General features: G+C 41.7%; 1 protein-coding gene across 5 annotated transcripts; it reads left to right on the top strand.

Moving 5' to 3' along the window:
* Positions 1-35497: 35497 nt before the first annotated feature.
* On the top strand, positions 35498-100639 carry Cep120 (centrosomal protein 120). 5 transcript variants are annotated; one of them, XM_055622780.1, is made up of 21 exons: positions 35498-35514; positions 35993-36058; positions 40094-40250; positions 42772-42886; positions 45634-45775; positions 49412-49560; positions 52887-53084; positions 55225-55452; positions 56377-56593; positions 57828-58005; positions 60607-60756; positions 61318-61500; positions 65478-65574; positions 65660-65812; positions 68061-68150; positions 69973-70065; positions 71720-71881; positions 76344-76466; positions 81883-81981; positions 94783-94928; positions 99874-100639. In XM_055622780.1, exons 2-21 carry the CDS (start codon positions 36010-36012, stop codon positions 100106-100108), a joined length of 2964 nt encoding a protein of 987 aa, XP_055478755.1. In that variant the 5' UTR covers positions 35498-35514; positions 35993-36009; the 3' UTR covers positions 100109-100639. The 5 variants fall into 5 exon arrangements, with proteins under 5 accessions (XP_055478755.1, XP_055478756.1, XP_055478753.1 ...); XM_055622781.1 differs by lacking the exon at positions 35498-35514 and adding an exon at positions 35661-35820 and having other exon boundaries at positions 56512-56593; XM_055622778.1 differs by lacking the exon at positions 35498-35514 and adding an exon at positions 35661-35820.
* Positions 100640-142423: the final 41784 nt, after the last annotated feature.

Genomic DNA, 142423 nt, shown 5'->3' with positions numbered 1-142423 from the left:
GTGTGTGTGTGTGTGTGTGTGTGTGTGTGTGTGTGTGTGTGTGTGTGTGTGTGTTTTGCTTCTATAGGAGTCTAGCTGGCAATAAAGAATGAGCTGAGAGAAATACCAAAGGTGGGCAGACATCAGTCACTCCCATTGTACCCAAGTCATCAAAGCACAGAGAATATTAAGTATAAACATCTGAGCTTTCATTCAAGGGCCAATATTTTGTCTTTTGAAAATGTATTTTTTTTTTAGGATTTTTTTATTATCATTTATTACAATTTTTTCAATTTGTATTCCAGCTGTGGCCGCCTCCTTCAACTCCTCCCAATCTCACCCTCCCTCCGTCTTCTCCCCCTATGCCCCTCCCCTAGTCCACTGATAGGGGAGGTCCTCCTCCTCTTCTGTTTGACACTAGCCTATCAGGTCTCATCAGGACTGGTTGCATTGTCTTTCTTTGTGGCCTGGCAAAGCTGCACCCCCTTCCCCTAGAGGGAGGTGATCATAGAGCCTGTCACTGAGTTCATGTCAGAGACAGCCCCTGTTCCCCTTACTAGGAAACTTACTTGGAGACTGAGTCTATGGGCTACATCTGAGCTGGGGTTTTAGATCCTCTCCATTCATTGTTGTTGGTTGGGGTATAATTCTCTTCAGTTTTGTTTGTTTGTTTGTTTTTTGTCTCTGTTGGTCTTCTTTTGGAGCTCCTGTACCCTCCAGGTCTATCTCCCCCTTCTTACATAAAATTCCATGCATTCTGCCCAAAGTTTGGCTATGAGTCTCAGCATCTGCTGTGATACCTCAATCAGTAGAGTCTTTCAGAGGCCATCCGTGGTAGGTTCCTGTCCTGTTCCTTGTCTTCTGTTTCCAATATCAATCGCCTTTGTCCTTCTGAATGAGGATTAAGCATCTTCCCTAGGGTCTTCCTTGTTGTTTACCTTCTTTAGGAGTATAGATGTTAGTAGGTTTATCCTATATTATATGTCCAATAACCACTTATGAGTGAGTATATTCCATGTGTGTCTTTCCATTTCTGGGTTACCTCACTCAGGATGATCTTTTCTAGTTCCCACCATTTGCCTTCAAAGTTCATTATTTCCTTGTTGTTAACAGCTGAGTAGTATTCCATTGTGTAAATGCACCACAATTTATGTATCCATTCCTCTGTTTAGGAAGGTCTAGATTGTTGCCAGATTCAGGCTATTACGAATAGAGCTGCTATGAACATGGTTGAGCAAATGTCCTTGCATAGTTAAGCATATTTTGGATATATGCCTAGGAGTGGTATAGCTGGATCTTGAGGTAGCACTCTTCCTAATTGTCTGAGAAAGTGTCAGATTGAATTCCAAAGTGGTTGTACAAGTTTACATTCCCACCAGCAATGGAGGAGGGTTCACCTTTCTCCACATCCTCTCCAGTATGTGTTGTCACTTGAGTTTTTGATCTTAGCCGTTCTGATAAGGTGTAAGGTGAAATCTCAGGGTTGTTTTAATTTGTATCTCCCTGATGACTAAGGACTTTGAATATTTTTTTAAGTGTTTCTCTGTCATTCAGCATTCCTCTATTGAGAATTCTCTTTAACTCTGTACCCCATTGATTACTTGGTTTGTTGGTGTTTAACTTCTTAAGTTCTTTATATATTCTGGATTTTAGACTCCTGTCAGATATAGGTTTGGTGAAGATCCTTTCCCAATCTCTAGGCTGTTGTTTTGTTCTGATGACAGTGTCCTTTGTTTTATAGAAGCTTTTCAGTTTCATGAGGTCCTATTTATTGATTGTTGATCTTAGAGCCTGGAACAGAAGTTGTCTCCTGTGCCAATGAGTTCAAGGCTCTTCCCCACTTTTTTTCCCAACAGGTTTAGTGTGTCTGGTTTTATATTGAAGTTTTTGATCCATTTGTACTTTAGTTTTGTGCAGGGTGATAAATACGGATCTATTTGCATTTTTCTACATGTAGACATTCAGTTAGACCAGCATCATTTGTTGAAAATGCTGTCTTTTTTCCATTGTATGGTTTTGGCTTCTTTATAAAAAATCAAGTATCCGTAGATGTGTGAATTTGTTTCTGGGTCTTCTGTTTGATTCCATTGATCCACCATTCTGTTTCTATGCTAGTACCATGAAGTTTTTATTACTGTTGCTCTATAGTACAGCTTGAGATCAGGCATGGAGATACCTCCAGAAGATCTATTATCATACAAGATTGTTTTAGAAATTCTGGGGTTTTGTTTTGTTTTGTTTTGTTTTGTCTTTCCATACGAAATTGAGAATTGTTCTTTCAAGTTCTATAAAGAATTGTATTGATATTTTGATGGGAATCACATTGAATCTATAAACTGCTTTTGGCAGGATGGCCATTTTCATTATGTTAATCCTATCCATGAGCATGGAAGTACTTTCCATCTTTTGATATCTTCTTCAAATTCTTTCTTCAGAGATTTTCAGGTTTTTTCAGACAGGTCTTTCACTTGCTTGATTAGAGTCACACCAAGGTACTTTGTGTTATTAATGGCTATTGTAAAGGGTGTTGTTTCCCTGATTTCTTTCTCCGCCCTTTTGTCTTTGGTATACAGGAGGGTTACTGATTTTTTTTGAGTTAATTTTGTATCCAACCACTTTGCTGAAGGTGTTCATCAGCTGAAAGAGTTCTCTGGTTGATTTGGGGGGTCATTCATGTATACTATCATATAATCTGTGAATAGTGATACTTTGACTTCTTCCTTTCCAATTTGTATTCCCTTTATCTCCTTTAGTTGTCTTATTGCTCTAACAAGGACTTCAAGTACTATGTTGAAGAGATATGGAGACCACAGAGGAGGAAAATGCAGCCAGTCCTGAGGAGACCTGATTAGCGAGGGTCAGATGGAAGGGAAGAAGGATGTCCCCTATCAGTGGACTTGGAGAAGGACATGGGAGGAGATAAGGGAGGAAGGGTGAAATTGGGAGGAAATGAAGGAGGGGGCTACAGCTGGGATAGAAAGTGAATAAACTGTAATTAATATAAAAAAATAAAAATTTAATTAAAAAAAAGATACGGAGAAAGTGGGCAGCTTTGTCTTGTCCCTGATTTCAGTGGGATTGATTTAAGTTTCTATCCATTTAGTTTGGTGTTGGCTTTAGGCTTGCTGTATGTTGCCTTTACTATGTTTAAGTGCCTTGTATCCCTGATATCTCCAAAACTTTAAACATGAATGGGTGTTGGATTTTGTCAAATGCTTTTTCGGCATCTAAGAAGATGATCATGTATTTTTTTTGTTTGTTTTTTTTCCCTTCTGTTTGTTTATGTGATGGATTACATTGATGGATTTCCATATATTAAACCACCCCTGCATGCCTGGGATAAAGCCTACTTGGTCATGGTGGATGATATTTTTTATGTGTTCTTTGATTCGGTTTGTGAGTATTTTATTAAGTAGTTTTGTATCAATGTTCATAAGAGAGACAGGCCTTTCTTGTTGGGTCTTTTTTTTTTTTTTACCAGATGTTTTTATATCTTCTTTCTTTTTTTTAAAAGCTTTAATTTATTATTTATACAACATTCTGCCTGCACACCAGATCTTACTATGGATGGTTATAAGCCACCATGTGGTTGCTGGGAATTGAACTCAGGACCTCTGGAAGAACAGCGAGTGTTCTTAACCTCTGAGCCATCTCTCCAGCCCTTCTTGTTGGGTCTTTGTGTGGTTTAGGTATCAAGGTTACTGTGGCCTCATAGAATGAATTTGGTAACGTTTCTTCTGTTTCTATTGTGTGGAATAGTTTGAAGAGTATTGGCATCAGCTCTTCTTTGAAGATCTGGTAGAATTCTGTGCTGAAACCATCAGGCCCTGGGCTTTTTTGGGCAGGAGACTGTTGCTGACTGCTTCTATTTCCTCGGGGGATATAGAACTGTTTAATCTATTTTACCTTTTTTTTTTTTTTTATGTCAGGGTCTTGTGAAGTTGAATCTGGCCTTTAACTCATTATGTAACTGAGGCTAGCCTTGAGCTGTGACTCTCTTGCCTCAGGCTCTCAAGTGTTGGGCTCCCAGGAGTGTGGCATGTTAGCCCTCTGTCTGCCCTCTTTTCTCTGTGCTTTAATTCTGTTTACTTCCTCTTTCTTTGCAAATATGCAAAGGGTATATTAGTTTGGGTTGTGTTACTCTAATAAGATATGAAAGGTTAGGTAATTCTAAAAAAGAGAGCACTGGCAAGAGGACTTGGGAGGTAAAGGTGCTTTCCACCAAGCCTGATGTCCTCAGTTTGATCTTTGGGTCCCGAACAGTGGAAGGAAAGAACTGACTCCTACAAGCTGCCTGACATGAGCTCTCTGGTACATGCATACCTTCCAGAAGCCCATGCGTGCACACACACATACCAAACAAACAAACAAAATGTAACTTAATTAATTAATTAACTAATTAATTGGAATGTAAAATAAATAAATAAAATGTATATAGATAGATAGATAGATTGAATGAATGAATGAATGAATGAATGAATGAATGAAATGTAAAAACAAACTAATAGAGGTTTGTGAGGATCTCGGTTTTAGAGGCTGCAAATCTCAACAATAACATTAACTCTGTTGAGGACCTTCCATGGGGGGAACTTGCTGGGGAAGGTGTGGTCATAGGGTGAGAGGCAAGAAGCCCAAGCAAGAGGGAGGTCATCCTTCGAACTTCTCCCAGGTCCCACATACTCTTTAAAGGACCCAGCACCTCCGATATTGTCCCAGTGGGAACCCAACACTTAAATACTTGGGAGAAAAATGTGTCCAAACCACAACTGAGACTTTCTGCTTTCTTCTTCCTTTTAAAATGCACGTATAATATCTACTTTCCTGTTCCATACAGTCTGCTTTTATGTGAACACAAGTGGCCTGGTTTTTAACATGAATTTTTTAAAAACATAAATGCTTATATGACCTGGGATGATTGCAAGCTTACAGTGGCTGTGGCCTTCAGGTATGAACCATAGTCCTCTCTGCCTTTACATGCTCTTTTGGTGTTCGAGGGGCTGTTTCTGTTAGGTGTGGAGACCAACCTTGATGGTGAGGCTTTTTCCCTCTTAAGGTTTCTGTTTAGCCTTTGTTTAAGCAGCCAATTTGTTTTTAATTGTTGTATACCAGGTTGTCCTCTTTTCTAAGGCTTGAGGCTGAGGCTGCTGTCACGTAAATCTAGGGAATTCCTATTTAAATCCTTCTACCCATGTTCCCCGCTCATATTTCCCTGCAGCGAAATGAAGGCATGCATTGTTGAAATGCAAAGATCAAGCATTCCAGAACCCAGTCATTACCAGTGCTTTCAAGTGCTTCCCTTTTCTATTAATGCACACTCAGAGGCAAAACTCATGGTGTACCTAAGTGTTGTCTTAGTTAGGCTTTCTGCTGGCTGTGAAGAGACACCACAACTATGGTAACTCTTATAAAGAGAAATATTTAATTGAGGCTGTTGTTGTATGGTGGGAAGCATGGGTGAGTGCAGGCAGACATGGTGTTGGAGAGGTAGCTGAGAGTTCTGGATCCCCAGGCAGCAGGAAGAGAGTGAGACACTGGACCTGGCTTAGCATCTGAAACCTCAAAGCACACCCCAAATGACTCACTTCCTCCAACAAAGCCATACTTACTCCAACAAGGCCACACGTCCTAATGGCGCCACTCCCTATGGGCCTATAGGGGGCCATATTCATTCAAAGCCCCACAAATGGAATCAGATTATGCTTTAAGATATATTAGCAACTCCAATCACAAATAGTATAAAAAAGATTAGTGAATCTTTTTTGTCAGGGATTCCCAGACACCATCATGAGGTAAATCAATAGGAAATCTAGGGAAAGAGTCTTAGCTGGCCGGCCATCGGATTACCGTGCATAGCCACAAGCAGCTGTACTTCTGATGAGGCCACCATGATGCAGGTAAGGCCAACCTGTGTGTATACTTATCAAGAAGGCCCTGCAGTGAGAGACCAAAAGATTAAAAATCAGTGGCTATTATTTTAAAGTTTAAAGCTCAGGCCTGCACTAAGGCTAGCTGGTGGAGATATGTCCAGCCATAATGCCCTGAGGGAAAGAACTAGCCTCACTGCATTCTTTCCCACCCACTAGAGACACAGTTGCTAGGAAACTGGCCCATCCCCCCCCAGGGAGGGACACCAGATCATTAATGATTTGGGGACCTTCCTATAGCTAATCAATTCAAATTGCAACATCCCTTTTGCATTTCGACCAGTAGATGCTTGCCAGGCAGGCAATATCGCCCCTGCTTTGGGCATGCTGGGAGGGACCAGAATCTTTAAAAACACCCAACTAACCTGAGCACAAGGCTCTCGGCTCTCACTGCTTTGGCGGTGGGAAGTGTCAGCCCAAACTGCAGCTTGTAATAATTTGTAATAAAAAGATCCTCATGTGTTTTGCAACGGACTGGATTCCTGGTGGTGGTCTTTTAGGGTATCTCGATTCGGGCACAACAGCAGAAAATACACTCTGCAAGGCCTCTCACCCCAGTATTTGAAAAGCTCTCCAAATAGCCTCACACGTTTTCATTTCCCTCTCGGCTTGTCATAATTGTGCATCTCAAAGAAAAAGCCTTCTAGGGTAATATTAAATCAGTACATTGCCTGAGCCGGTATAACTTCGAATTAAGCATTCAATTTTTAAAAGTTAGCTTAAAACCTTGTCAGTATTGTGGGAAAATAGGACGGAAGCTGGTTTCAAGGAAGTGTACGCACTTGAGGCTATTTAACAGCACTGTACACACTTCAGGCTTTTCCTGTGCTCACTTCGTGGCATGCCAAAAATATCACAAAAGCATATGGAAGGCTTTACTTTGTTTAGAAAATATATACATGGAAAATAGTACAGGAATGTTCCACAGCACAAAAAGGAACACTACGTAGGCATTCAGTCTCCTCTGCTCAAATGTGGTTCAGGATTTCCTGACACGTTCATTCGTGTAGTCAGGTGGGAGGACCTCAGAGCCTGGGCAATCATAGCCACCCCCGCCCCCACCCCCAGAGAACTTCCATGCAGAATTTTCCTGAGCATATTTATATTTGCAAGGCATTTTCTCATTGAAGAATACGAAGGAGACAGAAAAGACCAGGGAACCTCTGCCTCACACACAACTATTCTGTCAGAGCCCCAACCAAGGGTGGAGCTTCAAGAGGAAGAGGCAGGAGGCACGGAGCTCAAAAGCAAATGTTCTTAAGACATGATACCCAAAAGGATGCTCTGATGCACTGAGACTCCTGGTGATCCAATTTTGGAAGCATCTGGACATCACAGGATCAGCGGGGGGGAGGGGGTGTCAAAAGTGCCCTGAGAGAGCATAGACCCAAAGTTAGAGAATATGAGGGGGGTGGGCGAAGACTTATGAAAACCGTAGTTGGAATCCCAGAAACAAACTGCTGAGATGTTAAATGGAGCTAAAATCCCTGCACTAGCTATCAGGGGAATGAGCCAGTGTTGTCCTGTGAAGATTAGCCCGCATGCAATAATGTCAGACCATAAATTGCAAGCCTGATCATCTTATTGGTCTCTGTCGTCAGCCTCTGAGATGGACACTATCATTTATTTTTTATGAGAAAACCGAGGCAGAGGGGAAGCTGAATGATGATTTGCCTATGTGGAGTAAATAAATGTAGAACCCCAAATCCTTGCCACCCACGGTGCTTTGAGTTCAGACCATACTTCTTACTCTTTTACTGCACGGTCTTGCAGTACAACACCAATAACCTGGCTGAGATGTTCTAGCTGATTTTCGTAACAGCCTGTGTAAATCTCAGTGAAAGCTATAGTACCATACAAGATAGCTAGATATAGTTTGATTCATAAGATACATAACTTTTATGTGGTTTTATATATATACATAAATATACATATATTATATATATTTTATGTGGGTTATATATGTACACACATATATATGTTATATTTTATTTACTTGTTTTGTGGGTGGGTGGGTATGGGTGTGTCTATGTGTACACACCACAGCATGGATGTAGAGACCAGAGGACAGCTTGTAGGAATCAGTTCTTTCCTACTACCATGTGGGACCCAGGTATCAAACTCAGGTCCCCAGGCTTGGCAGCAGTCCCCTTTACTCACTGAGACATCTTGTTAGCTCAGTGAACTGTATCTGTTTACCTCTGTTTGTTCATTCATAGCCATGATTACCTTGTATTCTCAGATCTTATACAAGCTGCAACTGAAGCAATTCTACAGCATACTTCCTAAAGTTCTCTTCTGGCTTTGTTCTCTCTGTTCCTTTGTAACCAAATGACTTTCTGTTTCTACATTGTATTCTTTTCCAAAGTTCGGGTAACTTGACTTACTCAGACTCGAACTAGAGTTCAAGGAATATTAGATTTCTTTTATTTGTTTATTAGCTTACTTATTTAGCCACTGAAGAATGGTCCCAGGACCTCATGACTGCTAGGCAAGCACTCCACCATGGACATATATCACCAATCCTTTTAATTTTTTTATAGTTAATCTGTTACATTGTCCAGACTGGCCTTGATTTCACTCTGCAGGCCAAGCAGGCCTTGAACTTTCCATTCTCCTTCCTCAGCTTCCCTGGTAGTTGGGATTTCAGGCCTTTTGCAGCAGAAATGGTTGGACTAGTCGTTATTCTTAAGTTCCTGCCAGTGGATGAAAGTAAGAGCTACAGAAGAATAAATATACAGCCAGTCTATGACTCAATAATAGTCCTCAAGGCGAGTATATGAAAAAGACAATTTTCAACAAGTGAAAAATGTACATCTTAAATAATTCTTAAATGGAAAACAAACTTGTTCATTTTAAATTACTATATCATACGTTCTCAGTTCTGGTTTAAATTTATTTATTTGTTTGTTCACTTGTGTGTGCATGTGTGTGTTCAAACTTAGGTTGTCAGGCTTGTGCAAGCATCTTCACCCGATGAGTCACCTCATTGGCCACTCAGTCCTATTCAACATGCTTAAAGATACATAAATTTGGGCTACTAGATTCCCTTTTAAGCTAAAATAAAAACTCTTACTAAAGGGTGCCCTAGTGGACCTCTAACCGTTAATAAAAATGGTTTGACATATTCCTGAGGCTAGCTCAATTTTCCAGTGACGTTCCACGCAGAATACAGACATAAATAGAAACAGGGTGTAGGTCATTCCAGGGGACATGAAGCCTCTGCTCAGCCTGCCGGAGGGAAGATGCTTAAGAACGTGGCTTAGTAAAGAGGTGTGCTCGGAATCCTGACTACTAGCACCTAGCTCTGTCGCTTTTGACAACCCAGGCTGAAGCCACCAGTGCCCCTCAACCAGGGCTCACCACAAGCCCAGGTTAGCACATGCAATGGTCTTCTGAACAAATGCTAAGCCATCGTCCTGGGAGGAAGCATAAAACTCAGAGAACATGTGTTGGGGTTTACTGCTATTGCCGCTGTTTTCCTGTCATAGGGAACCCAGGAGCCTGAGGATCAATGCTCCTTAAGAGACTGAAAATCAGTGGAATGGCTAGAGATGTGGCTCAGCTGGCGTCTTAGTTTTTGTTGCTGCGATAGAGTACTATGACAAGGACAATGTATAGTTTAAAAAAAAAAGTTTGTTTGGCTTACAGCTCCAGAGGGAGTGCCCACCACAGCAGATGTGTCGTGGCAGTAGGTGGAGGGAGCAGGAAATGGAGAAGAAGAATCACACTTTGAACTGCAAAAATGAAGCAGAGAAGGAACTGGAAGTAGGGCAAGCGTGTACGCTGTCAAAGCCCACCCTTGTGACGCACTTCCTCCCGCAAAGATCCACCACCTGAAGGTTCTATAAGCTCTACATACAGCACCAATTGGGGACCCAGGGGTTCAAATATGTTCACCTATGGATGATACTGCTCATTCAAACACCACAGTTGGTGAAGTGCTTGCCTAGTGTCCATGAAGTTTTGGGGTTGATTGTCAATAACATATAAAATGGGAGCTGTGAATCACACCTAGAATACCAGCATTCTGGAGGTAGAGGCAGGAGGATCAAGAGTTCAAGGTCATCCTCTGCTATATAGTGAGTTTAATGCCAGCCTGAGTTACAAACCTGGAGAGAGAGAGGGAAAGAGAGAGAGAGAGAGAGAGGTGGAGAGATAGAAAGACAAGAGAGAGAGAGAGAAAGAGACAGAGACAAAGAAAAAGACAGAGACATAGAGATAGAGAGACAGAGAAAGAGAGACAGACAGAAAAAGAGAGACAGACAATAAAAGGAGATGGTCCCTAACACATCTTTCATACTGATGTTGTGGGTCCTCTCTGTCACCAAACATTTATGTGGAAGGAGACAAACCTGTCCATGAGCCAGAATTTGTTCTGGCTTTCAAGCCAAAGCTGACTTCTAAATTAGTGAGCTTCTGAAGAGGCTAAGCAGTTTTTATATCTACAGTGAGTGTTCTGCCTCTAATAAAATGATGGCTGACTCCAAGAAGGGTGCTCTAGTCTCTAGAAATCTAATTTTCACATCAGATGAATCTGCCATAAACAATCACAGTTGCACAAATTATTTTTTTTCCTTAGAGTTTAACTAGATGAGACATGGATTCTTTTCAATATTACTTGATGTGTTTTTAAAAGACAACCACTTTCTTATTCTGTATAAAATGCCAAGTCCTTTAAAAAAATTAAAGACAAATTATCGAGTCTGCATCTCTTTGACAAAGGAGAATAACGCAATATGTTCCACTTAGCATAAACAGACAATGGAAATCCCCTTGTCCCACTGTTGTCTTAGCTCTCACAGGAGACACTGTGTCTGGCACGCATTATCAGGTCAGGATCAAAAGTGATTTGTAGAGCAACATCAATAAAGTTACAGAAAACAGAAGGGACACAGAAACTGGAAGCACTGGAGTGATAAAGAAACAACAGCATTTTACTACTCTCTCACAATGTCCAAGTTTCAACATTGAGTCTTGATTGGTATCCACTGTTGTGTGGAAATAATACCAGAATCTGGATATATCTAACAATCCTGAAGAAGAGAAAAACAGAAAGCAAGTGATTGTTATCAAATTTGGCAATGGAAAAAAAATGGAACTCTAAGGAGGAGCAAGGACATCATTTAAAACATATGTGCATATGTGCGTCCGCACTGTATATGTATGTACCCATTCCTTCTTCATGGGCTAGACAAGAGTCTCGTGTAGGCCAGGCTGGCCTTGAACTCCATGTGTAGCTGAGGGTGTCCTTGAGCCTCTGATCCTCCTGCCTCCAATTTGGGATTACGGGCTTGTACCACTGTAATCTGGTTTTATGTGGCAGGAGGGGTGGAACCTGGGATTTAAGGCTGGGTTGTATAACTCAGTGGCAGAGCTCTTGCCTGGTTCATGCGGTCCTTGGTTCAATCCCTGGAACTGCCAGGAATGAAAACAAAACCCACAACCCCAGAGCTTTCTGCATGCTGTGCAAGATCTGTACCACCTGAGCTTGTTGGTACCAGCTATACCAGCTGTCTTCAGCTATACCAACTAAGGTATACCAACTGAGGTATACCAGCTGTCTCCTATACCAACTGAGCTATACTGTCTTCCGCTCCTAATCCATACGCATATATGTTCTTAGAGCAAATTGGAGTTTACCTTAAAGTACACAGGGCTGGACAACAGGCTTTTAGGTGGCTCTAATGTATATGCATGGGACCATAAAGAAACATGATTTCTAGATGCAAGCTTCTAGTCTACTACTGATTTTATGGCTGAAAACTGTTGCAATATGTGGAACGCTGAGAAACATTTCCTCCTTCATCTTTCACATTTCTACACTTGTTGCAACTTCTCTTTGTTCTGTACCTTTTCAAGGACATTTGTGTGGGAAACAGCTGTGAAAAAATAGATAAAGTGTCCTTCAGGACAAAATACAGCTTGGCTCACTGCCTTCAAAGCTACAGTAGCAGCCTTTGGAGCAATGAGCAGGCATGCACACAGCACAACAAAGACAGAACCATTCTCCAGGACAAAGGGCAGGCATGCTCACTGTCTATTATTTTTAAAAAGAATTCTGGCTTGTTAAGCTCAGCTTCTTTTCTCGTACCAGATCAGCAGCACATTACAGCCATCTTCTAACTGGACTGTGTTGTCCTGAGATAGTGAATGCTGGGAGAGCAAAGGCAGTACTCCATGCTCTGGCTACCACTATTGGTGGCTTCTTCCCTGAGCCCTGAGTATTGCCTTCTCTTCCAGGGTCCATTGACATTGTGAAACGTAGTTTGTAAATTAGCAAAATCTCAGAAGTGCAGAGTTTTTGAGACCCGTGGAAAACAACATGGTCTTTCTGAAGTTCTGGGAGATGCTGGAAAAACTGCATACCTCATCTGGAGAAGACACATGGGTAGTCTGTTGAATTAAGACAAAAACTTTCTGAAGTACTGCTACCTGCAGATCCATGGGAGCTACAGCTTCTGGGTCCTTAGTGTTGACACAGCTCAGGGTTAACCAAACTCATATAAAAATGGTAGAGAGTCCATAATGTTGACTATGTTCATTGGCATTAAAAAAATCAATTTTCAAGTAGATGAGGAAGACAGGTAGGCACCATGTCATGTATACAAAGCCACACAGCCTAAGGGAGAATTGTGTGAGAGTAATTTCATCAAGTCTGATCCTTGCACTATGGTTTGAATGTGAAATGTCCCCCTTGGGCTTCTGTGTTTGGACAACTGGTCCCCAGCTGGTGGCACTGTTTGGGAAAGATGTAAAACTTTTAGGAAGTTGGGCCTCACCAAAGGAAGTGGGTCACTGGGGGCAGGCCTTGAGGTCTATGGTCCGGCCCTATTCCTGCTCACTTGATGCTTTCTGACAGCAGAACCAAGATGTACTGGGTACCTCTCACTCCTGCCGCCACGGTTTCCTCTTGATAGACTGTGTTTCCTCGAACTATACTGTGACCCAGAATAAGATTTTCCTCCTTCAGTTGCTTTTCGTAGTTCATCATGGCCATAAGAAGGGTAAAAAATCCAGGATATGTGACAGACCACTTTGAGTTATATTTCAGGTTTGACTGCTCACATCAGTCATTAAAGAAGTTCTTCTGGACAATGACGAATAACTGCAAATTTCACACTGGAGGTTTTCTTATTCAGAAACTCTATAGACCTACACAGACAGCTTTTATTTTCAGACAGTGTGGCCTTCATCTTGTTAGGTTTTGCCTTTTTTGGTCATGACTGCTTTCTAGTAATTTAATTTTATTCTATACATAATCTGTTTTTAACTTGGATGGAGTTGGCTATTCCCAGGCCTTTCCTGTCACACGTTTAGAGGTAATAAAATGATTAGTTTTGCCAGCTGTGTTTCTGGCTTCAAATGAGTTAAGCGTTATTTTGCCTTGCATGCTAAGTACATGAAATGAACCACAGGCTATGTGATTTTCATAGGTGTATCTCCAGGCCCCATCATTACCATCACTTAGCCATTCCTAAGACTCCAGCTAAGCCTATTAGATCTGAGCTTCAAGGCATGAAATCTAGTAAGTATTTTGACGTGTCCTGAATTCTAAAGACATCACATTAGGTAAATCTCATTAGTCGAATACAGCAAATTTCAAAGGACCATTACATGATTAGAAGGTATCTGACTGGCTTGACTAGGAATAAATCAAGCATCAGCTAATGCCTAAAGCTTGAATACTTTGGTTTATATTTTTAAAAAAATCTATATTGATCGTGGTTGGTAGAGAAGGAATGTACGCGGTCCCTCTGTGTTCTTTTTCTAACTGGTTGTGAAGCTATAAGTATTTTAAAAGAAATGTCTGAAAAACAAAAACAAAAGCTCTCTGGGCATGACAGTGAGCATGGTAGTGTGGGGCAGGGGCATGATGGTTATGATTTTGGGACAGCGTGAGGACACAGTGAATTCCAGGCCGGCCAGGGCTACACAGCAAAGACCCTGTCTCAACACACACACAGGTGCGCACAGACGTGCACACGCACAAATCCTACCTTTTAAAAATAAGGTTTTGGGTTTGTTTGTTTTTTTTTTTTTTAATAATTAAGAATATTAACTTTTGTGTGGAAGTCTAAGATGTTCTCATGGTACTTAAAAGAGAACTCAGAGACGTCTACTGGGCTGTCGGGATCACACTGAGCTGTCTTGAACATGCTTGTTCTTCATGGTGTGAAAAGGGAAACTGAGAACTGTCTCCCTTACAAAGATCCCGTGTATATTTAGGAGCAATAATGACAAGCCACAAACAATTAAGCTATTATTTCCAAAATGAAGACTTACATAGGGTTTGCAATTCATGAATATGAGGGTCCTTTTCACAAAAGCACTGTGTAATTGTCAACTGTTCATTGACACAATCACGCCTCCAGAAGAATTAATGATATAGAAGGTGGGTAGTTTGAGATGAAATTTTCTAATGCATCCCATGGTCAAAATGGACTACAACTCTCATGCATCTAATGAAAATCCGATGTAATTCATGACTCTACCACTCATCTTCTCTATATCGCCAGACCAATAAATAAATAAATAAATAAATAAATAAATAAATAAATAAGAAAAGAAAAAAGAAAGAAACCCCCCCCCCAGGTCTGGCTGTGCATTTTTAACATGTTTTATTAGCACATATTAATTATACATAATAATGTTTCATAACGATAGTTTCATAGTTGCATATAATGCATTTTGATTCCACTCACCGACCCTGGTTACCCTCTCACATCCCCCTGCCACCCCTAGCTAGTCTACGCCTCTTATCAGGTAGCTGGGCTTCCGCTTTGATATCTTTCTATTTTTTAGATGTGGCTCAGTGGTTGTGTTAGGGTTGTTTACAGGGGCACGGGTACCTTTCTGGGGGCTACACCACTGAAGAAAATGCCTCTCCCTTTTCCGTCAGCCTTAACTGTGTATAAATCCTCAGGGAGGTGAGGCCTCATGACCACGGCTCTTTTCTTTGGCAGGACATTGATGGGCCCAATCCTCTGCTGGGCTTGTCCTGTCTAGGAAACCGCAGCTGCTACAAGGTTACGAGCTGTAGATACATTCAGAGCTCTGTTGTGACCTACATGCACACAGAGCAGCTGTCAAGGACTTGTTTGTTTTTAATTGTTAGGCTTGGGACTGGAGAGATGGTTCAAAGGTTGAGGGCACTGACTGTTCTTCCAGAGGACCTGGGCTTGAACCTGAGTGCCCACATGGTGGCTCACAACGGTGACCGCAGTTCCAGAGGGTTTGGCACCTACTCCTTGTATACCAGGAATAACATGTGGTACACAGACATACATCATACATGCAGGCAAAACAAAAACAAAAACAAAAAAAACATACACATGAAATACATTTAAAATAAAAATAAAGTAATTGGTCAGCTCAAAATTACAGGGCAGTTTGGGGGTTTATAGAAAATTTGAGTAAAAATTTAAAAAATCAAATTTTCTTTCACTCCCTTGCTTCTGCTCCTTCCTTTCCCCTCCTGGAGTTTCTCCTATTTTTAACGTCTGGCTTAGCCTCGTGTGTTTAGTGAGTCAGTTCCAATGCATTGTTAGTGAAAAATCAGAGTTTCTGTTCAGAAATAGAATTTGTGTGATACAGTCTGTGGGTTTTGACAACTTCCTAATAACGCATGCAGTCTCAGGTACAATAATTTCATTGCCCTAAACATTCAGTGTGCCAGTGTGCGCTCGTCCTCCTCCCTTACCCACCTGTGTTGGTTCTTTTTCTTGTTGCCATGACAAAATACCCAAGAAAAACAGCTTAGGGAAGAGAGGGCTTATTTTAGCTCAGCTTTACAAGGGATGCTGTTTATCACAACAGGGAAGGCAAGGTGGCAGCCATGGGCAGCAGATGGCCACATTGGGTCCCCAGTCAGGGGAGCTTCCTGTTTTTTTATTGGGTCAGAAGTTTGCAGCCATGAATGGGGCCAGTCACATTCAGAGTAGGCCCTTCTATCATCTCAGTCGACTGCTCTACAAAAGTCCCTATCTGTATCCTCAGAGGTGTAGTTCCACGGTGACTCTAGATCCAGGGAAGCTGACATTGAAGATTAACCGTCATCTCACAGCAAACCCTGGCAGCCATCGACCTTTTTACTGTGTTTTTGCTGTCTCCAGAAAATCATGCAATTGATATCATCCAGCCCGAAGCTTTCTCAAGTGTGCACTGAAGATACAAATTTAAGTGATAAGACTTAAGTTTCCTTCGAGGCTTTTCTAGCTTGCTATGTCATTTCTTGATCTCACTGTATGACTATACCATGGTTGGTTTATGCCTTCACCTGTTGAGGGACGCTCAGTGTCTTCAAATTTTAGTGACTCTGGATAAAGCTGCTCTTGCCTTCACATGGAAGGTTTGGTTTGAATTAAGTTTTCAATACGTGTATTTTAAAACCAAGGGGTATGATAGATTCCAGCATCATGTATTAACTCTATTTAGTTTTGTAAGAAAGTGCCTAAGTACTACAAAAAAAAAAAAAAAGAGTGTCTATATCACACCAATGTCCTTCCTTTCTTCCTTCCTTCCTGTCTTTCTTCCTTCCTTCCTTTCTTTTGAGCTCCTCTAAAGAGCAAAAATATCAGTTTTGGAAAAATCTTACTATCTTAGAGACTCAAATATGATTTTCTCTATGTGCAGAAGAGAATAATAAATCACACTGTGCTGGGCATAGTGGCACCAGCCAATAATCCTAAGGCTCAGGAGGGAGAAGTGGGAACTCAAGATCAGCCTGGTTGTGTTGCAAACAAACAGATAAATGAGGGAGGAGCAAGAGCGGTTTCTTGGGCTCAGGACTTAAAAGAGCCCTAAAACTTTCTTGCACAAGACAAAGCTCTGAAATCAAGGTCAGGATTTCTGAACAGAATTTTTACAGCTGTTTCCACCTCAACCCCAGATACTAATTAACTTCCTTTGCAAAGGGCACTAGACACTTTGAAACTCGTCTGAGTCATAACGTGGAACTCCAACCCTTTATGCACAGTTGTTGGTAGTTTCTAAGGAGTGCACTGAAAATAACAACAGAGGGCGGTGCTAGTTTGTAGGACAGGTATTAATTTTCCTCTCCTGCTTTTCAGTCAACGAGGATAGGATTTTTAAATCCTTTTCCAGTGCCTTAAAAAAAAACACCTCCTGAGAGAGAAACAGATGGCCTGCCCCACCCCACACACCTGTTCAGCTGGTGGCTCTCCAACAACACTTCAAACACAAACACTCACGGGGATTTGCTAAAAATACTTCGTAATTATAATACACATGTTTTCTTTATGCTGTCAAGGAGCTCAGGTATTTCCCAGTTTTAAAAGAGTTCTGTTGTCAGGAAGAAATGGAGATTTCACTTTAAAACTGGAGCTGCTCAACAACCTTTCATCCCTACTGGAAAACATGCTCGTTATCATTCTAAATAAGGAGAAGGAATATTACAAATATTTAAGTACCTTTAAATTTTACCACAACGAACTTTTAAAATAACTTGGTGACATGTTTCCAGGCAGAGGTTCAGAGAATTATAATACTATACACGTTTCAGCATATTTAAGGTGTGTTTTTAAATCTGTGCTATATTCTATGTAACACTTGTATGTCAAATACTAACTTTGAATATAACTTTCAATGGCAGCATATTATTCTACTGCATGTTTGTAGGCCCTGAAATGAGCAACAATTAGATTGTCCGAATTTCTTGGTTTGATGTGCAAAGTCCATCTACCTGTAACATATTCTGGAGAATCTATTCTCCCAAATTGCCCTCCAAAATGCTTGTACTAATTTACTTTTCCTCCAGTGCTACAAAAGAGTTTTGCACTTTATAGGTAAACACACTACATACCAAACATAGTTAGCTGTGTGGGACACGTAAATTGCATGCCTGTAACTCCAGCACGTGGGGGTGGGGGAGGAAAGAGGATCCCTGTCAGGTCAAGGCCAGTCTAAGCCACTTAGTGAGACCCTTCCCTACCCCATCTTGAACAACAACAACAAAAAAATCCATGGGCAAGAAATTGTATGAGTTGTGTCTATATTTCTTTAAGTATTAAACATGTTTCATTTACTATTAAACATTTTCATTAACTCATAAACCATTTTGTCCATCTTTCTATTAGATAATAGTTTTCTTTTCTTTCTCTTTTTGTTTGTTTGGTTTTATTTTAACTTTTTAAGACAGGGTCTCTATGTAGCCCCAGCTGATCTGAAACTCGTTATGTAGACTTTGATTCTCAAATGTGCTGGTAAGTTACTAAAGTTCTGTTAGGAAAAAAGATGCACAATTTCTAGAGCAGAATCACTCAAAATGCTTTGCTTTCTAGTCTCAAAATAAATTTCGGATGATTGGTATAAAATTAATTCATTTAATTCTTTTTATTTTGTTTTCAGACAGGTTCTCACTATGCAGCCCTGGCTGGTCTTGAATTCATTATGTAGACAAGACTGGGCTTGAACTCACAGAAAACCCCCTGCTTCTGTTGCCTGAGTGCTGGGATTAAAGGCGTGTACCACCACACCGGACCCTACTTAGTGTATTGATAGATGGAGTTTTTAACTCTCGGTGAGACCAAGGCCAAAGAAGACAGACCTGAACTGCACGTAGGTCAGGGCCTTTGTGAACTCTCTTCCCCACGTTCTTTCCTGCTCTAAGATGGTAGCATACAGACTGTTGTCTGTTTTCCTTATAGGAAACACTAGAAGCGCCTAGGCAAATCAGCGCAGCTGCACAGGCCTTCCTGGGAATCACGGAGCCACCTGCATCCCCAATTACACGTTAATTAGGTTTCTGCCTGTCAAGCCGGGAGAGCCAGCCTCCCCAAATGAATGCTTTCCCATTGTTTTCCTGCAGAACTCGGTAAGTTCAGACACGGGCTCACCGGGTTTTAGTACATTGGCTGTAAAGTATTTGACAGAGAAGCAGAGCACTCCACCACTGTCTCATAACCTGGAAAACAAGTGCCTGAGAAAGATAAAAGCACAGAAGGTAAAACTGTGACAGATGGAGCTTCATCATATGTATGTACCTACATATATGTATTTATCCATATGTATATGTCAGTTAACTTTTATGGTAATTTATTTCTAATACCTAATTTTTTTTTTAATCTACTGAAGATGAACTAAATAAATGCACGTTTTCCTCAGGCAGGGTTTGGAATATAACCTATGCAATCATTCATAAAGGCAAGTTCCCTGCCATTGAGCTACAGCCTCAGCCATAAATGAAGATTTCTTGTTAATAGACGCAATCACTAGGGTTAGGCTTTGGTTCTGAATCACCACAACCAGATCTGAGGCAGATACTCTCGGCCTCTGTGAACTGTAAAACAGAGGCAGACACCGCAGTGTTTATTCTGGCTCTCCTCTGACTTCCTTTCTGACTTGGTGTGTATGTTGGTGAGACACTCTTGTGCCCCTTTATTTGTTTTGCAGCGCTGAAAACTGAACCCAGGACCCTGCACATGCTGGGCAAGTGCTATCCTGCAGAGCTTCAGTCCCCCTGATTGTCTATTCCTGAAGGGTAACTCAGATCAAGCTATGAGGAATGCATGATGAAAAAGAAAAAAGAAAAAGAAAAAGATGAACTTCTCATTCTTTTAACTCGTACAGAAAGAGTGCGTGGCGTGAAACCTTTGTGTAAGAACAGAATTACAAAGCCATTTTTTTTTTTTTTTTTAGTCTATAAAACCCTGCTCTCCTCCCACATTTACTACTTGTTTGTGAAGATATTTTCTTTCTTAATTATAATCAACTCCTTTGGGGCAGGGCCTTTGGTTGTTTTCCTATATTCTCTCAATGAATTCTCCCAAAGCCTCTCTATTGCAAGGCTTCAGAAAAATGAGCTAACAATGTTTACATGCTTGTGACACATTTTATTAAGAATGATACAGATAGTGTCTTGAAGAGATTTTTATAAACGCTTTTAAATTCCGAAAGCTAAGACTGAATTGAACAAAAAAGGCATGTTTGCTCACTTTCACAGAGCACAGGGAATCTCCAGTCAACAGGGTCCAGTTTATATGTATCAAGTACACATATATACAAGTGTATGGCCCCTGTAGGGCTGAATAGAACTTTTTATCCTAAACCTGGTAAGCCATCAACACTGGAAGCCGTGCATGGGGACACGTGCCTTTAACTCTAGTAACCAGGAGGCTGAGGCAGGAAAATCACAAGCTCGAGGTCAGTTGGGCTACAAAGTTAGAGCCTGCCTCAAAAGTTAAAATAGTTAAAAGTTGTTTTGGTGATGGCTTGATTTCTAGGTGCCCGCGCATTTTCCTTTTTAATTTTTGTTTTTCCTAGGAAAGTAGCGCTTGCCGTTGAAACATGGCTGCTATCACATCTGTGCAGAGCTGAAACTGGTGCCTCAGGTGTCGCCAGTCTTTCTTTTAATCACAACCTTGAACCGTGGTTAAAAGACACTTTTGTTTCTATGCGCTTACACAGACATTTGCTTCCAAGTGACAGGTGACTGAAAAATTTACACCGTGGCGGGCGTAGTGGCCCAAGCCATTAATCCCAGCACATGGGAGGCAGAGGCAGATGGAACACTGTGAGTCTGGGGCCAGCTACATAGTGAGATCCTGTCTAAAACAAGAGCAAAAAAGATTTACAACATAATGCTTTTTAAATATTGTCTTTTTATTATTTCAAGTTGTGAATACGTGCCTGTGAATGAAGGTGCCATGAAGGCCAGGGGTGTTGAATCCTTTAGGACTTGTGAGCCACCTGACTTAAGTGTATGTTTGGTTCCTGTCTAAGTACAGCACAAGCTTTTAGCAACTGAGCCATCTCCTTAGTCCCTCCACATACACTCTTATTCACAAAACCATCTTATCTAGATGCTTAGATGCCAGTCATCATTTGACGTGTTTACAGTAATCTGTATTAATGTCATTATCCTGTTACCTTGAACATTTGTTCAGTGGTGGTATAGACTTTAAAACATTTTTGAATGTTGTCAGTAACTACTTGAGTGATTCCCTGGATCGGCCTTTTGTAATAGAAGTTTGGGTTCCTTTAGAAACTGTTATGTTATGTAAATATGTTCTTGTTTTAATCCCAAGTATGGGATGTGGGCCTGCCTTAGTTTGTCCACAGATGAGAAAAGCTGGAAACTCTGTGTGTGTGTGTGTGTGTGTGTGTGTGTGTGTGTGTGTGTGTGCGTGTGGATGGATGTGTGGATGTGGGTTTATGGGTGTGGTGGGGGTGTCTTTGCCAGCTGTAGAGGTTTAACTCTGAGGTCTATGAGAGGGGATAAATATGAGAACCCAGAGGACGGATTGGAGACAGAGGAGGAAGAAGGCTGCTTGTTCAACTTGCTGCACTTGCCATTTGTGGGACTGCTAGATATCCTGATGACAAAGATTGGTATTTCCCCAAAGGACCTGATGACCCTAAGGCAGCTGGAGCTAAGTCTAAATAGGTCTATGTCCCCTGTCCCTTCTGACCTTTCTCTACTACCTATGGTTGGGGGTAGGGAGATTAGAAGAGAGATAGATGCTTAAGGAACCTAAAGCAGAGTTTAAAAAACAGTGCCTACAGCCTTTTATTTATAATTATGCATAAAACAGTTCCACTGGATTTGAAGATGGAAATTCAAATATTCAAACAAACAAACAAAACAAAAAAAAAACAACATTCATGGGTATTATAGAAATTTTAGTGTACCATCCTAAGTGTTTCCAAATGTGCTCTGATGCTCATATTCTTTCTTAAATGGGAATACAACACAGGGTGGCTCTGTGCCCAGCAGGGATTGGTCCTGGAAACCTGAGGCTGTTGACATTAGACATTAGGTAGGTGACTTTGTTTCTCTCAGCATGTCATAGGGTGTGTGGCACATAGGATCAATTCGTTCCGTTCAGGAACCATGTTGGTTCACCACAGAAGTGTAGGCTGAGCAGCTTAAACAGAAATGTTCTTTCCCGTGATTCTTGGAGCTGGAGAGCATGACAGAGCTGCGAGCTGTAGCAGTGAGCTGCCCCGCTCTCTTCTAAGGCAATTCTTGTTAGTCTGTAGGTCATATTTGTCTTCCTGCACTTCCTGGACTTCCTTCTCTCCATGTGTCTGTAGTCTACTTTCAGAACACTAGTCACTGTGAGTCAGGGCTCACCCTAGCAGGTATACTTCTTCAAAGTTGTTTTTGATAGTTACCATCTCAGCTACTGGAGATTAAGACTTCAGTGTAGCCGGGTCACCGGTGCTGGCACATACCTTTAATCCCAGCACTCGGGAGGCAGAGGCAGGTGAATCTCTGAGTTCGGGGCCAATCTGGTGAACAGAGTGGGTTCCAGGACAGACAGGGCTACACAGAGAAACCCTGTCTCGAAAAACCAAAACACTAAAAACCACAAAAACAAAACAAAAAAGACTTCAGTATAAGTGTTTTGTTTTGGGGTGGTGACTCAGGTTTGAAATCCCAGCACATGTTAAATTGAACTAGAAAGATCAGGAATTCAAGTACATTCTTAGCCACATAAAAAGACAAGGCTAGACCGGCCTTTTATCCCAGCACTCCGGGAGGCAGAGGCAGAGGCAGGCGGATCTGTGGGCTTACCCAGCCAGTCTGGTCTACAAAGGGTGTCTGAAACAGCCAGGATCACACACAGAAACACTGTCTCGAAAAACAAAACAAAACAAAACAAAACAAAAAAAATAAAAAAGAAAGAAAGAAAGAAAGGAAGGAAAAGAGGAAGGACAAGACTGTCTCAACACCCTTTCAACCCTCCTCACAAAGCAAAACAAAGCAGGAACAGTTTTGACCTACACAATCCAGCTCATAACGGGAGAGCTCATGAATGTGGGGCATAAATCCTGACCAGTGTGCCACGCAGTTACTGAGTATAAGGGTGAGGGTAATGCTCTGCTCCCCAGTAGCTTTTAAGGCTGGTTTAGGGCCACACCAGAGGCCACTCTCTTTACCTAGGACGGCTTCTTCTAGCGCAGTATTTGCTGGAGAGGGGTGTGGGCCCCTGGGCAGGACGTTAGGTGATATAAATAACTTTGACTCACATAGTGAGAGTGATTTAACTTCCTTGCAGTTCTGGGGAAGTCCTTGGAAACTGACAGTCTGGGTTTGTTGGTAATGCTTTTAACCCTATTTAATCCCTTCCTACCCAGTCCAGGACAGTTCTTTCTTTCTTTCTTAAACAAACAGAAAGCTGACTTCAGGCTCCGGAGCCTTTGGTAAGCAACAGCATCTAAGCTTCACTAAATTTTTTAAATTTTATTTTTATTATTTTTTACGCATTACTGTTTTGTCTGCATTTATGTCTGTGTACAAGGGCGTGCAGTGCCCACGGAGGCCAGAAGAGGGCGCTGGGTCCATTGGCACTGGAGTTAGAGTGAGCTGTGAGCTGTCGGTGGTTTCTAGGAGTTGAACACTGTACCCTACCCCCTCAGACCCTCCAACACTTCCCCACCTCAGAACCTCTGTGAGAGCAGGGGCCGCTTTTAACCGCTGCATCCCCTAAAGCGTTTTTTCTCTGCGTACTTATTCTCATTGAATTCACAAAGTCCCCTTGCCTTTGTAGCAAGTGATACTGTTTTCCAATTGAAACAGTGTAACAAAGCAGTAACGTTTAAAGATAAAACTGGCAGGAGAACAGGGTAAAATCATGAAAGTGGCCTAGGAGGATTTGAAGTCTTGGAAAGCTGCCCTACTGTGTGGTAGAGACAAGCGAACTCACCTCACCCTCATTAGCTTCTTTATCATCCTTAAAGGGATGATAAATTGTTGTCCCCCCCTTTCAAGATTATGTTCATCACCCAGCCCCAGGGACCAGGGTCTGCCTTTCACAGTGATCTAATTGCTGTCTCCACTGGGGCCATGAGGATCAGAGTGCCTTCCGCTTGAATGCTTCCAAACACTGCCACATGGATTACCTAAACAAGTACTCACTCTGGAGCAGGAGTTCACTGTGTCCCTGTTTCTGATTTCCGTGACAGCCCTCAGGTTGGGAAGGCCCTTGTCTGATAAAGGAGCACTGAACGCAGCTTGATGCAGACCACTACAGACAAGCAACGTTTTCCCCCTTGTATCCAAAATCCCCTCTCTTATTCATAATTCTCTCCCATGCTTACTTGCTTTTGTTTTAAAATTGGCTTCAGCTGGGCAAGGTGCTGCACACCTTTGATCCGAGTACTTAGGAAGGCAGAGGCAAAGGCAGGTAGATCTCTGTGAGTTCCAAGACAGCCTGGTCTACAAAGCGAATCCAGGACAGCCAAGGCTACATAGGAAAAGCCTGCCTCAAAACACTTAAAATGAAAAAGAAAAGAAAAGGCTGTCCCATTGCTTTCTTCGCTGTCTTTCTGATCTGGTGCTGTCTGGAGCCCAGGCAGCCCGCATTAGGACACTGGGATTTGTGTTGGAGAGGTCAGCTTATCCTCAAAATTGCTTAAATGACCTATTTGTGCAATGGGAAAAGTGTTAGTGGGACTCTCAGTGTAAGAAAATCTGCTCATGGTAATATTAAAAAAGAAAACATCATTTCTGGAAAGAGCATTAAACTTCAAAAACATACACAGAGTGATTCATACATGATTTGAAAACTGCTAGATGCATTAAATATTAGCCAACAGTGGTTGTTCAGTGGAAGAATGAGGGGCTTACTTTCACGTTCTTTAAAAAAGAGTTTCTAAGTGGAAAGCAGTATATCACCTTTAGGATATGCTTACATTTTGTTACATATTTAAATGAACATCACAGGTTTAAAGGAAAAAAAAAACCTTTTTTATAGCCATGGATGACCTTGAACTCCCGATCCTCCTGCCTTTCCCATTCAAGTGTGGGGATTACAGATTTGCATCACCACACATAATTTATAGGGTCTGGGGATTGAACCCTCAGCCTCAGTGAGAGGAGGCAAGCACTCTACCAACCAACCATATCCCCAGCAGCAAATGCACAGTACTCCCCAAACGCACGGTGCTACTCAGTCTGTATTCCTGCTTCTCCCTTCCTGGTTATACCCCAATTTCTTCATTCTAAAAGTCTCCATTAAATACAGCATGTGAGGGGTAGGTGGAAAAAAATGAGGTTTTCAGCCATTGGAAAGCACCAAAGACCTTAAAGCTCCATGATTTGTGCTTAGAGTCTGTTTTGCCTATAATGTCCTCGTCACGCACCTTAAAATATCAGCGCCGATAAGAAGTGATTAAAATGCATCTCCTGGTGAATGATTTCTTGCGTTACGTCATCAAATCGAAGAATTACGTTGAAGAGAAATTGCAAGAGCTCTTCCGAGGGGGACGGGAAAACGATCCTTGTGCTTCTGAAGGCAGCTGGACGTTGTATCATTTGTGCTCTTTAACAGACTGAGATAATCAAGCTGACATTAACATTATGAAATACAAGCACAGAAATGGAACTGTGAAAGTAAAGATGACATATCGGGTCACACCGGGCTTCGACTCCCCCTCCCCCCAACAAGGAAGGAAGGAAAAAATAAAAAAGGTGTGACACTATCCCTTTTAAAAGTGAAATGGTTTCCTTATTTCTTTGTGTCTAGAAGATCACTACTGTAAAGTAAAGGGGGGGGGATTATTTTTTTTTTAAAGCTACATCTAAATGGCCTAGGGCCAATTAACTGTAGAACACCTGAGCTACAGTTTGTTAGGAAAGAAAAAAAAAACAAACAAACTTGTAATTTTCATGCACATTTATGTGCCGTTTGTACTTTCTTTCCATGAACAGGTCAGGGTTTATTTTGTACCCTGTAAAGCCTTATTCCCTTACTCCTCCTCCCCAACTTCCAGCATTTGTTTTACTTTGGCCAGGTTTTTCGAGTGTTTTTTTTTTATATTAGAATTGCCCTTGAAAGCAAACAGCATATTCCAGCTGAGTGTGGATCGGCGAGATTTAAATTGATGTCTATTTTGTTGACACAGAAAATGGGAGAAAAGAAATAGCTACATCAAAAGACAAAGCTCTCGAGTCAAGGAAAAATTTCTTCAGTTAACACCGTTCTCACTGTGGAGATTTTCGGGTGGAAGGTAGTATCTATCACATAAGGTCTAAACAAACTGTGTGAGCTGATCTGTGGTTTCCGCCTTCAAAGCTCAAGCCCCTTGAACCAAAAATGTGCATTAAAAAAATTTCAATGAGTGAAACTCTGACCGAAATAAAGAACGTATCTGGGCATTATTATCTTTGAAAATAGCCACGGTTGACTTAAGAGGCGTATGGGAAAGGAACATCTTGCCGAGGGACGTTGCCTTGTTACCAGGTATCAAATTAAACTCTGGCTCAAATGGATTTGAAATTAATGAACGCATGGACTCCTCAGCAGTTCTACCGTTTCACATCGAAATGATAGCATTAGGGGAGCCATACTCCTGAGAAAAGGTTGGACAGGGGGGAGAGCCAATTGATCTGCACAGAAATGCTTCAAGGGAAAGGGCAAGGAGAGAAACCCGGCTGCGTGTGTAAAACGAGTGTCCCCCACGCTCTACTCCCAGAAGTGCCAAGCTATCGGATGAGGTTATTACAGGGTCCACTGAGATGTGTTTGTTAAAGCATTTCATGCTCTTAAGTGAGAGCAGACTTAAATGGTTGAGTCCTGAAAATTCTGTTCGGTTTCCCTAAAACTTAGAAGCTCACTTTAGTTAAAAACAAAAACGACCAGTGAATACCTACTGGAAATAGATATGTGGCAGATTAATTCCATTCCCTTGCGTTGGTGCAGAGGCCGATTTATCAAGATAGACAACTGTGGAGTTCAGTGTTTGAAACTTGAAGAAACTCTTGGGAATGTTGCTGTGCCTGGTGGCTCTATGCAGGTTCAGAAGAAGAAAGCCCTAGAAAACTTCTGCTTTCTAAATTGCAAACATTGAAGTGAAAAAAAAAAAAAGCTAATAAAAAAAAAACCCTACTACTCGCCTGTTAATAAACCCGTATTGTGATCTTCTCTATCTTGAAGCAATGAACAGGCTATGGCGTGGATAATGATTGTGATAACTGTACAATGGAGGATAGCACACAGCTATATCCTGTCAGGTTAGATTAGAGTCCGTTTGTAGCCTCGTATGTGTTCTTTTCATTTCTTAAATAAATATATGAAATGTTTGCTGCCTTCCAGGAACTTTTCTAGGCCTTGGGGATCGAGAGGAAAGCAAGCAAGGTCACCAGATCACAGAACTCATTGCTGTTATGTTTCATGGTCACTTGTGCTAGCCGCAGGAAGACTTGTTAGTTTTCAACAAAGATTTGGAATGCATTTTATGTGAGCAGTGTTGAGATGTCAACAGTAAAATAGCCAAGTCATAAAATATCCCTTTAACTGTAATCTATCGGAGAAACCTCAATCTCGTGTTCATATTTCTTTATCAAGGTAACAGGAGCTGGTTTGTTACTAAGCGCTGTCTGGGTGACAGAGAAATGTCTCACACCCCAGATCTTTCTTCAGAGATACTGTAACAGAAACACTAGATAAGAATACAGAGACTTTAAGAAATGAATTTTTTTGGGGCAGTGGTGGTACACGCCTTTAATCTCAGCACCCAGAGGCAGAGGCAGGTGGATCTCTGTGAGACAGGCTAACCCTGTCTACAGCACAAGTTCCAGGACAGCCAAGGCTATACAAAGAAAACCTGTCTCCAGAGGAAAACAGAACAAAACAAAACAGAACAAACAAAACAAAACAATAAAAAAGAATTTTCAGGTATGATTGCCATTTTGTAGATGTTAGATTATTTTTTTTCCTTTCTGTTTCTTCTAATGCTTTTTTTTTTTTTTAATGCAGTACTTTGGGTAAAATCTAGGGCCTAATATTTTCTAGGCAAATGCTCCACCACTGAGCTATATGTCTACACTCCTTTTTATAGATACAACTTGCAAAATACTTTTAATGTCTGTATTTGTTTTTTGAGAATAGCAAACAATATTTAGGTTCTATTCTTTCCTCTCCCTCAATTTCTCCCTGGTCTATCCCTCTCCCTACCCACCCAATTTTACAGTATTTCTCTTAAAAAAATAAAAATAAAAAGAGGAAAGGAAAGGAAAGGAGACACCCACACAAAACCAAAAACCCTGCACCTGGACATGGGCCTGTCCTGGAGTACAGTTGACACGCCCGGTGTTCCGTCACTGAAACGCTGCTCTGCCCTTTTCCAGTAGGCATCATTTCCAAGGAGCTTCTTGGTTAGGGGGAGGAGCTCATGTCGACTGCCCTGTGTTTGTCTGGTTTGAACCTGTGCAGGTCTTGCGCATGTACAGGTCTCTGCGAGTTATGTCTTTTTTGTCTGGTTTGAACCTGTGCAGGTCTTGCGCATGCACAAGTCTCTGCGAGTTCTTATGTGCATCTGTCTTGTTGTTTTTGGAAGGTGCTGTTTCCTGGAGCCACCCCCACCTCTGGCTCTTCGCCCTCCTTTTCCACACACACCCCTGAGTCCTAAATGGAGGGCTTTGATAAGGTGAGCCCATTTAGGACCAAGTGCACTTACTCTGCTGCCCTGGCCTGGCCTTGAATGTGCTTTGGGGCCCAGACAGTCCTCCAACTCCTGATCCTCCTGCCCCTGCCTCCCAATCGCTAGAATTACAATTGTGCCCCAGCACACAGTTCAGCCCAGGCCGGTTCTAGCTTCTCCGTGAAGTCATCCTCACTGGTGGTCAGGGTCTTGTGACGCTATCCCTGATGATATTAACATAACAGATGTTTAGTAGTATCTCTTCTTCAGCTTTTCCTTTCTCGACGTTCATAAGACAGACACGTAACACTGCCTGTCCTCAGTCTGCCTGCTCTCATTTCTGACATCCCTGAAACATCATCTCTTTACAGTCCGCTCTTGTGGGTTTTTATTTATTGAGATTTCAAACACAAATACAATGTACTTTGGTCATCTTCTCCTAGTTGTCCTTATCCCCTTGCCCTCCTTCCAGAAGGTCGCTGCATGTCTCCTTTCCATGTGTGCTAGCTGCATGAGGGTGGTGGTGGTGTGGGGGGGGTCACTTGAGCAAAGGCAACTGGCTACTAGCTCTATACACCATTCAGACTCCCCTTCTCCCAGCAACTGCTAACCTAATGGAGTACAGTTCCTCAGGGAGCAGTGGCTCCCTCTCTGGGATGTCGTTGGGCCCACTTGTGTGTCTTCTACAGGTAACCCCCACTGCTGTGAGTTCATGGCTGCAGCAGCCATGTCAGGTCCAGAAGACATCACTTCAGAGGCACGCATCCATCCGCTGGCTCTTACATTCTTCCTTCCCCCTCTTCTTGGCTCTCAGAGTCTTGAAGGAGTTGATACACATGTCCCATTTAGATCTGAGCACGCAGTGATTATTTATTCTTAGCATTAGACCATGAGTCTTTCCATTAAGGAGAAGCCTGCTCCATGCAAACAGAAGCCTCGCTGACCAAGGCAATAGCATCCATGAGGTAGTGTGGCTCCATGTCCACGTACCAGAACAGCAGTGCTAGGCTCCCTCCGTGGCCTATGTCCTCCCTAGCAATGGGCTTTTCACCAGGTTTTCAGTGACACAACTTATCTTTTAAGCGTTTTTCTATATGTTTAGAACCGTCCCCACAATTGAAAGGGAGTAACTTCCCTTTGTTGTTTATTTGCCATCTTCATTCTATCACGAAGAAGCAGGGAACAGCGTCATACCTTCCCAGTGTTTTCATATTATCTGCACTAAACAAAACTCCTGTACCAGGAATAGAATAGACGATCCTGTGATACCGTTCCATGGAATGGTGGACACTCCCATCAGCCAAAGCAGTCAGCCCCTGCCTGGAATTCTCTGCCACTCAGTGAGGTAGGCTGGTGTACACCTGCTGTTGCTGTCAGTCTGTCAAAACGAAGCTCTGCAGAGAAAGGCTATCAGCCCATATAAGTTTGATTCGATAGGTGAATCAAAGTCCTGCAGGGTCACAGGGCTAACTTCCAACACCCACTACCAGCTCCACCCTCTGGAGGCCTCTCAGCAATCTGCCTTAGTTGGAGGACTTCCCGAGCTGCAGGACAGCCTGGGCTACACAGTGAGACCCTGTCTTAAAAGTAACAGACAAGTGAACAAATCTGCTGACTCAAGAATGTCATTTTACCAGTGGCATAGTCTCTTAAATAAATAATTGTGCGTGCGTGCGTGCGTGCGTGTGTGTGCATTTGTGCACGCCTGCAGGAGTGCACGGGCATTGTATGTAGGGGCGGGCACGCTAGCTGCAGCGCGCATATGGAGGTCAGAGGACAGCTCCCTGTGTTCATTCTCTGCACCCAGTTTTATATGGGTTCTGGGCACAGAGCTCAGGTCATTAGGCTTGCACAATTGCCTTTATGTGTTGGGACGGCTTAAAGCAGCAGTTCTTAGCCGGAGAGTTGCGATCCCACAGAGGTCACATAATCATATACTTACAGTATGATGCATGACAGAAGCAGAATTATAGTTATGAGGTAGCAACAAAATAATTTTATGTTTGGGGGCCAGCAGAACACGCAGATGTGGATTAAAGGGTTGCAGCCTTAGACAGTTTAAGAGGCACTGTCCTAAAGCAAAACTAAGCCATATTATTCACCTTTTCACTACTTTTTTCTTCCTTCCTTCTCCCCCCCCCCCCCCCCCCCCCCCCCCTTCTCTCTTGAGATAAGAGTTTCATGTATCCCAGGCTGGGTCAAACTCACTTCAGAACCAGGCTGGTCTTAGAACGGCTGATCACCCTGCTTCTACATCCTAAAAGCTTCAATTACAGTTGTAAACCACTGTGCTTGCTTTTCGTTTTCTGTTTTTGTTTGTTTGTTTCAGTGCATTGCTAAGGTTAGAATCCAGAGCTTCCTGCATGGTAAGCAAGCATTCTATCAACTGAGCAGCTTCCCTAACTCCAGAAGCTGCATTTTCTTTCCCTTCTGCCTTCTTCTGCAGGGTAAGAGATCGTCTCTCAGCCTCCACTCCACACCTGCCCTTGAAAGAGCCACTGTGACAAACATGACAGGATTTTTCGGAGCCCGTCCACACCTAGCATAACCCCTAAAGCTGACACCACGAGGACAACATACAAAAATGTTGCTGTTATTTACACCCTTGGTTCAACCCAAGCTCCACTTTATCTGGAAGCTGGTCCCTGTCATCACCAGCTCTCCCCCAACCCTCACCCCAAAGCACCCTGAAACAGAGCGTACTGCTGAATTCTCACCCAGACCAAGTACGGGTTTTGTCTTGCAGGTCACTAATGAGATGTGAAACATCTGAACCTGGGTGGTTTCCGGAAATCTAGTGTGTTTGTTCATTCTGTCTCAAATCAGAGGCTTGAGAGACTGAGGCAAGGAGGCGGGTAAAGTCCTTTTCTGCCCCTGGGGGTTCCATGGGAGTATGATAATCTCTAGCACATTCACTCAGCCCAGTTTCCCCCAATTTCTCCCAATTTTCCCCATTTTTAGGCAATCTTTCCCTGATCACACTTTCCTTTGCCCACTGGAGACAGTAATAAGCACTTGGGCAAATTTGGCCTAGGGGTGACTAGCCCTTGTACAGCACATTTTTTGTTGTTGTTGTTGTTGTTGTTGTTGCTGTTTTACACTGAGACCCATCCCTGGCATTTAAAAATGGAATGGTTTCACAGTAGAATCTGTGATTCCTGATTGTTAACAGAAACTGGAAGATCGCCCGAAACAATTGTGTGCCCCAATCGGCCAGACAAGAGCCACCTCCTGCACAGCTGCTTGGGTCCTGCCACCCCCTGCACAGCTGTGGTGTCCTGCCTTTGCTCGGGCCCTGACTGGTGACCAGTCATTTCCGGCTTTGACCTACGGAGATGTTATGGCTTCATAAAATCCAGAGAGAAAGACTGTGAACAGGACATTCTCTCTAAGAACGTAGGTCTAGGTCAAGGTGAGAGACTATAAAGAATTTGGTTATTTTTTTCAGAAATAGAAAGAGGGATAAATCTGAAGATAACAGTATAACAATGATCTTTGAATACTGGAACAAAGGCCCGATACATCCAGAAATTTTAGTTATGCCTGGCCCCTCCCAGAAGAGATGTCGTTTAATCCTCATAAAATCTAGTGAGGATTAAGGAGATGGCTCTGTGGATAGAAGACTAACTGCAAAAATAGGAGGACTGATGTTCAGATTTCCAGAAAAGCCAGGCAGGGGAGACTAGGCAGAATGGTGAGCTCAGGTTCGACAGGAGACCCAGGCTCAATAAATGAAGTGGCCAGGAACTAAGCAAGATGCCTATTCTTGGAGCCAGTCGTGAGTGCATTTGCACCTGTGCGCATGTGCCCCACACATGTGGATGTGCACACACTGACACACACCACACATTCACACCTGGCCAGTGGTGGCACACGCCTTTAATCCCAGGCAGAGGCTGGCAGCCTGGTCTACAACAGGAGGTCCAGGACAGTCAGGGCTCTACAGCAAAGCACTGTCTCAAAAACAAAACAAGTTAACCTTACTTAACTTGATGGAAGGACTGGGGCTCAAACCAAAATCACTTGGCAGTGTCAGGAGGATAGACAGTCGTGTGACTTGGAGATCAGGTATTCCTGATAGCTGGCTTTCTGATATTGAGGTATACAGTCTCAAATGTGAATTAGTGGTCCTTTCTCAAGGGATTAAGGACACTGGAATTAAAATTGTCTTGTTTAATTATATAGGATCCTGGTTTAAAGGGATATTTGCCTTGGCACTAAATTAAGAGTGTTTTCTCCCCCTTCCCCTCCCTACTCTTCCTCTCCTTTCTTCTTTTTCTCTTACCTGAATACCATTCATTTATTCTTCAACAATTTCATACATATATATGATGTGGTTGATCACAGTCTGAACTCTCTCTCACTACGCCAACACTCTCCTACACATCTGCTTCCCTCCCTCCATGTCCTCTCCTGTCTTCTGTCTGTCTGTCTGTCTTTTTTGTGACCACTGAGTCCAGTTAGCTCTGCCTGCTGGCGTGCTGTCTGGTCTCGTCGCCTTGACCATGTGGAAGACTAGCACACGTAGCTGTATCTGCAGTAAGCTCAATGGCCATGCCACCCCAGCATGTCACCACAATGGCCACCTTTCTCTCCAGCTCTTCTCTCTGTCCTCCCTTCAGCGATAGGCCTTGAGCCTTGGAGAGGCTCTCTTGCTGTTTTCAGAGTCAGGATCTCACTCTGTAGTACATGCTGGCCCAGAATTTACAGGAATCCTTCTGCCTCAGCATCTCCAGGATTGGGATTTAAAAGGTGTATGCCCCACACCCAGCTTATTCCTTCTTCCAGATGGAGGCTGTTTTTCTAAGCACTTTTGAAGGCCAGGTTTTAGTGCTGTATCTTTACAAATAACAGCTATTCAATAAGGTTAGCAATTTTATTAGTCTGAGGAGCTTGTTTTAATTTTATTAAATATACACCTGGGCCTGTTTACATACAGGGGGATAGCCTGAGGAAGGGCTATAGTAATATAATCTACAAACTCTTCTATAATGGGCCACAGAAGTTGTTGAAAAAAAGAAAAAAATACTACGAAGTAGGCTTTATCCAAAATGTGAAATAGATACAGAAGAAAAAGACTTGATATGAACCAAGATGCCCTTTTATTTGCAGAAATTTATAGAAACAGAAAAATTACCTAATATGATTAGCTGGTAGATTGACAAATTAATGAATTCAGTGCCTGTCAGTTTGAATTTGCATACTTACATGCTCCTAGCGCAACGAATCTTCCGTTGTCTAATAGATACTATTTACATAGGTTATAAACATTTTTTTGTGTATTTGGATACAGTAATTGGTACTTCATAAACTTATAATGAAATTTCCTGTCATAAATTTAAACTAACACATGATGCTTTCTGCTAGAGCCGAAGCTGCTGCAATTTAATAGAGTACAAGAAGGAAATTAGATTATGGAATCACGGATTTGGATGATGATGGAATTACAGTCCATTTCTAGATGACAACTTTCATATCATTAAATTTGTACAGTCTTCAACAATGAAGGCACCATGCAAATGATGTTGGTGACTTTTCAGAAACTCCAGTGTGGTGATTTTACAAATGATAATGTTGTTTAGGAAAGAAATCCAGAGGCAGAGAGCTGAAACAGGGGCAGCAACGGCTCAGCTAGTAAAGGCACCTGCTGCCAAGCCTGGTGACCTGAATTTGGTCCCGAGGACTCACAGAAGAGAGAGCTGGCTTCCAGAAGTTGTCCTCTGACTTCCAAATATGCCCCCACAACACGCACATCCATACAATGTCATAAAAGATTTTTTGAAGAAGGCTATATAAGAAGTTTTACTGTAAGAAAAAAGCCGTGTGTGTGTGTGTGTTTCACATGTGTTCAGGTGCCCTCAGATCCCCATAGAACTGGAGTTACAGATAGTTGTGAGTTATCTGCTTGGGTGCTGGGAACTGAACTCAAGTCCTTTGGAAGAGCAGCAAGTACTATTAACTGCTGAGCTATCTCTCTATCCCTCCTCTTACTTCATTTGATTAAATATACAGATTTTTTTTTTTTAAATGATGAGACTATTTTTTGGAATGTAGTGATAATTTAATGTGGGTGTTTAGCCTTGTTGCATCTCCTAAAGGAAAATAAGTATATTTTTTAAATTAAAAAATTATGAAGTCAGTTTTTATAGCTATTACATTATGGGATTATTTATGTAAAAAGATAGCTAGATAGCACTTAACATTACACCCTTGATAGAAAAAAAACTGTTTCTCACATGAGCCGCCTACAGTTCTTCCTACTTTTAATACTCCTTTTGACATCCGCCACAAAAGAATAGCGCCCAGTTGAAGGTCACTTCAGTTTCACAGGAATACCACGTTTCCTAAAAACCGCTCAGGAGCCCTGACGGGTTTTACAGGTAATCCAGTCCAGTCTCCACACCCTTTGCTTGGGGAGGGGGGCTGGCAAAAAAGAGAAAGGCCATAGGGCAGAAGGTGGCAGAGGGGCGCAGAGATTCTGTCCTAATTGTTCTCAAAACGTCTAGGTGTTCAAGCAAGAAAGCAGGAGTCAGCACCTTTAGGTCCACTACTTCATGAGATCTCATTTCAGCCGCTTTTATTTTCCGCCCTATCATCTGTTACTGTGTTTCACTTTTGATTTTCCAAGCGGAATTCTTGCAAATTTTAACGCTAGAAGTGTTCACCAAGGCTCCAACCGATTCACTCTTCTAGGTTTTAAGCTGGAGAACCTTCAAAAATGCGTCTACTCTCTCCTAAAAACGAAGTTTGAAATTGGCAGGGGAAGTGGGAGTTCACGCCATTTCCACGCCTTAACGTTTGGCCTTGATTTTGCTAATTTGTTATGGCTTGGTAGAACCGACCCCTTTAAATATTCTCGCCCACGTGACAGTGTTTTTAAAGAGGTATTTCCAAGGTGCAGCCTGTTCTGGGGGGGATTACGTCAGCGCCAGCAGTTGCAATAGGTTCCGTACTGACGCTACTTGTTTTAATAGGATAAATATTTGAAGGGACAGGAAAGAACAGCTCACACTCAGGTCATTATTTTTCTGTGACTTAATAAATTCGGTTCTGTTGGTGCCAGATGCCTGAGAACTAGCATTAAAAAAAACAAACTACTGTTTTTTCTGTTTTGTTTTGTTTTGTTTTTCCCTCTTCAGAGTAAAGCTGAGCAGGCCACTCTCCCACTCCTCAATGACAGCCGAGCCAGCCCGGGCGGGACCAGGAAGCGTTTAGAGCAGTGGTGCGGCTGCGCGGCCTGGGTGGGGGCGAGCGCGGTCAAACCTGCTGCCTTTCCGCCTGCTACCAGGAGGCGGCGCTGCCGCAGTCGCGGCTCCCTAAGGGCTCTGGGAAAGAGCGTCAAAGGGCGGGAGGTGAAGCGGGCTGATGGGCGTTCTAGCCTCAACCGTCCCGGTCTCTATCGCCCTTTGTCCTCCAGCCTCCCCCGGGCTCTGGGCCCGCGGGCCTGGTTGCTAGGCGGAAGCGGGGCGCGGTGGCGTCCGCTGCGGCTGCCCGGGCGTTTGAAAAGCGGCTCGGCAGGCGGCAAAAGGTGCCGGGGCGGCGGGCTGGTGGGGCGGCCGGGCCGGGCAGCGGAGCGGTGTCCGCCAGCGGGGGAAGGGCTAGGGCCTGGTCTGCGCCCCGGGGAGCGGGCCCGGGCGCTGCGGAGGCCCCGAGGCCTGCGGGAGCCGGCCTGCGAGCCTCACCCCGCCTCTTCCCTGCAGACCCCGCCGCCGCGACCATGGTCCCCAAGTCCGACCAGCTGCTCATCGTCGTGTCCATCCTCGAAGGTGAGCGGCTTCCTTTTATTTATTTATTTATTTTTTCTTTTTTTGCAACTTCTGCTTCCCGAACCTCAGCAGAGTAATGAGTGACCCAGGCTTTGTTAACCTTACGAACCCTGTCATCTCTGCTTTTGCGGTCCCCAAAGACTTGTTCAGTTGCATGGAGCGAGGTCTGTTAGGCAATTGATTTAAACATCTCTCCGGGGAACGTGAGTGCTATTAGGGATAAGTGATATTTAGCGTGACTAGCCGTAGCCCCAGAGAATGTAGGAAAAAACGATTTCCATCAGAAGCAGCCTGTCGATGGCTTTTATATATGAGCTAAAAGTGCCTGCGAAGCACGTTCTGTTCAGCAGTCCCCCGCTAATGCCATTTGTGAGAACTTTGCCATTGACTTGAATACAGGCCTTGTACCATTTCAGATGGGTTGCCGACGAGTCTGTTCCTTTATATGTCTTTGATGGCCTGCCTAGGGGACCGCCGTCGTTAAGGTGTACTAAATGGTCCTTCCATGTTTGTTGAGTGACATTTGCTTATCAGGGACTTACAGAGTGTCAGGCGTTCTGCGCTCAGGGCAGGTGGCTCTACTCTCTTAGTTCTAGACTCTAAGAGAGTAAAGTGGGCTGTATCCAGCTGAGATGACCATCTCTTCTGTGGAATTCTTCTTGAGGAGATGACATTTATGTGGGTCTTTAAAGCTAATTAGGAATGGGCCAGCTGACAAAGGCCAGATGGATGGTCTGGCTTGCAAAGAGCACTTAAGGTGTGGAACAAGGAGGCAATGCTTTCAACAAATATTGCTTTGGTTTTAGTGTAGGTAGGTGATTGAAGCAAAGTGCAGTTGTTCGGTAATTTGGAACAGGTTATCAGTATGAGGCGGGTCCTCTTGAGACTTTAACCACAGGTGTTGGTTGGTTCGACTCCTCTCCCTTCCGGAGAAGCCTGCTGCTGTTTGAGAATGGGGAAGAAAAAACTGTAAAAATCGTTTCTGAGCTTTGGAATAAGAATTTGACCAGAAACTGTTAAATAACAGGGACAATAATAATTGTTCCTTTACTGTTTAAAAACCCAAGATTGAGCAGGGAGCGGTGGCTCACACCTTTAATCCCAGCACTCTTGCGGCTGAGACCAGGCAAATCAAGGCCAACCTGGTATAGTAGCAAGTTGGTGTCACAGCCCCCACCCGTCAACAAACAAATAACAAAAAACCAAATAAACAAAACCCCCCAAGACGGAAATAATATAATTGGTTGATAGGGGCTGTTAAAGTTAGAACTCGGCCCTTTTCTATGGGAAAAAAAAATGTCGTATTTTCTGCCTTCCATGATATAAGGGTCTGTTTAGTTGGGATGGACAAATTAGCCTGCAGGACGCTGTATGTTGGGCTGCCGTGTAATAAAAATGTACAGACCTTAAAGTGCCTCTGTCCTAAGCATTAGACAGACAAGGCTAGAAGAAAGTCATTTCTGGTGACTAGATAAGCCAGGATAATAGGAATGAACATGGCGGGTGGAATGAGGCCTAAAGACGAAGGTGGATATTTAGCAATTTTGTACTTGGTCAGAAAGAACTGGAATGAATCGACGTGGAGAACCTCGAAAGCCAAGGAGTTTAAAGGGTTGATGCCTGTGGTTCTAACTAGAAAAATGACCTTCACTCATGCTTTGTTTAAGGAAAGAGAACTAGGAGTCAGGGACGTTGGTTAGGTCATCACCACAGACATACCTAAAACTGGCATATGGTCCTCTCCCCATCTTGGGAAGTGTTTACATTCAAGCTGGATACCTGGGATTTCACCGCCCTCCATTCCCTTTCCAACCCCATCTTCCAAACCATCGCCAAGCGTTGCTGATTTCATTCTAGGTGCTATGTACTCCTAGACCAGTCTCCACTGCATGCTTCCAGCCTTCACTATCACCTGACCGGCAATAACGATCTCACTCTGTTTTCTTTTCCACAAACAGCTACTGTTCTCAACTACCTGGCAATAATCTTTCTCATCCGCAGATCTTGTCTTAAAATCTTTTGAGTTCTAAGGGATAATGTCTACAGTTTTGAGTAGCAAACATGGCCCTTTGTGGTAAGACTTCTATCCACCCTTTAGATTTCATAGTCCCCAGGACTCTGGTTATATTGAGCTACTTGTAATTTCTTAGCTACATTTCGAGAAATGCCCCTTATTAAAAGGAACTGAAATTGTTTATTGGGCAAAATCATTGTATGCCAGGTTCCAGGATAGAAAGACAAGGCTTCTGTTGTGTGCTTCCTCTCACTGTGATAAAGGCTATGGCCAAAGGCAGCTTAAGGAGCAAAGGGTTTATCTCACTGCACATCTCCCAGTCCCAGTTCATCATTGAAGGAAGTCAGAGCAGGAACTCAAGGCAGGAGCTGAAGCACATTCTATGGGGAAGGATGCTCACTGGTACCCTTCCTGTGGCATCCTCAGCCTGCTTCCCCTTATACTATACAGGACTACCTGCCCAGGGGTGGCACAGCCCGCATCACAGCTCTTGTTAATCAAGAAAATGTCCCACACACTTACCAACAGGCCAATCCAATAGAGGCATTTTCTCAGTTGAGGGAGGGTCCCTCTTCCTGGACTCCAGCTTATCCCCAGTTGGCAAAAACAAATAAACAAAAACACACAAACCTAACCAGCCTAGTGTTTAAAGAAGAGCCTCAAGCTGACATTGTTAAAGGACATTTTCAGATTTATTTACTTTTGTATCGGTGTGAGTGTAGGACATGTGTGCATACTTGTTCATGTCTTTAGAGACCAGAAGCCAGCCATGGGCCATCTCCTCAATCACTCTACCTGTTCTCCATGAAGCTGGGAGCCAGCATGCCCCTGTGATGTTGGTGTCTTGCAGCTGATGTTACGTAGGAGCTATTATTATGTTACAGGGTCCAAGCTTGTAACTGCAAACTCCAGTCCTCATGATTGAGCAGTAAGAATGCTCTTAGTCACCTCTCCAGTCCCTCAGATGACATTCTTAAGCTGGCAATCAGGTCTTTTTTTTTTTTTTTTTTTCTTTTTCATTTTCTGAGTGTTGAAAGTCTCACGATGATCTGGATGCTGTAACAATTGCTGCTCTCAGTTTGGGTGTTTTCATGGAATCCATCTCTGGGCAATCTTTTCGGTACCTCATTGGTGCAGTCCTGCTGGTATTTTGTGTCTTAGCCTGGGCACTCGGGTTTTACTTTCTCCCCCTTGGGTAGCCCATGTTTGCCACAGGCTGCCTTCTGAAGGTGGTAGGCGTTGGTCCACGGCAGTGGCACAGTGTGTGTCTTGCTGCAGTGCTTTCTAAATGGTGCAGTTCCTTTGCAGCTTGCTTCTGCCAAGAGACCCCGGTTTTGGCTTGTTTTGGGGTCTAGTCATCCAGGCTCTTTGTTTCCACTTTGAAAGTGTTGGGGTTATCTGTATATGCCACCATCTCAACAAATCTGCGTCCCCACCCCATTTAATTCCTAATCATATAGCTTATCGGGTGAATAGCAGGGGAGGGAAGCTTTTTATTAATAATGGTTAAAATTCTCCCTATGATCCCCTTACCAGAGTGAAAAACCAAAGTAATTGCCTCAGTGCAAGATCCTTAGGGATTCTTATTTGCTATTCATTTTCTTCCAGTTTTGAAATTTTTCTTTCCACTAGACCCTTGGTTTTCTTTTTAGGGCAAGTGCCCATTTTATTATTTTACCATTTCTTTGTCTCCTTTTTAATGTGCTGATTTGTGATTGAGTGGGTGGGTGCACTCATGCTGCAGGGCCTGATAACCTGTTAGAAATGTAGGTCTTCAAGCCCACCTACACCTACTGAACCTGAGTCTACATTTGAATAGGATCCCCAGCGATTCATGGTCACATTAATGTCGGAGAAGCGATAATTGCTAAATTACAGCTTTCAGCTTACCAAAGTAAGTGCAGATGTGTTTGTGGCATAGTTTCTGCAGTGTGTAAGTCGGCCACCTGCAACATGCATTGATATTTAAAACACGTGCAAAGTGATCCGATTTGATTTCTGTATGTGTACCCTTTCTTCAGGTCGCCATTTCCCCAAACGTCCAAAGCATATGCTTGTGGTAGAAGCAAAGTTTGATGGAGAGCAGCTGGCTACTGATCCTGTCGACCACACGGACCAGCCAGAATTTGCTACTGAGTTAGCCTGGGAGATTGACAGGAAAGTTCTTCATCAGCACAGGTGAGGCTAGTCTTGATTTGTGTTAGCATCTGTGTCCCTTTTTTTTTTTCTTTTATATATAGCTTGTAAACTATGTTTTATAACTCACAGATTGTGGTGATAATCTTACTTGTTGAGTGTTTTTGGGCATGTGTTTGTGTTTTTGCTTTTGGGACAGAGTCTCTTAGTTTCATTTCTTGTTGCTGTGATAAGGCAAGTGAAAGCAAGTGAAGGGAGAGAGGGTTCCAGGTCCCAGATGTCGCTGCAGCGAAGGCGGGGTTGCAGGAACTTGAAGTCACAGCACATCTGCTGTCAAGAGCAGACAGCAGCGCACTGGGGCTTGCATGCCTGTGCTCAGCTCACCCTCTCCACTCACATGCAGTTCACACACCCTGCCTGAGGAATGGCAATGCCCACAGCGGGTGAGTATTCCCACCTCAGAGACTTAAAGTGGACATCTTTTTATTTTTTTTCTTTTGTGAACTTTATGCTAGAAATAGTCAAGAACAACAGTACTTTTATTTAGTAAATGATTTAATGGACACGGTATGGTTTGCCTCTAGTCCTAGTGCTATGGAGGTAGAGAAGTTCAAGGCTAGCCTGAGCTACATAAACTCTGTCTCAGAAAAGCAACAACAATAATAACAAAAATCTGCCACCATCAAAACGCCCACATAAGCAGTTCAGTATAAATCAAATCAAAACAGAAAATTAACAAACTTCAAGAATTCTTACTGCATTTATTGCTGGATTAGAACATAGATTTATTTGAAGGGTTATTAAGTTCTTAATGCATGTTAAAGTTTTGTCTTTTCACTGGCATTCAGAATATTTGCTTAGGCTGAGTTCTGTTATGAGCTGGAATTGTCTTAGCACCAAGTGATACACTACTTTGATCTTTTAGGCTATGAATTCCTAATTTTGTGCTAAGTGGAGTTTATTCCAATAGATAATTGATGCCAATGTCTATTCAGCTCTGAGCTGCGATACGGCTTCCCAGATTCACAAAGAGACCACATGGTAGCAATCCCTGTCATCTTATAGAACATTGCCAAGTGTTGTGTCACTAAATGTTAATAGTCAGATTTTTATGGCATTTAATTCTTAAGTTTACTTTTTTTTTTAGCTACAAAGAAAGCTGTAAATAAATATGTATCTTTTATATGAGATAACACTGTATAAGAAAAACAATTTTTTGTCATTTTAAAACAGGGCCAGCTATATCACAGGTGTGTAGGAAGAATTAACTGAGTTGCTGTACAGATAAGTAGATAAAAATAATAGTTATTTTCAGTTAAAGAATCACTTAGAAAATATAGTCTAGATATAGTTGGCCCAACAAACATGTAATCTGGGTAATAAGTTATTTATTTATTCATTTATTTATATATGAATGCTCTATCAGTATGTACACCTGCATGTCAAAGAGAGCATCAGATCACATTATAGATGTTTGTGAGCTACCATATGGTTGCCGGTAATTGAACTCAGGTCCTTTGGAAGATCAGACAGTGCTTTCTCTCTCTTTTTTTTTTTATTTAAAAAAAATTTTATGTACATTGTTGTTTGACTGCATGTATGTCTATGTGAGGGTGTTGGATCCCCTGGAACAGACGTTACAGACAGTTGTGAACTGACATGTGGATGCTAGTAATTGACCCTGGGTCCTCTGGAAGAGAAGTCAGTGCTCTTAAGCACCGAACCATTTTCCTGCCACCAATAAAGTTTTCACAGTTTATCGACTTTGTATCTCAGCTGTAGCCCCATCACTCATCCCCTCCCAATCTTGTTCCTCCTTCACTCTTCTCCTCCCATCTCCCTTTCCTAGTCCACTGATAGGGGAGGTCATCCTCCCCTTCCCTCTGGTTTTATACTATCAGGACTGGCTGCATTGTCTTCTCTGTGGCCTGGTAAGGCTGCACCGCCCCTCAGGGGGAGGTGATCAAAGAGCTAGCCCCTGTTCCCATTACTAGGGTACCCACTTGGACACTGAGCTGCCATGGGCTGCATCTGTGCAGGGGTTCTAGGTTATCTCCATATATGGTCCTTGCTTGGAGTATCAGTCCCAGAAAAGACCCCTGGGCCCATATTTTTTTGGTTCCATTGCTCTCTTTGTGGAGCTCCTGTCCCCTTCCAGTCTTACTATCTCCCCCTTCTTTCATAAAATTCCCTGCACTTTGCCCAAAGTTTGGCTATGAGTCTCAGCATCTGCTTTAATACCCTGCTGGGCAGAGTCTTTCAGAGGCCCTCTGTGGTGGCTCCTGTCCTGTTGCCCGTTTTCTCCCTCTTCCAATGTCTATCCCTTTCTGAATGAGGATTGATTGCCTTACCCAGGGTCCTCCTCCTTGCTTAGCTTCTTTAGGTGTACAGATTTTAGTATGTTTATCCTATATTATAGGTCTAATATCCACTTATAAGTGAGTATATACCGTGTGAGTCTTTCTGCTTCTGGGATACCTCACTCAGGATGATTCAAGTTTCCTTAAGAGTATGGAAAGCTTAATAAAAGAAAGACTCATTTCTCACGTGCATTATTGTGCAGGTTACAGCGTACTCCTATCAAACTCCAGTGTTTTGCCTTGGATCCTCTATCTTCTGCCAAGGAAACCATAGGCTACATTGTTTTGGACTTAAGAACGGCTCAAGAAACAAAGCAGGTATTGTCCTTTTTGCTTTGTTAATTATAATAGTTAATTAAGTTCCAGATGAGCAGAAAGAACGGAATACTGGCCCAGTTGTAGATCATGGTCTCACGATGATGTGAAGATTCAAATGCTGTAGTTGTTGAGTTGGTTTTGAAAATTCCAACCTCTCACTTGTTCTTGTGAGCTGTCTTTCTCAAAGAAACTTTTGAGTTATACCTGTGTGAAAGTAACTGCCACCTGTGGCGTAAACTGAGCTTTCCTTTTAGAGGCTGTCTCCTCTAGTGCCCTTGGCTCAATGAACACTTGTCAGCCCTTTCTGCTTTTCCAAGTTCTAATCCAGCAGCCTCCTGGACACTTTTCTGCTCCCCCCTTCATAGCCATCCATTGTCCAGTGCAGATGATTTTGTCCGCTGTGATATGTTCTGCATTTTCACAGCTGCTGCCCCAACTTAAGCCGTGGCTATCAACTTCTTACCTTGGCCATCATAACTTCCTACTTGGCCTCCTTGCTTCCTAGGTCTGTATTGCTGTAGCTATATTACTATGTTGTGTCTACTAAATCCTGACTCAGGACCCTGCTTTTCCTAATCTTCCTCATGAAACTTGATACTTTCCTGCACTTTTGAGACTAAGACAGGAGGATTACAAGTTTGAGGTCAGCCTAGAGTACATACTAAGATCATGCCTTTTTTAGAATAGCCCCTATAATTTGGTGCTTAAGAGTTTGTGTCAAGCCAAAATAAATGTTTTTTTCGAGGCAGTTTGAAGTAGCAGCAGCCTGATCCCACTGCTCGGGCTTGTACCTGTGAGAACTGAGATGCCGCATGCCACTGCTGCATGGGGTCACACGCCCCGCTGCAACTTAACTCCTCAAAACAGCAACAGCAGCAGCCTGTTGGTGCTGCGCACCCTTAATCCCAGCTCCAGGAGGCAGAGGCAAGTGGATCTCTGTGAGTTTGACTATCTTTCAGTTGGTGTTGCTGCTGGCTCTGCCCTAGGTCTCAGGGTTGAACCTAGGGTCTCATGCTAGCTATGCAGCCAGCACTGAACTGCAGCCTTACCTCTTACTTTCTGTTTTGAGACGAGTCTCACTAAGTTAACCCCTGCTGGCCTCAAAATTCTGTAGCTTGTAGGCCTCACCTCCCAAGTAGCTGAGATTGCAGGCATGTGCCACCAGGCTGGCCTGAAGGTTTCTTTTTCTGTTGATTGTGTCTCTTTCAGGTTTGTATAAACCTTATATTTCTTATATTATCTTTATAATGATATGGAGCTTTGAAAAAAAGAGCCTAAAGGTATTCATAGTACTTTGCAACAGTAGCTCATTTAAGGACAGCATGTGGGCCAAGGCTGGCCTTGAACTCCTTGCCTTGGTTTCTCAGAGTGCTGCATATATATGCGTGCACCACAGTGTCTGGCTACATTGAAGTTTTTTTTTTTTTTTAACTTTAAAGTTAGTGTCTTTTGAAGCTCCTTTATTGTTTTTGTTTTTTCCCTTTCCATTCTTTATTTTTTAAAATGATTTGTGTGTGTCTGAGTTAGTATGCTTACACAGGAGCACAGGTGTGAAATGGCACCCCTGCTGACTGGTTCCTGCACCTATACTTTGTCCTGTACTTTGCACCTGTACTTTGTCCTGGCTTGAGCCATGTGTTCTGCCTGGTCTGGGCACTGGTATTTCTGAGGATGCTGTCTTGGGTGTGGTTAGGTAGTTTAGCCTACTACATCCTCTGAAAAGGCTTTTGTTGTCAAGTAAAGGCTCATGATGTTTACTTGATTGGGTCTTTTCCTTAACATTTTATGCTGTTTTATTAGTAGTGTCTTAGTCACTGTTCTGTTACTATGAAAAGTCACTGTGACAACTCTTCTAAAGGAAAATTTAATTGGGGGTTTGCTTATAGTTTTCTAGGCTTAGTTTGTTATCGCTGTATTGGGGGCATGGCAGCAGGCATGGCAGGCACCATGCGGAGAAGTAGTTGAGAGCCATACCCTGATCCACTGGCCGAGACGCTTGGTCTGGGGTGGGTGTTTGAAACATCAAAGCTCACCCCCAGTGACACACTTCCTCCAACAAGGCCACACCTACTCCAGTAAGGTCACGCCTCCTAATTGTCTAATCCTTTCAAAAAGTTCCACTCCCTGGTGACTAAGCATTCAAATATATGAGCCTATGGGGTGATTCTTATTCAAATATTACAGGTTGTAACATTTTCATTTTCTTAGTTGATATGAGCAAGACAGAGTAGAAAGAAGAGGTCTAATAGTACTAAGCGAAGGCTGATTAATTAGGCTTTTATTACTGAAGAATGTCATGAACTGGAGACAGAAGGCTAAAGATAGATGTGTATTGTTTTCTCCCCTGTGATATTTACCTGGCAAGATGTTGGATTGGGAACAAAGAAGACAGTCTGAACCCTTTGTATGTTTCTCAGAGTGAAATTTAATTGATGGCTTCCTAATCAAGATTAATTTCTTTTGAAGAAAATGTGGAAAGAAATTTTGTAGTGTCCTGAGATAGGGTCACTATGCAGCCTTCGTGGTCTGGAGTTCATGGTATAGAAAGGTTGACTGAGAACTCAGATTGGCTTGCTTCTGCCTCCTGGGTGCTGGGATTAAAGGTGCTCCACCACGCCCCAGGCTTCTACATTTTCCTAAGAAGTGAAAATTACTAAAAAGGCTGTAGGGAAAAAGTGAAAGCCTCCAAGAACGTTCTGAGTACTTGTCCCTGTAAATTTCATGGTGCTTTGTGTTTTGTTATCTAGGCACCCAAGTGGTACCAGTTGCTGAGTAACAAATACACCAAATTCAAGTCTGAGATACAGATAAGTATCACTTTGGAAACAGATACAAAGGCACAGGTGGATAGTTTTAAAGCAAAAGGAGCCCCACCTCGGGAGGGAAAAGGTTTGTGCATCCTCTTTGTCTATTTCTCTCCCTGTCTGCCTGTCTTTCTGTCTGTCTTTTTCTTTTCTTTTCTTTTCTTTTTTTTTTTTTTTTTTTTTTGAGATAGTGTCTGATGAAGACCAGGCTGGTCTGGACCTCACAATGCAGCTGAGGCTGGCCTTGTACTCCTTATCCTCCTGCTTGTGCTTCTGGACTATTTGGTTTACAGCTGTGCAGTGGCACAGGTAATTTTGTGTATCTTTTCGTAAAGGCTTTCCTGCACAAGTTTCTCTTTATACTCAGTTATGAAGTGTGATTTCTCGAGAGCTGTGTGCAGGAATATAAGCTGTTTTACCCAGTGCTTTGGGCATACACAGTATTGTGAAATGTGTAACATGGGCAACACTGGTTGACAGAGGTTAGTTCTTAAGTCTCAGAACTGGGGAGTGCTCTTGTTTTCCTAACTTGATAGATACCAGAACAAAGAAGTTTGTATTTTAAAAATTGTTACTTAGAAAAAAATTTCTTTCCAGGATTAGTATTGGAAAACCCTCAGATGGTGTGTAGTATGCTTATTATTTGACTATAGTTTAACAAAGTATAAGTACATTTTAAAATTATTTATTTATTTATATAGAATCAGAGTCTCATTGTATAGATAACTTGCTTATATAGATCTGTCTGTGCTAAAATTCACTGAGATCTGCCCGCCTCTGGCACCTGAGGGCTGGGATTAGACACAGACATCAGAACACCTGGCACACTTAGAGCACACTTTCAGCATGACAGCAAAGCTGGAGAGCACAGAATGTTCCCCATACCCCTCTGTATGTATCTCAGAGGCTGCTCATCCACTACAACTCTGCACCGGATGTCGGTGCAATTCATGAAACATCACTGATGCGTTCTCATCACAAGTCCAGTTTTCATTACATTTCAATATATACAACACACACATAAACAAAATGTGTGTGCTTGCATGTATGTCTATGTATTCCATGTGTGCCTGGTGCTGGTTAGAGGGTGTTAGATTCCTGGAACTGGAGTTTCAGACAGTTATAAGCTGCTGTGTGGGTGCTGGGAACCTAACCCTAGTCCTTTGCAAGAGCAGCCAGTGCTCTTAACTGCTGAGCCGTCTCTCCAGGCCCGATTTCACTTTTGGTGTAGTCCCTTGTTTGGATGTTAGTAACTGCATGCTAAGTCGGTGGGTTTTGATTGGGCTGATGCCTTGTACCCATGTAGTTGCATTCAGAAGAAGTTCACTGTTGGGTGTCCCTTGTGCTCTGCCTGTTCAACCATCCCTTCCCACCGGTCCTCATTGTAGTTTAGGTACATCTAGAGAATTCATGTGTTGGAGAGTTAATCTCCAAATCCTCATGGAATTTGGAGTGGGTACCTTTGAGAACTGACTGAGCTGCAGGGCTCTGCCGTTATGGACTAATTCTGTCCAGGGGCTAATGGATTCTTATTTTACCAGGAGACTGGGTTAGTGATCATTAGAGTGGGGCTGTCTTTGAGGTCACATGCCCTAACTCCCTCAGGACCTGAAGAATCCCTGTTAATAAGGATTTTATTTAAAAAAAAAAAAAAAACACTCTTCATGACTTCCTTGTCATGAGAACTGTAAGATTTTTATTTATAACGTATCTAGTCTCAAGTATTGTGATCCAGTAACAGAAGATACACTAAGACGGCTACTGATCTTTCCTGCTATCTGTATGGCTTTGCCTCTCAGGTGTCATCCCATTGGAATCATAGTTTCTGGCACAGGAAGATGCTCTGATTTTGTTTTGTATTGCCTGTGTTTCATCTCTTGGTTCTGCCATTCCTCTAAAAGTCTCCATTTTCTTTTACTAAAAAATTTTTAGAAGTAAAAGCCCAGGTGTTAGATATGCCAACTGATAGTTCCTTATTGCTCTCAGACCCATTTTGTGGACAAAGATATGTAATGTGTATACTGTGTTTACATGCACATACATACATATATTTGAATACATAAATAGTGTGCTGCTGTAACAGAATATGGACTGAGTAACGAATAAAGAACACAAATGTCTTGGAGGCTTGGAAGTCTGAGAAGGCAACAGTATCTGATGTGTGTCTTATGATGTTCTTCATATGACAGTCACAGGCAAGAAACGCACTTCCTCTGTCAAGCCCCTTAGTGAGCACAGCGAGTCCCATTCTTAAGGAGCTGTCTTGACTTCACCTCATAAAGACTGCTGCTTTTTTTTTTTTTTTTTTTTTTTTGAGATTTGTTTATTTTTCTGTGTTTTAGTGTTTGCCTGCATGGTTGTATGTGCAGTGTCCCAGTTTTCAGCATGGGCCATCAGATTCCCCCAGATGTAAAGTTACAGACAGTTGTGATGTGAGTGCTGGGAACTGAACCCAGGTCCTCTACAAGACCAGCCAGTGCTCTTAACCACTGTCCACCTGGAGACTCCAATTTTAATACTGTCATCACAGTCACCATTAAGTTTCAGCTCCTGAATTTTGGAAGAGACGCACATGAACTATACTATATAAGTAGTATAGACAAATATACATAGTTGTCTATATTTATTTGGCCACAAATTCATAGCAATTTTTCTGCCTCAATGTCTGAATGTTGGGGTTATAGCATGATCCACCAGCTAGAGAAACCTAGTATAGACACTTTTTATGTTTTTAATATTATATACTTTGTATTCAAATTGACTCTTTAATTTCTTTCTATGTCACAAGATTTATCTTTATTTTCATACTTAACAGACTGTTTCCTTGGTCTTAAGAAACCTCATGCTTCATGTTTGTTTTTTGTTGTTTTGAGATAGTCTTGCAGTGTACTCACAGTGTAGTCCAGGTTGGCCACAAATTCATAGCAATTCTTCAGCCTCAACATCTGAATTTTGGGATTATAGCATGAGCCACCAGCTGGAGAAACCCATTATAGATAGCATTTTTAACTCTTGAGCTCTTGGCCTTATTTCACAATGGCTGCCTGTGTTAAAGTGCTTAATGTATCCAATACTGTGCTAAGTGCTTTGCTTTCAGAGTTTAATTTTATTTTAAACAAATACAGAAAAGCTTTGTGGAAGGGAAAATGGATACTGAAGAACATAAAGTTCTCTGATATGGTAGTAAATGACCCTGGGGTTAGGATTTAAGCATCTGGCTTACGTGTCTGTTCCTAACTATAGGCTGTTGCCAGCCGGTAATGCTACAGTAAGCCACTGCTTTGGGGTGAGCCCCTGGAGGAAAGGGTTTGCTTGCTGACGGTATGAGTACATGGATTTTCATAAGCCATTAGACAGCCCCAGCTGAGGTTCATGCTAGTTGTAGTGGAGAGCGCCCGCTTTCCTGAATTCCCCCAGCGCTGTTATTTAATTCTAGTTTTGTGTATGTCCTTTTCTTTTTCCATCTTTAATCAGTTTTTAAATGCTTACAATGGGCCAGGCATTGTGACACAGGCCTGTCGTCCCAGCACACAAGACATTGAGATAGGATAATTGTGAATTCAAGGCCAGCTTAGGCTATATAGTAAGTTCCAGGCCAGACTGGGTTACATAGTAAATTCTGGACCATGCTGGGCCATATTAAAAAATTCTATTCAAAAATAATAAAATAAAATAATATATGTGGAATTACAGTCTAATCTAGTTCTGATTGTCTGTACAGTTCCTACTAGCCTGTGTGGAGTTGACCCAAAGGACATTGTTGCAGTATTGAATGAGGAGGGAGGCTATCATCAGATTGGACCAGCAGAGTATTGTACGGACCCTTTTGTTCTGTCAGTGACCATAGCATTTGCCACCCAGTTGGAACAGGTAACACTAATGATTTTTATCAAGAGTTTTGAAATCATGTTTGGCCTCTCTGAACAGTTGTGCTCATATGCACATACCCACACATAGACTCACATCCCTCATACACATTTAAAAAAAAAAAGTATAAAAATCTTTAAAAATGTTTCCATGCTAGTAATCGTTTTTGCTGTAGCTTTCAATATCTTGGCAACAAGAGAATAAACTAATTTCAGGAGTCAGGAGACTGACCATCAGTAAGCAGTGTTTGTACTTGTGTACTGACATGATGACTAGTGAAAGGGACTTCTCCATTTTTGAATAATATACTTGTTGAAGAAATTAACAGTGTCAGGAACATCGGGGTCGAGTTTATATTTTACTCTGTATATGCTTACAAACATTAGCCTGTTGTCATGGGTGCTAGCAGAATATAAAATGTTTGTGTCCGAATCAGAACTTTTTTACACTAGGCACAGTGAACAACATAAAAATCAATATATTTTCTTCAGCTTCTCTTACCCCATTTTTGTTACTTTTTTATTGCTGTGATAACACTGAGCACGGCAGCAGAGACAAACAAAGGGTTTGCTTGCGTTTAACAGTTCAGAGGGATAAGACATCATGACAGGGAGCCATGGCAGCAAACGGCAGGTGTGGTGGTAGGAGCAGATCTGTGACTGTTCCTCATCTGGGGACAGGAAAAAAAGACTCTGCCGCTCCCTGGTTATAGTGTTTCTATTTGGGTAAACTAAGGCACTTAGTGTTTTCTTCTCAGCACTTACTCAGAGACAGGGGAAAACATTTAGCACAACCAGCATTCCTTTGCAGAGGCCAGGCAACCCCTAAGAAGGTCTTGAGAGACCAGAGGGGCAGCTTGTTCATGCCTGGCTAACCTTACTGCCTTTTGAAAGTCTTGAGAGCTTTGAATGAAATCCAGTGCCTGATTTCCAGATGCTAAAGAATTCCTACATGTCTCTGCCTGTAGTAGGAATAACTTGGAAGTTAAATGTACTATAAAACACATAAAAGCCACTGTAATACAGCATTTTTATCATTTTTTCCATCATGAAAGAAAGTAAATAGTTCCCTTAACAAACTTCTGAGGTAATCATTGTTAAGACCAGTGCGTGTTCCTCCAGATACTGTCCCATTCTTTACCATCACCCAGCTCCCCGGCTGGCACTGTCATGCCATGTTACTCTGTCTTCTCAGCATTACTATACAAAAGGAGGCACAGAACAATTAAGTCATTTTCTCACAGGTTCATAGCTGGACTGAGAAGTAGGTATTGGAGTTTGACTCCAGAATTAGTGTTCTTTACAATTACATATCTCAATCCATGTGACTAAAATCCTCTCAAATAAACTTAAATACATTAAATGTAAATTAAAAAAAATCAATACACATTTATTGAATATTAAATGTCCAATGCTGTGCTGTTATAAGTGGTGTGATTATTAGATTTTTATTAAAAGAATGAACTATATTATAACCTGGAAAAATATTTTAGATTTATTTATTTTATACGAATGAGTGTTTTGCATGCATGCATGTCTGTGTACCATTTGTGTGCTTGCTACCCACAAAGGCCAGAAGAGGGCATAAGGTTCCCTTCAATTGGAGTTACAAATAATGGTGAGCCTTCTGTGGGTGTTAGGAATTAAACCTGGGTCTTCTGAAAGGCAATAAGAGCTCTAAACCACTGAGCCATCTCCCCAGAACTACAGTATAACTTTTTTTTTTTAACCTAGCAATACATTTTGCTTAAGTTTCACTTCATGACAGTGTGTCATTATTTGCCACGATCTATGGTACTTGGTTGTATTTAAGCCATGAAATGTTCATAGCTTACTCCTTGGCAGTGTTTTAGTGAACATTCAGAGTCTGTTAGAAAATGTTTTGTATTTTGCCGGTATACTGGCTCATGCCTGTAATTCCAGCATTTGAGAGGTTGAGGCAGAAGGATTCATCTGAGGACAGCTTTGGCTGTAGCAAAGTTAAAAACCAACCTGGGCTGCATGAGAGCCTGACTCAGAAAACTAAAACAAATAAAATACAAAAATATGATATTTTCTATCTTAGAGGCAAAAATGCCATCTTTTTCGTATGTTGCCATGAAGCTAGCAACTGAGAAGCAGCATTCCTGTGTGTTGTGCAGCCACTAATGCTTTAGTCTTACAGCTGTTTTTTGTTTGTTTGCTGTTAATCTATTAAGTGGCATGGTTTAAGACCTGCATTTTAACATTTTCTCATTTATAAACTTAGGATCAGATATGAAGTATATGATAGTAAGAAAAGCTTAATTTAAAATACATGGCTCCTTCCAAAAAGTATTTTCACACATTCATGTTGAATGAAAGGAAAGCCTGAAAACAAAAAAAGTCTTTGGTTTCTTTGGACTTTTCTTTTGTTTAATTAATTAATTGTAGCCCAGGATGGCCTTAAACTCACTTGCAGTTGAGGATATTCTTCTGAACTCTTGATCATCCTGCCTTCACCTCTTTAGTACTAGAATTCCTGGCTTGCATCACAAGTTCTTTGTGCATTTAAAAAAACTAATCAAATTAGCTGGGTGTTTAATCCTAGTCTTAAGGAGGCAGAGGGAAGCAGAAGCAGATCTCTGACTTCAAGGCCAGCCTGGTCTTCATACCAAGTTTCAGACCAGCCAGCACTACATAGTGAGACTCTGCCTGCCCTATCCCCCCAAAATATTGGGGTTGGAGAAATTGGTCAGTTGTTAAGAGCACTTACTTTTCTTGCGTAGGGCCTGAGTTTGGTTTCCAGTACCTGGATGGAGGCTCACAACTGTCTATAATTCCAATCCAGGGAATCCTTTGCAGTTTTCTGGCCTCCATGGGCATTGACTACAAATGGTGCATTTACATACATGCAGAAAAAAACACTCACATACATAAAATTAAAATAAATAAATGATTTTAAAATAATCAGATAAAGAATTTGAGAACAGTTATAGACATAAGCAGTGTGGCACATGCCTAAAACCCACCGCCACCACTCAGAAGGTAGGGTAATTTTGATTTTCACACAAAGTTGCATTACATAATGAGACTGGATCTCACAAAATTAAAAAAACTGGGCGTGTAGCTCAATTGTAAAGCACTTGCTTAGCATTTCTAAGACTTTCAGTTTGGCTCTTAACAGCACCACCAAAAGAAACCACTAACTGAACAGAAAGAAAGAAAGAAGGTAACTTGGAAATGATTTAAAATTTGTGTATGATTAATTTTAAGACGAAATCAATGAACATTCTAGGAAGATTTGTGGAATGTATTGGGCACATGTGGAGTGCCTTGGGTTCTAATACTTTTTTTTCCTTACATGTTTAGTTAATTCCATGCACAATGAAGCTTCCAGAAAGGCAGCCTGAGTTTTTCTTTTACTATTCCTTACTGGGAAATGATGTTACAAATGAGCCTTTCAATGACTTGATGAACCCAAACTTTGAGCCCGAGAGAGCATCTGTTCGCATTCGCAGCAGTGTGGAGGTTCTTCGGGTGTACCTGGCTTTTCATTCTAAACTGCAGGTAAGTGCCTCTGCAACGAGTTTTCTACTGGAGATGTTTTTACACCACTGAGCATGAAGTTGAGGTTAGCCCTAACCTGTGTGTGTTTCTGTAGTAGAGATGGTCTTACCCTTTTAGTTCTTTAGGTAGTAAAGACATGCCATCACTGGAATCACAGTTACTTCAGAATTTTTGAAGTTAACACATTACCACCCAGTTACCAAGCAGAGATCAGTGTCATCTATCAGCGTATGTAGTAAGAGGTAGTGCTGTTGAACTTGTGCCTGCAGGCAGGCTGTCTTTATCATTAGCAGAGGCGGTGGCTTTCAGTACACAGATTGCAGTCTTGATGGCAGAATTTACATTTTTATGAAGTTACAGATGTTTTTTGTAAATGTTTCAGTTGGATTCTGGTTAGCTATAGACTTGGAGACTAGTAGACTAGTAGAAGTGACTGCTATCAGATCAGACGAGTAAGTAGGGTAATGAGATGCAGCCTAGTCGCATAGCCATTTTCAAAGAAATCTCAGTTACTAGACTTTGCATTTAGGACAGCTCATGAGAAGAGGTATTTAGTAGAGGTACTAAATCTTAAAGATAATTAACTCCTTATTTAACCCAATATCTGCTAAACCCAAGGCATTTAGAAAACTAGATACTGTATAAAATGTTAAAATCTGAGAAAAAGCACTTTCAGTTTTATTCTGTATCATACCCGTAGCAAGAGCATTGGCTTACCTGCTTGTAATGCTCAGGACAGTTATGTAGATACTTTGTTGGGTAGCTGGAGAGATGTCCCAGTGGTTACAAGTGTATGCTGTCCTTACAGAGGACAGTAGTTCATTTCTCAGCACTGATGACAGGTTCATGTCTTCTTGTAGGCTTGGGCACCTGCATTCACATGTGTACGTATCCCCCCACAGACACACTCAGGTATACATAATTTAGAATAGAAAAGTAACAGAATAGAAAATAGAATGGAATAGAATAGAAAAGTAAATGAAAATGTCTGTTTCTAGTATATTAAAAATATTATATGTAAGGGCTGGTGAGATTGCTCAGTTGGAAAGGCATTCGTCTCAAGGGCCTCACAACCGCAGTTAAATCCTCCAAGCCCACATAAAGGTGAAAGGAGAGAACCAAACTCCACAGTTGTCCTATGACCTCAGCACTCATCCACACATACACACACCCACACCACACCACACCACACCACAACACACCACAACACAACACATCACACCATAAAATGAAAACTAAAAAAAAAGTTTCACAAAAGGATTTCCACCAGCAGCATTAATACTGAGTTCTGGGTGGTTATGGCCACATACATTTGTAGCACCCGCATCTGGAGACAGAAGCAGGAGGGTCACAGTTGAAGGCCAGCTCTGTATATGTAGTGAGATACTGCCTCAAAAGAGTCCGTCTCTCTTAATTCTGCCGCTGTTAATGTGAAAGGAGCATAATATAGTGATATCCTGTTCTCTTGTGTACAGTCTCCCAAGGCTTGAGTATAGTAAGGAAAAATATTATATGCGTGTGTGGAATCTTTAGGTGGTAATGTTGAGCTTTGGCTTGCTTGCTGGTGAGTAAAGGGGCCTTCTTTCCCAGTGGCTTTCTTTTACCTTTTACTGTTTAACGTTTTGTTTTAGAAACAAAACCTGAAAGCAAGATGAAAAGGGGTACTAAGTGTGTTTGAGTGACTAATACAAAAATTATTTGTGGTTTTAAAATCCTAAGTCTAACTGGCTCACTGAGTTTTTTAAAGAACTATGCTTAATTAATGTGACAAAGAGAAATGCTTGAGGTATTTGCTTTCTATTTAAATTCACACTCATTTTATTACACATTTTGTATATTCAAAGTAGCATTGTAAAATATTAAATTAACAACAGCTCACTGGTGAGAATAAACATGGCCAATAATATCTAAATGTTCCTTGGTGTCTGAAGAAGTGAAAAAGGTAATCCCTGACTGAGCCACGAGTAAAGTGATTTCTCACCAGTGTCACCAGCACGTGAGAAGTCATTTTGCGAAGGTCAGTGAGTTAGCCTGCTTCATACTTTAATTCTGTGAACTATTTTATAACTTTTTAAAGTTTATGATATTTAGGGAAAAGGAGGAAACATAAAGCTCTGTTTTTATTTTTCCTTCATATTAGATCCATCTCTGCTGTGGAGACCAGTCACTGGGCAGCACAGAAATACCTTTAAATGGATTACTGAAGAAGGGCAGTACAGAAATTAACCAGCACCCAGTCACGGTCGAGGGCGCGTTCACCCTTGACCCTCCTAACCGAGCCAAGCAGAAGCTTGCTCCCATTCCTCTGGAGCTGGCCCCGACTGTGGGAGTGTCAGTGGCTCTGCAGAGAGAAGGCGTTGATTGCCAGGCAGGTGGTGACTCTGCTTTAATTTTTAATTCTCCAATGTTGCTCATGATTACCAAAGCTGAACCTTGTAGAATTTCCTGGCACACAAGTATTTACTCTTCTTCATTGGTACCCTGCATCTTCTTTCTGAATAAGCTGTTCAGAAAGCCCAATGACCCCACTTTGCAGTTTGTGATTGTATGCTGAGCCTTGGCCCTTGGGACGGGAAACTGTGTAGTGGAAACCATGTCTTCCTGCTCCCAACTCGCAGCTGTCTACAGTGCTGAAGGCAGCCAGTGGGAGAGGGTGTGTTTGTAGTCTGCAGTACTGCTGTCTTCATCTTGCTGGACATAGCCTCAGCTAAAGCATAATTCACGTGCACTAGTGCTTTGCTCTCCTTGGCCATTTTTTCTCTTTCTTTTCTTTTTTTTTCTCTTTCTTTTCTTTACTTTTTTTTTTCATTTACCTGAATGTACTTTATTGTGTCTATCTGTATAAAAACTTAACTATCTTATTGTTTAAAGGAGTTAAATGTAGGTTAAAAACTAGGAAAATTGGACTGAGAGTGTAAGAGGTGTACACCTGTGAAAAGCGGAGTCTGGGAGAGGTAGTGGAGGACTGTCACACGAGACATCTGTTTGCCGCCATTGCGCTGACTTGGTCCCTGGGGTCACGTGCCAGGCCTCTCTTCTCAGAACACCCCATCTTAGCCAGTAGGGTGCACTTTGGCACTCAGCTCTGGGTATTATATCCTTCCTGTTCATCTTCCTTTTTCTGGTCCTAGATGCTTTAAGGAAATTTGCAAATTATGAAGAAAAATAGACTAGGAATATCCAGACTGAGAAAGGAAGCGTGTACTTTCTAAAAAACAACGCCAAGTTTTTTGCTTAATTATGAAGGAAAGTATTTTGCAAATTATACTTTATTTTTAAAAATTGTTTTTAGTCTTTAATTGAATTAAAGACCCAGAATGGACATGAGCCTGAGCATTCAAAGAAGAGACTTTTAAGCCTTATTGAGGAGAAGGCACTCACTGGACCAAAATCACCAAGTGTGTCCCCTGTCCCATCTCAAAACCAGACACCTCCAACCAAAGATGATGCAACAGAAAGTGAAGTAGAAAGCCTGCAGTATGACAAGGATCCAAAACAAAACGCAAAAGGTGAGATGTTCTCTTCACACATACTGATGGTTTTGAGATCTGTAGTTGTTTAATAAATATCTGAAAACATTAATGGATGGCTTACTGAAAATTGCAGAACTTTATTTGAGAATCAAAAAGGTGTGGGGATGTAAAATTTTCAATTTAATGTCACTTCAACCGAATAAATATTTTAATAAAGGTTGAGAGAAATCTCTATTTTACTCTTTATATTGGAAATAGTTTGTTCAAAGGAAAGAAGGACTATATATCCTTAAGGACTATATATCCTTCAAATAGATTTTTTTTTTTACAGTGAAATTTTAGAAAATAGAGCCATTAACTGCTTCCTACTATCAGTTTTGTAAGAAGAGAATTTCAGAATGTATAGCTAGTTTTTTAAAGTTTATTTTTAATTACATGTAGTTGTATGTGTATACGTGAGTGCAGGTATCCATAGAGCTTAGAGGCATCACATCCCCCTGGACTTAGAGGCACCTGCGAGTGCAGACTGGGAGTTAGAGTTTGGTCTGTGCAAAAGCAGCCTGTGCTCTTACCCATCACCAGCCCTCTACAGCCCCATCTGTGTCTACTTCCACAAAGATGTTCCATGTATTACTCCACAGGAGTAACAGTGGTGTGAGTAGGGGCGAGATGTCTGGAATGTAAGTTTACCTCCATTCCTGAGTAACTGCAGGACTTAGTCACTCATTAAGTAGCTCTGGTCTACATTAGGATTGGACTACATGTTTCTTGTCTTTCTGAGATATAACGTTTGTTGACCTATTTTATATGTGCAAATAACTCTAATTAGTTATAAAATATTAAAACTATATGTATGGTAAATCTTAAGTCTAGCCCTTTAAGTGATCAGCCATACACCAGGACCTCTTAGGATAAAGTTGCTGCCTGACAGGCTTTGGTCAGACATTGTTGCCTCAGTTTGATTTGTTTTGAGTTTTTGCAGAATGTATTGAGAGTAACTTTGCTGCCACTGTGTAACCCAAGTTGACCTTAATCTTGTGATCCTCCTGCCTCAGCCATTAGAGCTGAAATTCCAGAAGTGGCCTATCAAGCCTCACATGAACCCTTTTATTTACACAATTCTAGAATGGAAAGTAGGCAATTTAGAACAAATCACAGTTTAATGTACTCATGGTAGACTCCGTTCATATGTTCATTAAGCAGACCTGTCAGATTCTCTACTTGAAGTTTATGCCATGGCAGCTTTAATTTTCCTTTATTTCTTCATTAGGCATTATTTCCATTCCTGTCTCCCTGGCTCAGCCGGGGGCAGCCTCCAGTGTGTCAGAAGTGGTGACGTCGGGGCAGAAGATTGCTGTGCCAGCAACATCACATCACTTTTGCTTCTCGATAGACTTGCGAAGCATCCATGGCTTGGAAATTAGTTCTCCAGTCAACTGCATATTGAGGTATGGTTTGATTTTGTTCTGGGAAAATTGCTCTCCTGTATAGGGAGGTGCAAAGAAATGTTACCAAAGAAAATGTACCTGTTGTGAAACCAATGGCCTAAAACGCAGTAAAGTATCTTAACGACTAGATTTGAACAGAGTGGCTCTGGGAATGGAGGAGTAACAGGCTTACCTATTCTGGTATAATAGTTATAGGCATTTATAATCATTTATTGATGCTGCCACTTAAGAGGTAATTTTAGTTGCTTGTTTTCTGGAAAGAGAGGAACTACAGGTGAAAATCATGGTTTTGTATCTGATTTCTCTCTAAGACGTATTAACAGTGGACACCGTATTTCTAACATCTACATTTTATAGTTGTGAGTATAAAAACCATGCTTAATGAACTTGACAGGAAATGTACCCCATTCAGTAGACAGAATTGCTGCATATAATCAGTTAAATGGCTTTATACAACATTGCAGACTGAGATGGAAGTTCAAATGTAATCCAGTGCTGTGACTGGAGGCATACCTGAGTTCAGCTGCAGAAATCAAGTTATACTTGATTGTGAGCTTTCACTTGACTCTTCCAAGGTGCTTCTGCATCTCCCATACCTGGGTACGAATCATGTACAACGGAGACCCAGCACAGGGTGTGGCTATGACTCACTGAGTGAAAGTCTTCTGTCTCTGAATGTAGCTTTTCTCAAATGGTTTGTTTCCTCTATTTTAGAAATTGAATTATTACAGGCTTTCTTCTCCTGTTTGTTTTTTTTTTTTTTTTTTTTTTTTTGTTTGTTTGTTTTGTCTTTTTACCCCCTTCATTGCCTTAAGATTTTTGTTGCTGCAGCAGAGTATGGTCTTAAAATACCCAAACAGGATGCTGGCCAGGAACATGGGAATAGCTACAACCTCAGATTAGATGCTATGAGAGGGATCCTTAAAGCAGTCCCATTTAGAGAGCACTAATACTAATTTCTCTGTTTTGCTTCTTGCTAAGTGCCTACACTATACTAATGATGTATCTGGTATTGGGGTACTTAAGAGAAATGAACCAATCAGTTTAGGAGGGTGATAGATTTAGAAATGAGCTGTTACATGAAGGACATTAGCAATTCACTTGGTAAAGAAAGAGGGAATCTTATGGAAGAAGGGGGAGATAGTAAGACCTGGAAGAGACAGGAGCTCCACAAGGAGGGCAACAGAACCAAAAAACCTAGTCCTAGGGGTTCTTGCAAGAGACTGATGAGTCAACCAAGGACCATACAGAGAGAGGATTTAAACCACTTGCTCAGATGTAGCCCATGGGTAGTTACCCAGTCTCCATGTGGGTTCACTAGTAAGCAGAGTAGGGGCTGTCTCTAATATGGACTCAGTGGCTGGCTCTTTGATCACCTCCTCCTGGCGAGATGGCCTAACTAGGCCACAGAGAAAGAGAATCCAGACAGTCCTGATGAGACCTGATAGGCTAGGGTCAGATAGAAGGAGAGGAGGACCTCCCCTGTCAGTGAACTAGTGGAGGGACATAGAATTGAAAGAGAGAGGGAGGGTGGAACTGGGAGGAGATGAAGGAGAATCCAAAGTGAATAAATTGTCATAAATAATAATAAAGAAAAAATAAAAGAAAGAGGGAAAGAATATTCTAAGCAGAAAATACATGCTCATGGCCTATTTGGGACTCAACATGGAATTACCAGATGCTAGACTGGTTTGATTCATTGAAAGCACTTTTTAAGAGTATTGAGTGTTTAATTTGTTCTGTTTGACCAATTTCATATCATTATGCTCTACACATTCAACTGTGTAATGAAATTTATTAGGTAAGACTGGTATTTGAAAGTAAGTGTAACCTGCAGGTCTGTTTGGGATATTTTTCTCTTAATTGCTAAATGCTGTAGTGGGATGGTAGGAGTTGAAATTGTAGGGCATGGACTTTGAGATAACTTTCTTCAGTGGGTGAATAATTAAGTAGGAGTGCAGTGATATACAGGATGTATTTCTTGGTAGGAAGAGCAGTTTTTTTACTAGTTGAGTTTAAATTTGATTATAATTTCATATATGAATAATAAGACGCAGTATGAAATTTTAAAAAGCATTACAATATTTATAAATTTGGAGTTAAATTCCGTTTAAACTAAATTTATAGATTAAAATTTAAACTAAAAAAGCAGTTAGCCTTCTTACATTTAATCCAGTGGGATTTTTATGATGAAAAGATGAAGTTGTGTGTGTCCCTCATTTTGTGTATATATAGTATATTTGCCATTGCTTTTTAATCTTGATTCTCAAAGACAGAATACTATGTTTCCTTCTGGCATTGCCTAAGGGCGTTTTAGCCCTGAAATATAAGGACATTTCTGAATAAAAGAAAGTAAGTCTATAATTCAATATATCAAGCATTTCTTGAATGCCTACTATTTGGCAGATGTTGCTTGTTCCTGGGAATGCTAAGATGAAAAGGATGTGCTCTGAATAGTCTTTTAAACAACACACAGTCCAGTATTTCTATTTTACCATAAAAATTGTATGTGCTTGTAATTTATTGTACTCTTTTAAAAAATATCTAGCCTTCTAGATCCTCTATAGACTATACCATAAGACCTTGTTTCCTGTGTTCTAGGTACTCCTATCCATTCTTTGGCAGTGCAGCTCCTATTATGACTAATCCTCCTGTAGAAGTTCGGAAGAACATGGAAGTTTTTCTTCCTCAGTCTTATTGTGCATTTGATTTTGCAACTATGCCTCAGCAGCTGCAAGACACCTTCCTACGGTAACGTATAGACCCTTGCAAAAGAGATAAATGGCTTCATAGTGTGGATTTCTATAGATGTGAGATGTGTATTGGCCCACAGTAGCAACTGCACTTGAGAATCAAGCGGTTAGTTTACTGTGTCGGCCATATCTGTCCTGTAGCAGAACTTTATGGTTTATTTTAAGTCCCAGCGTAGGTGCTGGAAACATGTTAAGGTAGTAGGAGGAATGAGAGGGGAGGAAGAATGTTTAGTTTTGAGTATTGAGCCACCAAATGTTTATTTTCTTCATTTTTCTTTCAGTCGAGTTATGGGAAATAGATTTTGAAATCTGCTTTTCTCAGTGTCGTAGCCCACACTTACAAGTTCTTTAGAGGTAGAATGAAGGCTAGCTCTTTCATTCTCACAAATGATGACTTGTGTGAATAGCAGTGTTCAGAGAGTTTTCTTTGTAGCTTAGAGATGCAGAAGGCGTCATAATGTGTCCCTTTGGGGAGCTAACTTCCTAGGATGCAAAACGTCTGTCGTTTGGAAAGGATTACTTTAGACCTGATAACTGTGAACATGGTTTCTCTCATTAGGATCCCACTGCTGGTGGAATTATGGCACAAGGACAAGATGAGTAAAGACTTACTCCTTGGGATTGCAAGAATCCAGCTTTCTAACATCTTGTCTTCAGAAAAGACCCGGTTTTTAGGCGCTAATGGTGAACAGTGTTGGCGACAGACTTACAGTGAGAGTGTGCCTGTTATAGCAGCACAGGGGTAAGGCTTGCACAGCAGTGCTTTCCCTGTGCCCCTCCTTCCTGTGATGAGTCCGCCTAAGACACCACAATCTTAGTCATTCGTGTCTTTTTTATTTTTATTTTTTAAGATTTATTTATTATGTATACAGTATTCTATCTGCACACCAGAAGAGGGCATCAGATCTCATTATAGATGGTTGTGAGCCACTATGTGGTTACTGGGAATTGAACTCAGGACCTGTGGAAGAGCAGCCAGTGCTCTTAACCTCTGAGCCCTCTCTCTACCCCTCATGTCTTCTTGCTGGTGGTTTTTCTTGACCTGGGGGTGGGTTTAGTGTGTGTGTGTGTGTGTGTGTGTGTGTGTGTGTGTGTGTATGTATGTGTGTGTATGTGTATGTTTTAATTAGCTTTTTGATGTCCGTTTACTTAGAAAAGTAGAAGAATTCTTGTTTATTTTGTTTGTTTTTCTAGACAGGGTTTCTGTATGTAATCTTGGCTGTCCTGTATTCACTTTGTAGACCAAGCTGGCCTTGAACTCGCAGTGGTCTGTCTGCCTCTGCCTCCCTGAGTGCTCGAATTACAGGTGTATGCCACCACACCTGGCTGAAAAGTAGAAAAAATTTTATGGCCATAAAAGCATGATTCTTGTTCAGACTGCTAAGGATTTATCCTTTCCACCCTCAGCCTGATAATTGTAAATTTTATTTATTTATATCTTGTGAAAGAGAGGGAGCATGAAAAAGTGTATCTGTGGTATGTGTGTGTGTGTGTGTGTAAGTGTGAATGAGTGACAGGGGATAGAGAGGGAGGGGAAAGAGAGAGAGAGAAAGAGGTCAGAGGACAACTCTTGAGGAGTTGGCTCTGTGGTATATGAGGATTGGACTCAGGTTGTCAGGCCTGTGTATAACCGTCTCTGAACCGTCTCACTGCTCTTAGCCTGACAATTTTTTTATGTATGTGTGTGAATCTGATCGTATATGTATGTATATCACATGTAGAAATCCAGAAGAGGGCATCAAATTTTTTGGATTTGGAGTTACCTGATCTGGGTACTGGGGACCAAACTTGGAAGAAAAGCAAGTTCTCTTGACAGCTGAGCCTTTTTCTCCTGCCCCTTAGTTTGATGATTTTAAAATTAAGGAGGTGTTATTTGCTGTTGGTTTTTCATTTTTGTTTTATTGTAGTCCAGGGAGGGGAGGGGGAGGGTCCTCCCAGGGCTTTGTGCATAGTGGGCAGGTGCTCTGCTGCTGAGCTCCAGCTCGGCTATTAGGATCTGCTATTCGATTTCATTATTCTAAGTTAAGTTTATAATATATTTTGTGTTATTTTTCAGTAGGAATAAATGTGATTTTTTTTTCAACTTGAAAAATATCTTAAAATCTGCCTGAAATTTAAAGACTGAGAATGTTATAAATACCAGCTTTCAGAGGCAGTTTTATTCTGTTTTTCTTTTAATGTTTTTGCAGCATTATTATTTTTTTCATAACATCATTTTTTTATATTAATCACACGTTATTTACTTTGTATCCCAGCCATAGCCCCCTCCCTCATCTCCTCCCTCATCTCTTCCTTGCCCCTTTCCAAGTTCACTGATAGGGGAGGTCTTCCTCCCCTTCTATCTGACCCTAGCTTATCAGGTCTCTTCAGGACTGGCTGCCATGTCCTCTTCTGTGGCCTAGCAAGGCTGCTCCTCCCTTGTGGGGGAGCTCGCCATTGAGTTCATGTCAGAAATAGTCCCTGTTTCCCCTACTAGAGAACCCACTTGGATACTGAGCTACCATGGGCTATATCCGAGCAGGGCTTCTAGGTTATATCCATACATGGTCCTTGGTTGGAGAAACAGTCTCATGAAAGACCCCTGTGTGAGTGGCAGTTTTTAAGTTACATTATTACTAATGGCTTAGGATATAGAAGTGGTAAAACACTTGTCTGGTATGTACAAATTCCTGGATTCAGTCACCATCACTTCCAAAAGAATAACAGTAATGCCCTGGTCAGTTTTTGTCAGCTTAACGTAACTTAGAGCCATCTGAGAAGGACTCTGAAATGAAGAATTGCCTTGATCACACAGGACTGTGGCCATGTCTGTGTGGCATTGTCATAGCTGCTAACTGATGTAGAGAGCCCAGCCTACTGTGGGTGGTACCATCTCTAGGCTGATTGTTTTACAGTGGCTAAGAATGCTAGCTGAGCATGAGCCAGAAAGATCTGGTAAGCAGTATTCCTCCATGGTATTTTCTTCACTTCCTGCTTGAGTTCCTGCCCTAACATCTCTCAGTGGTGGACTGTAATCAATCGGCCAAATAAACCTTTATATCTCAAGTTTCTTCAGATCATTGTTTTATAATAGAAGCAGAAAGCTTTTATGAAAAAGGATAAATGGAATCATTTATCATTAAAAAAAAAAAAAAAAAAAAAGCTAGTGAGAATATAGCAAACAAAATTCAGCAAAAATCCGAGACCTCTGAAAATTTCCTTCTACTCCTAGCCACCCAGAGTCACATGTAGAGACTGGAAGGTTTTCGACAACCTTTCTTCCTTGTGGACATGAAATAGTGTCTGGAGAATCAGCTATTTGGTTAACAGAGAGTTCATTTTACTTCCATTTTTGTTCTAGAAAAAACTTGGCTTAGTGTTCTTTTCTGTCGTAAGTAGACGACGTGCTCTTGCTGACTAATGGCGGCATGAGTAGTCATTAGGAGGTGAGCTGTTTTAAAGCTTCTGTAGTTATTATTGCTCTGCTTGTGGACAGAGAAGTTCAGATTCTAAGTGAGAACGTGAGATGTGTTCAACAATTTTTTCTTTAACAGTGCTTTATTTAAATATCTCTCCCTTAATTTTGTGTGTGCTGTCGCACACATGTGGAGGTCGGAAGAGCACATGGTGGAGTTGGTTTTCTTCTGGATCCAGGGATCCAGTTCATGGCATCAGGCCTGGTAGCAATTGCCTCTACCCAGTGGGCCATCTTGCTGACCCAAGCATGTCACTTAATTCTTTTTTTTTTTTTTTAATTTGTGAAACTAGAAGAAAAAGAATGTAGATTTGGTTAGTTAAAGAGCTGTTAAATGAAATCTGTTTATTAAAGTTTTGTTTTAAAGGGGTGTTTGTGTTAGACAGTATTGTTTCTAGTTGCCAAAATTTTCTTTTCCTTAAATGTTTTGGTTTTTTTGTTACTTAATAAGCAACAGAGTTCTATGATACAGAATATGCTAATTATGATTATATAATTATCTTATTTCCATGGATTATCTTGAAGCACTATTTATATCCAGGAAAAGATTAATGTGTGTGTGTTCATTCTAGGAAAGTGGACAAATTTTGAATAACTTATGTAACTAAGAGTAGGGGGCTGCTGAGTATTTTTCACTCTGTGAATTCAGCAGTGTATTTTAGAGATAGTAAAACCAGTTGTCATGCTGGATGTAGTTGAGTGGGAGAACTATTGCCTAGGGTGCGCATAAAGCCCCAGCTCCCTCAGCTAAACAAAGAAAAAAACTTTCTCATTTAAAAATTAGTGTATATGACATGAGAATTCAGTCCTTATCAAACAAGAAAAGGTAAAACTGTCAGTGTACATATTTGTACATCTACAGTGGAGCAGAGAATAACAAAGTCAGTCCATCATGGCTGCCCATGCCTTTAATCCCAACACTTAGGAGGTGGAGGAAGGCAGATCTTTGAGAGTTTAAGGCTGGCCTGGTCTACATAGCAAGTTCCAGGCCAGCCAGGGTTACTAAATATTCATTTAGTATGTGGCCGTATGTTTAGAACAACCACACAGCTGTTTAGGTAAATTTTAGTAAATATAAGTATTAGGGTGTTGTGTTGGTCAAGTAAAAGCACACTCTTGAGAAGTCCTGATGCCCATGGAGGCTGGCCCAGTTTGAGCATCATGCATTGGGTATAAGAAATGTTCCTTATTCCTGCATACTATAGACTGGGGAAGTGGAAGAAAAACCGTTTCCGTGAACTTTACAATAATTATTTCATTTGTAGGTCAAATAACAGAATAGTAGATCTTTCTTATACTGTTACTCTGGAAGATTATGGACTAGTGAAAATGCGTGAGATCTTTGTATCTGATTCATCTCAGGTAAGCACAGTAGTTACCAAATCCCCTAACCAGGACCTAAGGTGTGCATATGGATGTGTCACATCACTTTTCTGTCACGTCACAGGGTTTATCTCTTGTGCAGCAGAAGCCGCCATCTCCTCCTCCAGCTCCTTGTCCTTCTGAGATCCAGGTGGAGCCTCGCGAGACCTTAGAGTACAAGGCTGCACTGGAGCTGGAGATGTGGAAAGAGATGCAGGAAGACATATTTGAAAATCAGGTAGACTGAAATTGTATTCTAAAATCTCTATTTTATCTACCTAGTTTACTTTTTTCTTCTCTACAACTGAGTTTTCTCTCCATGTTTTTATCTACAGTTTCTTTGGCTATCAAGAAAATCTTATTAAGATTTATTTTTCATTTATGAGTATGCATGTGTGTTGGTATGGGTATGTGTGCAGACTGGCCCACAGAGCTGAGAAGAGGGCATTGGATTCCCTCCAGCTGCAGTTACAGGTGGTTGTACACCTGCCTGAGGTGGCTGCTGGGAGCCAAAGTTGGTCCACTGTAACAGTAGTCTGAGCTCTTAATGGCGGGCGAGTCCTTTCTTTATTCCCACAGAGCCTTCCTCAAAGAAAAACAGGATTTTAAAACAAAAATACTTGAGATGTGGCAGTTTCACAATTATTGCTCAGAATGATTTCCATGAATTTATCCATTATTGTCAGGAAAAATTAATGAGGTAGGCTTGGGTTTTTGTTTTGTTTTGAGACAAACTCTGTACCCCTGGCTGGCCTGGAACTTGCTGGGTAGACCTGGCTGGCTTCTGACTCAGAGATTTCCCTGTCTCCATCTTCTAGGCACTGGAATTAAAGGCTTGCACTGCCATGCCTGGCTCATAATGTGTCTCGTCTTGTGTGTCCCAAGACAGGAGAGTTAGAGAACAGAACTGACCACCAGCTCTGATATTTCCAGAATAATACTCATATGGGATTACTTCCCTCAAGAAAGCTCTGTTTTTATGTTTACATTTTTTAAAATTATATTTAGAGAAAGTGAGTTTGTGTGTGTGCGTGCATGCTTGCACTTCTGAAGGGTAGGTCAGCTTGTATGCATTGGTTCTCTGCTACTGTGTTGGTCCTCGGTTGGTCCTCGGTTCTCAGCTTGGCAGCAAGCACCTTCATGCTCTGAGTTCTCTCTCTGATGGCTAGTTTTGAGTTCCGAGGCAACACCCTACATAGGCCAGGCTGACTCTTACTAAGTAGGATGGTAAGTATCAAGGATGGCTTTGGACTCCTGATCTACTTCCACATTTCAAGTGCTGGGATTATTGGTGTGTAGCACTAAACTGACCAAAGCATCATTCTGTCCATCCATCCATCTATCCATTCTTTTAAAGAATAAACTACAGGGACTGGGTAGCAGTTAAGAACACTATGCCAATTCACAGCCATCCATAACTTCATTTCCAGAGGATCAGATGCTATTTTATGGCCTCTAGTTACCAGGCACACACATACAAACAGTCAGAACACTCACACATAAAACTGAAAAATAAACTGGGAGGTGGGGGGTTGTGTTACTGGAGAGATGGCTTAGCGATTTAGACATTGGCTGCTCTTCCAAAGGACCTGAGTTTGATTCCCAGCACCTAAATAGAGGCTGTCCTAGTTAGGGTTACTATAGCTGTGATGAAACACCTTGACCAAAAGCAACTTGGGGAGAAAGGGGGTTTTGGCTTACACTTCTACATCACTGTCCTTTATTGAAGGAAGTCAGGACAGGAACTCAAGCAGGGCAGGAACCTGGAGACAGGAGCTGATGCAAAGGCCATGGAGGAGTGCTATTTACTCGCTTGCTCCACATGACTTGCTCAGCCTGCTTTCTTATAGAACCCAGGACCACTGGTCCAAGTGTGGCTCCATCCACAGTGGGCTGGACCCTCCCCCATCAGTTACTGATTAAGAAAATGCCTTCAAGTTTGCCTGCAGCCCTATCTAGTGGAGGCATTTTCTTAAAAAAGTTCTTCCTCTCAGGTGATTCAACATTTTTCAAGTTGACATAAAACTTTACAGCATAAAGGCCAACCACCCCCTGTAATTCCAGTTCCAGGGGACCTGATACCCTCTTCTGGCCTTGTTGGGCACCAGGCACAGGCAAACAGGCAGACAGAACATCCACCTACATTAAATAAGAATAAAACAGAATACCTTAAGTGACATTGGTAACCAGTATTATTTCCTAAACTGAAAACCTCTTTTGCTTATTTGAAATTTGTCTTTTAAAATTATTGTTTTTTTTACTAATTACAGTTTATTCAGTTTGTATCCCAGCTGTAGCCCCCTCACTTGTCCCCTCCCAATCCCGTCCTCCCTCCTTCTTCTCCTCCCTTGCCCCTCCCCCAGTCTACTGATAGGAAGGTCTTCCTCCCCTTCCATATCACTCTAGCCTATCAGGTCTCATCTGGACTGTGTGCATTGTCTTCCTCTGTGGCCTGGTAATTTAAGTGACTTTTTTTCTTTTTACAGTTGAAGCAGAAAGAACTGGCTCACATGCAAGCTCTTGCAGAAGAGTGGAAAAAAAGGGACCGAGAAAGAGAGTCACTAGTGAAGAAAAAGGTAAAGAAAAAGCTTGTTTAAAAACCGAGAGAGAAAGGAGACCTTTCTCTCATGATAGTAGCTCTTAGCTGTATCACAGAATCTTTAGAAGGAATAAACTTTTTACTCTCCAGCACAAGACTGACTGGCTTGAATAATGCACCTTGAGCAAAGCTGAAAGAAAAAGGCACTTTAAAATCTCCATTTCTAAGAAATGTTCATTCAAATGGGCTCACACATGTCTTAAATTTTGCCCTCATTTACTATTTAAACTTTATATAAATAGGAATGTGGATAGAACTCACACACTGGATATTATTGGGTGAAAGAGAGCTGGATAGTAGGCTAATGTTTTGAAGTTTTTACTTTAAGACTAAGTTCCTCCTTGAACCATTTCTTTTCTTGCTATTGAGTTTTGTAATATTAAAGTTTGCAAAATTCAGACGATAAACTAATTTTAGAAATTAATAAAACAAGACAATTCCAGCTTGTGCCCTTGCCTTCCCAAAAAAGTTGGTTTCAATATCATGAGGTTAAAAAAAAAGAAAAAAAAAAACAAAACCCAATAACAAAAACACCAACCAACCATAGCAACTGGGGCTTAGCACTGTCTGGCATGCATGTGGCCTCATGTTCAGTCCTTAGCACTGCAAAATACGGGAAGAAAAGCCTCACCAAGTAAGTTTTGGTTTGCTCTTGTTTTGGTGATAAAGATTTTTTTCAGTTGAAGTTTTTATTGGTTTCCATGTATACTACCATTTCTAGGGTCTAAGCTTGAATTAAGTCCATGGCTACTTTGTAATTCTTCAGGAAACAGGCTGGAGTTGTGGCTCTCAGAGCCCTTACTTAGCAGGGACTCGGTGTGCTGGGCTCCATCTCTAACCTCCCAAAGAAAGAAGTGAACTTGAAAATAAAAGCAAGTAATTTTAATGATGCCTTGTATTTATTCCTCACATTTGAAGGCAGATGTGGAGTTGCTTTCATCCTGAGTACATTTTTGAAACTAGAGATTTCATTTGCTCTAATTTGAAAGCAATTTGTAACCTGGGAAATGCTAAGATATGTGACTGGTCTTAAAAAAACCTTATAAGCCACTGCAAAATCAAGTCAGCAGGGAGAAACAGGCAACTTTTCTTGAGTAAGAGGTCCTAAAAGCCAATTTCTTGAAGAAGTTCACTGTAGTATTTTTATGTTTACAGTGTTTGAGCCCTTTCTGCCAATTTATTTATTTATTTTTTCATTTGAAAGTTACTTCTTTAATACTTTGATAGTTTACCTGTGTGAATGCATGTACACCTGGTTGCTGTTTTGCATTATGGAATAGCTGATAAAATTTGAGTCTCAAAGAAGGCTGCATCAGCCATACATAGGGAGTGTGAGGAAGCACTTCACAGATAAGGTCCTGCTCCATTTCTGGAATTTAGAAGATAGCTAAGAGGGGTGAGAAGGCTGTCACAGCCTCAGGTATATGAGGACAAATTGTTCTTTTCTCTGTCCATGTGTGGAACTAGGGTTAAAGGGTAGGTTTGTATGTTTCTGAGAAGTGTCAGGCCAGATGTTCATTAGCCTTAGGAAGGAGGAGATCTGGATAGGGCCCAGGTCCCAGAGTCTGGGTGATGGCGAAGACAGAAAGGAAAATGGCTTTAGAAAGTCAATGACAGATGAGTTAACTGGGGGAATGGAACAGGGTTCCTTGGAAGAGCCCAGTCAAATGTCTATGCAGAAGTGTGCTTGCCTGCTTTGAATTGGTACATGTTATATGTACCAATTTCTCATTGTCAGATCCTCTTTTAGTGAAAGTGTGTGTTGTCTTAAAGATCATTTTTCTTTTTCTGTTTTTTAGGTAGCAGAATACAGTATTCTAGAAGGCAGACTTCAGAAAGCCCTAACTGAGCTAGAGAACCGAGAGCAGCAGCTTGCCAGTGCAGAAACAGAGGTATTGAGTCTCTTTGACCTTGGTTTCCTGGGCTGTGGAGTCCATACGCTTTCTCACTTTTCCTCTGCATAATGTGACATGCATTGTTCAGAGGTTGCATTTCAGACACGGACACAGCTGCTCTTGAGCTGTGTAAAGCATGTTAGGATGCTAGGATTCAGCAGAAAAGCCACTGTGGCTGAGCCACTTTGGCTCACCTCTGCAAGAGTGGTTTTGTTTTAACTTCATTCTGTCTAAAGAATCATTGTTTTCACTGCCTTGAGAAGAGCAAGTGGGCCCTGTTCAGGAACATATAACCCTGATTCACCTCAGAGGGAAAAGACTCTCCATCTTATTCATTACAGGTTTGCTCCCAGGTACCTGTCATCCCAACACTCGGAAGGCAGGGTCAGGAGGATCATGAGTCTGGAGCCAACCTGGGCTACATAGCAAGTTTCAGAGCAGTCTGGGCTGTATAGCAAAAAAAAAAGAAAAATTAAAAAAGATTGGATTCTAAGACACATGAAAATTTATTGTAGTGTGCATAGTCTACACTACATCAGGTCTTAACTAAATTGTACTCTAGGACTTTTCTATAAGATATAAATGTGTAATACACGTAAACTTATGCTACAGATATAAAACATAAAAGTAACATTTTTTTTCATAAGTATATATATGTCCCTTTTCTAACTATAATATTTCTTAAGATTTCATCAGCAAATCTTATACTCTGACCTTATAAGTTTACATTTCTGGAGTTTTGTGTTTTTTAATGAGTTAGGCATACTGGTCTATTTGAACTATCTTCTACATCAGTGGGTCTCAACTTGCAGCTCTTCTTGTGTGACCCTTTAGTACAGTTCCTCATGTTGTGATCCCCCACCATAAAATTTTTGCTGCTACTTTATAACTGTAATTTTGCTACTGTTATAAATCATAATGTAAATACCTGTGTTTTCTGATGGTCTTTGGTGACCCTTATGAAAGGGTCATTTGAGCCTCCAAACAGGTCAGACCCACAGGTTGAGAACCACTGTTGTAAATGGTTAATCAGAAATTAGAAACTTGTAGATGAAGAAACTCAGTCACATGTTTATGTAAAAAGAATGAGTGTTTTAAGAGGTTAGGACCTTTTCAGCTGAATATATGTGAGTCGTATGCAGATTTTTCTATATGCTTGTATATCCTTAGCAGTGAGTGATTAAAAATCAATATGCATAAACATTTAAGTCTAATTACTAAAGAGGACATGAAGCAAGTTTGTAGGTACTCTTTGTTGTATGTGCATTTGTGCACACACATGTGCTTGCGTGCTCACACTGGTGGAGGCCGGAGGACAGCCTTGAGTTGTTCTTGGGAATAACATCAACTGTCTGAGACAAGGTCTCCTGAGCCTGAAGCTCAGCAGGCTGGCCTGGCTTGAGAGCTCCAGCATCTGCCCTTCTCTTTCTCCCCAGCACTAGGAACACAGTGTACTTCATTGTGCTTTCATAAGTGGGTTCTGGGGATCATGCTTGGGTCATTTTTCATATAAGGCAACTGCTTTATGGACTGAACAGTCTCTCTAACTCAGTTTATAGCATTTTGAACAGTGACTGATCTAAGGTTAGCAGACCAGCAGGGTCATGCAGCTGGTGATAAGCTAGTCTTCTAATGGTACTTTTCTTTTCAGCTTCAGAGAGAGAGGAAGGAACTGCAGTTAGAACGAGAGCGGAACCTTCAGGAGCTTCAGGACTCTGTCCGCAGGGCCAGAGATGACTGTGTTCACCAAGTGGAGCTGGAGAGGCTGAAGCTGAAGCAGCTGGAAGAGGACAAATACCGACTCCAGCAGCAGGTGGTAGAGCTGTCTGATTCTAGAAATGCTTCACACAGGGTAGTGACACCCACTGAGATTCGCACTATTGTTTCACTGCACAGGGATTCTGACTGAAGGTGGATTTTGAAATAAAAGCTAAGGAGTATATTAGTATAGTTTTCTTATCCTTAGAACCAAGAGTGTGAAACTGTATGATTCCAGGTAGCTTACAATGTAAAAGCTCTTTCTGTAAATCTCCTTTCAGACCGTAGTCATTTATTAGGACCATAATGCCTTATGTACACTAAAAAATCCAGTGCTTTCTAGAACTTACACTTTTTAAGAAGAGCATCTACCCTCCTCTTCATGTGCTCCTTCCTCTGCAGTTGCTGAGAGTCCGCCCATGGTCAGGTCACTAGGTGGACGAGGCATCTTCATGTCTTGAGTTTGCTGAGCTATACGCACATAACACTGTTGTTTTTGGGCTTGCATATCCTCCTTCTCCATTGTTACTGCCTTCCTACTTTCCTTCACCGTCAGGCCTCCTGTGCTGTCCTGCAGCTCTCTCTTCCCTTGTCTGGCCAGTAAGCTTCCAGCTTGCTTCAAGATTAGGGAGGGCCTACTTCTACTCTTCCGTGTGTGTTTTAAATGATTTGTTTAAGCTAGGTGGCACTTTATTTTTGTTGCTAATTTTTTTAACAATTCATTATATGTCCCGATTGAAGCTCCCTCTGTCAACTCCTCCCAGTCCTACCCTCATTCTCTCTTCCCTCTTCTCAACCCATACCCTAGTCCACTAAAAGGGGGAATTCTCCCCTGCCGTCCGACCTAGCTTATCAAGTCTCATCAGGACTGCCTGGATCCTCTTCCTCTGTGGCCTGACAAGGTCGCCTCACCAGGGGCAGGTCATCAAAGAGCAGGCAGTCAAGTTCAAGACAGAGGCAGCCCCTACTCCCCTTACTCGGGAACCCACATGGAGACTGAGCTGCCAATCGGCTACATCTGAGGAGGGGGTCGAGGTCCTCTCCATGCATAATCCTTGGTTGGTGTATCAGTCTCTGCAGGACCCCCTGGGCTCATGTGTTTTAGCTTTGTTGGTCTCCTTGTGGGGCTCCTGTCTTCTCCGTATCCTTGTATCGCCGCCTCCTTCCATATGACTCCTTGCACTATGCCCAAAGTTTGGCTGTGAGTCTAGCATCGGTTTCAAGCTCCTGTTGGGTGGAGCTTTTCAGAGGACATCTATGGTAGACTCCTGTCCTGTTCCCTCTCTTCCACCGCTAAAGATCATCCTGAATGAGGTAACCCAGAAACAGAAAGACATGTATGGCATACACTCACTTATAAGCAGATATTAGCCGTATAATATAGCATAGCCATACTAAAGTCTACAGACCTAAAGAAGCTAAACAACAAGGATGACGCTAGGGAGGATGCTTAAATCTCACTCAGAATGGCAAGAAGGACAGATACTCTTCCATGTTTATATTCAAGACCTTTTCTGTACATTCTAGCTCTCCACTTTAGGTAGTTTTGATATCCTTACGTGGACATTTTAAAGGCATTTAAAACCAATATGTCTTCTCATTATAGTTACCTTGTTCCTTTAAGCATCACTTAGTGTCAGTGATGGGCTTAATCTGAGCTTGTTGCAGCCAGGTAGTTTTGAAATTGGGAAGCATGGCACACCTGAAAACCTACTGCTGCCTTCACACCAATTGTAGAGTAACAGTGTCACTAGCCCCACAGCATGTGCATAGTTTCTTTTCTCCTCACCTGTCTGATGTCATCCTGTGTACTTCTTAACCGCGCTGGCCTCCCAGCAGCACACCCTGCTTGCTTCCCCTACATGACCTCATTGTGTTCTGTTTTCTATGAGCTAGTGAATTCTATGTGTCCTTCCTTTACTCTCAGCAAAATGTCACTTACCCCAAGTAATGTTTCCAAGTCCACGTCAAGCTTATGTTAAATGTACTCCTGGAATATTGTTTCGTTGCTCTTTTTCTTTACAGTGTACCAGTTTTTATTTTCATCTAATGATCATTTAATCAGTCTCAGATTGTTGCTCCATAAAAACTGTTTGGTTTATAGCTCTGTCCTGGAGCCCAGACTGGGTTGTCAGCAGTGATAGGGACTCAATAAATATTTGTACAAAAGGGAGGGGAAAAAAGTAGGCTGTTAAAAATTTAGCTAATCCCTCTTGAAAAATTTCAGCGTAGATTAGATGTATATGATGAATGCTTCAGGACCTTCTGTCATGGTTTCCATAGTAGTTGGGGCTCTCACCCGCATTGTTTATGTGGTTGTAACTGAATTTGGCTATAATTGTGGGTCTCGTTTAACATAGAAAGTGGGTATTTGTCATGGGATTCGCTGGTAGTAGTGTTGTTATTCCAACTCAAGCAGATTTAGTCATCTGGAGCAAAGGCATCACAGGCAGAGTCAAGGGACTTCTTGGAGCACATAGCTCCATCCTCTGTCACATGCCCTGTCATATCCATCCCCTAACATGTCCACACCATCCCAAGATGGTGTCACTGATTTGGTGAAAATTGGAATTTTGGAAAAATTATCCAAGACATCTTTATTCTTGAAGCTCAGTCTTTTAAAATTTTATTTATTATTTATACAGTATTCTGACTGCATGTACACCTTCATGCCAGAATAGGGCACCAGATCTCATCATAGATGGTTGTGACTCACCATGTGGTTGAACTCCAGTGCTCTTAACCTCTGTGCCATCTCTCCAGCCCCTTGGAGTTCAGTCTTAATCAGGGAGAGACTGATGAATTTTCCAATCTGTTCAAGGGAAATGCTAAAGGGAAATTTGGGGTCATTGCACTGACATGGTTACAGATTCTAAATATTCCTTTCCAATTAGACTGTAGAAGAGACAGTTGAACACACAGAAAACTGATTCTCTGTATTCCAGTAGGTGAGAGCAGGCACCAAAACTCAAAAACTCACAACCAAAATGGTTGTGACAGATGACTTCCTAATGACAGGGTTGGTCCTCCAGGCCCTAACAGCTTTGACTTTTACATCTGGATTGCAACAGCAATAACCACTTATGGTACTGTCCCTGAGTGGTGAAGAACCAAATGTGCCATTAGTACGTTCTCTGCTTAAGGTATAAAGGTGGGGCCTACGAAGGTGGCTTGGTCAGAGAAAGTGCTGCTGGGCAAATGCACAAAGTGTTTGGGATCTCAAGCCCCCATGAAAAAAGCTAGGCATAGTGAGGTGGTCTATAATCCCAGCATGGGAGGTGGAGACAGGAGAATCCCTGGGGCTTCCTGTCCAGCCCAGCTAGTCGGTCTCTGAGGGCTCCAGCTTCAGGAAGAGACCATCTTCCAGAGTATAAGTTGGAGAGTGTTTGAGAAAGATGATGATGTTGACCTCTGGCCTCTGCACACGTGTGTACACACTCAAACACATATAGATACATACATTATACACACAAAACAAATGTATTTTTAAAAGTGGCACACGTTTTTATTTCTGCTTGGGAGGCAGAGGCAGGCTGATGTTTGTGAGTTCGTGGCCAGCCTGGTCTACAGAGTGAGTTCCAGGTCAGCCAGGGCTACACAGAGAAATCTTGACACAAAACAAAACAAAATTAAAAAAAAAAAAAAAAAAGTGACATTACTTCAAGAAGGTTTCTGCTGGTTTTAAAACTGAATTGTGTGGAAACTGTGGTGCATACAGCTTCTTCTAAAGATGCTGCTGCATCTTTGCAGGTCCATTTGGACCTTCCAGGCACGTGTGCAGCAGCCACCCTTGTGCTGAGGTGAAGCTCAGCAGTGAAGGTGTATGTTCCACTTTTCCTCAGAACTTCTCAATGTTTCAGCGTACTTACATCTGACATCGTTAAAAGTTATAGGTTTGTCCACCAGTGATGTCAGCGCATGCTCTCAGAAGTCATCCTAGTCTTTGTTTGCATTTTTTTTTTTTTTATCTCATGTTGGAAAAGATCCTTTAAAAGTATTATATGCTTTTGTTTGCTTGCCTTTTAAGATGTCCACTAGCTCAGAGTAGCCTGGAACTCATTGTGTCACTCAGGCTGGCCTTAATTTACAGCTGTCTTCCTGCCTCTCGAGCATTTATATTACAAGTGTTACATAGATGATATAGCCACCATGCTCAGCCAAAGTGGATTACTTTCTGCCTTTCTGACTGTACCTCAAGTCAGGCTCGCCACTGCCTACCCCCTACCCATCACCTATCACTTGCCAATATTGGGAACTATCATCAAGAGCCAGTTCTGCAGGATGAGGTGCCTCTTCTTTTGGTCCTTATTTTTTTTTTACCTAGTTAAAAAAAAAAAAGAAAATGCTTTTCTGTTAGTTAATTTGCTAAATTTTTAAGTACTGACCATTTTCTTTTATGTGTTTTCCAAATGTTTTACCATAACTTATTTTAGAATAATAATGACATTGTTAACTCAGATTGTACACTATCAAGATTGGTTTATAATGATTATAATATACGTTCTTTTTAAATACAGGTTAATGATGCTGAAAATAAGTATAAGATTTTGGAAAAAGAATTTCAGCAGTTCAAAGATCAACAAAGCAACAAACCAGAAATACGGCTGCAGTCAGAAATAAATCTCCTTACCTTGGAAAAGGTACCTGTTGTCAGCTTCTGTCAGCATAATTAACTCTAGTGACCAGCTTGTAAAACTGCTAATAATATGTGTGTATACCCTGCTGTGTTGCATTCTATGCTAATACTAACACCACAGCAGAGAATGCAAGAAGTGTGATGTCAGTTGTTTTTTAATTGGTTGTGCTCTATTAGTTACTGCTTGCATGAACAGGAGTGAGTACTTCTAGAAAGGAATTAAAAAACTGCCAGAAAGTGAAAGGCCCAGATTCAGAATGTGAGGAGGAATGTGTAGAAGCACCCAGTTTACTTAGGGTGCCCTGCCAGCATCGTATCTGGGACCTCAGATCCTCTGATTCTGTTGCTGAACTTTGAGTGTTGTAGTGATCATTGTGACTGCTCCGTTTCTCTACTTTCTGGATTCTGTGTCCTGCACAGGAGCATTCAGAGCAGAGGCTCACACTCTGTAGCCTTTAGTTTAGAAGAAGGAATGTTCACTTTGCTTTCTGAAGTTCAAATGCAGTCATGACTGCCATTTATGTTGGAATTCCTCCATAACCAGAATGTGCAGCATTAACAAAAGATGAATATGGGATAAGCATCTGCTACCCAGCCTGATGGCCTGAGTTGAGCTCTAAAAAGGAGAGAAATGATTACTCCCAAGTTTTCCTTTGGCTTCACATGTGGGTTCTGGTACTCATACATACACACATTATTTATTTTATAAGATTTAACTTTATTAATTTTTTATATGTGTGTGTGAGTATATGCCATGAATGTGCAGGTACCCGCAGAAGAGGGCATCTGATCCCTTAGAGCTGGAATTAACAGGTGCTAGGAACTGAATTTAGGTCCTCTGGAAGTACCACAAGTGCTCTGAGCCATGTCTCCAGCCTCATACAATATTTTTTTAAGAATGTGAATATCCAACAGCCATCCAGAGGTGGGCATATCATTGAGATCTGAGAAGAGGAGGAGGCAGCAATGCAGAGAGCTGTGAGAAGTGTCCAGGGAGCTCCCGCAGAGGCACTGAGGCGAGAACTAGAGCTCAGAATGATGGCCAGCCTAGAGTATAGCATGTACCAGGTAGGTTTAAAACACTGGCTTTTAAAGCCATCGCAAGGAGTTAGGTTTTGTTCTGAGTTGTGCATAATGGCTGTTACCATCATGAACACATAACCATGTGACTGTGTCAGCAATTTGTGTCACAGTGGACAACCTCTTCTATTTACTCCATCTCTTTTAAACAGGATTAATAAAATGAACAAAATGTGTAGCATAGAACCTGGGGCATTTTCTACTTTTATTTAAATACCAGGAATATATTGAGAGAAATTGTACCATAAACTGTCTCTGTATTAGAACTAAGGCATATTTTAAGTGTACAGTAAAAGACCTTTTTAGGTTTTTTTGTTTTGTTTTGTTTTTTGTTTTTTGTTTTCTGTTGTTTTTATTCCCTGTAAGTCTTTTTGGAACCAGAAGAGGGCAGAGTCTTATTCTGAAATAGCAACAGATGAAAGCATAGAGATGCCAGCTCTGAAACAAGGTCCGAAGTGGCTCACTAGTCCTTACCAGTGTTTGCGGAAGAGATCTTTTCTCTCCTCTTCCTCTCCCTTCCCCTTTCCTCTCCTTATTTCCCTTTCTTTTCTTTCTTTCTTTCTTTCTTTTTCTTCCTTTCATTCTTTCTCTCTCTCTTTCTTTTTTTAATACAGAGCCACTATTGTAGCTGTGGCTGGCCTTGAACTCATACAATTCTAAGTGCTGAGCTTAAAAGTGTATGACACCATGCCTGCCCACCTATTAATATAACATATCCATTATCATCGAAAGAGGCAAAAATACACTGAGATTGTTTTACCAAATCTTGATTCCTCTTATTACAAAAGTGTGTACACACACACACACACACACACACACACATATTTATATATATATATATATATATATATATATATATTTTTTTTTTTTTTTTTTTTTTTTTTTTAATTTAACTCGGTGTCCTTATGTGTGTGGATGTTTGAGGACAACTTCTGGGAGTCGGCTCCCTCCTTCCACTATGGGTTCCAAGGTTTGGTCTCAACTTTTATTAGTTTTGTGCTGCAAGTAATTCTGCCCTTTAAGCCATCTCTCAGCACCCACACCTCAGTTCTTTTACTTTTTTGAAACTGAGTCTTATGTTACAGCTCAAGTTGGCCTAGCACGCACTTTGTGCAGTGATCATACTGGCTCCTGAAATTACAGATGTGAGCCTTTGCACTGGGCTTTGTGAGTTTTCTTTTACCTAGAAAATATTCTTTGCATAGTTTGTAAATTATTGGGGCTTTAAAAATGTGAAATTTAGAAAGCATGTATTTTAGTAGGGCATATAGACTTTGAGAAATCAACATGTTAAAAGACGGTTAAAATTTTAATCATGCTAAAATGTGTATAGTATTTAAGAATGTATTTAAGAATATTTTGGTATCTAGTGTGTTTCCACTCTTAGAACAAATAAGATGGGAAAAGAGAGAGTGAAAGTACATTATATTTTGGGTACTCTGGTTTTTTGAGACAGGGTTTCTCTGTGTAGCCTTGGCTGTCCTGACTCACTCTGTAGACCAGGCTGGCCTGGAGCTCACAGAGATCCACTTGCCTCTGCCTCCCAAAGTTCCAGAATGACAGGCGTGCACCACCCAGCACAGCGGGTCCTCCACTTTTAAACACTGTTGTATGGTTTTGGAGGTGACTCTGAGTAGTAAATGGCCATAACTAATCCAATCCAAAGGAAATTTTGGTGTTTAATATGTAGTAGATTCCAGACTGCCTCAGGTAGAGGTAAAATCTGAGGTGAGCTTTAAAATTTAGGCAAGCAGAAGAAGGTTGAGCAAGAAGTACAGAGATTATATTTTGGATTCTAGGGAAATAGCTGTAGTAAATTTTTCAGTAGGGAGTGAAACAGTAGCAGTTTCAGGACTTTGACATATTTAAAACCGGGATGATACTCTTATAGTGAGGTGTAAAGAGAAGCTTGGGCTGCACAGGTGGCAATAGTAATGGAAAGGGAAAACCAGAGAATGTTTCAAGAGACAGATAGGTAGCTCCTTGTGACAGGGTAGACTGGGAATGGACTAAAGACAAAAAAAGAATGCTATGTCTTTGACTGGGGAATTGGGAGATTTGTCTTCTGCAGTTGGGGTTGATGTAGGTCCTGAGCTATCTCCCTTTCAGGGATAATTTATCTTAGCTTATGGTGTGTCTCTTCAGCCAGGGACGGTGGTGCACACCTGTAATGCAAGCACCGTTTTTTAAGAGGTCGAGAATTTAAGGTTAGTTGAAGACTTATGGCAAGACCTTGCAGGGGAAACCAAGGCCTGAAATGATATTAACAATTTGGAAATCTTCTAGGAGAATGTGTGTCCTAGGAAAATGTATGTCTTAGAAATGAAAGGAAGCTCCCCTACCCCTTGTGCACACACACCTCAACAATATGGCTTTTGAACAAGACCTGAACAAAGGCAGCATAAGTAGACACGCTACCTTGGAAGTGGGAGATCCGAGTCCTACCTCTAGACAGCTACAGGCACTGAAACGGCTAAGAACGGGAGAGCCAGCCTTTCCCAGGGATGGCCCCCAAACCGGTTATCATTACAACATATATGTACAAGCAACACAAAATGGATCCAGTTGGTTGTTTTATATATATGTATGCATATGTATGTGTGTATATATACATATATATTTAACAATAATACATATTTAATTATGAAAAAGGACTCATGAATTTTAGAGGGAGTAAAAGGCACGGGAGCACTTGGAGAGAGGAAAGGAAAGAGAGAAGTATTGTAATCTTAATTTTTTGAAGTTTTAGCAAATAATAAATAAAAACCAAAAAAAATAGTTACATATATTATTCTAGAAATTGAGTCCAAATAATTTTTTAGAACCACAGGCACCTATTAAAAAAAAAAAGTTAGCGATTATTGATAATAATGATATGTGCCTCAGATTTGCTAGTAAGCTTTTAGGAATAAAAATGACATGTGCATTTTAAGTTACTGTGCGTAACTATGGAAGTAAGTAGTATTTTTATATTTATGCAAAACTTGTAGAACTGCTTAGTTTTCACTGTTGGAACAGGTCTGTTAGGCCTCATCCTTGATTTGGTCCAGGGTGCAGACCTTGTCCAGGATCCATACACATGCTCTCAAAGACTGTCTCCACTCCTCTAAGGTATGGCTTGTTGCTAAATTACCAAGTGATGTATATGAATCACTGGGCATAAGTGGAGGGATTATCTCCAGAAATCTCAGCAATATCATTCAACTCAAGATGCTTGAGTCTGGTTGTGAAATGTCAACACATCAGAATCCTAGCACTGGGGATTTGTAAAGCAGAAAGGCCTCGACTCCACATAGTCATATATAACTGCAGAGAGTGTTCTGGCCTTTTGTGACAGGGACTTGGCAGTCTGCTTTTCCTGTCATTTTATCTTCCTCTGAGTTTTCTAACATTAGAATTTTTATAGTGTCTTCTATTTTGTTTTTCTGTAAAACATTAGGAGTTGTATGTATGGGAAAAACTAAACTTGATATTAAAAAAATCAGCTAGTTCAGAGTAACAGTGTTTTCCTGTAATTCAAGCAGATTATTACATTATCACTTAATAGTAAAACTGTCTGCTGGCTGCATAAGTTTGTTTGGTGCATGGTTTGAAGCACTGAGTGAGTACATTCCAGAACATAGCCAAGTTGGCTTTAGTTCAGGCAAGCAGATCGCCTGCTGCAAGCATAAATAACCAGATTTTTAATTGAATCACTTTAGTGTTTTTCTTTATATATTTCAGGAAAGATAGAAAATAAAAGTGTGATGTGTGTTATTAAGGAACATTATTTTTCTTCCTCTTGGGTTTAACATTCTTAAAATATTTTTTTCACTTTTGACTTTGCACTTCTTAGTAAATTGCTTTCTGATAAAACACTGCACAGTTTCCAATGTTCTGTGGTTTTGCCAAAAGTTATGAAAGTTTCTCCCCAGCTCTCCTTATTGCAAGACAGAATCCCACCTAATGATAGGCTTTACAAGGAGAGTCTGCCTACTGAGAATAGAGTGCCAGCTGAAGTGGAATGTTAACAGTTAGAGCTGCTTTTTGTTAAAAATGAATGTATTTTTCACTCTGTAATATACACGTTTAAATACATTTATAGTAACTGTCTGGAGGTTAAGACTAATTCTGTTCTTTTTAGTCTAGCCTGCAAGGCAATAAAAATAATACTATATTTTAAACAAGAAAATGTTCATGTGCCATAATATTTATAGTAAATTATATAACAGCTTTAGACGATGTCATATGTCATGCTGTATAAACTCTTTTCTTAAGCCCGACTCTTTGTATATATTATCTTTCAGTGATTGCACACAGTGGTATAGTGTTTCACTTGATACGATTTTAATCACTGTTAGGTTGAACTTGAAAGAAAGTTGGAATCTGCAACCAAGTCTAAACTGCATTACAAGCAGCAGTGGGGACGAGCTTTGAAAGAACTTGCCAGACTCAAGCAGGTATGTGGTTGAGAGCGGACTCTAGTCTTCCCCTCGCTGTTTTGTAAGTTTAATGTTTGACACTGTCTGTGTTAGAAGTCTGCATTAGCATCTCCAGTGTTATATGCATTGTCTGTTTTCATAGTTAAAAGCTGAAACTTTTATGTTTTTTAGTTTTAGTTGCCAGCTATCTTATTGGAAATAACCAACTTAACTTTCACTTACAACCAAGTCCTTCTTTCTTTAGGATTCATTTTCATCAGGATGTCTCTGAAGGGGACAATATTGGGATAAACTAAATTTAGCATTTCTTAAACATTTAAGAGCATCACATATTTTAAGATAATTTTCCTAGGAAGATAACACTTATTCAATTATGAAAGCTGTGTCATAGGGAAGTTTTGAATAATTTTAAATTTAAAAGACTTGATAGTTTTTTGAAAATCCTTGTTGACATTTTCCCTTCCTAGGCAAGAAGGCTATTTTCATGAGAAATTAGTATTAATTTGGGCCATAATTTTTTCAAATGATTAACACCCAAGACAATATGAATGATACTTTTACTTTTAATATATTAGACCACTACTAGATAGCAGTAAGTACCAGATACTACACAGAGTGGACCCAGTGGTGTATCCTGTATTTGAAATTGGACCAGAATTATTTTGGATTTGAGAGTTTTTTCATATTTTATAATATTTGTATATATATATAAGGAGATCTCTTGAGTGTTTATATCCAAATGTAAACACAAAATCCATTTGTGTGCACTAATTATATAACAGGAGGTAAATTTTTTCTTTTTTTTTTTTACAGTGTTTATAACTATGCCTGTCTCCTGACCTTGATGCTAGTTCTATCATGCTAGAGCTCAAGTTTTAGATTTTAGAGCATTTTATATTTTGCATTTTCAAATTAGCAGTGTATTACTTTAATGCTGTTAGGACTTACATCGGCATTTTTCACAGCAATAAGGTTCTGCTAAACTTAAAACATGGCCCTCGCTCTCAGAGAGTTGAGGATTCAGCAGTAAGGAAGAAACAGTTAAAATAGTTTCCTGAGCACCACACAGAAGGAAAAACATTTGTATGATGTAGGGATGGCATCTGAAGGGCAGTTGCAGATGGACATCTGGAAATGAGTCATTAGGATATTAATAATAGCAAAACTGGTGTGACAAAGCAGTGTAATAGGGAAAATTTAGTGATACAATGGTTATTGCAGAGAATCAGGAAGTGAGAAAACAGTCTCATATTCATAAAGTAAAGGAGGTACATTTTAAAGGTCATTTCCAGGAACAAGGCCTGGAACTGTAGCAACAGAAATGTAACATGAAGATTCTTGTGAAAGATAATGCAAAGCCTCAGCCATAGATTCTGGAAAGGTTTTCCAGTTTGGGAAATACAGTTTAAGAAGCTAATTGGAGCCAAGTAGGCAGTGCACATCTGTAATCCCAGCATTCTGGAGGTTGAGGCATGGTGTTTGCCCTAACTATGAGGACAGTCTAGATACTGAGTAATAAAACTAAGACTGAAGTGCAGGCTTTTCCTGTTGCAGTTTCAGTGCCTAGATGACAAGTGTTTCCCAGGAAAGTGCCAGAGCAGAAGTAATGAGTTGGTACCTCCTAATAGAAAAAAATGGTGTCATCATTGCGAGAGCAGCTCTGTGAGAACTGACTATCATTGAGGAAGAAGTAACTAGACTTTATAAAGTAGTGATGCCAAGATGCTCTGATTGTGTATAGAAGTGTAGGTATACCTTGTGGGACAGGAAGTAAGGAGAGTAGTGAGAGAAGGAGATAAAAGTACCGTGCTACTTCTGAAAGGGCCTCTCCCTACGTTGCCTAGGCTGGTGCTTAATTTACAGTGCTCCTGCTTCAGGCTCCCAAGTAGTTGGGATTATAGGCATGGGCCATTGCATCTGGCTGAAGTAGTTTTTAAAACGAAGAAAAGGTGAAGGAAAAAAAAAAAGGTTAAAGCAGAAGGATCAAGATCTGAGATTTTTTTTTTTTTTTTTCCTTGACTGTTAGGTCAGCCTGGAGTAAAGGAAAAGTCGTAGCCGGGCACAGTGGCACACACCTTTAATCCCAGCACTCAGGCAGGCAGAGGCAGACAGATCACTGTGAGTTTAAGGCCAGCTTGGTCTACCAAGTGAGTCCAGGACAGCAAGGCTACACAGAGAAACCCTGTCTCCAAAACCAAAACAAAACAAAAGCTGTGTGTTGTGGAGAGTAGCTCAATGGGTACCACATTTGCCAAGCAAGCGTGACAGTCTGAGCTTGAACACCAGCATCTGTCTGAAACAGGCCAGGTGCTGCAGGGCACCTGTTATCCTGGCACTGGAGAAACTCTTCTTACAGGAGGGTCTCGGTGATCTATGGCCAGCTAGTCTAGCCAGATTGGCAAGCTCCAGGCTCACTTTGAGAGACTGTCCCAAAGAAATAAGATGGAGAATGATTGAGGAAGCCACTGATGTCAACCTCTGGCCTCCACAGGTATGCACACATGAAAGCACTAGAAACGGAACAAAACAAAGCCAAGGCATTATGAAATCTTGCCACCCCCAAAATCCCCTTTGCTAATCCTACTTCCTCACATTTTAGTATCTTCTGGATCTTCCCTTTTACCCAATTTTTTATTTATTCTTTCTTCCTGTGCATTTTTACCCTCTGCATCCAAAATAATTGACAAAGTAATGTTTATTATTCCTAATAAGAGAGGTTATCACATTCAGATTTCTTTTTTCTCTTCAATTGCTGCCAATTTATAAGGAGAGAAAACTCTGTTGCACTAATATTTCTGCAAACGACAGTCCATTAAAGGAACTGAAGGCAGCAGTGTCAGGGCCGGGGTTGCTGCACAGTGGAGAAGCACACTTGCTGTGCACGTGAGGACCCGAGTTCACATCCTTAGCACCCGTAAAAATTGCTGGGTGTGGCTTCGTGTGCCAGGAACCCCTGTTTGGTGGAAGGAGACGAGTCCATCCTGGGAGCTTCTGGCCAGCAAGCCTACCAAAACAGCTAGCTCTGCTAGTTCAGCGAGGTAGCCTGTCTCAGCCTACTAAGGAAACCTTTACTTCCCAGTGTCCTGCTCTACCCTTCACATGTGCATGTACAGGCATGGGTATCTACTCACATGTGTACGTATCACACACACACACACACTAAATATATGCAAAAAATTAATTTAAAAATAGTCTTTCAGTGAATGCAATGTGTTTAGTGCTTTCTCTCTTTAGACTGATATTATCCCTTTTCCTGTGAACTTTCTGTTTTAGAAACAATATTATAAACAAGTTTTGAGGTCACTAGAAACCTTTGATGTTTTGCAGGCCATACTGAGACGCAGTAATTCAAGAATAACAACAGCCCATGGGGTCTTCATAGTGAAATATGTCATGCCACTAACAGTTTTTGGAAGATTAAAATTAATAACTTCATTAAATTGGCACATTTTACATGTGTGAAAATTACTTTTAATTTTCCCCTTAAACTCTTTATTAAAAACACATTTATTTTGTGTTTGAATATAAAATTGGAAGTGTCTTTCTGCTTTTGTTCAGAGAATTGTTTGTGCAACTTTTTGTTTAAATTGGATTAGTACCATGTTAATTTTACATTGCCTCTGGTGACTAGCCACGAGGCTATAATCTCTGCCAGTAATTTGTCACATTGAATCCCTCTGGAGGGCCATCGAAAACATTTGTGTAGTGCGGATTAGACAGTGAAAGCCATATCTTAGATTGTTAATAAATGTTAATGACAAAGCCCAGCTGGTGAGGCTTGGAAATAAGATCTAATGCTTGGTGCCCATTGCCAGAACAATGTTTAAAGAGAGATTTCCATTACTCAGAGGCGACCTAGCAGAGTCAATTTGTGAATTAAAAAATTTATAACCTTCCAATTGTTTAGAAGAAAACTTTTCTTCTTATTTTCAAGCCTTAACCCAAGTTGTAAGTTTTCCACAGTATTTTTTAAATAACTAATGGCAACAGCTATAATAAATAAATAAATATGACATGAAGTGAGCCCCAATTTAGAACACAAGGAAACAGTCCTCTTACATTCTGGGCTTGGTATCTTGGGATATTAAAAATACTTGTTTGACATGCAGGGGCAATTTAGTTTCCTTTTTCCTTTTTGTGAAAATATGCTTTAGAAATATTTTTAACCTGGGATCTAAATAAATGCTTGAATAGTAACAAATACCTAAGGTTGTCTGCATTGGTCTTTACATTCTAAAAGATAACATTACCAGAACCCCTTCTAGAATGTAGATCTGTAAGGAGAATAAAAGCTGCCATTATTTAAAAATAGATGAATCAATGTTATGAAATATGAATAAGTAATAAAAATTTAATATTTTCAGTGTTACATACTTTAAAACCGTGTATTTGTTCCCAGGACAGGGAACAGAACTAAGACTTTATTTAGTAGCACGTGGGTCCCTTACCATATTTGTGCACAGTAGATGTGTTTAAAACTAAGCCAGTATATTTAGTTAAAGCAACACAGACTTCATCGGCTGACATCAGCACTATCTTGTCCAGCCTCCTGCTTATCCACTCAGAGTAATTAATTTGATTAATTTATAAGTAATTTAGCCAAGGATGGGGATGTAAATCTTTGTTTAAGAAAACAGTTGGAGGTCCAAGTCTTGGTTAAAAACTGTGTCTTGAAACCATCCAGGCCCTCCTACTGACTTGTCAGCTCTGGGTTATTTTCAGAAAACTTGACTTGAGTTCCTTAGTTTCATTCTGCGTTTTTCCCACAGACTTGGATGGTATGTGTGAGTGGGAGAGTAAGTAGTGGCCACTTTGTAGCCACTGTTTAGTCTAGTGTATGCATGTTTACATCTCCCTTCTGGATTTATAGGCAGCCAGGGCGAAATAGAGATTATGCTCACTTGATGGAGGAGCCTGTAACCCAGAGCACCTGGCAATGGAAAGCATTTGCCCTGGCCCTTGTTTTTGCACGCATATGCAGTTATTAACAATATAGCATACCTGCTTTAAAATTGGAGGCATTTAAAATATGCTTTTGAATAAAAACATGTCAAGTTGCGGGGTGGGGTAAGAAGTTTGTTTTATAAAGTAGCCTAAAGTTAATCAACTTCTGTTCTTTTTTTTCTCATTTAAAAACAATGCAAAATTTGCTAGTTGTAGTGGTCCAGATTTACAATCCCAACATTCAGGAGGCACTGCAAGTGCCAGGCGAGACAGGGTTACACACTGAGAACACTGGCTCAAACAGCTGTAGATGTAGCATGTGTAACCTGAAACTGAAAAATCAACAGTTATTCTTGCCTCCTCTTCAGCTAGAGATAATCATGTATTGTACTTTTGCCCAGATATTTTTCCTTTCTTCAAAATAACTTCTTTAAGGAATATGTTTATGGGTAGGTATGCACACCCATCTGTGCAGCTACGAAGGCCTACACAAAGGTCACACATAGTCTCCAGTTGTTCTCCACTTCTTTTCTATTGAGACAGGGTTTCTCAGTGCACTTGGAGCTCACCAACTCCCCAGCACTGTGGTACCTATGCACACCAGCTGGCTCTTAATGCAGAGGAGGGCAAGGCCAAGGCACACCCTCAGTCTCATGCAGCAACACTTGACGCACCGAGCTTATCCCCAGCCTCTATTTTTTGTCTTTTTCTTTCTTTTTTTGTTTGTTTTGTTTTCTTACAGGAGTCTTCCCTTCTCCACCCTTCCCCCCCGAGATTTATTTATTATTTAATATAGTTTTCTGCCTGCATGTATGCCTAAAGGCCAGAAGAGGGCACCAAATCTCACTGTAGATTGCTGTGAGCCACCATGTTGTTGCTGGGAATTGAACTCAGGACCTCTGGAAGAACAGCCAGTGCTCTGAACCTCTGAGTCATCTCTCTAGTCCTCCACCCCAACCTCTTTAATCTTAAACTGTACCTTCTTGCTTTCCAGTGAGTACCATTATCCTGAATCTTTTCTTTGTGATTTCAGCAGTAAGATATATATCCAGGAGAGCCTGTAATCTTAGAGCTGTAATCTCCATTCCGTGTAAGGATAAGGCAGGAAAATGATGACTGCAAGGCCAGCCTAGGCAGGTTGGTGAGACCGTGCCTCAGTGAGGGGCCCTGGCTTCAGGCTGTGAGGAGGAGAGCGATAGAGCTGCACAGCCAGCAGCCCTCCCACCCCCTTCTCTTCATGGCGAGCGTATACAAAATAAGGAAAAAGAGAGCTGGGAATAAGCCGGGAAGGCGATTGCCTCAATGTATGTGTTTCCATGGTCAGTGCCTAGCACTGGGCAATTTTAAAATTCTAAAAACCTCTGTGAGTAGCGTTTATTTTCATGTGTTTTAATCTGTAGATACGTGGAGTCATATTCCATAAATACACCACAGTTATGTAGGTTTTATACATAATCTTTAGTGAAACTGCTTTTTACAGATTTCCCTTAAGGCAGTCCTGAACAGTTCTCACACAACCAGCAGTTTTCAGATGTTTATATCAGATTTCAGATTTTTTTAAGTTTTACTAAATGTTGCTCATTTATTTCCTGAAGTGGTTGTGCTAATTTTACATTTCAGCAGTTTTACAGTGCTGTAGGTGTGGCTTGGAGAAATTTGCCTAGCATGTATGTATGTGTAAGGCAAGCTCAGGCCCCACTACATAAAACCAACACAAACAGCAGGAAATGATAATTTCTTTTATGTTCTTACCAATACTTGCCTACTATTAAACATCTTAAAATTTCAGTTTGATAAGGTTTATATGTTACTATTTTGTGACTTCACTCTTCTACTCACTAATGACCTTTAACATCCCTTTTATAAGCTTATCGACTGCAGTAGTCCTCACCAGCGGAAAACCTGATTGTCACTCGTTTGATAAAAATGTTTCAAGAAGCAGTCTAGATTTTGAAGGCAGCAAACAAGAAGTATAAAATTGTACAATTACTGTGCTCTAGAAAACAGGTAACATGGCGAAGAAATTGTTATATTCTGAATTAGAACTTCTGGAAAGAAAGCATTGCAAGTGAAATTAACTAAAATTCATCTGTTTAATATGAAGTAGCAGCAGATTATAAACATAACAGAAATAGGACATGCTAACTAGATGATAGGTCAAAAAACCTACTCAGACTGAAATAGGGAAAGTAAGGATAGTAATTACAGCAAACACAGATCACAAAGTCCAGGCTAGGGGCTCAGGAGAGAGCTTCATGTGCAAGCATGAAGACCTAAGTTTGGGTCTCCCGCACCTATAAAAGGTTGTGTCCAGATACATCTGTCACCCAGCTTTAGGAAAGGATGGAGAAAGGATCCCTTCTCCCAACTTGGCTGAAAACAGGGTGCTCTGGATTCAGTGAGAGACCTTTTCTTACAGTGGAAAGCTCTAGAGGAAGACATACAGTGTCCTGCTCTGGCTTCTAAGCACGCACACACACATGCAGTAAGATAAAATCTCAGACCTTTAGGAAACTAGAGAGAATAAGAGAAAGTAGTGTTTGAGGAGAATACTGGATGAAGATTTTCAGACACAAAAACAAAACCGAAAAGTATCCAATTATATATCCAAGGATATCTTAGAATGCCAGAAAAAATCAATGCACAGGAAGCTATACCTATATGCATCACAGTAAAACTGCCTGAAAGCAAAACAGCTTATTCCAGGCTGTCCTGAGGGCCAATAGGTGGGATCATAGTGTCCTTCACTGCCCTGGGATAAGAGCATCAGGGGATGCTTTAAGAAAAGTAGAAAGATAAAATAAATGTAAAATTATAGGACATTAAAGTACCTAAAGTAGTTGCAAACTTCAAGTTCTTTACAATGTTCTTTGTGAAGTGACAGACTTGTCTAAGAACCAAAATCTAGGGGAGTTTGTCACATCAATCCTGAAGTAAATGGTGTTTCTTGGGTGGAAGGAAGATGACCCTACAGGAAAGCAGGTGCCTCACCGGGGAGTGGAGAGGAATGAAGCCTGAGGTCTGAGCTGCTGCAGACTGCTGTAAGCACAGGCCACTTAGAGAACAACAGCTATTGGCTGAGTTTTGAGCTGTACATAAATTAAAACTTAGGACAGAACAGTACAGATGTGAAGTAACAAAGTTCAAGTGTATGAAATATGTTTTGCTTTCTGTAAAATTCTCACAGTCCTAAATCATCATGGCTTCTGTTAAGTAGAAACCTTATATCTTTAGAAAAAGACAGAGAAGAGCCTGAGAGGAAATTTGACATGAAAGAGTAGATTTAAAGATAACAAACAAACAAACAAACAAAAATTATTTAAGGAATAGAAAATGGTACAAAGATAGAAATCCACACACTCCAGATTGCTTTAAAACTAAATGGACTGATGTTTCCACAGAGAAGATATAAATGAAAACCCACATTCCAAGCAGTCCAACAGGGTAGTGTGTAAGGAACAGGCTTTCACTGTCAATTTTTAAAGAGGAAAGTGTAGGCTGTATTAACATTAAAAGAGATCTGGCATAGCAGTAAATCAGGCAGGGGGACTTTAGTCAGGAAGCAACCTGGAGACAGCTTTCACAGTTAAAACAGGCAAATCCACTGAATGAGGGAGGACCTGCCCATCACACGATATAGGTGTCTATAAAGGCATGAAGCAAATCGGAAACAATTGTATACATATATGGACCTGATGGCATGACCAAACTAAGATTCAGACAGTACACATAACCACTGACATATATAAGAACATACCCTAAAGAATTCCAGAATAAACACCTTCTGTGCACATGGAGCACTTTGTCAAATTGTACATAAGCTACATTAAACCTCAATTCAACACATTTCAGAAGATTGTAGTTTAAAATGTGCCCTGCTCACAGGGATACTGACATGTAAATTAATAAAACTCAACAACGTAGGACATTTTATAAGTAGTTTACTTCTAATTACCCATTGTAAATTCAATACCATGTGAGATTAGAAAATATTTGAACCCAAAATAAGAAAAATGCAATATATCAGAGCGAGAAATGTATGTGTGGGAGTGGGCAGGGGTGTGCTTAGAAATTAACCATGGCTGCGTTACAAAAGAAAAAGACTTATCTTTAGATAGCTAGGGAGGTAGCTCATTCAATAGAGTGCCTGCCATGCATGAGGACCTGAGTTCGAACTCCACCATTCCTATAAATCCTGGCATGGTAGCACGTGTTTGTAATCCCAGCACTGAGACGGGCAGATCCTTGGCTTAGATACAGCTGCCTATCAGTGGGCCCCAATTCTTGGTATCAACTTAAAAAAAAACAACAACAAAGTTCTTGAACACCCAAGGTTCACCTCTGGCCTCCATGTGCAAGCAAGCATGCACATCTACACACAAAACCAAAAGTATCTTTGAGAGGGAATCTTTAGAAAACAGAAATCTCCTATCAATATCAGAATGTAACATGGGAGAGAGGACTCCAGATCTACCAGCATGTGAAAGAATTAAAAAATAATTGTTCAGCAGTTAGGTAAATTGTAATGGATAATATATATAACAACAACAACAAACTTGAATCAAATATGAATTTAAGTGAATGGTGTAGGAAGAAATAACCACAATTTCAAAATTTTTTTATAAGACCAGCATTATTATTACCATGATTCTAAATCTTAAAATTAATCAATAGATTCAGTAATAAGGAAATTACAAGAGCAATTCTCGCCAGTTTCAAAAAGGTACAAAACCTACAAGGGTAATGCCCTAACAGGTTTGCTCACTAACCAAGGTTATTTACTACCTTAAAAACAGTACAGGTCAGGGCCTGGTTGTGGACAACTTTAATCCTAGAACTCTGGGGGCAAAGGCAGGCGGATCTCAAGACTAGCCAGATCTACATAGGCAGTTCCAGGACAGCCAGGACTATGTAGAGAGACCCTAACTTTAAAAATAAAACAGTACAGTACAGGAGGTAAAGTCCTAAGATTGCATGAGTAGATGCAGGGAGAATCAATCCACAGGCATTCCTGGTAACATATAGTAAACTAAGTCACATTGTGACTACAAAACCTTTCTTAATTTGAGATCTTCCCCTCGAACTCTGTTTTTCTGCTGATATCACGCTTGGAAGTGTTCCAGTGTCATGAGGTGACAGAGAGATGGGGATGTAGAAGAGATGGTGCATGCCTTGCCTAGCATGTACTGAGGAAAGAGAGGAGAGGGAAAGATTTCTGTAGTTCTTGGAGGATGTTAATGTACAGATGGCCTCAGTGGACAACTCATCATAAGCTGAAAATACTGTAGGTCAATCATTACCGGCTAACATCACAGCTTTGCAGCACAGTGCACTGTGGAATTTGCCTCCTGATCCCGAGACAGAGTGGAGTAGCTGCTCCCAAAACAAGTACTGATTGTGTCTTCTATAGCATTGTAGACTCAGAAGGTAATTTGGGACTCACTTGTACTTAGAAAACCAAAAAGTGTGTACAGAGACCCTATCAGAAGTAGCTAAATTTACCAAGTGTTCTGGGGCTGTCTGTATCAAAAAGCAGTTTCTCTATCAGGGAGCAGTGCACAGTAAAAACAAATGTAAAACCTTTGGCTTCAGAAGCATCTGTAATCAGGTAAGAGTGCAGTTTAAAAGTCATTGTTCTTAGCATATAGAGCGTTACCAAGCAGAAGTAAAGAAATCTAAGCTTAGGTGTTAGCCACCATTACTGGCTGTCAGTGATGGGAAGACACAGGGTGAGGCAAAGTTGTTCCTACGTTCAATCTAAGCACAAATCCAGAAGGCTTTTGTCCTTGGTTTTTATTTCTAGAGATAGGTATTCACGTGAAAGTTCAGAAAGAGCAGCTAAATTTTGAAGGGAGACAGCCAAAGGTAGATTACTCAGACCAACAGATGTAAAACTGACTTTTGTCAGACACTAGTCAAAGCAGTACGGTGTCAGTGCAAGGGTAGGAAACAGGTCAGTTCGGCGCAGTCACGAAAGCACAAGTAGGAAAAGGTGATCCTGCCAATGCTGTCCTGCAGTCTTGATCGCATACCGTACTCAAAGCCGGTTGTATGCATACTAAACTAAGTATCTCCAGGCTGGAGGGATGGTTCAGTGGGTGAGAGCTGCTGTTCCAGAAGTTTGGTTCCTAGCCCTGATATCAGGGTCCTCACAACAGTAGACCCAACACGCTGACACAGGTGGTTGTTGTTGTTGTTTGTTTTTGGTTTTGTTTATAAAAAGGACAGAGAAGGCCAGCTAGAAAGGAGTAATGGAACCCTGTGGGCTATTTTTGTTCATCCTGAAATACTGTTGAAAGGGGTGGTGAAAAGGCAAAAAAAGTAATGAGAAATCTTTGAAATGTAACACCAATAAGAAAAGATTCATAAGAACTTTATAAATAAGCATATCCAAATGCCATTAAAGTGTGTAAAATTGAAGCTTGTTTTTTTGTAAAAAAAAAAAGCAAAATAAAGTCAAAACAAACCACTATACTATGTGATCTGTCAGAACTGTTCAAAAGAAAATAAATAAATAAATCGCCAAGTGTTGGCCAAAAATAGAGGGCCCAGGAACTTTCACAATGACTCTTCAGTGATAGACTAAGTTGCACACAGTTTGGCGGTATTTCCTAACTGCAATTGTGCTTTCTGACCCAGCAGTTTGAGTCTCAGGGATAAAGCCAGGGGAAATGCATCCAAATGCATTCGGAGGCCACGCACAGTCATTTTGAACATTGGCAGTATTTATAATACAGAACTGCCCAAATGGTCCTCAGCAGTGCATAAACTGTGTATTAGTTGAGTGGAAGGCTGTGAGTGATGAACTTCACGGGGCAGCACAAATGACTCTCAGGTCAGTGTTAAGTGAAAGAAGCCCAACTCAGGGTAATCTGAACTTCACAATTCTACACAGAACTCAAAATGATCAGCATTTACTTGTGCTGTTACATGTTACAGTTAGGGTGGTGATAACTTTTGGAAAGCGTGAGTGTTAGTGACTGGGGGAGAGGAACAGACTCAGGGTCATGGTGAATGATTCACATTATAACAATTTAGCAAAATATCCCTCGTGTTTGACCAGTATTTCATTCGGTATAATCAGAAAATAATTTACTTAGAAAAAAATATATAAGCTGGTCATGGCAGCACACATTTTAATCCCATCAGTCAGGAGGCAGAAGCAGGCCCATGTCTTTGAGTTCCAGGCCAGTCGGGGTTACCTAGTGATACCTATCTCAAAACAATTAGAAACACAGGTGCAGAAGAGGCCACCTGCTGGCCCTACTGTCTCTCTTGAAGTGCTGCCCTAAGGAAAGAGTAGCACTTGTCTATAGAGAAAGACACAGTGGACTTAGAAGCTCTATCGGACATAGTAGGGGGTCTTACTGTAGCACTGTTTGTTGTGATATGTTCTCTCTTATAAGTCATGGCATAGCTTCATCCTACCAAAGATCATATTTATCTTAAAATCTTTTATCTACTTCTCTGGAGGAATTGTTGATTTTTTAAAATGTAAGTTAAGCTGTATCACTTGATCCCATTTTTTATTTTAAAAAATGAAAAAGATTATGTGCTTAGATTTTCATCTGAAACTGTATTAACTAGTCTGTGATTGGGCTTAATGATCAGAGGCTGTTGCTAAAGTTCTGTAGACACAGCAGTACATAGATGGGGTCCTAGATGCTCATAGATGCAGGTCCTTTGTGCCGACTAGTGACTGTTCCTGCCTTCACATTCTTACACACTGTAACTGTTCAGCAAACCAGTCTACTGTCCTGTAGTCACGAGTCCAAGTCATATGAATTGGGCGTACTCCCAGTGTTACATGAGCCCAAGTCATATGAATTGGGCGTACTCTCAGCGTTATATGCCACCTTCTTTGTTTCTTTTAAGAGGGAGCAAGAAAGTCAAATGGCTCGACTTAAAAAACAGCAAGAGGAGTTGGAGCAGATGCGGCTGCGGTACATGGCTGCTGAGGAGAAGGACACAGTGAGAACTGAGCAACAGGAACTACTGGATATAAGGAATGAACTCAACAGGTACTGTTGTCAAAACGATTCCTTTTCTCACTAGCATAGGTTGAATATGCGGCCTCTCAATGTGCTCCCTAACTAAGGAGAGTACAGTGTCCATTCAAAGACTGGCAAAACAAATGCACTCATGCATGTGTTTATTATTTTTGTTTATGTTTATGTCTGTGTATGTTTCTGCAATGTGTGTAGGTACCTGTGGAGGCCAGTGATGGATGTTGGTTTCCCTGGAGGTAGAGTTAGAGGCAGTTGGGAGCCACCCAACATGGGTGCTGGAAATTAAACTCAGGTCTTCTAGAAGAGCAGCAAGCTCTTCTTAATCACTGAGCCAACTCTGAGCCAGCTCCTTTAAAATGTTTCATATGACAGCACATTTTGGAAGGTAGGGCTCATATTATTTCATAAATGGGCAGCATCATCAAAGCTCACACACTAGAGTTGTCAAATCCATTTTTGTTGAAGAGAATAATAGTGCACATTTAGCCCTTAAGCATGGCCTGTTGACGTTGCTCAGTGGACTTCTACATCCTCCCATCTTAATCTGGCTGAGCGCTGGGTGTACGTTATGTTGTCGCTGCATCCTTCTTACACATGCAGCTACCGTAGAGTATCAGATAGATGCACATGTGCATAAACCGGACCAGGCTCCCCCGGGAGCCACCTGTGGAAGCCCAAACCTTCAAGATGATAGAGCCTTCCGCCCAAGGGGGAGAGGAGGTGAGGAAGCAGAGTCCTCGTACAGAGTGAGTGTCTGTCTAAGAGCATGATTACTTTCCTCCCCTTCTGTGAGGACAGAGAAAAGCGTGGACTGTGCTAGCACCCTGATCTTGGACATGCTAGAAGTGTGAGTAAATCATTCTTTGAGCTACCCCATCTGTGTGCTGTGTCCTTAAGAAATATGCTTGTCACTTGAATAAATGAAATGAGAAAAGTTTTCTTTTCCAAAATATCTATCTGAAAAACTGCATAGCAGACGCTCAAATAGCATTCTTAAACACTCTGTTCACTGTGTTTTCCTGTGTATGCACTCATTGTGATGGGGTTTATAATAAATTAGACACAGTAATAATAATTAATTAATAAATCAATAAAATTGAACAATTAAACACTACTATAATAAAAGTTATGTGAACATTGGGCCTCTGTCAAAATACCTTGTGCCTATGACCGGTTATTTGTTGAACACATGCCCTCATGTGTTCCATCAGATAACTGAGACTAATGGGCAGACAGCAAATTCAGCTGGAAAAGAATGATTGATGAGCTGCACAGATCTGCTGGACAGCCTGACATTCCAGCATGCTATTCAGAAGGACATGAACTTTAAAACTTAGGAAGCACTTATTCGGGGGCATTTTCCATCTAATGCTTTTGGACCAGAGTATAGTGTAAATTAGTTGAAACCACAGAAAAAGCCATACAGCGGGCAGGGTGCACCTGCTTTGTTTATATGTGCTGCATAGGGACTCCTAACAAGAAATGCTTGATATTAGGGTTAAGGTGAAAACAACAATGCAGGCAAGCCCAGGCCGCACAGAGGTTAAGAACAGTCTCTAGAGTCAGATTTGCCTTCAGGCTCCATGATAATTATCTGTATGGCTTTCCAAAGGTGTTCAAGTCTTTCTCCTTAATCTTGTCCTCATCTCATATCTCATTTCCAGTCTTATAGAATGAGTTTCTCTGGGGTTTTAAAAAAGGCATATAAACCATTTAAAACAATTCCTGGCACAGTGGGGCTTAATTAGAGTTATTGTATTTCAATATGAATAGCTAAATTTAAAAGTTCTTAAATATTAATTCTAAGTTCCCTTTAATCCGTATTAAGTTATTCTCAAATAGTCACACAGAAGCAAACTTGCAAGTATTAAATGCTATCAATGGAAGCACAGGATCGATATGTAAAATAAAATGAAACAGTATTAAGAGTCTTTGCTAGTAATCCCAGCACTCGGGGAAGAAGAGGCTGGTGGATCTGTGAGTTTGAGGCCAGCCTGGTCTACAAAGCAAGTCCAGGACAGCCAAGGGATGCAGAGAAAACTTGTCTAGGGGGGAGGAGAATCTTTGTTAGAGGCTAGAGTTTTTAACAAATAATTTGGTGTCTGCAACATTGCATGTTTGGAAATCATGAAACATTAAGTTAGAACATGATTCCTTTCAAATGTGGCTGTCCCATATAGCATAGAAACCAAACACATGCTGTGCCCAAGTGTCTTGGCTGCTTAAAGGAATATCAAAGGTGCCCATCAACCTGTGAATCATACACAAGTGAGTCTTAATGTCTTCATACACCATGGCTCGGAACTGAAATTAGTGAGATTAGACACATGGTATCCTGTATAAGTTAGGAGAAAATCACTGTGTGATAGGAAAACAGTTAACACAGAGGAGCTGTGGCTGCTCTTACCATTGTGGTTTGGCTGCCAGAGAGTTGGTGTCGCTAATGGCAGTCACCAGCCCCATGGTTTTAGAAAATGTCTCTGGGGTTCTTACCAGTTGTGATGTCCTCTAAAGAAGATCACGTACCTAGTCATCTTCAGTGCAGTGGGACCATGCAACAAAACATGCTATGTCATGGCATCCAATTGGTTAAGAGAATGGGGATACACTGAACATGGAGAAGAGAGCCCTTGAGGAAAGGGGTAAGTAAATAGCTATCTGAAACTATCTGGAGGACTACCATACTAAAAGGAAGCAGGCTTCTCTCCTCTTGGGTGGGTTCTGAGGCAGGAGGCAAGTGAGAACACACAGCATTTGTCAGGTTATAAAGTTTACTGTTGGAATTCTGAGGGCTTCCTTAGCAACCAAGTTTAAATATTCTGTTGTGATCATGACAGTTTCAATAAATACTTGATAGGGGTCTTTACTTGCATAAAAATTATATTTTTCCTTCCTGCATAGCCAGGTAATTTCAAAAGGGACACAATTAGACCTGATACAAGGTCCCTTCATCCCAGGTAGCTATAGTGATTAATGTAGAGGAGGAAGGGAGATGGCTCAGTAGATTTTTAAAAAGTGCTTGCCCTGCAGGCATTTGGACCCGAATTCAAATATCAAGAATACAGGAACAGAATGTTTAGTAGTGCACATCACTAATCCCGGTGCTCCTGCTCCTGTAGGGAAGTGGGAGGAGGACACCAGAGAATTCCCAGAAGCCCACAGGTCAGCTAGCCTGCATATACTGCAGAACTACAACAGAGAAGTTCGGTCTCAAAGTGGAAGGGAGGACCAGTACCTGAAGTTGGCCTCTATCTCTGCACATCTACTTTGGCATGCATGATTGTGTGTTGTCTCTCTGTCTGTCTGTGTCTTTCAGTGTGTGCTCTCTGATGTATATGAATTATAGTAAAGGAAACAACTAGTCAGAAATCAGTTCTTACTCATCTGCATGCATTGTTCACATTCAGTGGGAAATTGAAATGCTGCTATACTTCATTGGCTACTTGATTCCCATCTAGGTCTCAGTGCACAGCGCGCCTTACTATTGACATTTTTTTCCCTAAGAATGAAGATACTTGATATGCCTCTTAAGCTGTGTGCGTTAGTGTCCATTTCTTTTTTAAGGAATTGCAGTTTTGTGTTTTAGAACCACCTGAACAAACGAAACTGTTTACTGCCTGCACATGCACTGTCTGGGAACAGGACTCCTAATTCTATTATTTCCTCTCTCTCTTCCTATTACTAAACTTGTGTGCAAATTTAGACACAAAATTGTAACCAGTTTTTAAAGAACTGAAGTTAATCCTAAAATGTTCCTTCCCGAGGGAGCGATGGTAACACTGTTACCACTCTTTCCATTTTCAAGGCAACAGGGGCAAAAGTATCCTGTTAAAATACTGGAGTGCCACACAGCATCTGCTCCTCTCTCCCTCCAGATGAACTCATCAAAACTGTGGCTAGGAGATGCACAAACCAAATCTTTGCTCCTGCGCTCTCTGGTCCAGGCTTCCATGTCTACAGAGTTGTACTTTCTCCGAGTAATTAGAGACACAAGCTCTTTCAAAGGGGGCCATTTTCCTTCTTGATCCACTACGTGTGTCCTCCCCGCTCCCAAATACTGTGTTCCAATAGCAAAGGTTGAATTATAGCTCAAAATAAACATAAAGGATGATTAAATGACGCATCTAAATGATGGAGCACTGAGAAGTGCTTAAGAACACAAGACTAAAGGAAAAGTGAAAGGTAGGGTGAGCATTGCATTTTGAGTATCACTAAAAATCTTAGGATTGAGTTTTGTTCTCAGCACCTATGTCAGTTGGCCCACAGCTACCAACATTTTATTTAGAGTAAAATTCAGCTCCAGGGCATCTGACATCTTCTGTGGCAACTACACTCATGTGTACCCCACACTGAGACACACATGTTATATACAACCTGTATATATAATATATTCAAATCTTTATATATAACATATAAAATATTTTTAAAAATCATATATATATATGCATCTTAATTGAAAACACAAAATACTCATTTTCTGGGTAAAATTGAAGATTATTATTATTTTCTTCTTTATACAGCTTCAGAGTTTCTGTGGCTCTTGTGGTTTCTGTGTTTGGTTGGCCTTAAGTGGTAGGAACTGAACCACGGGACTTGAAGTGCGGACAAGGGCTGTCCCACTGACAGTGAGTGAGCTATGCCCACCCCTGGACTTTGTGTTTAGCTGGCTTGTTGTACAACCCAGCTGGCCTGGAATTTGTGATCTTCCTGCCTCTCCCTCACACATGTTGAGCTCAAGGGCATGTTACACGTGAAACTTAAAGTTTTCATGCGTTCTCTAAGTACAAACACAGCTTGTGTTTTTCTGATATATGGCTTCTCTCAGGTGGTGGTGGGTTTTGTTTTCTTCCTGAAAGCACTAGTAAAACTTCTCAGTTGTCTTGTTTTTAAATAGTACTTTTAAGAAAATCATAATGGTTTTTGTCTGCTAAAATGGCCTTTGCTCTTGATTTCTCAGGTTGAGGCAGCAAGAGCAGAAACAGTACCAAGACAGCAGAGCAATTGCAGGCGGGAAAGCAGCCAGCCCACGGGGCTCTGGGCTGGAGGAAGGCCTGGACGACTACTTGACGCGTCTGATAGAAGAAAGGGACACTCTGATGAGAACGGGTGTATATAACCATGAAGACCGAATTATCAGTGAACTCGACCGGCAGATCAGAGAGGTTTTGGCAAAAAACAATGCTAGTAATTAATAACATTTGGGAAATTGTTGCAGGTACCCTAGGTCTGGATTTTAATTTTGTAAAATCCTTAGAAGCAAGGAATATGGCTATTTTGGAATGCTCTTTTTAATTTTTTATAAGCTGAATTTTATATGTTTCTGTATATAGTATTTATTTGATTTTTACTTATGCTACCTCTCCTAAGGTGGTTTCATTTGTAATTGTATTTAAATGCTCTTTTAAAATAACTTTTCAGTTTTTCTCCATTTAAAATCTGTTCTATGACTTTAAAAACCACCTTCACAACTTATTCTAGGAGAACTAGCCACAGTAATTTCCAGCTATATAATTTTTCATGTTGAGCCAAAAGAGAATGTGTTGCACTTTAAAAATGCTATGTCCTGTTCCCTTTGATTGTACATATCTTCAGTTTGAAGCCAATTATAAATGTAGCCATTTTTTAAAAAGCATTTTATATGACCAGTCTTTTTTTCCTTAACCTGTGGTATTTGCAGATGACATTGAAAATAAAGCATTCTCAGGCAGAGAAGCTGTATGACACACTGGGTGACAAATTAGTCATTTGTTTAAATACAGTTCATGCAGATTAAGAACAATCGAATTCCAAATTTCATCATGCTCCACTTTGAAGACTGTGGGATACTAGTTTGATCCCGTCAGTCTCCTGCTCATGGCTGTATGAGGCTGCTTGTTGAAATTATACATTGCCTGTATTTCTCAGTGTTGGCAATACTAAGCTACTACAGCTTCAGAAACAGACTATGACACAGACACCTAAAGACATGAGCTGAAAACACCAAGTGAAGCTGAACTAGTTTTTTTTCCCTCAACATTGTCTTTTTCAAAGGCGCCTGAGACTCAGTGCTGAGTTGGTGCCGCACGTGTCCTGCACCCTGGCGGGGTTCCTTACATCATGTTCTCTGGAGCCAGCTCCATCCTGATGGCGTGCCTACCACTGTCTCTGCATGACCCTGAACAGGTCAACCAGCAAAAACTCCCTGTTCAGGCAGGCTCTTAAAACATACAAAGTTTAAAAATTCGGAATATAACAAATTTAGGTGTGTACTTCAGCAAGTTTGTACTAATTACCATAACTTCAACACAAGCAAAGTAAGTTATATGGTAATGCTCACTAGTATATTTCTTGTTTGTGAAATTAAAACCTCTATAGGCATCATATGCTTTTTTTTTTTTTTTTTTTTAATTAACAAAGTCTTCTAAAAGCAACCCAGCAGAAAGGTTACTGGATTCGAGGGTGAAGAGATAGTTAATCATAGCAGGGATTTGAAATATGAATTATGGTTACATGTTCCTGATTTTTCTGGTGACATATGAATGGAGCAAAAGTGTTTTAGAAGGCCCTGCATCCTGTGAGGCCTGGAGCTTTTCAAACACTAGAGGGGGCCTTAGAGTAAATGGAAAAGACTTCTGAAATGTGTGTGTGCTTTGCCTTCAGGAAAGCCATCTTTGAGCTACTGTAATTTGACAAATAAAATCTTAACTGTGCATCCTTGAGTTCTGTGGTCTCTCTTTGTTTCTAAGCAGAGTGGGTAAGGTGCTGGCCTCTTCCTGTATTTTTGCTTTTCCCAGGTGCTTCTGCCACATATTTTTAATGTCTTTAGGCGAGGGAAGCCGAAGTGTTAACTTTTCACTCCGTCAGCAATAACTGTCACATTTGTAAGTGGCGCTTCACGTATTCACACTGATCATAGTTGTCAGTGTGTGGCTGCAACTGCAGCAGCTCATGGGTTTGTCTCTGGAGAGTCTGTAGTTCTCACTTCGAAGGGCATCGCATGCAAGGTGGAGCCGGCACTCTGTCTGTATACACTGAGAACTCCCATCCCAGTGAGGCGCATCTGGGTGCGTAGGCTTCGGTTAAGGATGTAAGGCAGCCCTGTACAAACGGGGCGGAGACAGCCATCTGAGTACGTGATCTTCTTTGCGTCTGCCCTGTCAGGTACTGAATTTATTGTGTGTCTGAAGACACTGAGGAATAGACCGCCTAGTTAGCACAGCTCATGGGAAGGAGCCTGGTAGCTATGTATGGACTTTTAAAGTGTGGTCTCACGATTACTGCATCTGGCTTACCTCACGTGATTTTACAAAGAAAACATTAAAAATGTAATAGTGTGTGTTTGCATGACGTGTGTGGGGGCACCCTGTGTGTGCTGTGAAGCACATGTGGGGCCAGAGGGCAGAGTCCGTAGTTGCCTGTGCCCTTACGTGGGATTTAACTCAAGCTGCCAGGCTTATACGGAAAGCAACTTTATCCTCTGAGCTGTCTTGCCAGTCCCCCTAACATGATTTTACTTGGTATAATTCTTATTTCACATAAAATTATTTTAAAGTATGTAATTCCATGGCTTTGTCTGATTACAAGGTTATGGCTCCCTTTAGGATAGAACATTCCCAGATGCTGAACTGATAGGAGCATCCAGAAGGCTGGCATAGGAGTAGGCACAACTATTTTATCCATCATCCGAATAGTAACCATAACTAGTGCAAATAAGATAACGTTATTGAGAATGATGTTTAGCATCCTGCTGCTGGAACTAGACTGTCTGAGGCATGTGTGAGCCGTTGCTGTTGACCAGAATGGCATTCTCCCCATGTTTTAGAGTGTGTGAGTTATGTGAAGCACAGTTGGGCAGAAGCGTAAGACCCATGCAGCCAGGGACCAGGTCTGTCTGACTTTCTGCCAAATACCAGAACTGATGTAGTTCCTGCCATGTGTAGGTCTCAGAGAGAGAGTACACTTACTCTTTGCTGTCCATGGGAGATTGGTTTCATGAGCCACGTTGACGCCAGACTCTACAGACTCAAGTTCCACGTATAAAGTGGTGTTGACGTACAACTGTTGCCCAGGTTCCCACGTACTCAGTCCACCTGTAGAAGATCTTATCCCCTGACACAATTAAGGACTGTGTAATTAGTTGTTAGTCTATATCATGAAGTGAAAAAAATGAAAGAAAAATCCACACATGTTCAGCCCAGCTGCAGTGTGTCTTGGCTTTTGATCTCCAGTTGGATCCATCAGAGGCAATCCTTACATACTGAACTTGACTGCATTTCCTTAGGCCATCCGAGGGCGAATAAAGATACATTTCATGTGTATTTTGCCTGCTAAAATGCAGCCTCCCCCAGGCCTGACTGGTGGGCTTATGACAGTGGCATGACTGGCTGCTACTTGGTTGAAGTTAAGCGATTCTATTTGCCAGATTGGTTAAAGAAGGAAAACGGAAGTTTTTAAAGTCATAGATACAGAAAATAGAAAAGGTTGGGAGTTGCTGCTAAACAGAAGCAGAGTTGTTGCTTTTGGTGAGGAAGCTATTGAACGACAGTATCCATAAGCTACAGGATGACACAAATGCTGGAAATGCTAAGCTTATGTTGTATGGTTTACACCGTTGAAAAACAACGAGATTCAAGTTTTGCCTCACTTCATACAGCCCTCTCCTAGGCCAAATGATCTGTGCCCAAGCGTTACCTGCGAAGCGAGCACTTCATACATGTTTATAGCACCTTTTGGCACAAAATCCTGAGCTTGAAGATGAATTCGAGGGATTTTGAAACTGAGAATTAAAAACTCCTGTTGTATAATATTAAAGACCTGTTGTCCTTAAGAAAAACAAGGTAACAGTAAAACCAAAGCAAAAAAGAATACACCGCTTTTTAAATTTGACAGGCAGTCCAAACCTTAACCACAAATTCCAGGGAGACTTTTCTTATATGTTACTAGACGCCAGCATCAGCTGCAGTATCTTTTTGTTGGGGGTAGTATCTTGTTGGTTGGTGGTCTTCTTAACTGACACAGTGATTCCGGTGGGAATGTCGGATAAAAATCTGCAGTTGCTTTTACTTAAGACTTCAAACCTTGACCCTATCTCTGCTGTCTGACCCTTCACAACTGTAGTGTCAGAGCCTGCAGTTTACAGTATATATCTACAGAAGAGTCTGAACTGATGAGCCATCTGCATATCCACGGCTTGGAAGACAAAGATGGAGTCATCCATCTTGAGATCAGCGGGAAGACTTCCTTAAGGACCTGATTTTCACTGGAACCCAAAGAGTGAGCTAAGCCTCTTACACAGTGACCCCTTTAGGGCTTGTAGATCAGATATTTACATTATCAGTAGCAAAATTACAGTTTTGAAGTAGCAATGAAATAATTTTATGACTGGGGTCCACACAACATGAGGAGCTATTTAAGGGTGGCAGCATTAGCATTAGCCAAGAACCACTACTCTTACATAACCTTTGGCATGGAGGTGGAATCCGCTAGTGTCAGGAATGTAGCAGTGGGAAGGCCACCCTAGACTTAACACCTCTCTCTATTTGCTTCTCTGGGGGTTGTCTTGGTGTTTTCATTAGAAATGTTTGTACAGATGTAGGCCCTTCAGATACAATGTTGCTGAAGTGGAGACTTGGAAGTATAGCTTTCAAACTGAAAGGGCTGGAGATCTCTTTAGAGAGATTAATGTGTAGATAAATAATTTACTGACTCTCATTCCTAAATGTACAATAGTCCCTAGAGGCTTTTAAAGATGTAGTCATTATATTTTCAAGATTGTAAGAATGTTGTTTAACCTGTCACTCATAATAGTGACCTAAAAATGAGACCCATTTGTCATTTCTTGGAAGCACTTCACCCACAAATTCAAATAACGTATATAAAAATTGGGCAGCACAGCTCTTTTCCCGAGTAAGTTGTTAGCTAGTCAGAAGCAGATTAAAAGTTGGCTAGAACAAAGAAAATATCTCCCCGCAGGATCCTACTTTGCCCTGATCGCGCCAACGCTGTAGTGAGCATTGATGTAGAGACAGGCTGTGCCTGCCTGCTGCTGTCCACTGTGCCATGGCTCCGCCAATTCTCATCCTAGCAGAACATGAGGCTTGGAGGCGTTTCCAAAGCCATTTAATGAGATGAAAAGAAGCTTGGTTTACTAACATCTCCATCTATTTTCTTGAGAGAAATTCTGACCCTGTAACACCATGGTTCTCAATGGTAGGGGCTGTGACCCCTTTGGGGTCGAATGACCTTTTTGCAGGGTCACCTAAGACCATCCTGCATACCAGATATTTACATTTTGATTCACAACAGTAGCAAAATTACGGTTATGAAGTAGCAACAAAAATAATTTTAAGGTTGGGGTCAGCACCACATGAGGAACTGAATTAAAGGGTCACAGCAGTGGGAAGGTTGAGAGCCGTTACTCTAGCAAGATTTTTCGTCTGTGACTTGAGTTCAGGTTGCACAAGATGCAGCTGGATGTAGCATGGCCAATCAACACCCTGAGGCATTAACATTAGCATTAACGTCTTCTCCAGTTTAGACTGGAGAAGATGGGTGAGCGGACGGCTTGCTGTATCCACCTGATTGTTGCTTTGAGGAAGGACACTTCAATTCCTAATTAGATTCCTTGTTGGCAGATGAGATTAATGATCTTTTCTTGGCTTCTGGCAGAAGTTTGTTTAGGTTGAGTTAACTGAAATTTATAAAATTTGCACAAAGAAAAGTGCCAAATAAGAAGTAGGTATGTGGAATAGTTTTTAGAGGCATGTTAGCCCATGGACTTTTTTCTTTTTGACAATAAAAAACTGCAGTTGACAATAAAAACAATCAGATCTAACACCTATGTGCTAACTTGAAATAATGCGATAGAAGCAAACTGCACTCACAAGCCTGCATTTAGTCTACTGTCCTCTGCCATCAACTCCTGCATCTTTCTCCGCTTGCCATGGAGTGGGCTTAGGAGATGGCTCAGTCAGTAATGCACCCACTTCGTAGGCACGAGGACCTGAGCTTGGAGCCCCAGGACTCACATACAAGCCTGGCATGGCAGCATACATCTGTAATCCCAGTGCCCCAGTCCAGAGACAGACAGATCCCCAACGCCTGTTGGCGGCCTAGCCAAGTAGATGAGCTCTAGATCTTGTTGCAAGAAATAAATGGGACGTGACAACATATGTTTTTAATCAATGGATCTCAGTGCATTCCAGGCCAGTCAGAGCTACATAGTGAGAACTTATCTTTCAACAAACAAACAGATAAATCAAGGAAGCAAGCAAGCAAGAGAGGTATAGGCCCAGTGTGATGGCTTAGATGCGCACGTCACTTGCTGAGCAAGCATGGCAATCTGAATTCTATCCCTGGAACACATGTAGAGATGGGAGAAGAGAACTGACCTCTACAGGTATGCCATGCCACGTGTGTTCCATCAACACATCATACACAGACAAAGACACACACACACACACACACACACACACACATATCGAATTTTGTTATAATTAAAAAATAAAATTGGAGTTGGAAAAAAGAATGAAGCTAGGCCTAGCGGAGCAAGAGGCAAAGGATGGCAAGTTCAAGGGCATCCTTGGGTAGCTTAGTAAAGCCCTGTCTCAAATAAAAGTTCAAAGCAGACCAGAGTACCTCCATGTTAGAGTATGGCTAGCATACAGGGGGCCTAGATTCAATCCTTAGCCCCCAAATCAAACAGGTTTAAAATGGAAATAAAATAGCATGTCCCTGCTCGCACTGCACACTTCCCAGTGTTGGCTGCAGTGCTGGTTGGAAGGCAGATAAAAGTTTCTGATTGCAACATTATTCCTAAAAGCTCTAATTGTGTACGTTATTGTGTAAAAAGGGGCCTGTGCAAATTTAGCATGAATATTTGGATACTGAACTTAACAGTTACGGAATTATCAAAGTTGTTTGAATCAGACAAGTGATTTATGTCATCCACCTCAGATGGGCTGGCTAGTCATGGGAAACCTCAGAAGGTGAAGCCCTTGGGATTGGGGTTCATGGTCTGGTGAGGAAGACTCAGCGTTTTTCTCTACCACCGTGTTGAGGTCGTGGCCATCGGTACCGTGTCTGAACAGAGTTGTTCCCTTGGACACTGAAGGCATCACAAAGAGATCATGACAAGTGATACAAGCGGTCAGAAGAATAAGAGCTGTGGACAAAAGAAATCCAACATGCTTTCTTTATAAAAATTTCCCAGCAAAGTCAGGATGTAAGAGAAATTCTTCCTAGTTTAGGCTGTTTCTGTGAAAACCTACAGCTAACATAATGTTATTGGTATCCCAGAGCTTTCCTCAGGGATCAGCAAGTGCCTCCTCTGCTCCTATTCAATATTTTATTGAAGTTTATAACCACTGAGATAAGACACAAAGGGAAATTAAATACGTTTAGACTGTAAAGGTAAAAATAAAATTCTTTTCGCACAGAAGATATGCTCAAGTGTCTAAGTCAAATATCCAATTCAGTCTACAAAGATAGCAGAAGCAGAAAGGAAGTTTGGCAAGGCTGCAGAATTCAAGATCAATGTGAGGAACAAGACTCAGCCCCATCTCCATACACTGTCATTAACAGCCTCAGCATGAAAATACGCAGGACTTTAAAGTAAATGGAATGAAAAGGTGAAATACACACTTAAAATGCTCCTGGGGGGGGGGGGGAGGAAAAGACATTGAAGTAACTTGAGGCCTGCCCTGTGTATCTCTCAGCTGTTTTGCCGGCATTAAAGGCCTGTGCCATTGATGTTCTTTACAGGAATAGAAAAAAATTATGAAATTCATACGGGACCATAAAAGACCACCAATTTGGAGAGGACAGGAACTCCACAAGGAGAGCAACAGAACAAGAAAATTTGAACACAGGGAACTTCCCAGAGACTCATACTCCAACCAAGGACTATCCGTGGAGATAACCTAGAACCCTGACAATGCAGCCACTTCTGATGAGAACTGATAGACTAAGATCAGAAAGGAGAGGAGGACCTCCCCTATCAGTGGACTTGGGGAGGGGCATGCATGCAGAAGGGGGGGAGGGTGGGACCGGGAGGGGAGGAGGGAGGGGCTTATGGGGGGATACAAAGTGAATAAAGTGTAATTAATAAAAGTTAAATAAAAAAGAACACCAATAACTCAACAAGTTAAATGAACAAAGCTTAAGGGCATCAAAATACCTGATTTCAAACGATACCCCAAAGCTATCATAAACAAAACAACATGGTACTGGCATAAAAACCAACATATAGACTAATGGAATAGAGAACCCACAAATAAATACATAAACTGGTACCCTGGTGCTTCATCTCAATTGCCAAGTTGGTGGGGATTTAGGATCACCATGGGAACAGATCCCTGGGTGTCTGTGAGGGAGTTTCCAGGCTGGGTTACTTGAAGTAGGAAGACCTACCAAAACCGTGGGAGCACCATTTGATCCGCTGGAATCCCAGACTGAATAAAAGAAGATGCAAGCAGACAGCAGCTTCGACTCTGCCTCCTGCTGCCACATCTTCCCCGTGATGCGATGCATCCTTGTCTTAGGTAACTTTAGTACCGTGACAGAACACTGTGACCATAACAACTTATAGAAGAAAGGATGTAATTGGGGGACTCCAAGTTCTAGAAGGTCAGATCGCCGTGGTGGGGAGCATGGCAGCAGACAGGCAGGCATGGCACTAGAGCCAAGACAGAAAATTAGTGAAAGCTAAGTGGAAACGGCATGGGCTTTTGGGGCCTCAAAGCCTACCCCCGGTGATACACCTCTTCCTACAAGACCAGACTAATAGTTCCACTAAGTGGGGACTGTCAGGTCCCAAAGAAAGCTGGGACAAGTCTTACTCAATAGACTGGCTTTTTGTAGCACTTTTCACCCTACCTGCTACTCTAAACCTTTCCGCCGCAGGGGCTGCCCTGGGCTTCCCTTCCCTCAACCTCTGATCCCTATACAAAGCAGCCATTTTGGCTCTGCACTGTCTTGGCTTCTGGGCCCTCTCTTGGCCTCTTGGTCAACAACTCCTCTCTTGGTCTGCTTGCCCTCCCTCCTCTTCACTTTTCTCCTTTCTTGCTCCCCTGCCCCTACCTTCTCCTCTAATGGCACGGTTCCGGTCTGGACCCTCCCAGATACCTCTTGACTGTTCACCCACTCACATCTACAATAAAGCCTTCTTCCTCAACCATACCACGGGTGGTCACGTCCTCATTTTCATTCAGGGACCAAGCATTCAAACATGAGCCTGTGGGGCTCGTTCTCATTTAAACCACCCTAACCCTCACACTGGGCGCCTCCTTCCCAAGTGGGTTTAGTCAGATTTTGCCACAGCTTTGAGACAACTGATGGATATAAGCAGCGGAGCATGCAAAACAGTCCCTTCAACAAACGGTGCCGGGAAAACAGGGTATCTGTGTGCAGGAAATTAAAACTAGAGTGCTATCCCACCACGTGCAAAAGCCAACTCCAAGGGTCAACGTAAGGCAGGGAGAGACTTCCCGGAGAGGACTCCAAAAGCATAGGCAGCCAGAAAGGGACCACACCAAGCTAAGAGTCTTCTCAGCAGCAAATACAGTCCATATAAAATTATTTGATATTACCCACAGGTTTATATTTTGCTTCCTTCTCTGAGGTAATTTGTGAAGCAGTTTGTGAAACTACCCTTACCTTAGAAGGAACTTGAAAATGGGAAGGAAGTCATGAAGAGATACACGTGGCAAACACTCAACGCAGAGGAAGCATTCATGAGCAGGATTAATGTTCTAATTGATACTGTGACAGAAGTCCAGACTGAAGTTGCTGGAAGGTCACATCAAGCTACAGAGTAGCGCAGTGGTGGATGTTTGACCTAGCATGTGTAAGGCCCTGGGTTTCATCCACAGCACAGCTAATAGGCAAAACAAATCAAACCCTATGTCAAGGATAAAGTCCAGTGAAGTAGCTTGAGATTACCGGAATAGCAATAACTCTGTAACAGGAAATAGGCATTCTATACCCACAGGCAGACAACAAGCCTTCAAAACAAACCTGAAGTGCTCAGAAAACTTGAGCATATATTAGGCCTGGGAAATTGTTAAATACTCAAAATTAAAAAAAAAAAAAAGTACAGACTTTGACAAACAACTTAATTCCAGGAGGCAAAAGATGCTCAGCAGAGAAATTCCCTAAATGAGGCAGGTGGGCTGGCTTGGCTGCTAAAGGCATTTGCCACCAAGCATGACAACTGGAGTTCAATCCCAGAAATCCACGTAGTGGAAGAAAAGAACTCAGTTTCCAAGCTGTTCTCTGACACGCACATGCATGTCATGGCACACAGGTATGCACATGAGTACATACATGCATAAATAAATAAACTAATTAATATAATACCACCTTTTCAAAATAAAAGTACCTAAAGGTTCTCATTATTTGCAAAAAACAAACAAAACAGAAATCAAAACATACTATAAGATATCCACAAAATAAAATATTTTTCAAACCGTGTGTGTTAAGCTTTGTTACAGTGCCATTGGCGAGATAGACCAGCAAGTTCAAGAACCTCGAATTCCCATGAAAACATCAAGTAAACAGATAACTGAAGTGGTTTTGTGGTGGCTCAAGAGTCTGCAGCAACTGAACAGACACACAATCAGAAAAATTGCGACCCAGAAGGCTCAGAAATTTTGTGATAGCTTGACTGTGTGTGCTTTACCCCTCTCCTGGCACAGAGTGGTACAGGCAGGAAGGAACAATTCAACTTCTTTTGCTGCAGCACGGAAGGAAAGAGTGGAGTCTGCTTGTCTGAGAAACCCAGAGGGGCTGGTAGCTGTCTCACTACAGTCAGATCTGGCTCGGCTGCAGTGGCATAGCGATAGCCATGCATCACCACAGGAGACTTCGGATCAGCAGGGAGATGAAATGATGGGCATGAGAATACAACAGAACATATAGGTGCTCAGAAAGGAACAAGGGGAAGAATTCTGTGAAATGTTGACCCACTAGAACACAGCCAGGGGCTGGCATTAATATGCCAGGGAAGAAAATACAACAACAACAATAATGATGATAATAATAACAGTAATAATAGTAACAAAGAATGGGACAAAGCTTTTAAAAGCCACTGAAGGACCCTTGTAAGTCTTCATACCAGGTTAGTCATCAAAGATTTTCAACCTCTATGATGGGGCCACATTGCAAAAATTAAAAGAAATATTTCTTTCTTCAAATGCCAAATTTCAACAGAAAGTCATAAATTATGAAAATAAGCAGCTAGGGATAGTCCACTAAAAGAAAAGAGTTAAAACAAAAATTCCAAGAACCAATTCTACAGAAACACAGGCTTCAGACTTACTAGAGAAAGATATTAACGGCTATCTTAAATATGCTTGAAGAGCTAAAGAATGGTATGAGCAAAGAACTAAAGGACCCTGTACAAAACTCAAGTACAAGTAGACCAAAGACCTCAACATAAAACCAGATACACTAAATCAAAGACCTCAACATAAAACCAGATAAACTAAATCTAGTAGAAGAAAAAAATGGGGAAGACCTTTGAACTCATTGGCATAGGAGACAGCTTTCCTAAACAGAACAAAAACAGCTCAGGTTCTAAGATCAATAATTAATAAATGGGACCTTATGAGCCTGAAAACTTCTGTAAGGCACTGGACCCTGTCAGTAGAACAAAATGGCAGCCTACAGATTAGGAAAAGATCTTCACCAACCCTATATCCAAGAGTGGTCTAATATCCAAAATATAGAGAGAATTCAAGAAATTAAACACCAACAAACCAAATAGTTCAAGTAAAAATGGGGTACAGAGCTAAACCAAGAATTCTCAACAAAGGAATCTCTAGTGGCCTAGAAGTACTTAAAGAAATGTTCAATGCCCTTAGTCATCAGGGAAATGCAAATTAAAATGACGCTGAGATTCTATCTGACACCCTTCAGAATGGTTAAGATCAAAAACTCAAGTGACAGTACATACTGCTGAGGATGTGGAGCAAGGGGAACACCCCGTCATTGCTGGTGGGAGTACAAACTTGCACAACCACTATGGAAAACATTCTGGCGCTTTCTCAGAAAATGGAGACTAGCTCTACCTCAAGACTCAGCTATACCACTCCTGGGCATATACCCAAAAGATACACCATACAACAAGAACATGCGCTCAGCTATGTTCATAGCAGCTTTATTATAGCCAGACTCTGGAAACAACCTAGATTCCCTCAACTGAAGAAAGGATAAAGAATTTGTGGGACATTTACACTATGGAATGCTACTCAGCTATCAAAAACAAGGAAATCATGAAATTTGTCAGCAAATAGATAAACTAGAAAAATATTATCCTGAGTGTAGTATCCCAGAGCCAGAAAGACACACATGGTATGTACTCACTTATAAGTAGATATTAGCCATAAAGTACAGGATAACCATTTTACACTCCACAGACCCTATGAAGCCAAAGAGGGCTGAAGGGAGGATGCTTGAATCTCTCTCAGAAGGGGAATAAAATAGACATCAGAAGTGGATAAAGAGAGAGACCTGGGTGGGAGACAGGTGGGGAGGGGAATGAGAGTGGGGATCAGGTCGGGGGAGAGTCGGAGTGGGAGGTGAGAGGGCTGGGAGAGAGAAGGGAGTTTTGTACAGGGTTCTTTGCTCTCACCATTCTTTAGCTCTTCAAGCACATTTAAGATAGCTATTAATATCTTTGTCTAGTAGAATTGGTTCTTGGAATTTTTGTTTTAATTTTTTTCTTTTAGTGGGCTATGCCTAGCTGCTTATTTTCATAATTTATGACTTTCTGTTGAAAGTTTGGGAGCATTTGTTGAAAATGGGGGCATCTGTGAGAAAGGCTGGAGACCCACAACACGGTAGGCTACTGAGAGGATATTGGGGTGACTCTAGCTGACACTCCAAGGAGCAGGAGATATGGAGATGAAGTGGCCACCTTCTATAGCCAGGGAGACTTCCAGTGGAGGGAGAGGGACACCAACCCACTCACAAAAACTTAGAGCCAAAATTTACCCTGCCTAGGAGGTATACAGAAATGAAAACGGAGCAGGGAAGGGTCAAACTTGAGAGCCACCCCATGGGAGAGAGTCAATCCCTGACACTACTAACGATACTCTGCTATGCCTACAGACAGGAGCCTGGTATAACTGTTCCCTAAGAAGCCCCACCCAGCAGCAGATCAAAACAGATGCAGAGACCCACAGCCAAACATTAGGTGGAGCTCGGAGAGTCTTGTGGGAGATTTGGCAGAAGGATAGAAGGACTCAGAGGGGACAAGGACTCCCCAAGAAGACCAACAGAGTCAACTAAGGACCATGGTGGCTCACAAAGATTGAACCACCAACCAAAGACCATGTATAGCCTGATCCAGGCCCCCTACACATATGTAGCTGATGAGCAGCTTAGTCTTCATGTGGGTTCTCTAGCAAGTGGAGCAGGGGCCGTCTCTGACATGGACTCTGTTGCCTGCTTTTGGATCACTTTCCTATAGCTGGGCTGCCTGGTCTGGCCTCAGTGGAAGAGGATGCATTTAATCCTGATGTGACTTGATGTGCCAGCATGGGTTGTTGGTGGTGGGGCATCCCCTCTTCTGAGGAGAAGGGGAGGGGCAGAGGGGGAAAGAGGGTGGGACAGTGGGACTAAGAGAAGGGGGGGAATGCAAAAGAGAGATGGTAAGTGAATAAATAAATAAACAAGAACTAAATAAAAGAATTAAAGAACATAATGACAATGTCAACAGGAAAAAGTACTTAAAAGACCTACACAGAAATTATGGAGGGAGAAAGCATAATATCGAAGTATTCACTAGCAGTTTGCCAGTATATTCAAACAGGTTGAAGAAAGGACCCACAGACTTGAAAAGAAGTCAATTGCAATTGCCAAACCTAAGAAAAGAAATATGTCCTCTTATTGGATACCACTATGCAGACCAATACAGTATAACTATAAAAGTCCCAGAAAGGGAAGCAATAGGCAGAAGCAGAGAGATTGTTTGGACAATGATTAAACACTTCCAAACATGAGGAAACATGTGGACATACAAGTTCAAGAAGCTAAATGAGCTTTGTGATTATTAATGTTGATTGACAACTTGATGGGCTTTACCATTAAAAATCTCCTAGGCATGTGCATGAGGGACTTGTCAGTTGGGTTAATTGGGGTAGGAAGACATGCTAACTGTGGGCTGCACAGTTCCATAGGCCAGGGTCTAGTGCTGAATACGGAGGAGAAAGTGAGTTGAGCACCCAGTGTTTGTCACTGTTGGCTTCCTGAATATGATGCAGTGTGACCTGCCACCCCAAGCTCCTGCCACCATGCCTTTCCCACCCTGATGGACTGTACCCCCAGACTGTGAATGGGAGTAAACCCTTCCGTTCTTGAGTTGCTTTGCTCTGGTGTTTTGTCACCGCAAAGAGAAAAGGGAACTCATATAAATGCCAAGAAGGATAAATTCATATGATCAGACTTTCAAAAGTCAAAGACAAGGGGATCTTGAAGAAGGACACTGATGCCACACACAGGGGGTGACACCGATGGCTCTCAAAGAAAATGCTAGCCTAAGACTCTCTCAGAACTTCTTCAAAAGTAAGGAGACACATAAGACATTCCCAGGCAAGCATAGGCTGAGTTGCTTGCTTGTAAGCCTCAGAAATTGCTAATGGGGATCCCGTCAAACTAAAGGGAAAAGACATTGGGCAATAGCTTAAAGCCATGAAAATACAAATCTGTCTGTCAAAGGCAAACATATGAGCAAGTGTAAAACTCTGTATTATTGTAATTTGGATTGTAAGCCAGTAAGGGAAAGTAACAAAAATACATTACTACCTAAAAACTCAAAGGAAGGAAAGGGGAAAAACAAAACCTTAAGACATGAAAAATACACAGCAGCAATGTAAGATGTTGTTCCCAGACAAACATAAGCTGAGGGAGTTACTTGCCAGTAAGCCACAAACATTGCTGAAGGGGAGCTCTTCAAACTAAAGTGAAAAGACGATGGGTAATAACCTAAAGCCATGAAAATACAAATTTGTCTGGCAAAGGCTGGCAAAAGCCATGTACAACATGGCTGCAGTAAGACTTTACATATATGTAATTGTTTTACATATGAATAGATTTAAATCCCTCATCAAAAGACAGAAATGGGCTGTGGGTACTGACAGCACAGCTTATTGATAAATGGCTCAGTATTACTAGGTCCTGGGAGTCATCTCCAACTACCACTCCCCCCACAAACACACAGTGAAACAAAGCCAAAAAGATGTACATTGGCCGAAGGACCCAAATACATGAAAAAATTTTGACAGAATTAAAGGGAGAAATGAAAGTCAGTAATAATGGCAGCAGAGGTCAGTACCCCCACTTTTGATAATGAATGTGTGATCTAGAAGGGAGATCAGTAAGAAAATAATAGATCTTAAAGGCACTGTAGACAATCAGTTATAACAAATAAATAAAAAATGTTCCTACTTAGAGCTGGAGAGACGGCTCAACAAATAAAAATGTGTTACAAGGCTGACCACCTGTGTTTGATCCTGGCGCCCACATGGTAGAAAGATAAAACTGACTTCTATGTGTTGTCCTCTGATCTCTACACCCACATTTTGCTGTACACACAGAAGTACACACACACACACACACACACACACACACTAAATAAACAAACGGATGTTTTTCTTTAATCCCTTTCAATCCCACAAAAGCAGATGGCAGTTTTTTTTTCAAGGATACATGGAGCATCATATAGGATAGAATATATACTAGACCACAAGATACATGATTCGTATATTTATGTTTTTACTTAGGTGCATGTGTGCATGCACCCGTTGAGTACAATGCCCGCAGAGGCCAGCAGAGGGTGCTGCAGTACCCGGAGCCGAAGCTACCCGTCATTGTGAGCTTCCCAGCAGGGGTCCTGGGAACTGAACCACTCATCAGTCTTTCCAGCTTTTTAAATTTTAAAGATTGAACTCATATAAAGTATCTTTTCCTGTTAGCCTTCTTTTTATAATGATTTTAAGATTTTTTTTTTGTCATTTTTTTGTTTGATGTGTGTGATGGTTTGGATAAGACTAGCACCCAAGGGCTCATAGGTTTGAAAGATCAGTCCCCAGTTGGTGGAACTGTTAGGGAGAGATTAGAAGGGGTGTCACAGTGGGGCATGGTGGGGTCAGAGAGGGAGGAGAATGGTGACTTTCAGATCCCCAAAGGTCACACAATTCCCAGTATTCCAGTTCCTTCATTCTCTCTCTCTCTCTCTCTCTCTCTCTCTCTCTCTCTCTCTCTCTCTTCATGATTGTGGAGCAGATGTAAACTCTCAGCTACTGACCCAGTGCCTGCATGCCTGCCTGCTGCCAACTCCCAAGCATGACATTACTGTCTATTACCCTCTGGAAACATGAGCCCCAAATTAAATGCTTCTGTGGTTGCTCAACTTTTAGGGGTGAACTCGGTCACTGTGCTTTCGTCATAGCGGCCAAAAATGGCTGTTTTGCCTGCCTATATGTCTGTGGACCATATGTGTTCCTGGTGGTCACAGAGGCCAGAAGAGGGTGTTGGATCCCCTGGAACTGGAGTTACAGGTGGCTGTGAGCCACCACATTGTTACATTGTTACTGGGAATTGAACCCAGGTCCTCTGGAAGAGCAGCCAGCGCTTTTAGTCACTGAGATGACATCTCTCCAGCCTGGAAGTATCTTTTCCAATAACAGAACAAAATGAAAAATAGAAAATATACACCATGTGAAAAATTGGTCAAAGAGTCACAAAAGACAGCAAAAAGCTATTTTCAGACAAAGGCAAGTAAAAGCTGCATGCTCAGACTGTTAGCACACAGTGATAGGAATGCTAAGAGGAAGATTGATAGCAACTGTACTTACTGGAAAAAGGATAAACACCTCAGGGCTTGGGAAATAGCTCAGTGGAGGAGCTCCTCACTGTGTGAGGCCCTGGGTTCAGTCTCAGTGCGCGCATGCGCGCACACACGCACACGCACACACACACACACACACAGAAGAATAAAGATATCAACCTGACAAACCCAAAGCTACACGGAGCTGGAAAAAGAGAACACAAGCCCAGATCCAGCAGGAATCAGGAAGTGATGACAATCAGAGCACTGAGTTTTTGTGTTTGCTGAGTTTCCTGCTGTACTTTGACAAAATATCTGAGCAACTTAAAGGACACTGATTATTTGGGCTCTCGGGTTCAGGATTTCAGCTCACAGCTCTTGACTTTGCCGGGCCTGTGATGAGGCAAAGATATAAAAATGCTGAGTGTGTGTGGTCAAAACATTCCTTATCTCATGGGGCCAAAGGACAAAGAGGAACAGCAACAGGAAGTGGCCCAGGCAAGAAATGGCCTCCAAGAACATGCCAGTCACTCACCTACTTCCCCAACATAAGCCCCACCGTGCAGTCCCACACTGTCCATCATCTATTCAGACTGTGAATCCCTCAAACTTAAAACCCCATCATTAATTCCCAGAGTTAAATTCTCTCTTTTTGCATATGTCATGATCTGTGTAAAAAAAAAAAAATGCCAATGTGCTCATATATACATCCTGTTAGAATAAATAAGTTCAACAGAATTTCATAGTCTCAGATTAACAGGCAAAATCCCATCAGTGAAGCAGAGTGACTTAGGCTTAAATTCTCCCAGAACACAGAAGACTAAAGCAGGGAACTGCCATGAGTTTGAGAGCCAACCCTGACTACATAATAAATTCCACACCAGCCTGGGCTACAGAGTGAGACCCTCCTACCCCACCCCACCCCACCCCCGCCAGCTCAACAAAGCAAAGCAAACAAAAAAACCGCTTCATTATCATAGGAAGTGATCTGAAAAACAGTTTCAGAAAACAAATTTTTTTTACAGTAGCTTCAATAACACACGGCAGGAATGAAGTTAAACAAGGAGACAGTGATGGTTACTATTTATTGACAACATGAATGGACGAAGAATCACCTGGAGACGCACCTCTGGGATGCCTGGCAGTGTGGTTCCAGCGTGTTTTAAGTGAGAAGGGAAGACCAGCCCGTCCTAAATGTAGGTGACACCATCTCATGGGCTGGGTCAAAGGAAATGACTCTGAGTCAAAGGAAAAAGGAATGGCAACACACCCTGTTCTCTGCTTCCTGGTCTTCCCAGGTATGAGGAGCCCAGCCACACACTCCTGAGCCGAGAAGTCTGCCTTGCCCTTCCCGTCATGATGCACTGAGCTCTTTTAAACTGTGAGCCAAAATCAATCCTTTTCTCCCTTAACTTTTTTTTTTTTTGACAGGTATTTTGTTACAGTAACGAAAAAAAATAACTAGTGCAGAAATAAAGACACTGAAAATATGAGATGTTGAAAGAAGTTGAAGAAGCCAATAAATGGGGAACGGAGAATTTCTATGGCTATGGATGGCTGGTGCTGCCAAAAGAGGTGGGTGGGTCTGCAGATTGAGTGCAGTATCTGTCAAAACCTGTTTTGTTTTCTGGGAAAGCACGTTTCAAGTTCATGTGGAATTTCACCTCAGTCTGTTCATACTGCCATAACAAAAACACTAGAAACTGGTAAACTCATAAGGAATGGAAACTTAGCTCTCACAGATCGAGAGCATAAGAAGTTCGGAGCCAAGGCTTGGTGTCCAACGAAGGCAGCTTTCTCTCTGCTCTCAAGACGGAGGCTGGTTGGTGCTCCTTCAGAGCGGGTCCATGCTGTGTCTTTAGATGACAGAACGTGAGAGCACTGCTTTCAACCAGAGTCCTTTATAAGGGGGCTCCACCCATCACCGAAGGCTCCGCTCTCGTATTCAGTAGCCTCCCAAAGGCCACAGCTCTCAAGACTATCACGGTGGAGACAGAGTTCCAACCTCAACTTTCAGGAGACTATAAAGAATGAAGACAACCCTCCAAAGGGAGCAAACTGGCGTTCTCACATTTCTGATTTCAGCGTACCCTGAAGCAACAGTGATCAAAACGTTGGCACTTGCATGAATGTGTGCAGCATAGGAAATAGAGTGTGGGATGTAAAATCCAGAAATAAAGCCTTGTACATATGGCCCAGTACAACATACAGAACAGATAGGGAAAACAGAAATACACGACTCAGGGCCTTTGCCAGGGAAGGGGTCTTTTCTGTTCATGGTGCTGGGTAAGCTGAACATTCCCCAGCCTCAGAATAAAGCTGGATTCTCACCTTCAATATACTTACAGAATTAACTCAAAATACACCAAAGACCAAATGTAACACCTAAAATTATAAAACTCCTAAAAGATGACATGTGGGAAATCTTTAGACATTAGGTTTAGCAACACTTTCTTAATTATGACATGAAAACAAAAGCAACAAGGAAAAAGAATAGATTCTAAAATAGACTCTCACAAGGAGAAACTCCTGTGCACAAGTTATGATTCAGAGAAAATACAGGATGGGAAGAATGCTTGCAAGTCAAAGATCAAAATATTCAGCATACATACAAATTCCCACAGCTTCACAGTAATACAACCACCCAAGTTTAGGTGGCAAGGAGCTTAAGTGGTCTCTCTCCACAATGGTTACATGAATGGCTGGTAGCATTCAAGATGTTTAATATCACAGGTCATTGAAGAAATGCAAATCAAACGCACAGCCAACTGGTCATCCTTGTTATGATGAGCGGAGGAGGGCCTCATCTTGGCTCCCTGCACACAGCTCCTAAAACCTGAGAGGTCTTCAGGATGCTGAGTGTCATGGTATGCTAATGAGAAAGCGAGGGCACATGTGGCTTCAAGTGAAAGATTATGTCTGAAAGACTAAGAATTGAGGCCTAAAGAAGCTCCCGAGTGAGCGCAGACCAATATTCACTAGACTGGTTAGAAACAGGAAATTGCCTCGCATGCTTACTTTCTCTTAGTTCTCGTATTCCTTTGTGTGACACTGAAAATATTCTTTTCCAGCGCCTGGGCTTCCTGAATTTTGTTTGTAGTTTAGAGGCTGCCCAGAGGCTTCCCAGAAGCACTGGGCCAGAGGCCATGCCATACCAGTTACCCTGTCAGCCCAAACACACAGATACAACACCCCACGCCTGTATCCCCGCACACAGGGATCGATGCTATGATCAGAGCTGCCGGACAGCGCCTACCTCAGACATTCTGTGTAAGAATATTGGACCAATAAGGAGGGAGACTCCGGAGCACAGAACCCCAACACTAAAGTTCTTTTCGTTACTACTTCATTACCGTAATTTTGCTACTGTTATGAATCATAATGTAAATACCTGTTATTTCTGATGGTCTCAAAGTGGTCGTCACCCACCAGATGAAAACTGCTGGTGAGAGCTTTTTCCTCCCTCCCTCCATGATCAGGAATCTAAATGTGAAGGCATTTAAGGGGACTGTGCAGAAAGTTGAGGTACCCGTGAGCAGGGAAAACGTAGATGCTTATCTTAGTACCTGGACCATCCTGTGAGGCTTTGGACATACTGCAACTTACTGAGAAGCTGGGAAGAGATGTGAGGGGAAAAAAGGTGTCAGGGTTAGGATAGAGAGTAGCAGCCTGCTGCTGTGGGACCCAGTGGACCTAGGGAGGCCATGGAACTGCAATCAGCTTCCTGGAACCCACCAAGCCCATGAATGACAGGGGTTAAAGAGGGTTGGAAGAAGCCAGGTTAGGGGCGGATAGTACACATCAGAGACTGGGACAGGAGGGTTCTTTTCTCCCCATCCCTCACCAAAACCCACCTGTGTAACCCAGGAAAGAGATGCTTCGGACCTGCTACAGAGAACACTTCAAAAACCAGCCTTACCAAAGAAATCACAGCCATCTCCCAAAGACACGACTGTGGGGCAGAGGACACAGCCAGCTTTTCACATCCACATCCCTCCTGAATATGGGCTCTGCAATCTTCACAGGCACATGAAACGTGTTGTGATTCTAGAGCATCCTTCCAGAGATCTGAGCGGGTGAAAGCGGCACTCAGCACGAATCATCTATTCTTTTCTCACTTAAAAGGATAAAATGGTTGAACCGAGTCACAGCTGCTACCCGTCTGCAATGACTGATTCTATGCAATCCTGACAGGAATGCGGCACTGAGGTCCTCACGTGCTGCTGGCCCAGAGCGAACACCAGAGAACAGATTCCAAGAGTGTTTGGAAGTCTACGGCATAGGGAAGGATACATTATCCCATAGCTCTTCAGCTTCGCCTTCTCAATACAGCTGGGTGCAAATGCTCACAGGAGGGTGTGCCAGAGCTCAGGAAAGCTGACTCACAATTTCTAGAAGTTAACAACCCCCTGCAGGAGAACGGACAGACTGTGACTGCTCAAGAGAGAACTCCTAGTGTGTGCAGCAACGGAGATGAGTTTCAACAACATGATGGCCTATGCGATAAGCCACGCGTACACACAAAACACAGAATGTTTTTGTGTGAAACGCAAGGGCAGGCAAAGGCAATCCAGAGCAGAAATGGGAGCAGCATTTTCATCCTGGAGAGCAGGCAATGATTCCAACTGGGGGAGAAACAGAGGGGCCTTTTTTTTTTTTTTTAAGATTTCATAGTAATTTATAGATTGTCTTTAGCTTTGAAAATAAGGTATTTATATTAAGACCAAAGAAAAATTACATAGCATTGGTACAATTAAAAAAGTTTGGCTGTTTTGGGTGATTTTTTTTTAATGCCAGAGTTCAGCTTGAATCTCATTCAAGCCTCCTTGGACTGGACCACAATAAAATAAAAAAAGTAATCAAGGGCCATGTACCAAAAGCAACTTAATTTGGGGGCTTCTTAAGAAAATCATAAAGTATTCAGTTCACTTACTTTCTATTTTATTTTTCTTTTCTTAATATAATTTTTTATTTATTACAATTTATTCACTTTGTGTCCCAGCTATAGCCCCTCTCTTATCCCCTCCCAATCCCGTCCTTCCTCCCTCCCTCATCTCTTCCCATGCCCCTTTTCCAGTCCACTGATAGTGGAGGTCCTCCTCCCAATCCCTCTGACCCTAGCTTATCAGGTCTCATCAGGACTGTCTTTCATAGTCTTCCTCTGTGGCCTGGTCAGGCTGCTCCCCCATCAGGGGGAGGTGATCAAAGAGCCAGCCACTGAGTTCATCTCAGAGACAGTCCCTGCTCCCCTTACTAGAGAGCCCATTTGGACACTGAGCTGCCACGAGCTGCATCTGTGCAGGGGTCTTAGGTTATCTCCATGAATGGTCCTTGGTTGGAGTATCAGTCTCAGAAAAGACCCCTAGGCCCAGATTTTTTAGTTCTCCTTGTGGAGTTCCAGACCCTTCCAGGTCTTTCCATCTCCCCCTTCTTTCATAAGATTCCCTGCACTCTGCCCAAAGTTTGGCTATGAGTCTCAGCAACTGCTTTAATACCCTGCAGGATAGTCTTTCAGAGGTCCTCTCTGGTAGGCTCCTGTCCTGTTCCTTATTTTCACCTTCTTCTGATGTCCATCCTATTTACCTTTCTTAATAAAGATTGAGCATCTTACCCAGGGTCCTCCTTCCTGATTAGCTTCTTTAGGTGTACAGATTCTAGTATTATTATCCTATATTATATGTCTAATATCCACTTATAAGTGAGTATATACCATGTGTGTCTTTCTGCTTCTGGGATACCTCACTCTGGATGATCTTTTCTAGATCCCACCATTTGCCTGCAAATTTCATGATTTCCTTGTTTTTAATTGCTGAGTAGTATTCCACTGTGTAAATGTACCACAATTTCTGGACCCATTCCTCCATTGATAGACATCTGGGTTATTTCCAGGTTTTGGCTATTATGAATAAAGCTGCTACAAACATGGTTGAACAAATGTTCTTGTTGTATACTTGAACATCTTTTGGATATATGCCTAGGAGTGGCATAGCTGGATCTTGAGGAAGTACTATTCCTAATTATCTGAGAAAGCACCAAATTGATTTTCAAAGTGGTTGTGTGAGTTTACATTCCCACCAACAATGGAGGAGGATTCCCCTTTCTCCACATCCTCTCAGCATGTGTTGTTATTTGAGTTCTTGTTCTGAGTTCTGATGGGTGTACGGTGAAATCTCAGGGTCATTTTGATTTGCATTTCCCTGATGACTAAGGATGCTGAGCATTTCTTTAAGTGTTTCTCTGCCATTTGATATTCCTTTATTGAGAATTCTCTGTTTAGCTCTGTACCCCATGTTTTAATTGGATTACTTGACTTGTTGCTGTTTAACTTCTTGAGTTGTTTCTATATTCTGGATATTAGCCCAGAGGGAACTTTCTAGGAGTGACCTTATTGCCCTGCTTTGATTCCAGCCAGCACTGATTACAGCAGCCTGCCTACATGCAAACAAATCAAGCTGTCATCCTAATATTTGTGTATCTTACTATGTGTAATATATATTATATAATATTATATATACGTCTCAGAATCTTTATCTTGATTTATTATATGGGTGGGAATAGGTCTAAGTATCATCATAAAATAATTTCCCACATTTCTCGGAGGCCATCACAGCTTCCTGGCTTGTCTGTATGGGTATTGTCAGATAGGTTAAGTGTATGTTCACCTATAGAAAGCTTCTAAAGAACACTTGCAAATTGATATTTCCTGCAGGATGGGAAAGAATTGTAACTACACTGTATACACTTTAGTGGTACTTTATATTTTCTCTCAATGCCATTTGTTGATAAATAATGAAATTATGTACTTTGAATGTCACAATCTTTTAGGTATTTTGGGGTTCTGACATCCCGTGATAAAACCATACACATTCTAGAAAGGACTGCATTCTGAGAGCACAGTCCTGGGATCACACATGCTTTGAATTGTGACATGTTGCTGAGGTTCAAATGGAGAAAGCCATGAAAATTATGCAAATGGCTTGGCCCTTTTAATCAGATTTATGTCTGCACTACCAGTCAATCATACAACCAAATACAAATGTGGATTGCGTTGCCACTCACTGAATTCTTCGTTGTTGACCTTGGAATTAGAAAAATCTAGAAACACCATTAAAAGAAGGAAAATAGTTAAAAATTTACTAACATCTAATTTATTTAGTGGGGGTATGGCAGGAGTGTGCCATAACACCGTCAAAGGCGAAGGACAGTGTGCAGAAGTTGCCTTTCCTCTTCGCCCATGTGGGCCCCAGGGGCCAAACTCAAGTCATCCAGCTTGGCAGCAGGCTGAGCCATCTTATCTTGACACTCATACATTTTTTGAGAAAGGGTTCTCCTGTATCCTACTCCATGACTGAGGATAGCCTTAAACTCCCAATCCTCCTGTCTCCACTCTCAAGGGCTGAAATTACAGGTGTGAGTGACCGTGTCCAAATTTAAATATTTTTTTTCCAACGGAAACTTCATGTATTATCTATGTTATAACATACACCTTGCTTCTATCATAACAGATTTAATACTCTTCTCTTAGTGATACTAAAAATTACTTGTTTTAGAATGAGCATCAAAGTAAATGTACATTCTGGGTTGGCATAGTGTTAACTAGGTAGACCACTAAAACCCTTTGAATATCCAGTTATTCGGAACTTAAGCCTTTGTTGATTTTCTTGTATTGTTTTGTACCATGTAATCAGCTACATATAGTGAGAGAAATGAAACAATTTTACTCAAAAGGAGATTGCAACCTGCATAGAAGTGTGTGCAATTAGCTACTTTCTAAGTGCGCGCTGCGGGAGCGATGCTACAGTAGGGCCAGAAACTATGACAGCGGTGCTAGGCGAGAGAAGTACCCCATAGCAGTGGGGTGCCGAAGATAGTACCGCCAGAGGTGGAGGCATCTGGGCTGTTTAGGAGGAGTGAAAAAAATCTGTTCTTCTTTAGGAAGTTCCCGGACATTTTAAAAACTATACTAAATGAAATTTTATTATTTTTCTAAACCGAATAAAGATTTTTAAAAAGATCTATTTATTGGTACTTAGGTGGATATGAGTATGTCTGTGTGAATTTATGAATTTACATCTACAGGTACCTGAGGAGGTTAGAAGAGGGTGTCAGATCCTCTGGAACTGCCGTGTGGTTGCTGGGAACCTAAGCTGGCTCTTCTGCAAGATCAGGACTCACTCATAACCACTGAGCCTTCTCTCCAGCCTCAAGTAAAGCTATTTTTTAAAAAAAGTATTTAATTGGGTGCAATTCTAACAAGGCAGGCAGACCTAATGACACGTTGAGGAATCATGTCTGCAATAATACATTGATTAATGAAATACAAAATACTCTTATGCTCATGCTTAAGACAAATCGTAAAGCTTTTTCAGTTGTATAACTCACTCACTGAAACCTAGACTTAGAAGAAAGAGCATGGAGACCATTTCATATTCAACATGTCCAGTAAAATGCCAGGTAGCCGAGGCCATTACAGGAATAATCTGGGCTATAGCATGTTAGTGGCTGCAAAGGTCAGGGGTGATCAGACCACAGCCGTGGCAATGACGAGGGTCTTGGGGGTGCAGCGTGTCAGTTCCCGGAGAGAACACTCTCACATGTTTACTGGGCAGGGAAGAGCTGATGTTGGAGTTTGAAGCCCTGTTTTCAGTCTCAATTCTGCCGATTAACCACTGAGCACTGCCCCCCATGTGCCTTCACACTTCTCTGAGTGGTAACGACTCAGACTGGGCCTTCTACCAAGGCTTATGCTGTAAACACCGCCTACATATCCCTCTGATCCCACTGCCAAAAGAAGGATCGTGTAGACCTTCTCCTCCAACGTTCCTTTCCCTAACTCATCCCGTTAGTTATCACAGTCCCCAATGCAAGCAGGCATTCCCTCGGAATCTGCTGAGCACTCCAACCAGGCAAGCAGCTAGCCTCACTGCAGACCTTCACTTCTCTTTCCTCTATTCGAAATCTAGTCTCATCCCCATCTCTGCAGCAAGCCACCTGCTGTGATGTCCCCCTCCTTTCCCCCCCCCTCCGGCAGATCTTCTCCAACCTTCCTCCCCCTCCCCTATTTACCCGGCCCCCCACCCCCCCCCGCCCCCCCCCCCCCCCGAGGAACTGGCCAGCCAAGCCCGCCAGAGAAGCAAGCAGACCAGCAAAGCTGGTGACAGTCAGGTTTCAGAGCTTCATTCTCCCTCTTCTTCATGTCCTGTCCCTCATCGCATCCCCAGCTTTGTAGCAGACTACCTGCTGAGGCCTCTCCTCATTCTCTGCCCTCATTCCCAGGGGACTAAGCAGATCCTGGTAGAAAACACTGCATTCCTCCCCCATGAGGACTCCCCCAACACCACCCCTGTCAGCCCATCCCCATTCTTAAGTGTCAGGTCCCAATACCTAAAAATATATTTTACCTGACACCCCCTGCGGTGTCCACATTGAGCAGGATCCCAGAATTCTTTACTAGTCAACACACAGCAAACACCCCCTCATAGGGAACAGAGAGGATGACAGAAATCAACAAAGAAAACACCTACCGCACAAAGACAAGACCTTGTATCAGCTGTTAGAATCACAACCTTCCAGTATCCAGAAGCCTGGACACCAGCATAAAAGCACAATCAGTCACAACCACAACAATATGTCTCCACTAGAGCCCATCAACCCTACCACAGCAGGCTCTGAGTATCCAGCAGAGCTGAAACACAAGTAAAAGACATTAAGACAGCCTTCTGAAGATGAGAGCAGTCTTTAAAAGGGAAACAAATGAATCCCATAAAGGAATCTCTGCAAACACTGGAAGGAAATGAATAAAGCAATTCAAGACATGAATGTGGAAATAGTATCGATAAAGAAGACCCAAACTGAGGAAAATCTGGAAATGAAAAATTTAGGAACTTGAACATGAACCTCAGAGGGGACCTCATCAACAGAATGCAAGAGATAGCATTGAAGATACAATAGAAGAAATGGATACATCAGTCAAAGAAAAAATGTTAGGTCTAAATAAATTCTGGCACAAAATATCCAGGAAATCTGGGATACTATGAAAAGACCAAACATAAGAATAAAAGCCAGGTCAAAGGCACAGAAAAAAAAAATTCAACAAAATTATAGAAGAAAATTATCCTAACCTAAAGAAGGTTAGGTTATACACCTATTAAGGTACAAGAAGCATACAGACACCAAATAGACTGGACCAGAAAAGAAATTCCCCTCAGCACACAATCAAAACACTAAATGTACAGAACAATGAAAGAATATTAAAAGCTAAAAGGGAACAAGACCGAGCTATAAAGGCAGACCCATAAGAATAACACCTGACTTCTCAATGGAGACTCTAAAAGACAAAAGCCTCTGGACAGATGTGCTCCAGACTCTAAGACACCCCAGACACTAGACCAGAATACTATATTACTATTTCAGTCACTAAAGATGGGGAAAATAAAATATTTAATAATAAAGCCAAATTTAAACAGTATCTATCTACAAATCTAGCCCCACAGAAGGTGCTAGAAAGAAAACTCTGACCTAAGGAGGTTAAGTATACCCACGAAAATACAAGGAATTAGTAATCTTATACCAGCAACTCAAAAGAAGGGAAGTGTGTCTGCGTGCGCGTGTGCGCACACACACACACACACACACACACACACACACACATCACCACCACCATGACCACCACCAACAACAAAATAACAGGAATCAACAATCATTGCTCATTGATATCTCTCAATATCAATGGTCTCAACTCCCCAATAAAATGACACAGACCAATAGAATGAATATGAAAACAGGATCCATCCTTCTGCTGCATCCAAGAAACACAGCTTAACATCAAGGACAGACATCACCTCAGGGTAAAAGGATGGAAAAAGATATTCCAGGCAAATGGGCCTAAGAAGCAGCTGTAGCCATTTTTTTGTTTGTTTTTTATTTTTTGTTTTGTTTTTTGAGACAGGGTTTCTCTGTGTAGCCTTGGCTATCCTGGACTCACTTTGTAGACCCGGTTGGCCAGGAACTCCTAGAGATTCAACTGCCTCTGTCTCCCCAGAGTGCTGGGATTACAGGCATGTGCCACAACACCCAGATAGGTGTAGCCATTTTATTATCTGACAAAATAGACTTCAAACTAAAACTAACCAGAAGAGATAGGTAAGAACACTACGTACCCACCAAAAGAAAATTCCACCGAGAGGACGTTGTCATTCTTAACATTTGTGCATCAAACACAAGGGCACCCAAATTCATGAAAGAAACACCAAGGCTGGAGGACCCGCATTCAGAACACCAGCCCCCATGCAAAGCAAGCAATGAAAAAAAGTTAAACACGATCAAATGCGTCTCTACTCCCACCATGAGAGACACAGGGGCAGGCAGGATCACCAGAGCTTGCTAGGTAGCCAGGGTACCCAACGGGCGACAGCCAGCTTCAGTGAGAGGCCCTGTCTCAAAGGATAAAGTAGAGAGCAATAGAGTGGGATCCTCTTTGTCAACCTCTTTACTACACTTTCATATGAACCTGTGTGCCTAGTGCGAGCTCTCTCTCTCTCTCTCACACACACACACACAACATACACATTTTCTTAAAAATTATGCTTATGTGTGTTTTGTGTGTGAGAAGGTAGTGAGCAATATAGCATGATGTGTACGTATGGCTGTCAGAGGACAACCTCCTGGAGTCTGTTCTTTCCTTCCATGAAATGGATCCCAAGGATTGAATTCAGGCTTGGTAGCAGCTGTCTTTATGCACTGAGCCATTTTCTAGGTCTTTTTTTTTTCCTAGCAATTTTTTTTTAAAGAATAACTTAAATTTTAAAAACTGAACCTCTTCTCTAGAGGGTGGTGAGTAAAATGGCATATGTGGCTTGCCACTCATTGTCCACTAAGCTGACAGCTCCTGTCACATTCTCCACACTTCCAAAGCGAAGAACTCTCCGTATGTAGTGCAGTGTAAATCCTAACTGGATACCCATTTTCTGAAGTTTGTGCTTCCGGTTTATCCAGCGCCTAAGGAGCTCTGAAAGCATCAAAATGGCACAATTGGACCTTAGGGCCCAAGCCCTGGGTGCTTGTGAAGAGGCTGAAAACTTGTTCAGGCTCACGCTTTAAGGTGCTAATCAAAATGAAAATGAAACGCAAGTGATGGAACACAGAGCCAACCACACAGAAGACTGCCTTGGGTTTTCCACCGTGGTAGTACTAGTAAGGCATTTAATCAATCAGCTGCTTTGCCTTATCAGCCTCAACCTGCCCTGTTCCCATGCCCCAGCATGGACTATTATATTACATAATTTTATTTTTATTATGATAACTGCTTTTCTGTTTCCCATAAAATGTTGCCAGGAATCGAATGAGAAGTCACTGACTGACTGGATGCTATGAGTAGATAGAACATAGAGAGAAACACACTCAATTACCAAATGTGACTTTTTTAGATTGTGTCATTATGGGTAGTGATTATTTTCTTTCGATTTACTTGAGTTGTATAGTTTTTCTACACAGTGGAAAGCTTAAGCACACGTACATACATGCACACACTTAAAAATATTGAAGCAGCTCTTTATGTACCTCTTCTCCTCAGAATCATTCTAGATACCTGTTTTTTAAAAAATACCTGGTGAGAGAATGCTTTACACGCCTTCCCATCAACCTATGTTGGAGTTCAGTATTTCTGGGGGTAAAATTTTTTTTCTGTCTGAGTTTATACTGTTGCCCTGGGCAAGTCAGGTGGGTGAGGTAGCGGTCTAACTCTTTCAAAGCTGAAAAAGGTGGGTGTTTCTCACCATGGAGTGATGATGAAGGAAAGAAAGAAAAGTCAGAGGGGAAAAGGAAAAAAACCCCAGCAAACTCAAGCTGTGTTCGTTTCTCTCTGCTCTGGTGGCCTGCGATCAGGACTGAAGCCTCCGTAACAGAGTCCTATCCTCAACGGGTTTTTAACTCCACAGAGAGCCCAGAGCCTGGGACCCAGTGTTTACTCTTCATCTTCTCCTGGAACCTAAGCCAGCATTTCTTCTGCAGGCATCAGCTTATTGGTAGCTCCCTTTAGTGGACCCCGAAAGTTGACAAGTTTGTGTATTAACACTGGTTGTTCCATTGTTGTAAACAAAGCAAAGCAAAACAAAAACCTGCTTTCCATTATACTGTAATGGATTATCCTCCAAAGCCATCATCTGCAGTTTATTTCATTGGAAGCTCTCTTTTCATTTCACTTGAATTTGCAGGTGGCTTTTTCCTTAACACAGTCACAAAACATGCTTAGGAGGTTCTAGAACACTGGCTCACAATCTGTGGGTCGTGACCCCTTTTGGAGGTCTCATATCAGTTAATCTTCAGATCAGACACTTACATTTCTACTTAGAAGAAAGCAAAATTACAGATATAAAGTAGCAACAAAATAATTTTTAAGATGGGGGGATGGTCTCCACAACACGAGGAACTGTATTAGAGGGACACAGCATAAGGAAGGTTGAGAAACACTGTTCCAGAACAACTTTCAGACTGGCCTAGGACCTGGGAGATGAAACAGCAAGTAAAAGTGCAAGCATCAGGACCCACAGAGTGGAAAGAAATAACTCACTCTGTAAGTTGTTCCTTGACCAGTACATGCATGTACACACACACAAACACACACACACACACACACACACACACAGAGAGAGAGAGAGAGAGAGAGAGAGAGAATAAATGTGTTACAGAGGTTAAACTGGTCATTTCTCTTTCAGAATGTTTTTGATAAGCAAACTGATGGTTTTCTTCAAAAGAACCCAAATTCCTTTGCCTTTTACTCACGAGCTTTTATTTTCTAACTGTATTATTTCTTGCAGAAACGGTTTCCCACTCCCTGCACCATCCCGAAGCTGTGGGGCCCTGTCTAACACCAGGGCTTCGGCTGATGTTTGAACTCTGTCAGCTCTCAGGGTAATTTGGCCTTGGCTCGGATTCTGAACTATATTTCCATTTTTACATCCAGATAAAACATACCTCCTTAGGCACCCGTGGTCCTGGAATTCCTGCTGACTCGTCTGCATGTTCAAGTCACTTGCGTCCTGCCCTTTCTACCCTTAGGCTGCTAGGTCCTTGTGGTTTGATGATAAGGAAGTGGAGTCAGGACACCTGGCATCAAGTTCCTCCTTTGCTCTTCCTGGGAGGCTTTGGTTAAATCTAGTTTAAATCTCCCAGGCTGTACCTGGTGGCTGCAAGCATTAACTACAAGAGTGAATGTGCAAATCCTTTTCAAACTGGCCTCAGAATGGGCTGTGCTCGGGAATACATTCCCTTCTGGGTCTGTTTTCTTGCTTTGTGTCGTGCTGGTCAGCTTCCCTATCCCTCGTAGCTGCTCACTCCCTTAGTACTGCCACCCCTGCCTTCAGATGCTATTCTTAAAGTTCCGACCATTGAGCCTCCTGCCTTTGCCCTGACCTTTTAGCTAAGGGGTTCCCCCTTCAGATATGCTTAATAGCACTGTGTTCCTCTCCTCCTCAGTTCCTGGAAGAGCTAGAATTTTCTGTTCCATGGAATTTTCTAATTCCATCATTTCAGGGGTGCAGGTAGGAAGATCGGTAGCTCAGGGTCATCGTTGCCTAGATAGGGAGTTTGAGGCCAGCCTGAATGTCCTAATTTGTTTCTTCTGCTTGTGATTAAGATACTGACCAAGGGCTGAAGAGATGGCTCAGTGGGAAAGAGCACTGTCTGCTCTTCCAGAGGACCTGGGTTCAATTCCCAGCAACCACATGGTGGTTTACAACCATCTATACTGGGGTCTGATGACCTCTTCTGACATGCAGGTGTACATGCAGATAGACCACTCATATACATAAAATAAATAAATGAGAGAGAGAGAGAGAGAGACTGACTAAAGGGTTAATCTGGCTTATAGGTTATAGTCTATCCTTGAGAGAATCCAAGGCAGGAAGTCAAGGGGGTCACTGTAGGTGTTCAGTCAGAGAAGTAAACTTTGAAGCGGTGAGAATGAAAACTCGGTTCAGATTGACTTTGTCAACCTGGATCAAACTTTTGGGAGACTGATGCCAGGTAGTTTATTGCCAGCATTTTTAAACACAGTATAATTTGGGGATAAATTTCCTAGCGTACTATAATCCACAGTGCACAGGAACACATAATTGCTTTAAAACTCAACTCCGGGTAGATGTCATTTCTTTCAAGAAGATTGGTTCTAGAGATAGGCTACCTGTATTGGCTTAAGGACCTAAGGAAGGATCTGGCCTGGTCTCAGTCATACTGATAGCCTAGAGGTCATTTGGGCTACTAGCCATCTCTGGCCCTAGTTGTGGGAGCTTGGGGAAACCCTTGGCTATAATGTCATGTAGATTACTAGACACCTCTGGCTCTGGTTGTAGGAGCTTGATATAGCCTGGCCTAACAAACCTCCAATTTCCAGGTTTCTGGATGGAAAAACAGGTTTTGTTTGTTTGTTTGTTTGTTTGTTTTTTGTCCATTCTCTGAGAATTCAACCCTGTGTGCTTACCATTCCTGTTTTCCTGGAGTACTGTGGATGCAAAGATCTTCATGCTATGCTCCCAACATCAAAGCAGACGGAAGCAGAGGTCACGGCGAGTGCTGCTTACTGGCTTGCCTCCGGGGTCACAGCCAGCTACCTTTTCCTTATACCTCTCAGGACCACCTGCCTAGGCTGGCACCACCACAGCAGGCTGGGTCCTCCCACATGAATCATTAATCAAGAAAATGCCCTCACAAACTGGCCGACAGACCAAGCTAATACAGGAATTTTCTTAATTGAGGTTCCCCTTTTCCAGATGACCATAATTTGGGTCAAGTTTACAAAAAAAAAAAAATCTAACTAGCATATTGGGCTACATGAAATCCAGTCTCAAAAACAAAACAGACAAATGAAACAGAAATAAAACAATTATAAGTAAAAAACTGATCACTGAAAGACAAAATGGCCCAGGAGTATGCTTCTGGCTGATGCTCACCAGCTGGGAATCTGTCTGTACCCCAGCTCTTGAACATGTGAGGTAAAGGTGACCACAGTTCCTGTTCCCATGACTCTTATGACATTTACACGGGTCAGAGCACGTAAGCCATTTGTGCTATGTCAGGTAGATGGTCTTCACTTGGCGAAGGCTGCCTGGCATTGTGTGAAGGGTGCTTTGGCCAGTATCTGTATCCTCCACCAGCCTGGGAGCTCTGGAAGGGCCATGCTTTGTTTCTCAAGTGCAAAAAAATAGCTGAATTAGAGCAAGGAAGTGTTAAAAGTAGAAGGCACCAGGGATATAGCTCAATTTCTGTGCACTTGTCTACCATGAGCCAGGGCCTAGGGTTGAGCCAGCACAGGAAGGATGGCTGGGAGCAGACCTTAGAAAAATCTCTCCCAAGTTTCAGCTAAGACATTAGTAACTATTTGTACACACGGCAAACTTCCTTCAGTGGACACTGTCTTACTATTTGATGCTCATGGAATAATCACCAGCCATTTACAGAAGTGTGAACGATTCTGCTAGGCGTTTCGAATACTATCATGAATGGATTCAAGATGCTCTTTACAAAGCTATGGCGCAGCATGATGTCCGTGAAAAGAATGAGAAGAGGAGATGAGTTCTGTTTGCTGACGGGAGAGGGTGGAGAACTTCCAGTCTAGGGTCAGGCAAATGGAAAAATGCAACATTGACTCAGTCGTCTGCTCCCTCCTCCAGGCCTGTCAGTGTGTCAAGAGAGAAAACTCCCCCTGAATTTGCTTTTCCTATGCTTCTGTACTATATTCCTGTTTTCTCCCTTAGTGGTTTTCAAAGCTTTGTTTTCAGAGACAGCTTGAATCGTTTTCATAGTATCAAGTTTTCAGTCTTAAAAAAACCAAGATATCTGGATTGCAAATTAAAAAAAAAAAATACACCTATGAAGTCAGCAAAAAAGTTTTATTTTAGTTAGTTCATGTAAAACACATCCTTTCCAAAAAGAAATCAATATGTCTGAGAAGAATTACAATAGCCAGTGCATGCGATGTACTTAAATATCCATCAACAGATGGGGAAGAAAATGTCATGCACGTGTGTGTACAGGCAACACAACACACTCTTCAGCCCTGCCATTAGGTTCAACCTGAGTGAACCTAGAGGGCGCTGTGCTGGGTGAAATGAGCCGGACGCAGAAGGAAAAATATTGCATTATCTCACTTAAACGAGGAATCTGAAAACTTTGTTCTCACAGAACTAGAGCGTAGAAGTGGCCAGGGGAAAGGGAGCAGTGTGTGTTGAAGGGGAAATACGTCATTACACAGGATGAAAATGTTCTGGAGTTACTAGCACATGGTTGCTAGAAACAAAGAGCAAACTTGGATGTCACACAAAGGAACACACACAAAAAGGAGGTGGAGGTGTGGATACCAAAGCCAGCCAGCAGGGCCACAGAGCCCAGACAGCTCCTGTCTTTTACCCTTACACAGGTGGTGATTTCGTCCCATCTGTTGTGGGACTGTGACTTCACCATCTGATGAGACAGACTAGGGAAGCCTCCCAAGTGAGGAATGGGCTTTGGCGCAGATTTTGTTTTGAGAAAGGGTGTCTTACTCATGATACGCCTGCTGCGGTCTGACAGTGAGGTTACAGGTGTGAAACCCCACACCAGAGGACCAACCCTGAAAGCGCCGATCAGATGCTATTTCCGGCAATAGGTAACTTTCTCGGTTAAACACGTGACTTAGAGGGTGAAGTGCAGGTCAGATGTGGCAATTGCTGAGCCACTCAGGCTTCTTGGTACCAGGACCTAACTCCCAAGCCACACAGTTGGATTTCCATCTTTGCTGATACAGAGAGCATGGGCTTATGGTCCAAACGGCTGGGTGGGAGTCTGTGACTCCAGTTCCAGAGGCCTTGACACCCTCATTACAGACATTCAGGCATTCAGGCAAAGCACCAATGCACCTCAAATAAAAATAAATAATTAAAAGATAGTTCTAGTTGCAAAGTTAAAAAAAAATTAGAATTAACTTTTTTTTTTTTTTCTGCCTTGACACTGCGGTGCGAGAATGCGATACCTGAGGCTTTAGCAGCCTTCCTGGGACTCTGAGGTAAAGCCGGCACATTGAACATGTTTCATCACAATGAAGAGAAGATACTGATTTCTCGGGATACCACCAACTGCTGTACTCACAGTCCTGAGACATGAAAAATAAGCATGTACTAACAACTAGCCTTACTTGACTATCCTGTCAACCAAACCGACATGGCCTATCAGCGTCCTCTGCCATCTCTACTCTACAATTCATTTCCAGAATCGCCTCCACAAATGAGGAGAATGCTCAGCGCAGCAGGCTGGCCAATGGGAGTTGGGAGCTGCGGTCCTGCCGTTTCAGTTCCGGTGTCACTTCATTAAACAATGTGTCTCTATTTTTTGAGGTTCTCATCAATGAGAACATTTAATATCAAGAGCATACCGCATTTATTTTCATGACTTCTTGGGAGTCCTGGAGACATTCCTTCAGGCCCCTCCTTCTAAGCAGTATGGCCCTGGGTTCTGGTGTGGGAGCACAGACTCCCCCCCCCCCCCAGGAGCCAGTGAGGGTACCTAGGGTTCTGCTGCAGTATCAGGGGAACAACCGGAAGCTGTGAAGCATGGCTTGGAAAATGAAGATTTTGTAGTTCCCAAGGTCAGTAGATCCAGGTTTTTAAATAGTGATTGTTTTTGCTATGCCCTCACTATTCAAAAATTCTTCCCATAATGACCCTGTTCAATCATGTTCGCTTCTAAACAACCGTGTCTGGTGACACTTCTTATAAAAGGGAAGGTCTCAGCTCTGTTGCCATAAAAGGGACTCTGGACCCCTGGGTCGATAAGCAAATGAAAGGTTTCATCCCTCTAACAGAGTCAAGTGGGAGGGGTTGGAGTAGAACCTGGTATGTGTGAGGTCATAGGTTTGCTTCCTTGCCCCCCCCCCCCGGGTGGGGGTGTTGAAAAGGCAGATGCTGGATGGGGGCTGGGGGTAGTTTGCAAACGTGTGGAAGCTCCCGAGGGCCCTTGTTTTCTAGGCATGAGCTTTAAATCCAGATTTATTTTTCTCCCCTGTAAGACGGTTGACTGTAAAGTGAGGCATACTTAAAAAAAGAAAAACAACTCCATTCTTTTTCTACCTTTCTGACATAGGGTCTTCTGTAGCGCAGGCAAGCCTTCAGCACAGGCAGAAGATAACCTTGTCTTCTAATCCTCTCCCTTCGGCCTCTTGGGTGGTGGGGTTATAGGATGTACCACTCCACCCACTTTCATTCAGCGTTAAGGCTTCAAACCCAAATCTTGGTGCATGAAGGCAAATATTCTGTCAACTGAGCTATATCCTCTAAGCTGCACTTTCCGATTCTTTATAAAAATGAAGTATTTATTTTTATTTAATGTGTATGAACATTTGCCTGTGTGTATGTACGTGTGCCACATGTGTGCCTGCTGCCTGTGTTGGATCCCCTAGAACTGGAGTTGCATGTAGGTGCTGGGAACCGAAGCTATATTTTCTGCTTTTTAAACTTCTGAGCATCTATTCAGATTCTATTTTTTATTTACTGAGTGTGTGTGTGTTGTAGTTTGTTTTTTTCTTTCTCCCCCATGAGATCCTGAAATAATAACTCATGAGTCTCATTAATTATTTTACAAATACCTAATATAGCTAGGCTCTTCTCCGACTAGCTCATAACTTATTTATATTAATTTACATTCTGCCATGTGGCTGGTCACCTGGGCTCAGGTACCATGTGTTCTGTCCTCCTCACATCTTGCTGGCTGAATCTCCTGCACCTGACTCTATCCCTCTGCTTACCTGATGTTTCACCTCCTATTTCCTGCCTCAGCTATAGGTCGTAGGTTTGTTTTTTTTGTTTGTTTGTTTGTTTTTGTTTTTAAATTGACAGGTATTGCATCCATACAATACACAAGAGATTCCTTTTAGAATGGTAGAGAAGCAGAAGACTTGAGAGGGGACACGTGCAGCATGTAAGGATGGAGGGCTAGAGCTTGCAGTGTCTGACCTTAAAGAAGCAGGTTCCCATTCAAAGAAAAGCCAAGCAAGCATAGTGACCCAAAACAGAGCACAGAAGGAAGCTGGCTGTAATTCTTTAGGATAAAATTACACTCATGCTGTCCAAGAAATGCATCTCCAAGAGTTTTTCAGATAATGAGTTCAAGGTTTAAAATTCAAAGTCTGCAGAGTATAGTTGGGAGCTAAATGCTAACTTTTACAGTGCTTCCAGGAGACTAATGAAACAGGTACCTCAAGGTCACAAAGAGAAATGTAGTTTTAATATATTTCTAAGGTGAAGTATTATTGACACTGGACAAAGCCTTAGGGAAATTATTTGCTTCAAAGAATAATGTGTAGAGTCAAGCATGGTGGTGTGTGCCCATAATCCCAGCACTTTTAGCACTTGGGAGCTGAGACAAGAGGATCACCATGAGTTCAAGGCCAGCATGGATTACACAGCAAGCAATTAAACTAGCCTGGGTTATATTATGGCCCTTTGGTTCAAAAGCAAACAGACAAAATATATAAAATAAAGTTAAACATCAAAATTGAGTTTTGCCTAGATAATGACATGATTTTTTTGTTTTTGTTTTTCAAAACAGAGTTTCTCTGTGTAGCCTTGGCTGTCATGGACTCGCTTTTTTAGACCAGGCTGGCCTCAAATGTACAGCGATCCATCTGCCTCTGCCTCCCTGAGTATTGACAGGGAGCATCTACTGTAAGCCTCACTCTTGATCTAACATCAAGAGCTATCCTTGTAAAAACAGCAACCAGATGTTAATTCTACTCAGCTGCATACAACCATCCTTCTCCAATTCAGCTAAGGAAAAAATAAGTAAAATCTCAGAATGTTTCAGGTTTGGCTAATAACAAAACTATCTTTATTCCTAGAGAAAAATCCAGTCTAAAAGAAAATAACCAGTGGATAACAACTGACAAGTTGTTGGATGTCAAAATCAACGTATAAAACTCAATTGTTGGGTAGAGTGCTGGAATCCTTATGGAAGAAGAGGAGATGGAAAGACCTGGAAGGGACAGGAACTTCACAAGGAGAACAAAAGAGCCAAAACACCTGGGCCCAGGGGTGCCTGCTGGGACTGATATTTCAACTAAGGATCATGCATGGAGAGGACCTAGACCCCCTGTTCAAAGGAAGCCCATTGGCTGCTCAGTTTCCAAGTGGGTTCCCTAGTAAGGGGTACAGAGGTTGTCTCTGATATGAACTCTGTGGCCACCTCTTTGATCACCTCCCCTGGGGCAGGGGTCAGCCTTGCCAGGCCACAGAGGAAGATGATGCAGCCAGTCCTGATGAGACCAGGTAGAGCAGGATCAGAGGGAAGGGGAGGAGGACCTCCCCTATCAGGGGACTAGGGAAAGGGCATAGGGGAAGAACACAAGAATAGGGGGGGACTGAGAGGAGACAATGGAAGGGGCTACAGTGAGGATACAAAGTGAATAAATTGTAATAAATAAATATACAAATAAAATTAAATTTAAAAAACTTACACAATGGAATACTACTCAGCAATTAAAAACAAGGAAATCATGAATTTGCAGGCAAAGGGTAGGGACTAGAAAAGATCATTCTGAGTGAGGTATCCCAGAAGCAGAAAGACACACATAGTATATACTCACTTATAAGTGATGTTAGACATATAATATAGGATAATCATACTAAAATCTGTACACCTAAAGAAGCTAAACAAGAAGGAGGACCCTGGGTAAGATGCTCGATCCTCATTCAGAAAGGCAAAAGGAATGGACATCAGAAGAGGGAAAAAGCAGGGAACAGGACAGGAGCCTAACACAGAGGGCCTCTGCAGGGTATTGAAACAGATGCTGAGACCCATAGCCAAACTTTGGGCAGAGTGCAGGGAAACTTATGAAAGAAGGGGAGATAGAAAGACCTGCAGGGCCGGGCATGGTGGCGCAAGCCTGTAATCCCAGCACTCCGGGAGGCAGAGGCAGGTGGATTGCTGTGAATTCGAGGCCAGCCTGTTCTACAAAGCAAGTCCAGGACAGCAAAGGCCACATAGAGAAACCCTGTCTCGAAAAGCCAAAAAAAAAAAAAAAAAAAAAGAAAGAAAGAAAGAAAGAAAGAAAGAAAGAAAGAAAGAAAGAAAGAAAAAGAAAGAAAGAAAGACCTGGAGAGGACAGAAGTTCCACAAGGAGAACAACAGAACCAAAAAATCTGGGCAGGGGGGTCTTTTTGAGACTGATACTCCACCAAGGACCATGCATGGAGATAACCTAGAATCCCTGCACAGATGTAGCCCATGGCAGCTCAGTGTCCAAGTGGGTTTCCTAGTAAGGGAAACAGGGACTGTCTCTGACATGAACTCAGGGGCTGGCTCTTTGATCACCTCCCCCTGAGTGGGGAGCAGCCTTACCAGGACACAGAGAAGACAATGCAGCCACTCCTGATGAGATCTGATAAGACTAGGGTCAGAGGGAAAGGGAAGAGGACTGGTGGAGGGGCATAGGAGGAGAACAGGGAGGGAGGGTGGGATGGGATGAGGGAGGGGGTTACAGCTGGGATACAAAGTGAATAAATTGTAATAAATAAAATTAATTAATTAATAAAAAAACCCTCAATTGTACTTCTTCACTGAGGCTGGGGAGTGCGGGCTCACTGGAACTTGTTCAGCATAGAGAATGTGCTGAGTTTGGTCCCCAGCAATGCAAAAGTGAATGAATAAATAAAGAAAACATCAATACATCATAAAACATAAAGCCTCTATGGATACAGCTCAGAAAACATGTATAAAACTCTGAAGATTTATTTAAGTACATTAGTGAAGTCTTAAATCATATACTATGCTGATATTAATATCCTCAATATCATTAAGGGTAGAGTTCTCCAAGCCAAAATGTAGATATAACATGATTCTTATAAAAAAGCTCCATGTTTTATTTTTTGTGAAGTGATGAGGCGAATGTAACAAGTATATAGAGAATTACAGGGCGAAAGGAGAATCAGTTTAACATGGATAGCTATTTATAATGCATTATGATTGAGGTTAACCATAGGCAAATTGTACAACAGAGTCCAGACAGCATATCAATGCTTATCTGCCTGAGGGGCTCTAAGCAAGCTATAGACACCGAGGCTTAGTCAGTATTCATTCTCCTAGTTCTGGATGTCCAGGATCAAGATGGCCACTAACTTGGTTAAGTTCCTGGTTTAGGGGTGTCTGCCTCCTCACCGAGTCTTTATCTAACAGATAGCAAGTTCCTGTCCTCTTCCGATGAGGTCCCATCCTCATGACCTCGTAGATTTCTAATTATTTCTCAGGAGGTTATGGCTTCAAAACAGGAACTGGGGAGAGTTAAAACTCAGTGAACTGTGTGTGCCTACAGATACATAGATTGTGATGGAAGCTACTACATTTCAAAAACAACTCTCAAAAATGATATCAAGAAAACTGAATATTCACCTGGCACAGAAAACTGAGCCTGAATCTTCTACAACACATGAAAGTGAAGTCCAGTGGATTAAAAACAAATGTGCAATGAAAATGAAAAATAACAACAACAACAACAACAACAACAACAACAAAAAACCCTCTTCATAATATAACCAGACTCTTTTTATAGACTGGGGTTAGGAAAGTGATTCTTAAATAAAACAATACACAAACATTTAGGCAAAAATTTAAAAATTAAACTGTGTTAACACTAACTGTTAATCAAAATTCATTATAAAGTTAGTGAAAGGACAAGAGTGGATATTTGCAATACATATGGAAATGAGCAACCCAGCCATACATCCAGAGCTGCAACCTGACGCTGCAAGTTAAAAATCTGTCTTTTAAATTTTTTTTCAGTCGTGTTTACTTTATGTACACTAGTGTTTTACCTGCATGCATATCTGTATGAGGATGTTGGATTCCCTGGAACCGGAGTCACAGGCAGTTGTGAGATGCCATGTGGGTGCTGGGAATTCAGTCCTGGTGCTGAATTGGAAGAGAAGCCAGTGCTCTCAACAGCTGAGCTATCTCTACAGCCCAGGAATGTCTGTTTTATTGACACTAAGTTCAGGAAAAAAAAAAAAAAAATCTGACAGTAGGAAACACTGGTGGGAAGATTCTGCATTAGCTACGGCCAGTGAGAGAATTATCTGGACATGTATAGAAAACAGAGACGATACAAACTCATGATCTAGTAAATCCACTCCCTGCTGGGCCCAGAAAACTTCTAAAGCACGCGCCTGGAGGAATGTGTAAAACTGTTTACAGTCCTCCAAACAGACAAAATGGTAAAGCATCCGATTGTGGACCAGGGAAAAAAAAAAGGGAGGAGGGAAGATGCAGCAGTGAATATGAATGAGTTATAGCTACAGCAGCAGGACAGAGGACGCTTCGAAACACGGTACTGGTGGAAAGCAACGACAATCTGTGTATGGTTCCACGCTATAAGACGTGAATATTCACATCTATTTTTAAAATTTAAACATAAGTTCACAAATGCAAACCCATGTTGTGACTACCTACCAATAAGGGAAGGGACTCCAAAAGTGACTGAATCTCCAGATCATGGATCATGAAATATAAGGTTCATAAATGAAATGGCTAGTCTTTTATGCTAAATGTTTGCTGTTATTACTCTTCAAACGTTATAAGCACATTCAATATTCTTTTACATTAATTTAATGGGTGAGAGTTTCTTTTAAAGGAAACATGAACTGCAGCAATCTTTTCATTGATTACATCTAATCTGATTTTTATGAGAATATTTTCCTATAGAAATCGTTTCCAGACATTAATATTGGAATAGAAGCAAAAATAAATCCTCATTATCCCAAACAGCATGACAGGAAATCTTCAAAGAGGAACTTCAGGAAGAGGCGGAGAGAGAATAAAATAGCCACCCGCCTTAAATGAAGCCAACTCTCGCTAGCTTGGAAAAGGCGCAAAGGAGACACACATCCCCCTGGCTGCCGTTGCCTTTAATTCCAGTGATAAGGCTGTAAATTCTCTTCCAAGGTCTGGAGTTTAGTGTAAACACTCCAAGAGCCTGCAGGACCACAGAGAGAGAAAGCTCTGGCTGCCTTTCCTCTGGGGGTGGGGGTGGGTTATGCTCACTATCAACTGTTGAATCACAAAACTCTGGGTATCTGTAAACAGCCAGAGCCAGCCATGTCTGGCACTAGGAGAAAGAATGAGTTGGAGGGGCCGAGTATCCTAGGGTCGAATCCAGCACTCACCGGCGGCTGGGGAATCTGCTGTTAGACTGGGCCACTCAGGCAACCCGAGTCCTCCCTGCACTTTGCTCTACCTTTTAGGGGTGGGGCTGTGGAAGCTCAGCTTTCTGTGCCAGCATCTGCTGAGTCTCCTGGAATGGCACTGGGAGAACCGAAAAACTAAAACCACACAGGGAAAGGGGTTGATGGATCTGTATTCTGTGTTCACACGAGAGAAAAAAGACACATCTTGCAATTAAGCGACCTTGATAGCCACCAGAGAGGAGGCACAGATGCAGGGCGACTGTGCAGCCTGGGGGAGTTGGAGGCCTGCGGCTCCGCCCTCCTAGTCCTGAAATGTCTCAGATAGTAGTAGTCGGGAGTAATGGGCCAGGCTGTCAGCCACAGAACTTAATGGAGCTGATGGATATTTGTTGTGTTTGTTTGGAGGGGAAAAGATCCCATTCTACTGTTAATGACTCATTATGCATTGGCTTAATTATTTTCTTTCATATTAAAAGAAAAGATTTGGAAAAGGTTCCTGCTGC

Source organism: Psammomys obesus, unplaced genomic scaffold (genome assembly GCF_907164565.1).
Source record: "Psammomys obesus unplaced genomic scaffold, mPsaObe1.curated_primary_1811, whole genome shotgun sequence".
In the NCBI taxonomy this organism is placed as follows: Eukaryota; Metazoa; Chordata; class Mammalia; order Rodentia; family Muridae; genus Psammomys; species Psammomys obesus.
This window is presented reverse-complemented; position numbering and strand designations above follow the sequence as displayed.

What these genes read in the sequence shown, in the direction of transcription:
- Cep120 (XM_055622780.1), top strand. Translation starts at nt 36,010, where the DNA reads ATGGTCCCCAAGTCCGACCAGCTGCTCATCGTCGTGTCCATCCTCGAA. An exon ending in CTTTTCATTCTAAACTGCAG is followed by an intron (nt 53,085 to 55,224) that starts GTAAGTGCCTCT and finishes CCTTCATATTAG; the next exon opens with ATCCATCTCTGCTGTGGAGA. An exon ending in ATAAGGAATGAACTCAACAG is followed by an intron (nt 94,929 to 99,873) that starts GTACTGTTGTCA and finishes TTGATTTCTCAG; the next exon opens with GTTGAGGCAGCAAGAGCAGA.